General features: G+C 37.5%; 14 protein-coding genes, 1 long non-coding RNA gene, 1 other non-coding gene and 5 pseudogenes across 24 annotated transcripts in view; 13 read left to right on the forward strand and 8 right to left on the reverse strand.

The window, feature by feature from the left end:
* Nucleotides 1-503: 503 nt before the first annotated feature.
* LOC103326140 (receptor-like protein 2 pseudogene) lies at nt 504-2,834 on the forward strand (annotated as a pseudogene).
* A 19,047-nt stretch (nt 2,835-21,881) lies between these two features.
* On the forward strand, nt 21,882-24,275 carry LOC148918781 (tyrosine-sulfated glycopeptide receptor 1 pseudogene; annotated as a pseudogene). Its single transcript, XR_016125122.1, has one exon. The product of XR_016125122.1 is annotated as a tyrosine-sulfated glycopeptide receptor 1 pseudogene (transcript).
* A 964-nt stretch (nt 24,276-25,239) lies between these two features.
* On the forward strand, nt 25,240-27,604 carry LOC148918782 (receptor-like protein 2 pseudogene; annotated as a pseudogene).
* Nucleotides 27,605-30,806: 3,202 nt separating this feature from the next.
* Nucleotides 30,807-32,429, reverse strand: LOC103326080 (uncharacterized). Its single transcript, XR_016125196.1, has 2 exons — nt 31,921-32,429; nt 30,807-31,382 (listed from the first exon to the last, which is right to left on the reverse strand). It is a non-coding gene; the product is annotated as an uncharacterized LOC103326080 (long non-coding RNA).
* A 7,094-nt stretch (nt 32,430-39,523) lies between these two features.
* LOC103326137 (tyrosine-sulfated glycopeptide receptor 1 pseudogene) lies at nt 39,524-41,900 on the forward strand (annotated as a pseudogene).
* A 1,301-nt stretch (nt 41,901-43,201) lies between these two features.
* Nucleotides 43,202-45,563, forward strand: LOC103326078 (receptor-like protein 2 pseudogene; annotated as a pseudogene). Its single transcript, XR_016125195.1, has one exon. The product of XR_016125195.1 is annotated as a receptor-like protein 2 pseudogene (transcript).
* A 213-nt stretch (nt 45,564-45,776) lies between these two features.
* Nucleotides 45,777-50,594, reverse strand: LOC103326136 (histone-lysine N-methyltransferase, H3 lysine-79 specific-like protein). 2 transcript variants are annotated; one of them, XM_089048377.1, is made up of 7 exons: nt 50,468-50,594; nt 48,975-49,387; nt 48,829-48,881; nt 48,520-48,557; nt 47,272-47,665; nt 46,427-46,693; nt 45,777-46,329 (listed from the first exon to the last, which is right to left on the reverse strand). In XM_089048377.1, exons 1-6 carry the CDS (start codon nt 50,482-50,484, stop codon nt 46,460-46,462), a joined length of 1,149 nt encoding a protein of 382 aa, XP_088904503.1. In that variant the 5' UTR covers nt 50,485-50,594; the 3' UTR covers nt 45,777-46,329; nt 46,427-46,459. The 2 variants fall into 2 exon arrangements, with proteins under 2 accessions (XP_088904503.1, XP_088904502.1); XM_089048376.1 differs by having other exon boundaries at nt 45,777-46,693.
* A 580-nt stretch (nt 50,595-51,174) lies between these two features.
* LOC103326076 (RNA-binding (RRM/RBD/RNP motifs) family protein) lies at nt 51,175-54,650 on the forward strand. Its single transcript, XM_008228284.2, has 2 exons — nt 51,175-52,608; nt 54,386-54,650. Exon 1 carries the CDS (start codon nt 51,285-51,287, stop codon nt 52,605-52,607), a length of 1,323 nt encoding a protein of 440 aa, XP_008226506.2. The 5' UTR covers nt 51,175-51,284; the 3' UTR covers nt 52,608; nt 54,386-54,650.
* Nucleotides 54,651-58,704: 4,054 nt separating this feature from the next.
* LOC103326075 (mucin) lies at nt 58,705-64,289 on the forward strand. The gene is made up of 6 exons (XM_008228283.3): nt 58,705-58,866; nt 60,188-60,302; nt 60,435-62,106; nt 62,191-62,301; nt 63,062-63,216; nt 63,960-64,289. The coding sequence occupies exons 2-6, from the start codon at nt 60,207-60,209 to the stop codon at nt 64,125-64,127; spliced, it is 2,202 nt and encodes a 733-aa protein (XP_008226505.2). The 5' UTR covers nt 58,705-58,866; nt 60,188-60,206; the 3' UTR covers nt 64,128-64,289.
* Nucleotides 64,290-64,402: 113 nt separating this feature from the next.
* TBL31 (trichome birefringence-like protein (DUF828)) lies at nt 64,403-67,085 on the reverse strand. The gene is made up of 5 exons (XM_008228282.3): nt 66,656-67,085; nt 66,104-66,275; nt 65,730-65,929; nt 65,247-65,390; nt 64,403-64,992 (listed from the first exon to the last, which is right to left on the reverse strand). The coding sequence occupies exons 1-5, from the start codon at nt 67,030-67,032 to the stop codon at nt 64,581-64,583; spliced, it is 1,305 nt and encodes a 434-aa protein (XP_008226504.2). The 5' UTR covers nt 67,033-67,085; the 3' UTR covers nt 64,403-64,580.
* A 785-nt stretch (nt 67,086-67,870) lies between these two features.
* Nucleotides 67,871-72,714, forward strand: IPT9 (isopentenyltransferase 9). Of its 3 annotated transcripts, XM_008228281.3 has the most exons (11): nt 67,871-68,276; nt 68,857-68,910; nt 69,634-69,676; nt 69,867-69,975; nt 70,309-70,507; nt 70,680-70,902; nt 71,081-71,175; nt 71,320-71,411; nt 71,673-71,748; nt 71,962-72,101; nt 72,186-72,714. In XM_008228281.3, exons 1-11 carry the CDS (start codon nt 68,010-68,012, stop codon nt 72,256-72,258), a joined length of 1,371 nt encoding a protein of 456 aa, XP_008226503.2. In that variant the 5' UTR covers nt 67,871-68,009; the 3' UTR covers nt 72,259-72,714. The 3 variants fall into 3 exon arrangements, 1 of the variants encoding a protein (XP_008226503.2); XR_016125451.1 differs by lacking the exon at nt 72,186-72,714 and having other exon boundaries at nt 71,346-71,411; nt 71,962-72,025; XR_016125450.1 differs by lacking the exons at nt 71,962-72,101; nt 72,186-72,714 and having other exon boundaries at nt 71,290-71,411; nt 71,673-71,729.
* A 1,361-nt stretch (nt 72,715-74,075) lies between these two features.
* MMDH1 (Lactate/malate dehydrogenase family protein) lies at nt 74,076-77,054 on the forward strand. Its single transcript, XM_008228280.2, is given in 8 exon segments — nt 74,076-74,408; nt 74,510-74,683; nt 74,795-74,882; nt 74,885-74,962; nt 75,191-75,252; nt 75,393-75,514; nt 75,961-76,078; nt 76,644-77,054. Coding segments are annotated over 8 exon segments (1,017 nt in total). The 5' UTR covers nt 74,076-74,174; the 3' UTR covers nt 76,785-77,054.
* Nucleotides 77,055-78,009: 955 nt separating this feature from the next.
* LOC103326071 (transcription factor GTE4) lies at nt 78,010-82,193 on the reverse strand. 3 transcript variants are annotated; one of them, XM_008228277.2, is made up of 5 exons: nt 80,264-82,193; nt 80,132-80,177; nt 79,916-80,020; nt 79,745-79,821; nt 78,010-78,297 (listed from the first exon to the last, which is right to left on the reverse strand). In XM_008228277.2, exons 1-4 carry the CDS (start codon nt 81,797-81,799, stop codon nt 79,772-79,774), a joined length of 1,737 nt encoding a protein of 578 aa, XP_008226499.2. In that variant the 5' UTR covers nt 81,800-82,193; the 3' UTR covers nt 78,010-78,297; nt 79,745-79,771. The 3 variants fall into 3 exon arrangements, with proteins under 3 accessions (XP_008226499.2, XP_008226500.2, XP_008226498.2); XM_008228278.2 differs by having other exon boundaries at nt 79,916-79,990; nt 80,264-82,152; XM_008228276.2 differs by having other exon boundaries at nt 79,916-80,023; nt 80,264-82,152.
* A 3,141-nt stretch (nt 82,194-85,334) lies between these two features.
* On the forward strand, nt 85,335-86,935 carry LOC103326033 (UDP-Glycosyltransferase superfamily protein). The gene has a single exon (XM_008228238.2). The coding sequence runs from the start codon at nt 85,335-85,337 to the stop codon at nt 86,781-86,783; it is 1,449 nt and encodes a 482-aa protein (XP_008226460.2). The 3' UTR covers nt 86,784-86,935.
* A 12,246-nt stretch (nt 86,936-99,181) lies between these two features.
* Nucleotides 99,182-105,884, reverse strand: LOC103326032 (P-loop containing nucleoside triphosphate hydrolases superfamily protein). The gene is made up of 9 exons (XM_008228237.3): nt 105,210-105,884; nt 103,604-103,818; nt 102,906-103,056; nt 102,022-102,213; nt 101,470-101,632; nt 101,140-101,375; nt 100,246-100,425; nt 100,035-100,157; nt 99,182-99,758 (listed from the first exon to the last, which is right to left on the reverse strand). The coding sequence occupies exons 1-9, from the start codon at nt 105,642-105,644 to the stop codon at nt 99,453-99,455; spliced, it is 2,001 nt and encodes a 666-aa protein (XP_008226459.2). The 5' UTR covers nt 105,645-105,884; the 3' UTR covers nt 99,182-99,452.
* A 536-nt stretch (nt 105,885-106,420) lies between these two features.
* On the forward strand, nt 106,421-107,472 carry LOC103326048 (serine--tRNA ligase, cytoplasmic-like). The gene is made up of 4 exons (XM_089048704.1): nt 106,421-106,545; nt 106,650-106,722; nt 107,006-107,157; nt 107,322-107,472. The coding sequence occupies exons 1-4, from the start codon at nt 106,421-106,423 to the stop codon at nt 107,470-107,472; spliced, it is 501 nt and encodes a 166-aa protein (XP_088904830.1).
* A 12,161-nt stretch (nt 107,473-119,633) lies between these two features.
* On the forward strand, nt 119,634-122,732 carry TCP4 (TCP family transcription factor 4). The gene is made up of 2 exons (XM_008228235.3): nt 119,634-122,326; nt 122,427-122,732. Exon 1 carries the CDS (start codon nt 120,970-120,972, stop codon nt 122,287-122,289), a length of 1,320 nt encoding a protein of 439 aa, XP_008226457.2. The 5' UTR covers nt 119,634-120,969; the 3' UTR covers nt 122,290-122,326; nt 122,427-122,732.
* Nucleotides 122,733-126,121: 3,389 nt separating this feature from the next.
* Nucleotides 126,122-126,195, reverse strand: TRNAI-UAU (transfer RNA isoleucine (anticodon UAU)). The gene has a single exon. It is a non-coding gene; the product is annotated as a tRNA-Ile (tRNA).
* A 4,183-nt stretch (nt 126,196-130,378) lies between these two features.
* LOC103326030 (uncharacterized) lies at nt 130,379-134,118 on the forward strand. Its single transcript, XM_008228234.3, has 5 exons — nt 130,379-131,892; nt 132,014-132,127; nt 132,488-132,654; nt 132,734-132,941; nt 133,047-134,118. Exons 1-5 carry the CDS (start codon nt 131,212-131,214, stop codon nt 133,218-133,220), a joined length of 1,344 nt encoding a protein of 447 aa, XP_008226456.2. The 5' UTR covers nt 130,379-131,211; the 3' UTR covers nt 133,221-134,118.
* Nucleotides 133,730-138,847, reverse strand: LOC103326029 (sodium/calcium exchanger NCL-like). Its single transcript, XM_008228233.3, has 7 exons — nt 138,010-138,847; nt 136,008-136,193; nt 135,621-135,802; nt 135,349-135,494; nt 134,844-135,120; nt 134,393-134,698; nt 133,730-134,115 (listed from the first exon to the last, which is right to left on the reverse strand). The coding sequence occupies exons 1-7, from the start codon at nt 138,440-138,442 to the stop codon at nt 133,867-133,869; spliced, it is 1,779 nt and encodes a 592-aa protein (XP_008226455.2). The 5' UTR covers nt 138,443-138,847; the 3' UTR covers nt 133,730-133,866.
* A 145-nt stretch (nt 138,848-138,992) lies between these two features.
* LOC103326027 (sodium/calcium exchanger NCL-like) overlaps nt 138,993-140,917 on the reverse strand; it is a 4,782-nt gene continuing 2,857 nt past the window's right edge. Inside the window, exons 4-8 of one of the 2 annotated variants that reach the window (XM_089049370.1) lie at nt 140,760-140,899; nt 140,338-140,614; nt 139,933-140,241; nt 139,217-139,477; nt 138,993-139,118 (exon numbers count right to left, since the gene is read on the reverse strand). In XM_089049370.1, coding sequence (XP_088905496.1) covers nt 139,229-139,477; nt 139,933-140,241; nt 140,338-140,614; nt 140,760-140,899 — 975 coding nt within the window. In that variant the 3' untranslated portion in view covers nt 138,993-139,118; nt 139,217-139,228. Of the gene's footprint in view, nt 139,119-139,160; nt 139,478-139,932; nt 140,242-140,337; nt 140,615-140,759; nt 140,900-140,917 lie in introns of those variants that run through there. The other variant, XM_008228231.3, reaches the window with a different exon arrangement.

Genomic DNA, 140,917 nt, shown 5'->3' on the forward strand with positions numbered 1-140,917 from the left:
AAGAGGGTTGAACATTATTGTTATCAATATTTTATTATAGTTGTTAGTTGGAAGTTCGCATTATTGCTATCAACATTATTGCAAACAACTTTGAACTTGGACTTTGAGTGATTAACATGGAAGATGCGCTGGTATCAGTTATCAACAAGGATTCTGTTTATCACATATATCACGGTCAAGTCCTCTCCTGGTGGCCCAAAGGTATCAATAATTTGCATTCTGTGGTTGTTGTTTGCCGACTTCTGAATTTGCATCGATGTTTGCATCCAAATCTGAAAACGCATTAACTACATCCGTGAGATTTTTTATTACTTTGTGAAGGCCAAGTCCTGTTCTGGTGGCCCAAAGGTTTCAATATCAATAATTTGCATTCAGTGGTTGTTGTTTCCTGACTTCTCAATTTGCATTGTGTGGTGGTGGTTTACATCGTTTTCAAGCATGGTTATATATATATATATATATATATATATATATATATATAAAAATACATGTGAGCAACGGCACATACACAAAGCAACATGCTAGGGCAAGCTTATAACCTAATGGCTCATGGCTTCCTTCTTTTCCTCTTACTCTCTTGCATTATATCTACAAATATTTATGCCTGCAAGCAAACTGAACGCAGCTCCCTCCTGTCTTTTGCCTCCACTCTATCTTCTCCTCCTTTAAATTGGACATCTCTTGATTGCTGTCGTTGGAAAGGCATCACTTGTGATCAAGATGGTTGGGTCACCCACTTGCTCTTACCTTCCAAAGGGCTCAAAGGAGATATCTCTCCCTTTTCACTTGCAAATCTCACCCATCTCACCCACTTGAACCTTTCGCACAATTCACTATATGGTTCACTTGAAACTCAATTCTTCTTGTCTTTGAATCAACTTGAGATCCTTGATTTGAGCTATAACCGTCTTTTTGGAGAACTACCACTGTATCTTCCATCTATTTATATACGGACAGTTGATTTGTCCAGCAATCACTTCGTTGGTGCAATTCCATCTTCATTATTCCAACAAGCAAGCAACTTGACTAGTTTCAATGTCAGCAACAATAGCTTCACAGGGTATGTCCCATCCTCTATTTGTCTCCAACATTCTTCTCCCTTCCTCAGGCTATTGGATTTTTCTTCCAATGCATTAAGTGGCAACCTTGCTCCTGGGCTAGGGAAGTGTTCCAAACTGCAGGTTTTTCGTGCTGGTCACAATAACCTCTCAGGATTATTTCCAGAAGATATTTATAATGCTACCGAACTTGAAGAAATTGCATTACCTCTCAATTCACTACATGGAGCCATTAGTGATAAAATTGTCAACCTCACTAACCTCGCAACCCTCGATCTCTACTATAATCATTTTGGCAGTGAGCTTCCTCTCAATTTGGGGAAGCTATCTAAGTTGAAGTTTGTGACCCTTGATTTCAACAATTTAGAAGGTGCTTTGCCCCCATCTTTGATGGATTGCACAAACCTTGTAGAATTGCGTATGGGATCCAACAACTTGGAAGGAGATATCTCCATGCTTGATTTTTCCAGACTTAGTCAACTTACTAAACTTGACCTTAGGGCAAATAACTTCACTGGTACAATTCCAAGAAGTCTTTACTTGTGTAGGTCCCTAAAAGCCATTGGATTGTCTGGAAATCATCTAAAGGGACAAATAGAAGCTGAGATTCTTTCATTGAAATCCTTGTCCTTCCTCTCTCTTGCTTGCAACCAATTCACTAACCTCACGGGGGCAATGAAGATATTGATGAGTTGCAGAAGTCTTCACGCACTTTTGCTTAGTGGTTCCTTTGTGGGTGAGGGAATGCCATCTGATGATGACATGGTTGATTTTCATGGATTCCAAAATCTTCGGCTCTTGGCTTTGGCTGGTTCTAACCTCACTGGTCAAATACCTTTATGGTTATCAAAGCTCAAGAATCTAGAGATTTTGGGTCTGGGTTCTAATCAGATCACAGGGCCAATTCCGAGTTGGTTGGGGACTCTTCCTAGACTGTTTTATATAAGCTTGTCACACAACCGAATTTCAGGTGAACTTCCACAGCAACTTTGTCGACTACCAAGGTTGCTTTATGAACCAATTGCATCTCAAGTAGACAAATATGAATTTGAATTTCCTGTCTTCAGCACCAGCATCAGCATAGGGGCAAATCAAACTTATCCACAACAGATACTGTATTTTTTACCAGGATGGATAGAAGTATCTAACAATAACATTAGTGGTTATATACCTGCTGAGATAGGCCAATTGCTGCTTCTCCGAAAGTTGGCTCTTGACTCCAACAACTTCTCCGGCACCATTCCAGACCAAATATCGAACCTAAAAAATTTAGAGGTTTTGGACCTCTCCATGAATCACTTGTCTGGAATAATCCCATCATCATTGGCAAGTCTTAATTTCTTGAAAGAATTTAATGCCTCATACAATAATCTTCAAGGACCAATACCAACAGGCACCCAACTCCAAAGCTTCAACGCTTCTGCCTTTGAGGGGAATCCAAAACTTTGTGGTGCCCCACTTCCAAATAAGTGCAGACCAAGTAAGGGCATTGATGTATATAACAAGAACAATAAAGACGTGGACAATGGACTTCATCAAGTTCCGTGGTTTTATATTTTCGTTGCTTTGGGGTTCATAGTAGGATTTTGGGGAGTTTGTGGTTCTTTAGTTATTAACAAGACATGGAGATATGTCTATTTTCAATTCATAGACAATCTACAAGATAGGCTCTATGTGATGATAAGTTGATAACAATCCACATCAACATGATGAAAAGAAGGCTTGGAGGCTAGACATATATTATTAATATGTTGTACTTTTTATTTTGCATTTTCAGTTTGCTTTTTGTTTTTTCTTTTTGTTTTTATTTTTCTTTTGAAAGTAACTGGACTCAAATTTAAAGGATATATGTTGTTATGTTCATAAAGTTATGGGGGAATTTGTACTTAATTGTAATCAAGGTCTAAAATATCGGGAGTTTCGGAAATATCGGTGGTACAAAAACACGGATATATCGATGGAAATATCGAGAAAATATCGATATCGATAAAAATTGAATAAAAATCACGGAAATTATGAGAAAAACTTGGAAATTTTTATTGAAACTTTAGAGGATGTTTACTTAGTCAATTGTCTATTATTTTATCACAAAAAATTGGAAGGAAATGCATGGCATGGTGGGTTTGAGTGATTTAAGTTGATTATGTAGAGACCTGACAAACATTGTGACTTTAGAAAATATGTAGTAATTAATTAAAGAAAATTAAACACACCATAATTTTTTAGTTATAATAATGTACTTCAATATATTACACTTGATACATATGATAAAATATATGAGCTTAACCCAAAAAAACAAAGATAAAATGTATGAGTAACTTAGTACCACATATAAAGAATTCCTATTAAAATTCAAACTTAGTATCACATATAATGAACAATATTAAAACTCAAAATGAATAATAATAAAACTCTATAATATATAACAACAACAAAATACTACTCCATTATTAAATAATAAATAACATTGAATATATGCTTAAATTTATTCTTAGGGAATTTTTTTAATATGGAAATTTATCTTAGATAATATTAGCTTGCAGACAATTTTTAAAGACCTTATAAATATTACAAGTTGATGGTATATACACAAACTCAGCCGCAGCTGAGTTGGAGAAGAAGCTGGCTTTTATGAGAAAGGGAGGGGGTTCGAATCCCTCTACTCGCAAGGTGAGGCTTTCCAACATTTTCTTGTCTTTTTTGGTTTCATATCGCGATATTATCAATATTATCGATAATATCGTGATATATTGACCATTTCATATTGAATTTGAACGAAAATATCGGTGCCGATATTTCGGCGATATTATCGAGGATATTATCGATAAATTGACGAAATATAAATGGAATGTTGCCAAAATATCGGGGCCCAAAAAAAACGATATTATTGCCGAAATATCGGCGATAATATCGAAATTTAAGACAAAGATTGTAATAACCCAATCCTAAATAAATATTTAATTATTAATTTATTTAAATAAAAGACAATTTTACCTAGGGAACATTTTAATGGTTTAAAAGTTAACTTTTTGGTTAGGAAGGAATCTGAGGATTTCAGTTGTACCGTTGCGTAGAGCACATCGAGATGAATCTGTAGACACGAGTGGGCTCAAATCGGAGTTATAACAAAGAATTTATGATCTACGGAAACTCAGTGGCGTAACTGTAATTTTTTTTTGAAGTTCAGTTTTTTAAACCCCGAATTCTTCTTCTCTGTCTCGAGCTTCACGAACAACAGTTTTCAAACTCAAATTTCTCCTCCGTCCAGCCACCAATTTCTATGCCACAACTTGCAAACTCTTCATCTTTCTCTCCTCTTCACATCCATACCAATTTCCAAACCCAAATTCAAGAGAGAAAACCAGAAAATCAATCGAAAACAGAGCCAAAAAACTAGCCCAAACCGACTATGCAAAAACAGCGGCTGTTCGTGGTCTTTGGACACCCACGCTCTACTGGCATGTGGGGCAGCATGTGGGCCACTTTTTGACCCATCCTTGAGTCCTAAAATAATCTTCATGTCGTCCCGAGCACAACGGTGTGCTCGGATATGAATTTGGTTATCATCTTATCGTCGATTGGATATCGCATATTAGGCATTACCGGGGTTCGATATGTTCGGACCGTTGGATCGACTTAATTTTCAAATATGTTAATCTAGACATCTCTAGGATAGTGTAGAAATTCGTGGATTGAGAATTAGGGTCCCGGATACTCCGATTCAATAATTTAAAATTTAGTTAAACGATAATCATGCGATCTTGAGCAATCCGACCATTCAATTCAGACCAAACTTGCAGGGCATGTTTAGTAAAGTGTGTTGAACCTATAGGAACTCTCGGATTACTAATCGGAGGTCGTGGACCCCACAGGGTACCAGATTAACCATTATGGGAAATTAATCACTTATTGAATCTCGGGTTTTTTCAGACCATTGCACCTGTTAGAAATGTTGAAAATAGGCCTAAGAACTCTCTTAAATTCTGTACATGCACTTTTGAGACTGGGGGTCAGGGTTTTGATTAAATATATATATATATATATATCAGTCCTCTTCTATTGAGGATCCCTCAAATAATTTTATTTGAGGGATGCCCTTTAGGGTACCCTACAATTTTTTTTCCAATGATCTAAACCATCTATTTTTTAGGTCTTCATTCATAGATCATCCTTACAAAAAATTAGACAAATCGGAAACTGTTTCGACATCCAATTGTGTCCTACAAAATCAATGAACACAATGCTTCAAAAAAGTACTATAATTTCAATGACTCAATTGAATGGTCAAATGATGTCAGATTCAAGTGATTTTTTATAGAGATGATCTTTGAATGAGTATCTACAAAATAGACGGTTTAGATTAGTGAAATACAATCCGGAGTGGGCCCTACAAGGGGTGTCCCTCAAATAAGCTTATTTGAGGGATCCCTCGGTGCTCGAACTTCACTAAACCCGCAGGAAGGTCAAGCTAGCTTGGACGCTCAGTGAGTGGACTTTTGTTTTATAAATGGATTTTATGCAATTAAAGTTTCATTAATTGATCTTGATGAATTATTTATGACTATTACTTTCCAAGCATAAATGTTTGAATTCAAATATTTTTATTAAATTATGTGTATGTTTAAAATGTAAATGGCTTGGAAAGTAGGAAAAGAAGTGATAACAAGACTAAAGGATTTATTGAGAAATAGGATTATAATTTTTCTAGAAAATGTTTTTGAACCACCATAGGTACTCAAAATGTTGCATTTGGATAATTTGTTGCCTTTGGTTATAATGATGTCCACGGACATCCTAGTTCCCTTCGGTTGAGTCAGCGCGCGTTTGACATTTGCCCCACGAGTCTTAGGGATATCTGGACCGTGAGGAGCGGGGATGTGGCCAGGTTGACCAAGTGTCCCCTGAGTCTTGCTAGGAATGCGGCTAGAGTTCACCGAAGCCTGCAAGGATGTGTCGCATTATGTGACACACGGAATTGAAGGTATAACGTGGGAAATGAATATAAAGATCATGGAATTAATGGATATATGATGGGTACACCTAGGTGGGAAAGAGATTATTTCTTTACAATGCTTTCAAAAGGTTTTGATGATTCGATTGAATGCATGATCAGTTATATGTATATAAATATGCATGTCTTTATTCTTGTACGAATATAGAACATGATTATAATAGAATTTTTCTGGATGTTTTAATAGTGAGGTTAGTATGTTAATATTCTATTTTCCAAAACTTTATTTTTGTCCACTCACACCTTTAAATGTTTTGCGCCCCCAGGCAGTAGTCGTGTACCAGAGCACCACCACAAGGCGACCATCACTCATCATTCCTTCTCTTTCTCTATGTAGGATGTTCCCTTACAACTATATTATTTTTGTGAATTACTAGATTAGTATTGCTCTGAAATTGCCCTAGGTTTTCTGTAAGGCCTGAAGCCATAAAGTTCTGTTGTTGGATTGCTTGAATTCAAACTTGTTGCATGTATAACGGTTGTGGTTATAAATTGCTTTTCGTATAGGTGTAAATTTTGAGAAAAGAGTATTTACAGAGGAGACTTTACCGAATTTTCGGCAGAAGTCAAACTTGAAGTTAACTTTGGTTTTTGTTAGAAGGACAATTTGGTCAAGTGTGCCCAGCGCCTACCAAGTGTCGGACACGCATGGGTTCGGCTCAAATTCCAAAGTAGAATTCGGGTCTGCTCCTGTCATTAATTGTTGATTTGCCCCTTGAACTTGTACCTATCTTTCAATTTACCCCTATCCTCTTTTTGGAAAATCATTGATATGAACTTTTATTTTTAGCTAATTTCCTCCCTACTGTCTAAATCCTCAACATTTCATCCAATTTGCCGTTAAATATGAGGGCAAAATTGGTCAATTTGTACATTAAAAATAACTTAATATTGAATAATAAAATAACATGGAATATGAAATAGAAAAAATAAAAGAATATTAATACAAATCAACCCAACACTCCCACAACCTTCTCTGTAACACCCCGACCCCAAATTTATCCCATGTTTTAATTTATTTAAGTGGAATTGAGAAATTACGGGTATTTTAGTCATTTTCTTATCCGGAAGGAATTTGGGAATTCCGGTTGTACCGTTGCGTAGAGCACGGTGAGATGAGTCCGTAGACACGTAGTGGGCTCGAATCGAGTTGTAACGAGAGAGATATGATCAAATGAAGCTCAGTGGCATAATCGTAAATATTTGGAAAATGGATTTTTGGTTAAAAGGACCGAATTGCCCCCGTCTCTCTCTCTCTCTCTCTCCGCGCATCTCTCCCTCTCTCCTCGGTTTTTCGCAACCACCATGGCCGGCCACGCTTTTGGCCGGTCGCTCGTCCGCCACCAAAGTCGACGGGCGGTACCAAAATGATCGCCGTCCTCTTCCTACCCCAGCCGGGTCTCACCGCCACCGGGATTTCGCGGAAAATCGAAGAAAACAGCCCGCCGAAACTTCGCCGGCTTCGTTCTCCGTCGTCCGGCCACCGATTCCGGCAAGTGAGGTATGGTTTCTCACCTATTTTCCGAGCTCTAGCTGATGGTTGGGTAGGATTTCATAAATTTTGAGGCTAAGTAGCTCGATCTACGAATTGAAATTCGGCCGATTTTGCGATCGCGATTCCGGCCACCTCCGGTCAATTTTTGGGGTATGCCCAAGAACAAAAGTGACTCCAAATTAGGTGTACTACCTAGGGTAGGAGTCTTGGTTCACAATTTGGAAGTTTTCCGGCGATGGGTATCGCTTTGGACACCCACGCGCTGCCGGCGTGTGTGGCGGCGCGTGGGCACTGTAGTTGAGGGGCATTTTTGTCCCACTATGATCCTCTCGATGTCACGAGCGCATAGGTGTGCTCGGATGTCATTTTGGATACCGTTAGAGTTTCGAACGGATATCGGATATCGCGTATTTTCTGGGTTCGCTAGGTTTGGACCGTTGGATGGTCCTGAAGTTATAATAGGTTGATCTAGGTATTACCAGGATCATGTAGGATTCGACGGATCGTAAAATGGAGTCCGGATACTCTAGAAATGTCAACTCTAGGGTTAGGGTTTTAGTAACCGTCCGATCGTGAGCGATCCGACCGTCCAATCTGGACCAAACTTGCAGGACGTGTGTCTTAGACCTTGTAGAACCTATAGGAACTGTCAGATCGAAATTTGGAGGTTGTGGGCCCCGCATGCCCTTTTGACCTTAGGTTGACCGTGAGACTTCCGAGATAGTCTTACCTTTCTTTGAGGGTTAGAATGACCTTAGTGATAGGTCTTGAGCTAAATGGATATTGTGGGTTTAGGATATAATTGATAAATTTAAATGAGGGAGTTTATGGAATGCTTTATTGGTTGAGGTTTATATAAGATTAGAAATTAGAATTATATATTTAAATTGTGTGGATTTATAAAAGTAAATAAAACGATTGAATGTTAGCTTACAGTGCTATACGCACTACCCCACTTCCATATTATGATTGTGTGAGGGTGGTGAGAATGTAGCCAGCCCAGGAGGTCGCACACGCCTTTGGATTAGTCGGCGTGTTGAGCGGACCCCATACGTGGCGGTGCGTCCCGACGTATGAGGAGATATGGTTGTGTGAGGGCTGGTGAGAATGTAGCGGGCCTAATGTGAGGTCGCACGCGTCTTTGGATTAGCCAACAGTGTTGACCCCATACGTGGCGGGTGCGTCCCGACGTATGAGGAGATATGGTTGTGTGAGGGCTGGTGAGAATGTAGCTAGGCCTGGTGTGAGGTCGCACGCGCGTCTTTGGATTAGCCGGCGAGTTGACAGACCCCATACGTGGTCGGGTGCGTCCCGACGATGAGGAGATATGATTGTGTGAGGGCCGTGAGAATGTAGCCAGCCCAGGTGAGGTCGCACGCATCTTTGGATTAGCCGGCAGTGTTGCACTCCCATACGTGGCGGGTGCGTCCCGACGTATGAGGAGATATGATTGTGTGAGGGCTGGTGAGAATGTAGCCAGGCCCAGGAGGTCGCACGCGCCTTTGGATTAGCCGACGTAGTTGATGCACCTACACGAGGCCGGGTGCGTCCCGTCGTATGAGGGGATTATGTGATTGTGTTTAATGAGTGGTGATGGATAAAGCCTAGAATGTATGTATTTGTGTGGTGGTAATGGTTTATTTGATATTAGGAGCCAGGATAGATACGAAAGAGCTACGTGTGGCTTGATCCCTTAGTAGGGTACGTAGGCAGCCTGGAGTTACTAGGTGCAGCCACAGATTAGACCCCACTTAGGTGGTCTTATTGAGATTGGTTCGGACCTTGTTGTTGGTCCTGAAACTTGGTTGAATTGAGATTGGTCCTGAGGACTAAGTGGGTGAAGGTGTGCGTAAATAGATTTTGAATTTATTATATGCATGTTTGATGTATTAAGTTATTTTAAAAACATTGTGGGCAGTTCTGCTAGAATCATTTGGAGGCCGGAGGCCATTTATGTAAATTGCATGAGATTATATTGTGCGTGCTGCCGGTTGGGTCATAAAATGTGTTTTATGCAGGTGGAAATTTTAGGAAATGTTCAATTTACAGGAGACTCACAAATTTCGCAGAAAGTCTCGTGCCCTTAATCCTCTATGGTAAACGAGGACGAGATTTAAGGAGTGAACCCACGTGGGTGTGATGCCGGGTCTCTACAGAGGTTCTCCTCGGGTTCCAGGAAATTCGGGACGGGTCCTGTCATTCTCACACATTTGTTATTTTGAATACCCATTTGACTTGGCCATTGATAGGCTAAAAGACACAGAGAAAAACATTATCATTTTTATGGATGTTATTTCCACCATTTTGTTCTATTTCTCCACCCGCCTTATTTCAATATTTTAAAGACAAGTTTATCCCTTGATAAAATGACTTCTAAAGACTGACATTACCGACCTAAAAAAAGCTAGAAACTAAACTTAGTTTAAGAATTAATCCAACGTGGATGCTAACAAATTTAAATTTTTTTTATTAAATTTTTTTAAAACATTAAAAACTATTGTAAAAAAAACCCCAACAGCACCCACCCATCAAGGAGTTCTCCCGGCCCAGCGACCACCATCTACCAAAACCCTAACAACACATTCCAGCCCAGCTAACTCTCTAGACACCTAACCCCAAAAATATGAAAACTCCCCAAAATGGTTCACACATTCCACCCGTATGCCGCTGCCTCCACTCGCATCCGCAACTTCTTGACCCCATTCTAGCTCCGGAAGAAGTACTCGTGGTGGTGCCAGATCCTCGAACCGAGATTCAAATGTGTGACTGGAACTACATCTTCTTCGTCATCTGCATCATGGGCCTCTTCCTTGACCCCATCTACTTCTTCCTCCCTAGCATCGACGAATCCTCCTGCATGAAAATCGACATGGGGTTTCAACCGCTGGATTAACTCTTCAGATTGGAGACTGGCCAAATTCCTTCAGATGTTTTTGCTTCACAAACGTCTTCTGCTCAATTAGTAGCAAATTGATTTCACCCTAAGTTTTAATGCCCACAAAGACTTTTTAGTACTAAAAAATTGTGGTTAGTAAATCCCTTTGCATGTGAAAAGATAAAAGGACGAACAAATAAAAAAGGGTAAATTTTACTTTACTAATCGGAAGTTTCCTAAAATTCAGACATTACTGCATCAAGATTTGACTTTTCTACTATTTTCAACTTTGTGCTAAAAGTTTGACTTTTCTACTATTTTCATACATATATCAGTCATTCAGTCAAATGCTCTGTTAGATGGTGACATGGCAAATGATGTGGGATTTAAGAAACCGACAAATTATTTAAAAATAGTAAATACATTTATAAAAATTAAAAAATTAAAAACATAAATATATTTTTTTTAAATTTTAAAAAAAAAAAACTCTCTCCACCTCATTTCTCTTCTTCTCAATTTGCATCCAAATTTGAAAACGCATTAACTACATCCGTGAGATTTTTTTATTACTATTAAAAAAATCATGACACATTCTATACAGCTTATAACTCGACTATCATAAAGTCAATAACACAACTAGCATGGATATTGGCAAGAAAATCAGATATTTCTTGCGCTTGAAAGCGAATGATATAATTTCTTCTTGACAAATGATATTATGGTTAAGAAACGGCACATACACAAAGCAGCATGCTAGTGCAAGCTTGGCTCATGGCTTCCTTCTCTTCCTCTTATTCTCTTGCATTATATCTACAAATATTCAAGCCTGCTAACAAACTGAACGCAACTTCCTCTTGTCTTTTGCCTTCACTCTATTTTCTTCTCCTTTAAATTGGGCATCCCTTGATTGCTGTCGTTGAAAGGGCATCACTTGTGATCAAGATGGTTGGGTCACCCGTTTGCTGTTGCCTTCCAAAGGGCTCGAAGCAGATATCTCTCCCTTTTCACTTGCAAATCTCACGCATCTCACGGTCTCACCCACTTGAACCTTTCCCACAATTCACTATGTGGTTCACTTGAAACTCAGTTCTTCTTGTCTTTGAATTGACTTGAGATCCTTGACTTGAGCTGTAAGGGTCCTTCTATAGAGCTACCAATTTCTCTACCATCCAACAATATCCGGACAGTTGATTTGTCCAGCAATCACTTCTTTGTTGCAATTATATCTTCATTCTTCCAACAAGCAAGAAACTTAACTAGTTTCAATGTCAGCAACAATAGCTTCACAGGCTATGTCCCATCCTCTATTTGTCTCCAACATTCTTCTCCCTTCTTTAGGCTATTGGATTTTTCTTCCAATCTATTTCATGGTGACCTTGCTCTTGGGTTAGGGAAGGGTTCTGAACTGCAGGTTTTTCGTGCCAGTCATAATAACCTCTCAGGATTACTTCCAAAAGATATTTATAATGCAACCAAACTTGAAGAAAATTGCATTGCCTCTCAATTCACTACCTGGAGCCATCAGTGATAAAATTGTCAACCTCACCAACCTTGCCATCCTTGACCTCTACTTTAATCATTTTGGTTGCAAGCTTCCTCTCAATTTGGGGAAGCTCTCCAAGTTGAAGTTTGTGACCTTTGATTTCAACAATTTAGAAGGTGATTTGCCCCCATCTTTGATGAATTGCACAAACCTTATAGAACTGCGTCTGGGAAACAACAACTTGAGAGGTGATATCTCCATGCTTGCTTTTTCAGGACTAAGTCAACTTACTAAAGTTGACCTAAGAATCAATAACTTCACTGGTACGGTTCCAGTAAGCCTTTACTCTTGTAGGTCCTTAAAACCATTCGGTTGACTTGGAATCATCTAAAGGGACAAATACAAGCTGAGATTCTTTCATTGAAATCCTTGTCCTTCCTCTCACTTGGTTACAACCGATTCACCAACCTCATAGGAGCAATGAAGATATTGATGAGTTGCGGAAGCCTTCACGCACTCTTGCTTAGTGGTTCCTTTTAGGGGTAAGGGAATGCCATCTAATGATGACATGGTTGATTTTGATGAATTCCCAAATCCTCGGCTCTTGGGTTTGGTTCTTTCTGACCTCATTGATCAAATACCTTTATGGTTACCAAAGTTCAAGAATCTAGAGATCCTGGCTCTGGGATTTAATCAGATCATAGGGCCAATTCCAAGTTGGTTGGGGACTCTTCCTAGACTGTTTTATATAAGCTTGTCACACAACCGAATTTCTGGTGAATTTCCACAGCAACTTTGTCGACTACCGAGGTTGCTTTATGAACCAATTGCATCTCAAGTAGATAAATATGAATTTGAATTTCTTGTCTTCAGCAACAGCGTCAGCAAAACTGCAAATCAAACTTTTCTATCCCGGAAATTATATTTTTATCTAGAAATGATAGACTTTGCTAACAATAACATGAGTGGTTATATACCTGTTGAGATCGGCCAACTGCAACTTCTCTGCAAGTTGGCTCTTGACTCCAACAACTTCTCCGGCATCATTCCAAACCAAATATCTAAGCTAAAAACAATAAAGATGAGGACAATGGACTTCATCAACTTCCGTGGTTTTATATCTTTGCAACATTGTGATTCATAGTAGGATTTTGGGGAGTTTGTGGTTCTTTAGTTAATAACAAGACAAGGAGATTTGCATATTTTTTATTCATAGACAATGTACAGGATAGGCTCCTCTATGTGATGATAACAGTCACCCTCAACAGGATGAAAAGAAGGCTTAGAGGCTAGATATGTATTATTAATATTGTACTTTTTATTTTGCATTTTCAGTTTGCTTTTCCTTTCTTTTTCTTTTTTTCTTTCATTTTTTTCAAAGTAACTGGACTCAAATTTAAAGGATATATGTTGTTATGTTCATATTGCAGACAAGTGAAGGTTCTGAACCTTGATTTCAACATTTTGCTCCACAGTATGAATTAATAGAAAAGATTTTTATAACATGAATAGGGCATCAATGTATGTTTACATCTGGCTTGACTGTTATCAATTTCAACATTTTTCTCCACAACTCAATGCTCTGTTATTTTTTAATTAAGCCTTTTTAATTTTATGTAATTTTAATTTTAATTTAATTTTTCTCCACTACTCAGTGATACGTGATTTTTTTATGTAGTTGCCTTGATGTGGGCAAACAACTTGGAAAGAATGACTAACCTCCAATTTTCTTATAAAAAATCATCAACAAGAAAACAACTTGGAACTTGGACTTTGATTGACATGGAAGATGCGCTGGTATCATATATCAGCTACCTTAAAAATCAAAAATGAAATTTCAGTATAAGAAGATCTTCGATTGAGGATGAAACTGCTGTTTGTGCCTAATAAAACACGGTCATGAATTGATTGAAGGGACTTCCCTTAGGCCCTAGCGCCTACCGTTTCATCAAGCATTTCGCCCTCCTAAGAGCAAAAGAAAAGCTGCAAAGGCAGAATTCCCTTGGCCTCACGACCGCAGTTTTGAAGGCCGAGGCCGAAGGCCGTAAAAGACACGGTCTGAAAAGCTGTGGTTGAATCGCCACGTGACCTCAGGGCCCCGCGCTTCATTTAATGAAGTAATGCCTCTGACTTCGCAGCAAAACCCACTAGTCACAAGAAGTATTCAATGCACGAGGGAAGTGACTGAAGTCAGGATTTGGTGATGGGAATCAGGGTGGTTAGGCGCAGACATTCTCACAAGTAATCTTACGACTTAGGTCGATCATCAACCACCAAGACAGGCATTAAATGCGCTCCAACGGCCAAGGGGGCGAACCCACGATCAGGGCGGTGGCCAAGATTTGCCGAGATTTATGGGGGTCACACCACCATGCTTCTCAACCCTAGACCACCATGCTTCACGATCCCAAATGCCGATTTGACTACCTACTTGCCTGGCCAGGCTCCACCACGCAGGTCTTGTCAGCCTCGAATGTCCCTCCAGGACTCCTATAAATGCTAAGCTCAGGACTACATTCAAAGGGTTCAAACACTAAAACCAAAAGTCTCCCACAGAGCAAATTATATTTTCCTGTAATGCACTTTCAATACCTTTATTTGCTTTCTTAGGAGTAGTGGTAGACTGTAAGGAAAATCCATTCATCAATAAATCATACGACCCTTGATTTTCAAGACGCCGGAGCACCATCTCTGTTATCGCCTCACTCACCCCATATATCATACGACCGTCGCTCTTTGAGCAACGCGCCGGAGCACCGCCTAAAACCCACCACCAACACCACCACTAAACGGCATTGTAGCTCAGGTCGTGAACCTGACGGCTGAGATTCGTTCCTCACTCGGCCACAATCGTTTGATTAGGAGTCGAACGCAAAACAGGCGCAACATTTAAACCATCTTCTACCCGAACCTCATCATCATCTCGACGCATGGTAGACCGTGCTGGCACGCCCGCGCACAACCGCACCGCATCCAAAAGGAGGACGTCACGTGTTGACGCACATCCCCTCGGCCCGGAGCACCAGGCCGCGAGATTTGCGACGGACCAACAACTGCTTCGGAGTTAATGCCTCATATGCAAGTCACACATAAAATTTCACACGCAATGAACTCCCACATAAATTAGCTTTGTTGCGCTGGAAAGTTGATTTATATTCGAGCTTTTTTTTTTTTGCAAAGGTATTTTTGACTTAATTTCTTCCAATAGCATTTCACTAAGGCATAGTTTAGGTCTACGTAGATTAGCTTTCTATAGATCAGCTTTTTGTAGTTTCTATTGCTCTTTGTCGTTGGTCCTATGGTTCTCTTAGGACCCTAAAGTTATATTGTTCGTCTATATTAGCCGCGAAGTATGGGATTACAAATCTTGGTGATTGGCATTACAAATCTTCCGAGGCCTTTAGTCTTTAAAATCGGACCTGTAATAACTCTATATCATGGGCATAATGGTCTGATTTATATAGCATGGTTTTGATCACTTTTACATACTAAATTTTAGATAGATTGATATCTTCGACGTTTCGACAAGTACCTGCAATTGTATCATATACATCAATTATTAATGTTGCCTGAAATTTATATTTTGTACTAACTACCACACATAACCAACTACGGTATAAAAGATATGATCCCTCTCTAATGTAGTTCACATTGATTGATGCATTTTCTTCTGTCTCAACTACAGTGAGGAAGAAGCAAGGATGAAGATCTACACAGTTTCTCATAGGTGCTATTATGCATTTGGGGCACTTGTGTCTGAAGAGACTTCGTACAAAATCAAAGGTACTTCTGCATCAAATTATTGCTTGGGCTTTTGGTTATTTATTTATTTTTTATTTATAGTCAAATTATTCCAGAATTGCCTAGAGTCCGGTGGGTACTTTTTGTTTCTATTTTGCTTTCCTGGGAAATGAAATTGTGGAGCTATTTTGAGGATCTCTTAGTTGGGTCAGGTCTCTAAAGCCTGTTTGATTTGTATTTCTAATTCTGTGTAGTTGCCTTCTTGTGGGGCAAACAACTTTGAAAGAATGACTATCCTCCAATTTTGAATTTTCTTGGAAGAATCATCAACAAGAAAACAACTTTGAACATGAACGTATAATGTTCGATCAGGCTTGACTGGCACTGTCACTCTCAGGCCATATCTATCTGGCAAGAAAAATATATCTTCCAAAGTCGTTGAAAAATTATCATCATAACGAAAGAAAACACCAATGAGGGAAAGCACACGTCAAACGTGTGGAGATAAGATACTCAAAAGACAAAGATGAGTTCTTAGAAGAATCATCAACAAGAAAAACAACTTTGAGCTTGGACTTTGAGTGATTAACATGGAACATGAGCTGGTATCAGTTATCAGCTGCCTTAAAAATAAAAGGAAATAGTGAAAACATATTCCAGTTTGAATTCAACAAGGATTCTATTTATCACAAATATATCTCGGTCAAGTCCTATCCTGGTGGCCCAAAGGTTTCAATATCAATAATTACCCAAATCTGAAAACGATCAACTACATCCGTGAGATTTTTTATTACTGTTAAAAAAATCATGACACATCCTACTTTGCGCATTTTGAAGGCCTTGTGGTCTGCAAATTAAGTAGGTCAAGTCCACTCCTGGTGGCATTAGTGGGAATATCTCTTATGACCCAATGAGGTCTTCTCTCTGGTTTCATTAGTGGGAATATCTCTTCAACCACAAAATTTAAATTGTTGTTGTTGTTAGCCGATTTCTCAATTCGCAGTGATGTTTGCATCCTTTTCAAGCAAATGGGGTGGATGTTGCAGAGAGTGAAACTGTGAAAAACAAAATGGGAGGTATTGTTTTTTGTTTTTTTAATTTTCTATTTCAAAGTGGGGGGGTTGGGCTTGTTTCATTTTAAATTTTTTTTTAAAGATAAGTGTAGCCTCTATACATTATAATTTTATTCTTTATAAAAAAATGATATTCTCTTTTAGATGAGACATTAACAAAAGTGCCTAAAATTATTTAAAAAATAAATGATTTATGAAGCTACAATGCAATGTTTTGAAAAGAAAATTCGTCGTGTACAATTGAAGTTTGGATGAAAAGTACTATTTTTTTGTTTCTCTAGTGTTATTTTCTTCTAAAAAAATTTCGAAACTTTTACACTGTGACCCTTTGGCCCGATCCACCATTGACCGTGGGGGCCCTAGAGACAATTAAGAACGGTGAAACATGATTTCTTTGTGATTGTAACCCAAGAGAGTTCTCCCTTGGCTATGGCTAAACTTATCCAAGACCCGCAGATTGCACAAAGAATGGGCATAGAAGCGCGACGGCATGTGACAGATTCATTCTCTACAAAAATATTTGGTCAGCATTTGAACATATCAATACCTTGTTGACGTTGCTTGGACGAAAGAAGACTGAAGACTGCATGACCTTGCAGCATAATCTTGTTCAATTGAATCAACTCAGAGACTGATATATTAATTTGTTGGGTTTAATATATCCATCAATTTACTGAGTGTGTGGCTATTGGTGAAGGGATTTCTAGATTAGTTATGTTTTATGCCTTTCGTCTTTTGGTCATGTAGTTAACAGAGGCTAGTGACTTGTGAATGAAGAGAGAGAAGATTTGCTACGAAGGTTCTACTTCTCCTGCAGTTTAACATTAATAAGGACGTCAATGTAATGTTGGATAAGGCTTGGCAACCCCATATATCATTTAAGGATTTTAGTTTCATTGCTCAATCCAATCCCTGATTCGCCCCATTGTATCGATCGGTAAGATTCAATTTTGTAACTTATTAATCATAATCTAACCGCGATTCCGGTTTTTCAATTTTTGGAATATGTAAAATGGGAGGGTTGACTGGCTTATTCATTGATCTTGTAATTTATTTATGCGGAAACATGTAAAGGTTAGTTTATGAGGCCATTCCAGCGTTTGGTTGAGAGCCGCAAAGCATAGGTTTAGGGTAGAGCAAACTTGATGTCTAAACTTTAGACATGAGGGTTTTAGGGTTTAGGGCTTGGGCTACAATAACTGGCTCTAAGAGAGTATATGAAAGCACAACAACTGGCTTCACGCTTTGGGACATGCTGACAAAATATTATCAGAACAGACCACCATTTTCACAAGTTTTATAATCATTTTTAAGCATAATATAATTCTATAAGTTATCATTTCAAAAGACTTATTTCTTCAGATTCCTCTCCCGCCATCTAAAGTGATCAATTTATGCACAAAAGACAACAGAGATTCCTCTCCCCTCCCACATCCGTCCTTTTCTCATCTTTTTACAAAAGACTTAAAATCTTCCCAGAAGTTGAAATGTTCTTCAAATTGGGAGCTACTGTTTCAAAAATTGGAAGTCGTCAAAATGAGACAAAATTTTAGTTTTTGAGTTTTTGGAGCTGCTTACAAAGGGTGAAACTTGTAAGGCCCACTCCGGATTGTATTTCACTAATCCATACCGTCTATTTTGTAGATACTCATTCAAAGATCATCTCTACAAAAAATCACTTGAATCCGATATCATTTGACCACTCAATTGAGTTATTGAAATTTTAGTACTTTCTTGAAGCACCATGTTCATTGATTTTGTAAGACACAATTGGATGTCGAAACGGTTTCCAATTTGTCTAATTTTTTTGTAAGGATGATCTATGAATGAAGACCTGAAAAATAGATTGTGTGGATCATTGAGAAAAATTGTAGGGTGCCCTAAATAGCGTCCCTCAAATAAAATTATTCGAGGATCCTCAATGTAAGGGTACTATATATATATAGGTTAGGATCGAGAGACACACATAAAACCACACTTTTTTACACACATCTTTAGCCCTTAGATCTATTCCAATCTAAAAGTTCAGAATTCATTTAAGATGCACTTAACTGTGCATTTATTATTACTTTATTGGCAAACAAACACAAACTTCTAAAACTCCTCTCTCTCTCATTCTTTTTTTTTTTTCTTTCTATTATCTCTCTATTTTAATTTGATTTCATGTATAACCCATCTACCTGTGCAGCTCTGTTCCTTCCGCAACTCCCTCTGTAATATTCTCTTAACCTGAAGCCATGATAGTAGATAAGATGCTTGGAAAATATCTTATTGCACCAATTAAGATAACTATAGTGAGAATCTCCCCTTACATATGTTCAATGAAATCCAATAGGGGATATGATTTTGGGCTACAAGTTCTCGGATTTGAGATCATCCCACCCATCATGGAACCCATTAAAATGAGAATCCTTTAGGTCCAAATTGTTGAGAGAATTTACCTTACCATTTACTGTGTCAAAATTTATTCTCTCATCAAGTCTCTTGTTACAAATTACTATATGAGTCGGTTCAAGTAGAATTTTGTTTGGATGGTTTATAGTTGTTGACGTTGCTGGGACGAAAGAAGACTGAAGACTGCATGCCCTTGTAGTATAAGTTGTTCAAATATTGAGTCATATATCCATGAATTTACTCCATGTGTGTCATCTTTTATGCCTTTCTTTTTTGCTTGATATACCATTTTCTAAAGCTCATCTGTTTGGTCATGTGGTTGACAGATGGTAGTGACTTGTGAATGAAGAGCGAAGAATAAGATTTGCTTGACCGGCACTGCTTCTCCTGCAGTGTAACATCAATAAGATGTCAATGTATGTAATGTTAAGATAAGACTTGACCGGCACTGCTTCACCTACAGTAGTCGATAGTAACTGCTAGAAGGTCCAGTCCTCTCATCATGCTTTAGACCTAATGTGGTTTACAATTTTGGCTACATTAGTTGAAATCTCTGTTCGACATGTATAGAAGGGGTTTGAAGAATTTGTATTTGTTTGCCAATTTCTTACTTTGAGTACTTTGAAGGCGTTGTGGACTTTAAATTAGGTAGATCAAGTCATCTCCTGGTGGCATTAGTCAATAACTTTACCGGTACATTTCCAATAAGCATTTACTCATGTGGGTCCCTGAAAGCAATTCAATTGACTTTAAATCATCTAGAGGGCAAATACAACCTCAGATTCTTTCATTGAAATACATGTCAATATGTTCGGCAAGTAGTTGTTAACTTGTTGCTCTACCAAGAAACGTTATTATAGTAGTTGCCTTCTTTTGGGGCAAACAACTTTGAAAGAATGACTATCCTCCAATTTTGAATTTTCTTAGAAGAATCATGAACAAGAAAACAACTTTGAACATGAATAGGACTTCAATGTATAATGTTGGATCAGGCTTGACTGGCACTGTCACTCTCAGGCCGCATCTATCTGGCAAGAAAAATAACACCATCTATCTTCCAAATTCCATGAAAAATTATCATCATAATGAAAGAAAACACCAATGAGGGAAAGCACACGTCAAACGTGTGGAGATAACAGTTACTCAGAAGACAAAGACGAGTCATCAACAAGAAAAACAACTTTGAACTTGGACTTTGAGTGATTAACATAGAAGATGAGCTGGTATATCAGCAAGGATTCTCTTTATCACACATATCACGGTCAAGTCCTCTCCTGGTGGCCCAAAGGTTTCAATATCAATAATTTGCATTCTGTGGTTGTTGTTTGCCGACTTCTCGATTTGCAGTGATGTTTGCATCGAAATCTGAAAGCGCATGAACTACATCCGTGAGATTTTTTATTACTGTTAAAAAAAATCATGACACATCCTATACAGCTTATAACAACTCTGCAATAAACAAGTTGTAAGACATTTGCAAGGGAAATCAGACATTTGCAACCAGCATGGATACTGGCAAGGGAAATCAGATATTTCTTAATTTCAAACTCTCATGTCACCTTGACAATATGTGTGTGACAAAACCCTCTCTCTCCAATAACACTTGTATATATAAAACAAAAGAACAAAAAAGAAAAAGAAAGATACAATTCATGAAAATATCAGCTCCCAATCCCTATAAACAAAAGAAAGTGTTACTAACTTACAAAAAACTTAAAATCTTCTCTAAGTTCCAATATAATTAAAAACAGGTTTTTGGCAGATTGGACAGTACAAGAAGATAGGCACAAAACATCTTATGTATACCATACGGTCACTACGGATCATGGAATTTTATGCCTTTAGGCTTAAAAAAGGTAATCACATCAGAATCCTAGGATAGGATTTACACATGAAAAAGATTTATGCTTGTCCTCTACAGACTGCCTCATTTATATTAATTGTATTTTGATATCATCAGTGACATAAAACATAAGAGCAAAAGAATATTGAACTTTTCGGAATGTCCTTCAATGAGGGAAAAGTAATTCCCCCCCTCATCATATTTCGAGAAACATTATGAAATTCCTTGTGTTTAACCTGGTATCTCGAGAGGTGAAAGGAATTTAGTTTGACTGGAGGATAATACACTCTTCTTATCTCGCAAAATTTACTCTACAAGGTTCCAAAGAATGCTCTTAGCTCAAAATATTATGTATAGATTGTATGAACTACCTAAATAAGAATTCTTGAACAGCGAAAACCAGAGCCATTACTCACAACATCACAAAATTTTCATTAATGAAAGATGTAAATCCAGGTTTTTTTTAATGAAACAAGCCCCATAGTTTCAGCAAATCTGTATTTAGCTTAAACAAATTTTTTTTACCGTATTAGTCTAAACATTTTGGGATATTAAATCTTGTCTTAATGTACAGTTATGTCATATTGGGATTCTTATGTGTTCGTCACTCAGAGGGTTGTATGGGATTGCCTTTTACCAATTGTGGATGCTGGGTAAAAAATGCACTTTGGATTATTGTATGAGCTAGCAGACAAGTTATGTCGAGTCCCTAGTTTCGAATACCCAACCCCGCCACGCGACAAACTTGCTTTTCCCACTTTGTCTTTGCTTCCCCAAAGTCTTCCTCACATGCATATAGGAATTTGTCCAATGAGGTCTTCTCTTTGGTTTCATTAGTAGGAATATCTCTTCAACCACACATTTTAAATTGTGGTGGTTGTTTGCCGACTTCTCAATTTGTAGTGATATGTTTGCATCCTTTTCAAGCATCATTGCTCTTATATATGTAAATACTTGTGAGCAACGGCACATACACAAAGAAACATGCTAGTGCAAGCTTATAACCTAATGGCTCATGCCTTCCTTCTCTTCCTCTTATTCTCTTACATTATATCTACACATATTCATGCCTGCAAACAAACTGAACGCAGCTCCCTCATGTCCTTCGCCCACACTTTATCTTCTTCTCCTTTAAATTGGACATCCATTGATTGCTGTCGTTGGAAGGGCATCACTTGTGATCAAGATGGTTGGGTCACCCGTTTGCTCTTGCCTTCCAAAGGACTCAAAGGAGGTATCTCTCCCTTTGCACTTGCAAATCTCACCCACTTGAACCTTTCCCACAATTCACTATATGGCTCACTTGAGACTCAGTTCTTCTTGTCTTTGAATAAACTTGAGATCCTAGATTTGAGCTATAACCGTCTTTCTGGAAAGCTACCACTTTCTTTACCATCCAGCAATATCCAGACAGTTGATTTGTCCAGCAATCACTTCTTTGGTGCAATTCCATCTTCATTCTTCCAACAAGCAAGCAACTTGACTAGTTTCAATGTCAACAACAATACCTTCACAGGGTACGTCCCATCCTCTATTTGTCTCCATTATTCTCCCTCCCTTAGGCTATTGGATTTTTCTTCCAATCAATTTAATGGCGACCTTGCTCCTGGGTTAGGGAAGTGTTCTGAATTGCAGGTTTTTCGTGCCAGTCGCAATAACCTCTCAGGATTACTTCCAGAAGATATCTATAATGCTACTAAACTTGAAGAAATTGCATTGCCTTTCAATTCACTACATGGAGCCATTAGTGATAAAATTGTCAACCTCACCAACCTTGCCATCCTTGACCTCTCCTTTAATCATTTTGGAGGCGAGCTTCCTCTCAATTTGGGGAAGCTCTCCAAGTTCAAGTTTGTGACCTTTGATTTCAACAATTTTGAAGGAGCTTTGCCCCCATCTTTGATGAATTGCACAAACCTTGTAGAATTGCATTTGGGAAACAACAACTTGGAAGGAGATATCTCCATGCTTGATTTCTCAAGGCTGAGTCAACTTACTAAACTTGACCTAAGGTTCAATAACTTCACTGGTACAATTCCAGTAAGCCTTTACTCGTGTAGGTCCCTAAAAGCCATTGGATTGTCTAAAAATCCTCTTGAGGGACAAATAGAAGCTGAGATTCTTTCATTGAAATCCTTGTCCTTCCTCTCTATTGGATTCAACCGATTCACTAACCTCACAGGGGCAATGAAGATATTCATGAGTTTCAAAAGTCTTCACGCACTCTTGCTTACTGGTTCCTTTGTGGGTGAGGGAATGCCATCTGACGATGATATGGTTGCTTTTCATGGATACCAAAATCTTCGGGTTTTGAGTTTGGGTTCTTCTGACCTCAATGGTCAAATACCTTTATGGTTATCAAAGCTCAAGAATCTAGAGATGTTGGAACTGAGTTTCAATCAAATCACAGGGCCAATTCCAAGTTGGTTGGGAACTCTTCCTAAGTTGTTTCACATAAACTTGTCACACAACCGAATTTCAGGTGAATTTCCAAAGAAACTTTGTAGACTGCCAAGGTTGCTTTATGAACCTGTTGCATCTCAAGTAGACGAATATGAATTTGAATTGCATGTCTTCGATGTGACCGCCATAACCCCAAGTCAGAAATTTTCTTTTTTTTCAACAATGATAGACTTATCTAACAATAACATTAGTGGTTATATACCTGCTGAGATCGGACAATTGCAGCTTCTCCGCAAGTTAGTTCTTGACTCCAACAACTTCTCCGGCGTCATTCCAGACCAAATATCTAACCTAAAAAATTTAGAGATTTTGAACCTCTCTATGAATCACTTGTCTGGAAGAATCCCATTGTCATTAGTGAGCCTTAATTTCTTAAACCAATTTAATGTCTCATGCAATAACCTCGAAGGACCAATACCAACAGGAACCCAACTCCAAAGCTTCAACGCTTCTGCATTTGAGGGGAACCCAAAACTTTGTGGTGCGCCACTTCCAAATAAGTGCAAAGACGTGGAAAATGGACTTCATCAACTTCCATGGTTTTATATCATTGCAGCATTGGGGTTCATAGTAGGATTTTGGGGTGTTTGTGGTTCTTTAGTTATTAACAAGACATGGAGATATGAGTATTTTCGATTCATAGACAATCTACAAGAAAGGTTCTATGTGATGATAACAATTTGCATCAACACAATGAAAGGAAGGCTTAAAGGGTAGATATATATTATTAATATTGTACTTTTTATTTTGCATTTTCAGTTTGCTTTTACCTTTTTTTTCTTCTTCATTTCAAAGTAACTGGACTCAAATATAAAGGATATATTTTGTTTGTTCATAAAGTAATGGGCATAGAAAAGTATCAAATTAGTCTCAACCCATTGGACTTTTCTTATTAGCTATCAAGGTATCAAGATGAATTCTCACCGTTGGTAACTAAACTCCAAATAGTTTTGATGACCTCAATAGCTCGAAATTAAGGTCGGCATGGCCTTAGTTGGAGGGTTTTTTGAGCATCATATTCACTTCAGTTCATGCCTCTCTACAAAAAGGAACGATCAGGAGACATTCAAGAACTTTGATGAGCGAAAGCCAAAAACGATCAATGCATTGATTGACAGAGCCTTTTTTGCCACTTGTGCATTAAAATAGGTTTAGCCTAAGTCTGAAAATATCTAGATTTAATCATGACATTTTCTTCTATAAATACAAGAGTGCCTGGACCTGGACTAAACAAAAGACATCCAACCAACCAACTGATTAGACAAAACAAAAACTCAAAAACCAGCCCAGGCTGACCCAAGAAATCAAAGATCACAAGATCTTACAAGCTACCAAAAGCAAACAAGCAATCTTCCTCAAGAAGGAGTCCAGCTCAAGAAGTAGTTCATATAACCAAAAGGAAACCAAGCATTCCTTCGCAAAGCCAGATAAGGAAAAATTAGACAGAATTCAAAAGAGAGTGAACTCTCTTACAAACTTGGTTCAGCAAATTAAATGAAACACACAGGAGTCAAGTCTTTCATCATATGAAAACCTCAACAAATTTTCCAAAGACATCTAAATGTCTTAAAGATATCTAGATAACTCAAAACCAACTAGAATAGGTCCTTGCCGGCAGTTCTGATCACTTTTAAAGGCCTCTTTATGGCCCAACTTGTTTCATTAATGAGGTCTTCTCTCTGGTTTCATTAACGAGAATATCTCTTCAACCACACAATTTGCATTGTGGTTGTTGTTTCCCGATTGACTTCTCAATTTGTACTGATGTTTGCATCCCTTTCAAGCAATCATTGCTCTTATATATGTAAATACATGTGAGCAACGACACATACACAAAGCAACATGTTAGTGCAAGCTTATAACCTAATGGCTCGAGCCTTCCTTCTCTTCCTCTTATTCTCTTGCATTATATCTACAAATATCCATGCCTGCAAACAAACTGAACGCAGCTCCCTCCTGCCCTTTGCCTCCACTCTATCTTCTCCTCCTTTAAATTGGACATCCCTTGATTGTTGTCGTTGGAAGGGCATCACTTGTGATCACGATGGTTGGGTCACCCGTTTGCTCTTACCTTCCAAAGGGCTCAAAGGAGGTATCTCTCCCTTTTCACTTGCAAATCTCACCCATCTCACCCACTTGAACCTTTCCCACAATTCACTATATGGTTCACTTGAAACTCAGTTCTTCTTGTCTTTGAATCAACTTGAGATCCTTGATTTGAGCTATAACCTTCTTTTTGGAGAACTACCACTTTCTCTACCATCTATTAATATACGGATAGTTGATTTGTCCAGCAATCACTTTCTTTGGTGCAATTCCATCTTCATTCTTCCAGCAAGCAAGCAACTTGACTAGTTTCAATGTTAGAAACAATACCTTCACGGGGTATGTCCCATCCTCTATTTGTTTTCATTCTTCTCCCTCCCTTAGGCTATTGGATTTTTCTTCCAATGTATTCAATGGCAACCTTGCTCCTGGGCTAGGAAAGTGTTCCAAACTGTAGGCTTTTCATGTGGGTCACAATAACCTCTTGGGATTATTTCCATAAGATATCTATAATGCTACCAAACTTGAAGAAATTGCATTACCTCTCAATTCACTACATGGAGCCATTAGTGGTAGAATTGCCAACCTCACTAACCTTGCAATCCTTGACCTCTACTTTAATCAATTGAATGGCGAGCTTCCTCACAATTTGGGGAAGCTCTCCAAGTTGAAATTGGTGACCCTTGATTTCAACAATTTAGAAGGTTCTTTGCCCCAGTCTTCGATAAATTGCACAAACCTTGTAGAACTGCATTTGTTAAACAACAACTTGGAAGGAAATATCTTCATGCTTGATTTCTCCAGACTTAGTCAACTTACTAAACTTGACCTCAAGATGAATAACTTCTCTGGTATGGTTCCTGTAAGCCTTTACTTATGTCGGTCGTTAAAAGCCATTGGATTGAGTAGAAATCATCTAGAGGGACAAATACAAGCTGAAATTATTTCATTGAAATCCTTGTCCTTCCTCTGCCTTGGTCACAGCCAATTCACCAACCTCACAGGGGCAATGAATATATTAATGAGTTGCAAAAGTCTTCATTTACTCATGCTTGATGGTGCCTTTAAAGGTGAGGGAATGCCATCAGGTGAAGGAATGCCATCGGATGATGACATGGTTGATTTTGATGGATTCCAAAATCTTCGGTTATTGAGTTTGTTTAATTCTGACCTCACTGGTCAAATGCCTATATGGTTATCAAAGCTCAAGAATATAGAGATCTTGCGACTGGATTTTAATCAATCGCAAGGCCAATTCCAAGTTGGTTGGGGACTATGCCTAGACTGTTTCATATCTACTTGTCAGAGAACCAATTTTCAGGTGCCTTTCCAAAGCAACTTTGTAGACTACCAAGGTTGGTACATGAACCTAATATTGCATCTCAATTAGACGACACTGGTTATGAATTTGAATTGCCAATCTTCAGTAGCAGCAGCTTCGACATATTTGCAAAGCAAACTATTCTACAACAAAAAATGTCTTCTGTTCCAGCAATAATACGCTTATCTAACAACATTAGTGGTTATATACCTGTTGATCGGCCAATTACATCTTCTCAGCCAGCTTTTTCTTGACTCCAACACCTTTTCTGGCGTCATTCCAGACCAAATATCTAACCTAAAAAATATAGAGATTTTGGACCTCTTCATGAATCACTTGTCTGGAATGATCCCATTGTTATTGGCGAGCCTTAATTTCTTAAAAGAATTTAATGTCTCATATAATAACCTCGAAGGATCGATACCAACAAGCACCCAGCTCCAAAGCTTCGAAGCTTTTACGTTTAAGGGGAACCCAAAACTTTGTGGTGCCCCACTTCCAAATAAGTGCGGACCAAATAAGGACATGGATGTAGATAACATGAACAATAAAGACGTGGAAATGTGATTCCATGGTTTTATATCTTTGCAACGTCGGGATTCATAGTAGGATTTTGGGGAGTTTGTAGTTCTTAAGTTATTAACAAGACATGAAGATATGCGTATTTTCGATTCATAGACAATCTACAAGATATGCTCCTCTATGTGATGATAACAGTCCCTCTCAACAGGATGAAAAGAAGGCTTAGAGGCTAGATATATATTATTAATATTGTACTTTTTATTTTGCATTTTCAGTTTGCTTTACCCTTTTTATTTTCTTCCTCTTCATTTCAAAGTAACTGGACTCAAATTTAAAGGATATATGTTGTTTGGTTCATAAAGTTGTCATGACACATCTTATACAGCTTATAACAACATGGATATTGGCAAGCCAAATTCGATATTTCATGTGCTTGAAAGCGGATGATATAATTTTTGGTCATGATAGATTCACTTGACAAATTTTTCATTGCATTATCGCCGGATGGACCTCTTCCATGAAGCCCTGAAAGAAAAAAAAATGCAAATAACTACCCAGAATTTAAAATAAGCCAAACATTTAAAAACGAAGAAGAAGAAGAAGACTTTCTCTCTCTCTCTCTCTTCAAAAACCAAAGACTTAAAATTGAAATGAAAATTCATGACTTACAGCCAGCGCCGACAAAATAAAGTAGACGAATGAGCTTTGGGGCTGGGGGGGCCAGCTAATTTTTCTCTACTCATTTCTCTTCTCTTCTCTTCTTCAGATTTTTCTGTGAGACAAGTTGAGGATTGAGAAAGATCACGACCTCTTTTTGGTCTGAAACTGAAATGGGTCAGTTATCTAGTGAGAGCACATATATGAGAACATTACATGAGAACACCGTTGGATCTAATCTAACGGCTGCGTGAAAAGCAATTGTAAGTGTAAGTGTTGTATTAGAACGAGGCCTTCTTCTCTCTCCTCCCTCCAAAACGTCCCAAAAAAGACGTCCCCTCCAAAACAGACGTCCCCTCCAATCCAGCTGTTCGATTTGTTCAATTAGGAGGCCAATTTTTTTATCAGCTTTGATTGAGGAAGAGCAATAACACTGAAGAGAGAGCGCCCCTGTTATTCCTTATTCGATTCGAGGAAGAACACAAAAGTATAGCCCTCATTTTTCTAGGTTTCTCTTTCAGGCGAAACAAAGTGTTCATCTATTTTATATTATCATCTTTGTGGTTCGGTCTTTCTAGTCGAAACATTCGTCAATCCTTGAGCAATGTCGAAACTAGCGTTGAGTTGGAAACTGGTGACCACAACTTGTGGTTCTGTTCTCTTTGTTCCGTGAAGATATCTATAATGCTGCCAAACTTGAAGAAATTCCATTACCTCTCAATGAGTAAAGGCTTACTGGAACAGTACATTAGTGAAGCTATTGCAACCTCTTTAGATCCTTTAGTAAGTTGACTAAGTCTTTTGGAGAAATCAAGCATGTTGTATCCCAAACACAGTTCTACAAGGTTTGTGAAATTCATCAAAGATGGGGGCAAAGCACCTTCTAAATTGTTGAAATCAAAGGTCAAAAACTTCAACTTGGAGAGATTCCCCAAATTGAGAGGATGCTTGCCACCAAAATGATTAAAGTAGAGGTCAAGGATGGCAAGTTTGGTGAGGTTGACAATTTTATCACTAATGACTCCATGCAGTTAAAAGCCATTGCATTAGGTAGAAATCATCTAGAGGGACAAATACAAGCTGAAATTCTTTCATTGAAATCCTTGTCCTTCCTCTTTGTTGGTTACAACCGATTCACCAACCTCACAAGGGCAATGAAGATATTGATGAGTTACAAAAGTCTTCACACACTCATTCTTACTAGTGCCTTTGAAGGTGAGGGAATGCCATATGATGATGACATGGTCGACTTTGACGGATTCCAAAATCTTTGGTTTTTGAGTTTGGATGATTCTAACCTCACTGGGCAAATACCTCTATGGTTATCAAAACTCAATAATCTAGAGATCTTGAGTCTGCGTGCTAATCAAATCACAGGGCCAATTCCAAGTTGGTTGGGGACTCTTCCAAGACTGTTTTATGTCAACTTGTCCAAGAATCGATTTTCAGGTGAATTTCCAAAGCAACTTTGTAGACTACCAAGGTTGAATTATGAACCTAATATTGCCTCTCAAGTAGAATTTGAATTGCATGTCGTCAGCAACATAAATCCTGCAAATCAAATTTTGCTACCTCAAAAATTGTCTTCATTTCCAGCAGTGATAGACGTATCTAACAATAACATTAGTGGTTATATACCTGCTGAGATAGGCCAATTGCAGCTTCTCCGCAAGTTGGCTCTTAACTCCAACAACTTCTCCTGCATCATTCCAGACCAAATATCTAACCTAAAAACTTTAGAGGTTTTGAACCTCTCCACGAATCACTTGTCTGGAATAATCCCATAGTCATTGGTGAGCCATAATTTGTTGAAAGAATTTGATGCCTCGTACAATAATCTTGAAGGACCAATACCAACAGGCACCCAGCTCCAAAGCTTCAACGCTTCTACCTTTGAGGGGAATCCAAAACTTTGTGATGCCCCACTTCCAAATAAGTGCATACCAAATAAGGACATGGATGCAGATAACAAGAACAATAAAGACGAGGGCAATGGGCATCATCAACTTCCATGGTTCTACATTATCGTTGTGTACTTGGGGTTCATAGTAGGATTTTGGTGAGTCCGTGGTTCTTTAGTTATTAACAAGACATGGAGATATGCGTATTTTCAATTCATAGACAATCTACAAGATATGCTCTATGTGATTATAACAGTCCCCCTCAAGAGGATGAAAAGAAGGCTTAGAGGCTAGATATATATTATTAAAATTAATATTGTACTTTTTATTTTGCATTTTCAGTTTGCTTTACCCTTTTTTTTTCTTCTTCTTCATTTCAAAGTAACTGGACTCAAATTTAAAGGATATATGTTGTCCGGTTCATAAAGTTATGGGGGAAGAAACCCTAAACTCAAGCTGCAGGAAAAAATCTACAACATCGTTATGAACTCCTCAGTATGCTGTTTCTGATATATTTGAAAAAAAGAAAATATAATATATGATGCTGCTGTCCAATTTATTTTGGAGAAAATAAACTACGAATCTCACAACTTATGGTTTTCTTTCTTCCATGTTTAACTTACAAAACCTTGGGGCTCTATTGTGGAGTTTGAATCCATCACACAACCCCTGCAGAACAATAAAATTGTTTACAAACTAAAAGAGAATTACCAAATCGGTGAGGTTTTTTACTACTGTTAAACAAATCATGACACATCCTATAGAGCTTATAACAACTCGACTGTCTAAAGTCTTGTTTACAAACTAAAAGAGAAGAACCAAATCGGTGAGGTTTTTTACTACTGTTAAACAAATCATGACACATCATGTAAAGCTTATAACAACTCGACTGTCTAAAGTCAATATCACAACCAGCATGGATATTGGCAAGGCAAATCAGATATTTCCTGTGCTTGAAAGCGGATGATATAATTTCTGGTCATGACAAATTCACCTAACAAATTTTTCACATAAAAACGTTGCACTGTCGCCAGATGGACCTCTTCCATATAACATGAATGAAGCCCTGAAAACAAATGACCAGACTCTTGCGACTGGTTGGAAAAATGTGTCCAAGAGTCCGATATTTTCTCTTCCTACAAACCATCAACAAATGAACATTAAGCTACATAAAAACAAGCAAATTGTCCCTCTTTAAAGAAGAGAAAAAGAAAAAGTTGCCCTCCATACACCTCTATTTCAACTGCTGCTAGGGGTGTGGAAATTTAAGCATACTCCCCTGGTTTCTTGGTGGCTGCATGAACAGAGGATGAGGCTTCCATAGTTAATTCCCTTCTTTTGTTTTTGGCAGCTCTGATCTGGTCTGCGAATGAAAATTCTTTCTGCATTTTTTCTCTCTTTATAAGCTCTAGATCCAGTTTCTCAAAAGCTGAGATACGCGACATGACTATGTCCCCTCGAGCAGCAGTTTGTCCATTTGTTGAAGTTTTTCTTTCAAACTATTAAGAAGAAAGAGAATTCAATAACACACTCAAACAAACAACATTGGAAAAGGTGATGCCATTTAAAAGCAGCAGATTAGAAAAAATGAAGTAAAATAATTAATATGCTGATCTAGCAAGGTTCCCTAAATGTTTGAAGCCTGATCAAGAACAGAGCTCAAGAAGAAGAAATTTTGCAAGCTGGTTTATGAATCAGGAAAATAATTTTGCAATATACAAGATTTTAACTTTAGTCCTGTCTCAAATATGAAAAGCAATAATTACCCATTTTTTCTATCCACCGTCAGTTTCTTTACATATATCAAAGCATTATGGTGCAATGTTAAACAGATTTCATCTGTAATTTGAATACTCCTCCCCCTCCAAAACTCACTTCTCTTGACCTACTCATGAACTTAACATTGTATGCTTAGCGATACTATTTATTTATGCTAAGTTTGTGAGTGATATGTCATGTATTTCTAATTTATATATGGTGAACTACATAATTGCTTCTATCTACAACTTAATATTGTCTTGGCCACTGAGCAATTACCTTCATTAATCTCTGCTTACAATTCCGCCCTTGAAGATCTGTCAACTCTTCAATATCTTCATAGACTTCTCCATCTTTTCTCCTCTCACGAGTAATCCTTGCCATATTTTTTTTCTTTAACCTGTTCTGCTGTCATTGCTCTTTTCTTTGCCCTCTCCTTTGCCTTTTCCTTTTTCTTCTCAGCAGCCAGCTGAAGCTCTTGGAGATGTAATTTTTGCTTTATCTTCTCATAGCTATCCCAAAAGAGCTCTTGCTGTCCGCTACCACCTTTCTTAGCCGCCTCTGCTATGCTTTCAACCCATGACAGAAATAATTTATCCCTCAACCTTTTCCATTTTAAACGCTGTCCCCAAACACGTCTAAGTGAAGAACGCATTTTTGCCTTGGACTCGGCGCTACATAACAGTCCTTTTTTTTTGTCAATTTTTTTGCCTTGGATTCAGTCACTCAGAGCAAGAAATAACTTTAAACAAAGAAAAAAAAAACTATAATAGAAAATGTATATTTCATCAAAGATGCGCTGCAACCTACAACTATTGGCTTCTATTGGTCACATTATGTTCATGAAACCAAAAAAATCATGTTTACTTTTTCAGCAGGTCTAAAAAACCTTAAACTGATAGGATCCGCCCCGGATTCTCGAAACGGGACAAATCCTGTCGTATTTCCGATATCATCCCGATGCCGAGCCCACTTACTAAAGACCAAGTCTCCCTTGAAAAATGGACATTTTCCCAAATTTTTCAACATGTTAAAATCACAGTTTAATATCCCAATAGGCAACATGCTTCAGAACAAATAAATAGTTTACAACAAGGGCCTCCAGCCTCACAAATCAAACCCTACAGGGCGATAACATAGCATATCTAAGAATTCAAAATACAAACAGAAACGGGAGTTCAACAACAATAAAAGAGTAAAGGAGCCCTACGAAGGCTCGGAGTTTGGAAGCTCGCGACCCGGCTCTGCTGCTCAGTTCAATCAACTACTGGCAAAGGGATGCAAAACAGAAAAGTGTGAGTGGGCAAAACAAAATTTAGTTCAATTGAAACCAAAGTAATATAACCCCCACCGTTTAGAAAACGATGCAGAAAACCATATGCACTCAAAACCGTCATAACTCTATATATATAAAATTTGGTCAAAACCATAACTAAATCCAAAAACCCATAATGAAACTTTATAAGTCAACCCATCCAAACTTTTCCTTACGATTCCCAAACTAAACTCTCGAAACGCGTACCCATTGGCACGATGAGGGAGGAAGTATCCTCACTGAGAAATAAGAACGAATGAATAGATGTATATGTATATATGTATAATATATATATATATAAATGACATCACCTAGTTTGTACCGGGGAAATAATCCAACCAGGGATTGTATGACTGGTCCACATGGAAGAATCCTCAATTGACCATGTGGCAAGGGAACGAGCCGTCCAACCAGGGGACTAACTCTACCAGCACATACAATCGAATCTTCAAGAGTCGTACGCCTGCGACAAGTCCTACGTGCACAGACTACCCCGCTTTGTGTTTACAAAACACCCCGTCAAGGTGCCGGGTTCCAACATATCCAAGTATCTCAATAATCCAATTCTATTCCATAATTTCCGTAACCGGGGAGGTACATAGGGTAGTGCATATAGCACTTCAACTGACATACTATAATCGCAATTCTTTCCAAAATCTCACATCAACAACCCAAGTACCCCACACATAACCAACATAGATAGAAATTGTCAAAATCCATATATATATATATATATATATAAACTCAAGATACTCAAATATGCTAAAACCCAAAAATATATTGCAATTGCTATATAAAAACATCAAGTTCAACAATTGAATATATAATATATTCAATAAACCATTAAAACATTACACATAATTTTTCCATAAAAAAAACCATGCTTATTATTTAAAACCAAACTCCAATCACAAGTAGTCTCCACTCTGCTTGACCCTGAGAGGGTCCCACCTGCTGCGTGCGAGTAGCCAGAGCACCTATTTCAGAAAACAAGTACGAAATTAATACAAAATACGTTGAACGGAAACTTTAAATTAAAATCCTAATTTCCCAGGTTTCAAGTACAGTACGAGGAATGAGACATTCCTAAAGTCTAAGGGCCACTTTGGCATTCTGTGTTGTGAAAATAATCACTGATTTGTTGTGAGAGAAATCATCTGTGAGAGAAAGCAGTTTGGTGTTTGGTAAAATTTTTGTTTAAAGTGTTATTGGTATTGATTTTACGCATAATCAGAAAATGATTTTCACATAATCATTAAACCCAGCGCCTCTTCAAAACTGATTCTGCATAATCAGAAAATGAAAGCACCTCATTAGCTGCTTTCCCTTATAGCTTTCTCTCATAGCAATTTTTAACAATAAGTGATTTTCTTACAGTTTACCAAACGGGTTGGGCTTCTCAAAATTTTTAAAAAATCACTTATCACCCCAAATAAGCAATGTCAAACTGGCACTAATTACGTGTTTCGGATGAAGAGATAGCATCAAAAGACGCTCGATCAACTGGGCAGTCAAACTTTCCAAATTAGGTCAATCGGGCCCACGGGGCCCACGACCTCCGATTTCTAATCTGGAAGTTCCTATGGGTTCCACAAGGTTTAGAATACACGTCCTGCAAGTTTGGTCTAGATCGAATGGTCAGATTGCTCGAGATCGGATGGTTATCGTTTAATGCAAACTTTAAGTTATTGGATCGGAACATCCGGGTCTCCGATTCACGATCCGCAAAATCCTACACGATCCTAGGAATGTCTAGATCAACATATATTAAATTGGAGTTGATCCAACGGTCCGAACATGTCAAACCTGGATAACGTCTAATATGCAATATCCGATCAACTACGGTATAAAAGATATGATCACTCTCTAAAGTAGTTCACATTGCTTGTATTAATTGATTGATGCATTTTTTTGTGTCTCAACGACAGTGAGGAAGAAGCAAGGATGAAGATCTACTCAGTTACAACTAGGTGCTATTATGCATTTGGGGCACTTGTGTCTGAAGAGACTTCGTACAAAATCAAAGGTACTTCTGCATCAAATTATTGCTTGGGCTTTTGCTTCTTCTTTTTTTTTTTTTTTTATCAAATTATTCCAGAATTGCCTAGAGTCCGGTGGGTACTTCCTGATTAAAAATTTAAGAAGGTCATATATCCTCATTTTTATGTCCTTAAGAAGGTCATATATTCATATATTCATATAGAATAGATACTCCCTAACATTATGTCGTGAGCAACAAGTAGGAAAAGAAGTTGCCGCTAAGAAGTCTTGAATACAATGCCGTTCATCTGTGAATGCGATGAAGGGAATACATGGACAGTAGAAAAAGCCAATTTGGCAACCATATATAATTCATACCAAACTCACATGTCCTCATTTTTATGTGGATCATCACCGACCTTGAATCCTTCCCCATTTTTATATGGACAGTAGAAAAAACCAATTTGGCAACTATATAATTCATACCTCAGAGAGGGAACGTAACGTATACTGTAATCCACTTGGAGAGCTTAATTACAAGAAGACGCATCGTGTCAACTGTCCTCCTCCCACATTGTAATTGTGTATATGAGGAAAAGAAGAAGGGTAAAAGTGGAAGAATGTTTTTTCTGTTTCTGAGAGGGAACGTGTCAAAATCAGAGCCATACGTTCACGTAATAATGGTGGAGCTACATATAGGCTACTCTCGACTGTAGCCCAGTGCAACCTTGGTCAAAAATACTTTTTATAGCAGTTAATTTCAAGATTTTGACATTTAGCCCACCCAGCCAACTCCCATATGTGCAAATTCTTCACTTTTATGGCTGGGTAGTTAAGAAAAGTCGTTAGTTTTCTAGTTTTATATCATGTTAATTGAATCGTTCAAGTTCAAAAAAATTAAAATTTATTTGTTCTTGGTTTGACTTAATTTTGTTTTATCATTTAACAAAATATTAGCCTACCCTTTTGAAAATTTTAGTTCCACTCTTGCAAGTAGTAAGTGTTATAATATGGATGGACTAAGTTGATATTTTTCCATTTTAAGTAATATAGCAGTGGTGCAAGAACGCAGCCCAAGAGAGGGATAAACGCACAAGAAGATGGAACAAGGGATCAAAAGTGAGCAGTGGGCAACAAAAGAAAAAACAAACAAAATAGAAAGTGGGAGAAATTGACAAAACAAACAGAACAAGGTGGTGGGGTTAGGGATGGCAAAAATCCTCGCGGGGGCGGGTTCTCGTTGGGTCCTCGACCCTAACGAGGGAAGATTTCGGGGCCAAACGGGTATCGGTATGGGGATCCCCGAATTTGAAAAATCCCCTACAGGTACGAGGAGGGGATGGTATTAGCGTCCCCATCCCTGAACCTGACCCGAAAATATATATGTTTATATTTAAATAAATATATATATAATGATAATATTTTTGTTTAATCTTAAGTTAACATCCCTCTCCTAATCTTTCCTAATCTTCTTTGGAATTTCATATTGATGTGATTTTGAATAGTTGAGTTAAACTTTATAGTTAATTTGGATACGTTGAATGACAATTTAATATAAAACTTAATGTTAAAATGTATTATAAATATTTTTTATGCAAAAAAAATCGGGGATTCGGAGCGGGTATGGGGAATAGTCCCCCGACGGAACGGGATGGGGATTCCCTGAAACCTATTAAACGGGGATGGATTCGGGGATGGGGGCCGGGATGGAGAGTGGGGACGGAGATGGTATTGTCATACCCGGCTCCTACCCGACCCATTGTCATCCCTAGGTGGGGTCCCATTTGGGGCTCATTTTATTGCTATCAATATATTTACCAAGAAACGTTATTAAGTAGTTGCTCCAATTTTGAATTTTCTTAGAAAAATCATCTAGCAACATGAATAGGACGTTATTAATGTTGGATCAGGCTTGACTGGCACTGTCACTTTCAGGCTATATCCATCTGGCAAGAAAAATCACACCATATATCTTCCAAATTCCATGAAAAATTGTCATCATAATGAAAGAAAACACCAATGAGGGAAAGCACACGTCAAACTTTTGCATCCAAATCTGAAACGCTTTAAATACATTCGTGAGATTTTTTATTACTGTTCAAAAAAAAATCATGACACATCCTATCAGCTTATAACAACTCTGCAAGAAACAAGTTGTAAGACGTTTGCAATTTAACTCGACTGTCATAAATTAACCAGGATATTGGCAAGGGGAATCAGATATTTCTTGTGCTTGAAAGCGAATGATATAATTTTTGGTTAACAACTTTGAACTTGGACTTTGAGTGATTAACATGGAAGATGAGCTGGTATCGGTTATCAGCTGACTTAAAAATAAAAGGAAATAGTCAAAAACTTTTGAGTACTTCGTGAAGGCCAAGTCCTGTTCTGGTGGCCCAAAGGTTTCAATATCAATAATTTGCATTCAGTCGTTGTTGTTTCCCGACTTCTCAATTTGCATTGTGTGGTGGTGGTTTGCATCGTTTTCAAGATGTCAAACAAAGTAGGGCAAATATTCAGATACGCTCATATTATTATTCTTCTCCAATATGGAGGTATTTATACAAGTACAAAGATGTGTTAATCCTAAATAAAATAGGAAATAAATCCAAATTACAATGAAAATAAATATAAATTATAATATGAAATAAATCTCAATTATAATATAACTAGATAAATGGTAAGTAACTAAAATCATAACATGGTAAGGAACCAAAATCCTAACTAAGTAAGGACTCGCCAACACTCCCCCTCAAGTTGGGCGAAGATATTTCGCAGGCCCAACTTGACAAGCGAGTCACAGAACACCATACTTGAGAAGCACAAATTGTAGAAAAGGTCTTTTAGTCAACCACGAGTGAAACAAGGGACAAACTAAAGCAAAGTTTGCAGCGGAAACACAAGAGCAAACCCTAAAAAATAGGGCACATAGTAGAACACAGAAACCCTGTGAGCACGGCAATAGGTAAGGCAGAACACGAAACCCTGTGAGCACAGCAGCAGATAAGGCGAACACATAAACTCTGTGAGCACGGCAGTAGATAAGGCGAACATAGAAACCCTGTGAGCACGGCAGCAGATAAGGCGAACACAAACCCTAAAAATAAGGTAAGGCAAGGTCAACATTCATGATCGCAGCGAAAAAACACACTAGCAAAGGCATGAACATGGTAGAAGCAACAACAACAATGTCCCCAGCAAGAGACAACAAAACTGACAGCAGCAAGAGCAACACAAGGCACTGGCACCAGCAAGAGCAATATAATGACAACTGTGGAAGCAACAACAACATAGACAACTTCTCTTCACTCCCCGGGCAAACAATCGTGACAAGAACGACAGAGACAACTTCTCTTCACTCCTCTCTCCTTGAAGAGAAGAGGTCGTCGAACTGTAAGAAAAGTGGCACTTAAGAAACAGAAGCGGACTAACGCTCGATGTAGAAGAATCAGCCATGGCAGATAGGTAGCTGAATTGCAACGGAATAGATGAGCAGCAGTGTCACTCCCCCTCCAATCCGACGATGTATGAGAGTTGAGATTTGGAGAAAGTAACACCCAAATAAATAGTGAGTAAGAAAACACAGATGTTTCTGGGCAAGAAGTGAAACACATTATCAAATAGGAAAAAGGGCCATATAGGCGTGCACAGAGAGAGATAGAGGACTAGAGCGGCTGTGCAAAGGGAACAACGGCAGTGTAGCTCAGCAGGACAGAGAGAGACAAAGGCCAGCTAGGAGAAGGCTCGACGAGAGGTGACGAGGATCGCGGAGGTTTGAGATGGCTCGGTGAGTGGTGACGAGGCTCATGGAGGAAAAAGATCAGGCAATCAATGGCCAAGGGGCGTGTTGCCCATATGGTATACATTTAAAAGAGAGGCTCGCAAGAGACTGAAACTAACATGGGCTCAATATGATTTTAACAGAAAGCAAGCTCATAGAGAGATGAAAAGTAAGAGAAAAAAGGCAGCAGCATGCATGGGTAGAGAAAAAGAAAGGTAATGACTCAACATAAACACGGTAAGGACAGAGACAAGGGTAAAATTGCAGAAAGGTGCGGCTATGGCTAAGGCAGAAGAAATATATGTTGATTATTAAGGAAAGGAGAAACGAGGATTTACATCAAGGTGAAGACCCATGATAGGTTAGGAATGAGGAACGCCAACGACTCTCAATTTGTCAGAGGATCTCAAGGATTAGCAACGACTCTCAAGGAGACCGCAAACACAGGTCACAAGAAAACCTAGGCTCTTATACCATGTCAAACAAAGTATGGCAAATATTCAGATACGCTCTTATACGCTCATATTATTATTCTTCTCCAATATGGAGGTATTTATACAAGGACAAAGATGTGTTAACCCTAAATAAAATAGGAAATAAATCCAAATTACAATAGAAAATAAATATAAATTATGATAGGAAATAAATCTCAATTATAATATAACTAGATAAATGGTAAGTAACTAAAATCCTAACGTGGTAAGGAACCAAAATCCTAACTAAGTAAGGACTCGCCAACACAAGCATGGTTGTTCATATATATATATATATATATATATACATGTGAGCAACAGCACATACACAAAGCAAAATGCTAGTGCAAGCTTATATCCTAATGGTTCATGGCTTCCTTCCCTTCCTCTTACTCTCTTGCATTATATCTACAAATATTCATGCCTGCAAGCAAACCGAACGCAACCCCCACCTGTATTTTGCCTCCACTCTATCTTCTCCTCCTTTAAATTGGACATCTCTTGATTGCTGTCGTTGGAAGGGCATCACTTGTGATCAAGATGGTTGGGTCACCAGTTTGCTCTTACCTTCCAAAGGGCTCAAAGGAGGTATCTCTTCCTTTTCACTTGCAAATCTAACCCATCTCACCCACTTGAACCTTTCCCATAATTCACTATATGGTTCACTTGAAACTCAGTTCTTCTTGTCTTTGAATCAACTTGAGATCCTTGATTTGAGCTATAACCGTTTTTCTGGAGAGCTACCACTTTCTCTACCATCCAGCAGTATCCAGACAGTTGATTTGTCCAGCAATCACTTCTTTGGTGCAATTCCATCTTCATTCTTCCAACAAGCAAGCAACTTGACAAGTTTCAATGTCAGCAACCTTGCTCTTGGGCTAGGGAAGTGTTCTGAATTGCAGGTTTTTCGTGCCGGTCACAATAACCTCTCAGGATTACTTCCAGAAGATATCTATAATGCTACTAAACTTGAAGAAATTTCATTGCCTTTCAATTCACTACATGGAGCCATTAGTGATAAAATTGTCAACCTTACCAACCTTGCCATCCTTGACCTCTCCTTTAATCATTTTGGGGGCGAGCTTCCTCTCAATTTGGGGAAGCTCTCCAAGTTGAAGTTTGTGACCTTTGATTTCAACAATTTAGAAGGTGCTTTGCCCCCATCTTTGATTAATTGCACAAACCTTGTAGAACTACGTTTGGAAAACAACACCTTGGAAGGAGATATCTCCATGCTTGATTTCTCAAGACTTAGTCAACTTACTAAACTTGACCTAAGGGTCAATAACTTCACTGGTACAATTCCAGTAAGCCTTTACTCATGTAGGTCCTTAAAAGCCATTCGATTGTCCAAAAATCATCTAGAGGGACAAATACAAGCTGAGATTCTTTCATTGAAATCCTTGTCCTTCCTCTCACTTGGTGGCAACCGATTCACCAACCTCACATGGGCAGTGAAGATATTGATGAGTTTTAAAAGTCTTCACACACTCATGCTTGCTGGTTCCTATGAAGGTGAGGGAATGCCATCTGATGATGACATGGTTGATTTTGACGGATTCCAAAATCTTCGGCGTTTTAGTTTGGCTGGTTCTGACCTCAATGGTCAAATACCTTTATGGTTATCAAAGCTCAAGAATCTAGAGCTGTTAGAACTAGGTTTCAATCAAATCACAGGGCCAATTCCAAGTTGGTTGGGGACTCTTCCTAGGCTGTTTTATATAAACTTGTCAAATAATCGAATTTCAGGTGAATTTCCAAAGACACTTTGTAGACTACCAAGGTTGCTTTATGGACATAATATAGCATCTCAAGCAGACCATATGAATTTGAATTGCCTATCTACGGCCGCAGCAGCAGCATAATCGCAACTCAAAATTTTCCAACACATATATTGGATTTTTTTGCAGCAACGATAGTCTTATCTAACAATAACATTAGTGGTGATATACCTACTGAGATCGGCCAGTTACAACTTCTCCAGGAGTTGTATCTTGACTCCAACAACTTCTCCGGCGTCATTCCAGACCAAATATCTAACCTGAAAAATTTGGAGGTTTTGAACCTCTCCATGAATCTCTTGTCTGGAATAATCCCATCATCATTGGTGAGCCTTAATTTCTTAAGAGAATTTAATACCTCGTACAATAATATAGAAGGACCAATACCAATAGGCACCCAGCTCCAAAGCTTCAACGCTTCTGCCTTTGAGGGGAATCCAAAACTTTGTGGTGTCCCACTTCCAAATAAGTGCGAACCAAATAAGTGCATTGATGCAGATAACAAGAACAACAAAGACGAGGGCAATGGGCATCATCAACTTCCATGGTTTTATATTTTTGTTGTGTTGGGGTTCATAGTAGGATTTTGGGGAGTCTGTGGTTCTTTAGTTATTAACAACACATGGAGATATGCGTATTTTCGATTCATAGACAATGTACAAGATAGGCTTTATGTGATGGTAACAGTGTGCATCAACACGATGAAAAGAAGGCTTAGAGGCTAGATATATATTATTAATATTGTACTTTTTATTTTGCATACTCAGTCCAAAGATATGAAAACTGATGTATATTCATGTAATACGGTTGTCAATTGTGAAGGATTGATGTCTCTGTCTATGTTTTGGATTGGAATTCCCTTACTGCTGTGCTTTGGCATGTGGGGCTCAAAGGTTGTGTTTGAATACTGAAGTCGCGATTTGTTTTCATGTCTTTTTAACTTGGTTCCTTGCTTGTTGATATTAAGGAGCGTATGGTGAGCGCCCTCATGCCTTGAATCATTTATCATCAAAATATTTGATATCCTAACTGATCATGCATTTCATACGCTGACAAAAATTTGTGGACTTTGTCTATAGACATAAGGAAGAAACACGTACATATGTAGGTGTGCGTTCAGGGCTTTTAAGCCAATTAAGACATTCAGAATTTCATTTTGGAGTGAAGGAGCTCATGCTAGGGACATATTTGTGTACGGGAGCATGAGTTATATCCCGCACAAAAATGATAAGAACTACTCTCTCACTTGTCTGTTAATATATTAGTATCTACTATCTCTATGATAACAAACGTTACCAATATGAAGTATCTGTAAAACTAATCGCTTAGCCCAAAGGGAAGGGAAATTGCCCCAGTTGTGAATGATCGGATGAAGCAGCCATTGCATCACTAAAGATAGGTAGCTAATTTGTCTTTGGCATCACTAAAGAAAATTCAAGAGTTATTAATAGCCTTTCTGTCTTTGGCAATTTATGAAGAGGTTGTACTTGAGCCACATTGTTAAGTTAGCTAATTTGAATACACCCAAACTTTTAAACTCTTTTAAAATCTTAATTGAATACACCCCTTAAGTTAGCAAAATAGATGCATTTGAATAACTCCAGGGGCGTGTTACCAAATCAAGTATCCGCTCTTTTTACTCCCATTTCGTTGAAAAACAGGGCAAAGCCCGTCATGAAGCAGCCTATATGTTCAATTCTGGTGGTTTTTCAAAGTAATTGGAGTCAAATATTATGTCTCTCTCTCTCTCTCTCTCCCCGCCCGCCCCCTCCCTCAATCAATTATACAATCTAGACAAAACCCAAAAAGCAATTGTATGTATCATTTTCTCTCTCAGTGCTTGTGTCCAAACGCCCGTCTCCTAGAGTCATTCTCCACGACTCATTTTATTGCTATCAATATATTTAGCAAGTAGTTGACAAGTTGTGCCCACTCAGATGGTTGAACATTATTGCTATCAATATTTTATTATAGTAGTTGCCTTCTTGTGGGGCAAACAACTTGGAAAGAATGACTATCCTCCAATTTTGACTTTTCTTAGAAGAAAAATATCATCCGTGAGATTTTTTGAAAACAACTTTGAAAATGGATAGGACGTCAACGTATAATGTTGGATTAGGCTTGACTGGCACTGTCTGGCAAGAAAAATAACACAATATGTCTTCCAAATTCCATGAATAATTATCACCATATGTCAGGCAACAACTTTGAGTACTTTGAAGGAGTTGTGGACTTTAAATTTGCATCGTTTTCAAGCATGGATATATAAACACCTGCAGTGAGCAACCACATACACAAAGCAACATGCTAGTGCAGCCTTATAGCCTAATGGCTCATGCCTTCCTTCTCTTCCTCTTATTCCCTTACATTATATCTACAAATATACATGCCTGCAAACCAACTGAACGCAGCTCCCTCATGTCCTTTGCCTCCACTCTATCTTCTCCTCCTTTAAATTGGACATCCCTTGATTGTTGTCATTGGAAGGGCATCACTTGTGATCAAGATGGTTCGATCACCCATTTGCTCTTGCCTTCCAAAGGGCTCAAAGGAGGTATCCCTCCCTCTTCACTTAGAAATCTCACACATCTCACCCACTTGAACCTTTCCCACAATTCACTATATGGTTCACTTGAAACTCAGTTCTTCTTGTCTTTGAATCGACTTGAGATCCTTGATTTGAGCTATAACCGTCTTTCTGGAGAGCTACCACTTTCTCTACCATCCAGCAGTATCCAGACAGTTGATTTGTCCAGCAATCACTTCTTTGGTGCAATTCCATCTTCATTCTTCCAACAAGCTAGCAACTTGACAAGTTTCAATGTCAGCAACAATACCTTCACCGGGTATGTTCCGTCCTCTATTTGTCTCCATTCTTCTCCCTCCCTTAGGCTATTGGATTTTTCTTCCAATCTATTTAGTGGAAACCTTGCTCTTGGGCTAGGAAAGTGTTCCAAATTGCAGGTTTTTCGTGCCGGTCATAACAACCTCTCTGGATTACTTCCAGAAGATATCTATAATGCTACCAAACTTGAAGAAATTTCATTACCTGTCAATTCACTACATGGAGCCATTAGTGATAGAATTGCCAACCTTACCAACCTTGCAATCCTTGACCTCTACTTTAATCATTTTGGCGGCGAGCTTCCTCCCAATTTGGGGAAGCTCTCCAAGTTGAAATTCGTGATCCTTGATTTGAACAATTTAGAAGGTAATTTGCCCCCATCGTTGATGAATTGCACAAACCTTGTGGAACTGCGTTTGGGATCCAACAACTTGGAAGGAGATATCTCCATTCTTGATTTCTCCAGACTTAGTCAACTTACTAAACTGGATCTAAGGAACAATAACTTCACTGGTACAGTTCCAGTAAGCCTTTACTCATGTAAGCCCCTAAAAGCCATTGCATTGGGTAGAAATCATCTAAAGGGACAAATAGAAGCTGAGATTCTTTCATTGAAATCCTTGTCCTTCCTCTCGCTTGGTTACAACCGATTCACCAACCTCACAGGGGCAATGAAGATATTGATGAGTTGCAAAAGTCTTCACGCACTCAAGCTTACTGGTGCCTTTAAAGGTGGGAGAATGCCATTTGATGATGAAATGGTTGATTTTGACGGATTCCAAAATCTTCAGCTCTTCAGTTTGGGTCATTGTGGCCTCATTGGTCAAATACCTGTATGGTTATCAAAGCTCAAGAATTTAGAGATATTGCTCTTGGGTAGTAATCAAATCACAGGGCCAATTCCAAGTTGGTTGGGGACTCTTCCTAGACTATTTCATATAGGCTTGTCAAACAACCAAATTTCAGGTGAATTTCCAAAGCAACTTTGTAGACTACCAAGGCTGATTTATGAACCTAATATTGCATCTCAAGCAGAAGACCAATATGAATTTGAATTGCCTGTCTTCACCACCATAAATGGTGTAAATCATCGTTTTCTACCAAAAAAAAGGTCTTCTTTTCCAGCAATGATAGACGTATCTAACAATAACATTAGTGGTTATATACCTGCTGAGATTGGCCAATTGCAGCTTCTCCAGGAGTTGGATCTTCACTCTAACAACTTCTCTGGAGTCATTCCAGACCAAATATCTAACCTAAAAAATTTAGAGGTTTTGAACCTCTTCATGAATCACTTGTTTGGAATAATCCCATTGTCATTGGTGAACCTTAATTTCTTGAGAGAATTTAATGTCTCCTACAATAATCTTGAAGGACCAATACCAACAGGCACCCAGCTCCAAAGCTTCGACGCTTCTGCCTTTGAGGGGAATCTAAAACTTTTTGGTGCACCACTTCTAAATGAGTGCATACCAAATAAGGACATGGATGCAGATAACAAGAACAACAAAGACGAGGGCAATGGGCATCATCAACTTCCATGGTTTTATATTTTTGCTATGTTGGGATTCATAGTAGGATTTTGGGTAGTCTGTGGTTCTTTAGTTATTAACAACACATGGAGATATGCGTATTTTCTATTCATAGACAATCTACAAGATAGGCTCATAACAATCTGCATCAACACGATGAAAAGAAGGCTTAGAGACTAAATATATATTATTAATATTGTAATTTTTATTTTGTATTTTCAGTTTCCTTTTCCCTTTTTTTTCTTTCTTCCTTTCAAAGTAGCCGGACTCAAATTTAAAGGATATATGTTGTTCGGTTCATAAAGTTATGGGGTAAAAGAAACCCTAAACATGCAGACAAGTGAAAATACAATACCATAACCCAGCTCAGCTGCAAGAAAAAATCTACAACATCGTTATGAACTCCTCAGTACACTGTTTCTGATAGATTTGAAGAAAAGAAAAGATAATATATGATGCTGCTGTCCAATTTATTTCGGAGAAAACAAACTACAAATCTCTGAACTTATGGTTTCCTTTCTAACATGTCTAACTTACAAAACCTTGGGGCTCTATTGTGTGGAGTTTGAATTCATCACACAACCCCTGCAGAACAATAAAATTGTTTACAAACTAAAAGAGAAGAACCAAATCCGTGAGGTTTTTTACTACTGTTAAAAAATCATGACACATCCTATACAGCTTATAACAACTCTGCAATAAACAAGTTGTAAGACATTTGCAATTTAACTCGACTGTCTAAAATCAATATCACAACCAGCATGGATATTGGCAAGGCAAATCAGATATTTCCTGTGCTTGAAAGCGGATGATATAATTTCTGGTCATGACAAATTCACCTAACAAATTTTTCACATAAAAACACTGCACTGTCGCCAGATGGACCTCTTCCATATAACATTGGAATGAAGCCCTGAAAACAAATGACCGGACACTTGCGACTAGTTGGAAAAATGCGTCCAAGAGTGATGGTTTCTCTTCCTACAAACCATCAACAAATGAACATTAAGCTACAGAAAAACAAGCAAATTGTCCCTCTTTAAAGAAGAAAAAAAGTTGCCCTCCATACACCTCTTACCTCTATTTCAACTGCTGCTAGGAATGTGGAAATTTAAGCATACTCCCCTGGTTTCTTGTTGGCTGCATGAACAGAGGATGAGGCTTCCATAGTTAATTCCATTCTTTTGTTTTTGGCAGCTCTGATCTGGTCTGCAAATGAAAATTCTTTCTGCATTTTTTCTCTCTTTATAAGCTCTAGATCCAGTTTCTCAAAAGCTGAGATATGCGACATGACTATGCCCCCTCGAGCAGCAGCTTGTCCATTTGTTGAAGTTTTTCTTTCAAACTATTAAGAAGAAAGAGAATTCAGTAACACACTCAAACAAACAACATTGGAAAAGGTGATGCCATTTAAAAACAACAGATTAGAAAACATGAAGGAAAATAATTAATATGCTGATCTAGCAAGGTTCCCTAAATGTTTAAAGCCAAGAGATCAAGAACAGAGGGTGAGATAGTGCGGATTTCAAATTGGCCTCAAGAAGAAGAAATTTTGCAAGCTGGTTTATGAATCAAGAAAATAATTTTGCAATATACAAGATTTTAACCTTAGCCCTGTCTCAAATATGAAAAGCAATAATTACCCATTTTTTCTATCCACCGTCAGTTTCTTTACATATATCAAACCATTATGGTGCAATGTTAAACAGATTTCATCTGTAATTTGAACAGTCCTCCTCCCCCTCCAAAACTCACTTCTCTGTGACCTACTCATGAACTTAACATTGTATGCTTAGCGATACTATTTATTTATGCTAAGTTTGTGAGTGATATGATATGTCATGTATTTCTAATTTATATATGGTGAACTACATAATTGCTTCTAGCTATAATTTAGTATTGTCTTGGCTACTGAGCAATTACCGTCATTAATCTCTGCTTACAATTCCGCCCTTGAAGAACTGTCAACTCTTCAGTATCTTCATAGACTTCTCCATCTTTTCTCCTCTCACGAGCAATCCTTGCCATATTTTTTTCTTTAACTTGTTCTGCTGTCATTGCCCTTTTCTTTGCCCTCTCCTTCGCCTTTTCCTTTTTCTTTTCAGCAGCCAGCCGAAGCTCTTGGAGATGTAATTTTTGCTTTATCTTCTCATAGCTATCCCAACAGAGCTCTTGCTGTCCGCTACCACCTTTCTTAGCCGCCTCTGCTATGCTTTCAACCCATGACAGAAATAATTTCTCCCTTAACCGTTTCCATTTTAAACGCTGTCCCCAAACACGTCTAAGTGAAGAACGCATTTTTGCCTTGGACTGGGCACTACATAACAGTCCATTTTTTTGTCAAATTTTTGCCTTGGACTCAGTCACTCAGAGCAAGAAATAACATTAAACAAAGAAACTAAAATAGAAAATGTATCTTTCATCAAAGATGCGCTGCAACCTTCAACTATTGGCTTCTACTGGTCACATTATGTTCATGAAAGCAAAAAATTCACGTTTACTTGTTCAGCAGGCCTAAAAAACCTTAAACTAAGTTATCTCTCTCCCTCCCTCCCAAAAAAGGCAAGGAAGATAAAGCTTACAAGTAGATATCCAAAGTTCATAATACAATCTGAGGCCCATTTAAGGGGTTTCACAAGTTTATTTATTCCCCTCTTCCTTTGATGAATGATTCATTAACTTGCCAAACTATTCTCACAGGAGAATTCGAGAAAGAAATAAACATATAGTTTAGGGCGCTTGCTTTCCTTTACATTATATCACCATACTTCTTATGATTACGCAAACATTATTCAATGGCCCATACAGGGCTAATAACCATTTTAACAAGAAGCGACTGTTAGAACTCGTTCAATCTTAAAGGTGCCTCCAGACAAGTTTACAGCATTAAGTTCCCGACTTCTGTACATGTAATCATTTTGAGAGTCATCAAATAGGCATCAATCACAGCATTTGTCTTTCTTTCCATCTCTGTGCATATAACTAACTTGACATTGGGTTGTAAACTACAATTTACTTTCCACTCAGTCAAAGCAGAAACCTATCTCTTGGTATTTGAAAACGACAACCCAGCTAATTAATTTATAAAGTTCTTTTGTTTCTGTCACAGAAAAACAAAGTTCTTATGTTTCACAGCTAATTAATTATATCTGACAAAGATTGTGAGTGTACCTATGAGGCCGGGGATGCTCAGACATCTTCTTTCTAACCTGAAACCAATTGAGGGTGAACGAAAGAGCAATTGTTTAATTAAAAAAACAGCTGATTGAAAAATGAAAGCCTTTTTCTTTTCTCCTTACATGAGTTGTGTAGTGCTTTCAACTGAAAAGGGAATCCAAAAATATGATTGACAAACTTCCAACCATTTTCAAAACAATTCTGTTATTTCACCTTTTGATATAAACTCTTACATTCTAATTCAAAAAGACCCATATCGTGAAGAAAATATCATAAAACTTATTGTATCTTACATGACTTCACCTTGGGGTCTTTTAAGGCTTCTATTGTTCTCTGTTTGATTCGCTCACAAGTCTCTGCATTACATGCAAGATCGCAACTTTAGATTCAACCAAATGTATGAGATTTAAAATCCAATAAAAAAAAAATTACACTCTATCTCTAGTTACCCGAACTATGTTTCCTGCCTTTGTTCCATGGTACTCTCCCTTTGTTGGCTAGTCCTATTTTTTTTCGTCTCTGTCTTTCCTTCTCTTCCTTGCTAATACTGTCTGGAGAGTCAGTATGATGCATTGATTGAACCTCCCTGATCGAGCTTTGCTTCTCATATGAATTCATGCCAAGTATAGAATGGCAGACATTGAGAATATCAAATTTCTCAGCCATGTCAGCACTGATGTGCATGTTTCCCAAAGAATGAAATCTAGGGAATGAATGAACAAAAGTATACAAGGGAGGCCAATTCTTCAAAACAGGTAAATGATAATTCAAATGCTGTGTGTTCTGTGGGAAGTGAGTGGGCTCCACCACATAACCAAACAGCGGAACATGATTGAGAGTTGAGTGTGAAGCAGTCAATCTCCTGACAGAAACTCAAAAATGTGATATCAGGACGGTGGTTATACAAATTCCAGATCAATCTGAAGCCGGTTTCATTTATTAAAATTATCAACCTATATATCAATGCAAACATACATATGTGTATATAAATCACTTAATAATAAATGCACCATACATGCAGGAGAGAAATAACTCTACCACAGTATTAATCAGATGCAAACCCTCCATATGCATGGACTTTTAAATCGACCAAGCAAATTATCATGCATACAAGGGACAAATACTAACTACATGCGAGACCATTTGTCCAAGAACTTCACCAGAATGCCAACATGGTTGGTATTTTATTACATAGCCATCGTAGAAGTGTTGTTGAAATGAGGAACAGAAACCTGAGCGGCAACTTTACTTGTAGAATAACTGTACTGGTAACAACTCAGTTTGATGAAATATAAAAACATCGACTGTGTGACAATTTCCCACCCTAAGCATTGCCAGCTACTCAGCAAGTATGCAAATTGATAAACTTCATGTTAATTGCATGATGAAATCACCCAATTGAACTTAGCATTGCTAAATAGAACCAGCCGCACTAGGGATTTGAACTCAAATCTTCATGCTAGCAGTAGAACAATCCTTTGAACATTGACCACTCTTTTCAATTATCAGTATTGCATATGTCACCACTAATATCACCTAGGAAACCTCATTTCTGATGCAAATTTCTGACATTTGCATATAAACCCAATTATATAGCACACACCAAATCTGCACTGAGGTCAGAAAATGTACAAATTTTGATTCATGAAACTGCCACTTACTGAAGATATAAACCACCCCCTCCCCTCCTTTTTTTGCTTTCATTTTCATTTTCATAAGGGAATAATCAATTAAGAATACAAGACAGGAAAAGTATAAAACTAGACTGAAGCATTCACAATCTTTGCTTTTCCTCTAATTTCTTTTAAAGTCTCAATTTTTGGAGGTGATTGAGAAAATAGGCAAGAAGAGAAACATAATGCGGAGGAAACCGTTTTCAAGAAATGCGTTAATCTTCTGGAGAGAGAGAGAGAGAGAGAGAGAGAGAGAAGAGCCAACTTACAGGTGAAAGAACGGCATTTCAAGGTGGAAGATAAGGGAGACGAGGGTGCAGGCAAACCAGACCCGTTTCGCAAAAAAACGCGGATTTTAGAGCTTTCAATTGGTACCCGCCCTTCCGACAAAACAAAACGGCTTGGGCCTTGGCCCAAATATATATACCATACAGATTTTGCTAACATGAGTCGCACATGTGCTCGTCTCCCATGATAATGTGGACTAAATTTATACATTATGTTGTTTAATAATGTGGACAAAAATTATGGCCTTACCATTTAAAGGGAGACAAAACATGAACACGAGAGAAACAAACACATAAAAATAAATTTCATCAAGAGAGAAACAACTGTATAAGTGCAGTCACACCATGCACTTTGAAACCAGTAAAGAACTAGAGAACGAGATCTCATCAAGAATAAACTCACGACATCTTACAAACCAAGTTCCAGTACCGTGTTAATCAATCACTAGCCCTAGATGTTAAAGATATCAGGGAATTGGCCAACAATGCGCCGATTGAGCTTAGGAAATGGGAAATTGGACTCGAAAGAGGCTCGTTGTAATGATGATGGGCTGATGGGCCATTACAACAAGTAAAGTTAAAGGGAGCAAGTTATATCGATTTGGGCTCTTAAGAAGCCCAACATACCTAACGCCGCTCTTTGACAGCGGCCCATCCCTTGTGCAAACCAATATATAAAAGGGGACCACACAGAAGAATCAAGGCAAACCCCTCCGAATACGCAGTCACAAGATTCACAACCCTCCCTCTCTGTTTCTCATCAAAGGGTTAGGGTTTATCTTCTCCTCTCTCTCTCCCAATGGATCCATCTAAGAAGCGAAAGCTGGACGAGAACGGCGTCGTTCTGGACACCGACTCCTCCTCCATCCCTAAACTCTCCCCCGAAGACGCTCGCAAGCTCATTGAGCGATTCAACCCCGATCAACTCATCGACATTCTCCAAGACGCCGTCACCCGCCACGTGGACGTCCTTGACGCCGTCCGATCGATCGCCGATCTCGACGCCTCGCAGCGCAAGCTCTTCATCCGAGGCCTCGGCTGGGACACCACCACCGAGGGCCTCCGCGCTCTGTTCTCCGCCTACGGCGAGCTCGAGGAGGCCATCGTCATCCTCGATAAGGTCACCGGAAAATCCAGGGGCTACGGCTTCGTCACATTTAGACACGTCGACGGCGCTCTCTTAGCCCTAAAAGAGCCGAGCAAGAAGATCGACGGTCGCATGACCGTGACTCAGCTCGCGGCCGCAGGGAATTCGAGCTCCAATGTCAGCTCCAACAACGCAGCCGACGTGTCGTTGCGGAAGATTTATGTAGCCAATGTGCCGTACGACATGCCGGCGGATAAGCTCTTGGCGCATTTTTCTTTCTATGGGGAGATAGAGGAGGGGCCGCTAGGGTTTGACAAGCAGACTGGGAAGTGCAAAGGGTACGCGCTGTTTGTGTATAAGACTCCAGAGGGCGCTCAGGCTGCGCTGGTCGATCCGGTGAAGAACATCGAGGGGAGGCAATTGACTTGTAAATTGGCGATTGATGGGAAGAAGGGCAAGCCAGACGGGCCCGGTCAGGGTCAAGGACCTGGGAGTGGCCCTAATGCGCACGGGGACGGTATGGGGCTGGCACAACCGTCTTCGATTGCCGGGCAGTATGGCGGGCCCGGTGGGATTGGGTCGTATGGTGGGTTTTCCAGTGGGCACCAGGGCCCACCTCCGTTGGGTCATCATCCGTTAGGTGGCCCCGGGCTGTCGTCTGTTGGAAATCAGGTGAATTCGGGTTTGGGTGCTGGTGGTGGGTATGGGGCCGGGTTGGGTGGGCCTTATGGTAATTACGGCGGGCCTGGTTCGGTGGGTTATGGTTTAGGTGGCGCTGGTGGGTTGGGTGGAGCTGGTGGTGGACTTGGTGGTGCTGCGTCTGGTGGTGGAGCTCCCGGTGGCGGTGTGGGTACTGGGTCGTCTTTGTATGGATTGGCGCCAAGTTCAGCTGGGTTGCCCTCTAGTAGGTTCCCAGAGAGCGGGCACTACGGCTTGTCGTCCTATCAGAATCAGCACCACCAGCAAGCTGGAACATCACCCATGCCTAGGGTTCCGCCAGGGGGGATGTACCCGAATGTGCCACCTTATTACTGAGGTATTTTCGTTGCTTTAATACTGTGCTAGTGAATTTTTTTGGCATTATTTGGTCTTTGTTAGGATCACTGTGCATTGTGGCTTGCGTGGTTGTTGCTTTATAATGGTTCCTTTGCGTCAGTTCTTGCATTTGTTCTTTGTTACACGTGCCTTGCCTAGGATCCATGGCGTCTCTGTTTGTGAATTTCCTTGTCTTTGTGACTGTTGAAATTCACTTTGGTTTTGTTGCGAAGAGTGTTCTTTTTGCATAATTTTTCCCTTGGTTGTAGTATTTCTCTTTTCTTTGCCTTCTTTTGTTATGAGTGTTTGTTTTTTGTGTCAAATATTTTTATGCACTTCTCTGTATCCTATCCTCCTAGTGTTGCCTCTAAAGTTTCAATCTGAGCATAATTATAAGATAAAATATGTAACAGTTATGTTATAATCTATCTTGTTAGATCAGATGTAGTAAACAACCAAAACCAATGGAGTTGCCAACTGAATCTAATTCGTCAAAAAAAAAACATAAAAAGGAGGAGCATGTAGCCTGTCTTGTGCCTATATTAACCAATGTTTTAATTTCTGGTAAGCTCGTATGACTGAGTTTGAGTTTTAATGAGTTTCACAATGCTTATTGTTTTAGTCTGTGATAGTTGAAGTACATATTTCTGTTATTGTAGTGTTTGCTACTTTTACTTAACTAATGTATTTCATAAAACTGGATGATGCATTCATTTGTACTTTTTACCTCTTACATATGGATGATTGTAGGGATGTTGGGATGCTGGTTCTTTAAGATATGCTTTGTTCTGTTGATTGTGTTGTCAAACATTTTTGTTCAGTGATTTTGTTCGAGTATGGATGAGGTTGCATGCACATTTTATTTTAAATTAATTTGTATTGAGGTCCCAAATGTCTCTCTTTCTGGGACGCTGGGGGATGCTTTTCTTCTTGTGTCTGGTGGTATAGTTTTCATTTGGGATGTGATGGGAATGATTCAACATCGTAACATAATTTTACGTTCAAATGTGGTGATCATGGTATTACATGCCTCATGAGCTTTGTGTGGGGTTGGAGTTTTCTCAGTGTGTAGTTTTCATCCCATTCTTTGAGTGTCTCTCGGTATAAGTATTCTTGAATAAATATAAAAAGGTTTCAGATGTGAACTGTGATGGAATAATTTGGAGGTGACATATGAATTTTGGCTTTAGACATTGAGGCTAATGTAGTTGAAATTGTATGGGTTGATCTTTAGTGATACAATTTAGTTGAAGGGTTAATAAAATAGTGGGATTATGCTGGTGCTTTCCATTTTAATGTATTCTCAATGCACACATTTATATGATGAAAATGTACTTGTTGGATGGAAACTCTGGCTTGGGCTCAAGTTCTGCATTAAACCATCAAATTGATTTTGATTGATGGGAACCAACTCTTTATTGTAAATGTCACTATTATGCCCCTTTAATATGCTGTTACATATTTGTAGCCTGTTGTAAGACGATAGAAGTCATTTTCAGAAATTTGTTTGATTGTGCCATAAATTTGTTTTTGGGCATTTTTGGTTTTTCTTGTCATTAATGTCTGCATTTCTCAGCTTGGTTGTTCTCTCTTGTTTTACCACTGTTTTCAAAAAAAATTGGGTAACACATGAGCTGTCGCTATGCTTTGTGTGCTGTTTTGGTTATTTATTTCAAGTTGCGTGAACTCTGTTTTACATGGTTGTTGAGTGGAGCTGTTTGCGTGCTTTATGGTTCAATTGAGTGATGGATTGAGTTGTTGATGGATGTTTGATTCAGGTGTATGACCGCTTGTTGGGCGCTGATGCTTTATCTGGTTCTGGTGATTGCGTGATTGCAGATATATGCTCTGGTTTGATGATTGTATTAGCTGTGCTTTTATCGCCTCTTCCTCACATCATCTGAACCTTTTAAGATGTAGGTTGTTTCTGAGTTGTGGTAGCCAAAGTGACTAAATTAGATTAGTCTTTTGTATTCTGTCAGGTACTGATGTGTTATGTGAGTTATGTTTTTTTCAATATAAAGTATAGTTTTGTTTTTATAATTGCAGATTTACATTTTCTTTTACATCGAGAAAATATGTATGGCCGTTGTTTCGCTGACATGTTTATTTGATTATTGGTGTGACTTTGTTTTTATGGAGCTCTTCAAGGTGGCTGCTACCTAGTTTATTACTGCTGTTATTTTTGTATTAGAAATGCGCACACATGTAACAATCTTAAATGTACACGGTTCTGATTCTGCTGGTGAGGTTATTCCCTACCCATATTTTTTATGAACAAGCGTAATTGTTTTCCGTTGGTTTTTAAACCCAATGCAGGAATTTTGGTTTCCTATTTATCAGATGTCTTGACCATATTGTCTCTATAACTGCAGTGTGTTTATTCGTGAGTTTGTTCTTTTATTCGTTGTGAGGCTTCATTTCGCCTCTATGTTTATACTTTGATAAATATCTAAGGGTTTGATTATTCATCAGAGGAGGTCAAGATTAGCGTTGTGTGATATGTATATTTTTGTATAGACATTGCTTATATTTTGTGGTAATATTGTTGCAGTGGAACATAGTAGGCTTCTGGTTGTTGACTAAAAAGCTCTGTTGTGTTGGTGACAGTAGAAATCTTGATTGTGAAAATGACAGAACATACATCAAGCCTTTATGATTAGCTTGTTGGACTTTCTGAAAGTGAGTGTAGCATTGACTGCAATTGAGTTTTGATGGACGGTTTATTATGTTTTGGTTCATGTGGTGTTTCTCAATTTGAGAGGAGGTTTTTGGTTGATTGTTGGGAGCTGTTCATTTGTTTATGGACATGAATATTTTTATTTTTATTTTTTAAGGGGATGGGTGGGTGAGAGGGCCAGCTTTGCGCATTGTGTTGTTTCTGCTTAGTTTTTTATATGACAGCTTTTTGGTCTATCATGGTTTTTTTATTTCTTAGTAGACCTTGTGCTGCATCTCAGTTCAATTTCTATGTAGTTATCCTCTAGTGCAGCGATTTTGACACTGTTGGTCTATCCATTGTATCCAGTGTGATGATGTAGCTTTCTCCTTTCCTTTTTTTATTATTTATTTTTAGATTGTTTGGTGTAGGTTGACTGACATACTCATTTACATTTATTGTGACTTATGGTTGAGCTATATCTGCTGTTTTTTAGGCAGGTTTCAGTCTTTGCTCTTTCCTGGTTCCAATAGATATGGAATGACCTCCTAAGAATTATATGCTCTTTCGTGACTGAGCTATCAGCGTCCCTACGTGGATGTGTTGGATTTCCTAGTTACACAGTTTTTTAATCTTATCAAATTTCGAACTTTGAACCTCTTCTAACAAGGTGGAGGGAAATACCACTAGACTAATATGGCTTTCTTTGGCCTGTACTTCTTTATTCTGTTTCTTTCTTTTTTGAGTTTGGAGGGTTGAATTTCCCCCACAAAATGAAAAAAAATGAGGTTTGTCTCGTATCCTATGCTAAATTCCCTAGCTTTGTCGGGAAAATAGTGTTCTTGACATCTCTAGGAAATGCAAAATAAGTATTGAAGTGGTCGCCATCATTATTAGAAGTTTGCCTTGACTTTTTGCTGTGGCTGTAAGCTGAATTTCTTTTAAATTGAATGATTGTGGTAATGCATTGAGTGAAAAATGGGTCGACTAGATGTTGCAGGGTTTCTAGTTGTTTTTAGTATGATAGATAAATATGCAAGTTGCACAATTTCAGACATTTAGTTCTGTATGATGTCTTGATTCTTTGTGTGCTGTTATTCAATTAGTGGCTGGATGTGCATGTTTCTGTGGTTCTTCATGTCTTCCGTGTGTTCTTGTACATGGTGGCTGACAACCATTGCATTATATACGCTTGATTTTCTGAAATTTTGAGGAGTTACCCTTTTTTTTTTTTTGGTTCACTGCGAGTGAGTTTTTGGTGTTGAGGGTGGTGTTCAATTCGAGGGCCACAAGTGATGTAAGGAGGGAAATTGTGTTAACAAACCCCTGCCAGATGACCGACCGGCAGAATGGTTATCGGGATGCAGATGACATTTGCTGCATTGAAGCTCCCAATGCCTAAAAACTATGTCGAATGGTGGCTGCCAAAGGCATCATGTTTCATGCTTTCCTTTCGGATAAATGATGCTGGGCGCTCTGTGTTGAAAGTTGTACAAGAGCATCTCCAACCGATGTGTTAAAAGTGCCACATAGACATTTAACGGCTAGAAATAACATCTCATATAACTCCAACTAATGTGTCAAAGTGATATGGAATGAAGGCTGGAGGTTGAAATGTTATTTTGACATCTCAAAGCAAGATATTAAACGAATATTTTATTATTTTTAAAAGATAGTTGGCTGTTACTTTCATTTATTATTTTCTTTTTTTTTTTTTTTATCTTAAATGATATGATTGTTACAATAATATTTATTTCATATATTAGGTGGAGTGTAAAACTGTGTAAATGTCAAATTGCTACATCACATCAAATTTAAATTGGATGTTTGGTATTTGACATTTTCAACTCTAAAGTTAAATCCTTTGATGTTAAAATTGAAAATACCCTCTGAACGTGACCAATAAAAAGTTAATGAAAAGTGAATGGAGAATCAATATATCCTACTTTATTCTTGGTGCCTTTGTTTTATTTATGACGTGGATTTTGTCATCAATTGGCGAGTTGGATAAGTATGTGGAAACTTGAAAGCCAATTTAGTTGGCCTCAACTCAACTCAGCTGCTTCAAGTTGGCATAGTCGTGTATAATATCTAATCATGACATCATAAATGTGCCTGTTCAATTCCCCCCCAAAAAAAGAGTAATGGCTATCCCAAAATGTCTTTTTCTCTTTTTAGTAATTAATATTTTTTTTAGTAGGGGATCGAACTTGAGTACAAGAACACGAACACAATCAACTAGTCCAACTCCAGCCTTTCCAAAATTTCTTTAATTTAAGTTACTTGACCTCAACTTTTCATTCAATTCAGAAATTGATAGAACAGGACATATCATGCTAGCCATGCCAATTATTTCTCTCTAACTCTTAAATCTTTAGGTTCTATGCAAAATCCCAAAACAAATACATATTTTTTGGCCCGAGTTAGGAGAAGGGGGTGGGGAACTCACACGCATATGCACAATTTGAAGCTAAGATCATTTGGAAGCACACCTAAAATTCAGGCGACTAACACCCCTTTTTATTCTTTAATATTCTTTGGAAATTATGATATTTTTTAATTAACAAGGGGACATATAAGCCTTGTTATTTTTTATAAACACCTTGTTATCAGGTTGTAATCTGTCAACATAAACAGAATAAACTGTTAATTCATAGTCATAGCGGAATCAGATTCGTTAGAGGTTATGGCTTTTAATTCAAGTGGACTTACAAAGGCTACACCAGTCCAAGGTTTATGCAAAATATTTTTTTAATTTGGTTCTTCACGTTCATGAGTTGAAGACTTTATGCTAACCGTGCCGCAGAATTTGGTTCTTGTTTAATTCATGTTGAAACTTCACAAGTTCTGTATGAAGCCAAGAAGATGATACTTCCAATTTTTAATTTCAAATCAATTATTTCTTTTATATTTATAGAAAGCCACAGATTTTATTCCATGAAGAGAACTAACATAAACAAAAGTGGATTAAGGCTTAAAGGATTAGGCGAGCCTCTCCACAAATAAAAGTGAAGTCGTACAACTTATACATCCATTAGCTTAGCCTCAATTATTTTACATATTTTTTGTTGGAGCAGATGCTCTATAAAATAGAAGCACTCTACAACAGTACAAAAGATAGCAAAAAAACTATCCGAACCACAAATGTGAAAGGCATGGACAATAGCATAATCTTCAAAGCTTACTCTCAATTATTGAGTACTAATTAAAAGTCACTTTCAATTTAAATATTTTCAGATCAAATTATAGTGAAAAGGAAAACAAAATGTTATAATGCATACAATAATGGGATCAATAAACTTTTGGTCATTGTCTTGTAACTTTTCCTATATCTCTATAAACCTTATCAAAAAAAAAAAATTTAAAAACTCTTTAGAAGTTTAGTCGGACTAAAATTATACCTACTTATGTTTTGTAATTTTTAACAAAGTATTATTTGAGTAATTAACATAAGAAAGAGGTTCTTAAAACCCTGCCCACAGCCCTTCTTCCTAAACCTCTCTCTCTCTCTCTCTCTCTCTCTCTCTCTCTCTCTCCGCCATAACCAAAGGTCCAAGTTCAACTCAGCTTACTGGTCACACCACAGGCTACAGCTTTCCGGTAATTCATCTCCTCTCCATCGTCCTCCTCCTCGTGCTGCTGTTTTTCTCTCTCTTCTTCATTCAAATTACGTCTCTTTTTCACTCAATTTTTTTTTTTTTTTGGTTGATCATATTCTTATTTTGGAAAAAGTTTTTCTTTTTCCGAGCTATAGTAATTAAGTGTGTGTATCTCTGTATCTTTTTATGTATTCAGAAGGCTACAGTTTTTTTATTATAAAGTTTTTGACAATGATTTAATTAAAGTATGCATTGGGGTACTGAGGTTGAATTTTATGATTGCCAGGAGTATGATCAAGTTAAATTGATCGCCTAATTGTGACAGTATGTAATTTATGTTTGAAAAACTCTGCTTTTGTTCTTGGGTATATAGCACAATTGTGACAGCACATAATTTACGCCGTGTATATATATATATATATATATATATATATATATTTTGTTGAAGAGCTAGTGAACAGGCAAACTTCTTGAACTTGGGAACTTTGAAATCGAAGAAATCGAATAGCACGATCATGAGAGTGTTTGATTCCCCCCTGCATGTTTTTACTGTTGTGTGGTATATGAACAAGTATTTTATATTTTTATTCTACAAAATAATGATCCTCAAATAAATATACACACATACAATCTCGGTGGTGATGGTTACCGTGGATATTTTCGGTTCACTGTGTTCTCCAGAATGCTAACCCTCAATTCCTTTAAGTGGTTGGTGTAGACCTTGATTTCCTATTTCTGTACATCCAATCTCATTACATTTTTCTGAGTTTTAATTTTTTATTCTTTTTATTTCCATCATAAATAATTTGGTTTATTGATTGATCGTTTCATGCATTTATTCACCATCAGGTTTAGTGTTTACTTTGATTCTATTTTCTAGTTGGTTTGACTTCAAAATATCGCATGTGGTGATTCTGTCTCCTATAGTTTTTGGTATTCCATTTTATGCAGTTACGGTGCTTCCCATAACCTGTACCTTAGCCTTTTGTGAACTTTTGTGCACAGTTCTGATAATACTTGAAAAATTTGCAATCTGTTACTTAATGTGAACGTATGGTGCTAGTACTTGTAAAACTCTACCAAACTCTTTGTATTTCATATACTGTGACATTCTATACAAAGCCTTGGAGGACACTGAAACTTTCTTGGGATTGAATGTATATTTTTTGGTGAGAGTATAACCTTTATGTTTTAAGACGTTCAAACTAGTCAATTTGATGGCTATTAGTTGCTATTGTGTTTCTTGCACTGGGATGTTAACTTGTACTGTCCTCTCTGGGTAATGCAAACCATTAAAGAGAATATCATTTGACTGGCTGTAGGTGAAGTTCAGAATTCATCATGGATTTAAAAAAACTCAAAGGTATGAATTGGGTTGGAAACATTTACCAGAAATTTGAAGCAATCTGCCAGGAGGTGGATGATATTGTGAATCAGGTAATAATGAAAGAAAAAAACCCAAAAAAAGGGTCTTAAGTGCTTCTGGACTTCAATTAATTTTGTTGCTGCTGCTAACTAGTGACTGCAGCTATCAATTCCTCTCGTAATATTGAATGATTTCTTTCACAGGATACAATTAAATATGTCGAAAACCAGGTGCAGACAGTGGGCAAAAGTGTGAAGAAACTCTGTTCTGATGTCGTCCAAGATTTAATTCCTCCTTTAGGGAATCCTGTTAATCATGATGCTCAAGAGGTGGCTATTACATATAATTCTGCCATTAGTACTAAGTCAAGGGAAGACTTGGAGGAAAATTCTTCGGATGAAATTGAAAAGCAATCACCTGCAGAGCCCAATGTAATGGATCCTGTGATAAACCAGCCGAGTCTTGTCTCTAGTAAATATTTCCTTGCAGATCAACCTAGCTCTCCAACATCAATGGATAGTTCTGAGGTGTCAGAGTCCGACGTATCTGTGGGAAAGATTCATGAAGTTTTTTCAAATGAAAATTCTTTAGGTGCAACTGAAATGAAATCACCTTCAGAGCCCCATGTAATGGATCCTGTGACAAACCAGCTGAGTACTGTGTCTTGTAAATATCAACTGGCAGATCAACCTAGTTCTCCAACTTCAATGGATACTCTTGAGCTGTCAGAGTACGACTTGTCTGTGGAAAAGATAGATGAAGTTTTGACAAATGAAAAGTCTTTAGATGCAACAGAAGAATCACCTACAGAGTGCTATGTAATGGATCCTGTGACAAACCAGCTGAGTCTTGGCTCTAGTAAATTTTACCTTGCAGATCAACCTTATTCTCCAACTTCAATGGATACTCTTGTGCTTTCGGAGGCTTACTTTTCAGTAGAAAATCAAGAGTCTTTAGATGCAACAGAAAATCAATCACCACCAGAGCCCAATGTAATGGATCCTGTGACAAACCAGCCGAGTCTCATCTCTTGTGAATGTCACATTGCAGATCAACAAAGTGCTCCAATTTCAATGGATACACTTGAGGTGTCTGAGTCCGACTTTTCTGCGAGAAAGATTGATGAAGTTTTGACAAATGGAATTTCTTTAGATGCAACTAAAAATCAATCACCTACAGAGCCCAGTATAATGGATCATGTGGCAAACCAGCTGAGTCTTGTCTCTTCTAAATATCACCTTGCAGATCAACTTAGTTCTCCAACTTCCATAAATACTCTTGGGGTGTCAGAGTCTGACTTGTCTGTGGGGAAGATTGATGATAATTTGACAAATGAAAACTCAGATGCAAATAATGAAGAAATTTCCATAAAAATGCTGGATTTAACTTCTCCTGTTGTGTCAGAACACTTTACAGAGTCACCATTTCAGGTATTTGCTCACAGTAATTATGAAAATAGGCATACTTTTTTGCCTGAGGTTGCACCTATATCCCCAGCACATGGATTGGAGTTTGAATCCCAGCAAAAATATACTGTTTGTTCAGATGAAATTTTGAATGTTTCTGGTGCTTCAAATACTACTACTAAAATGGTCTTTTCAGATGTATCTGGGGAGGATACTATAGCGGAGATGGGAATTGCACCCTTCAGCAGCTGTAATGCAAAGGAATCACTTAGGCTCTTTGAATGTTCACCTGAAAACTTATCCCTGGAAGCAATGTTTTCTCATAATTATGTTGAGGTGACTGGGTGTGTTTCTGATGTTTCTAATGAGATCCCAACATCTGCTTCACCGTTAACTGTGTCCGGTAAAATTAAGGATGTGGATATGGGACTTTCTTCATTCAGAGGTGTCCTATCACAGGAACCAGTTGGTTAGTATTTTTGGTTCTCTCATTGTAGAAGTATTCTTGTTTTTTCTTAGACAACGGGCATTCATTAACTTATATATTTTACAGAAGAAGGCACTTCCAGAATTACGTTGACCCTGCCTCTGACAGTACCATCTGGAAAACAGCAAGTTCAGATCTGCGAGTCTGTTGATGCTCTTAATTCCTTTTCAGATATTGGTATGTTCTAGAATGCATATGCGGCACTTTAATTTATTTCCTCTCTCATCTCTCACCTTTGAAACCCCATCGGCCAAAGTCTGGAGTCTTCATTTATTTGGATTTTTATTGTAGTAACAACGATAGTGATGAGATAATAATTCTTATGTTTCAATCTTGCAGAACCTTAATGCTAAGTATTATCTTTTAAGTGATCTAGATTTGCCCCATTTTGTTTTCCAACTTAAATGTTTGTTTCCTCATTTTATTCCTCTTTGAGTTTCATTTCAAGCAATTAGATTCCTGAAGTTTCTAAACTGAGGAGGGAATCTGATTAATAACATAACAAGCTATAAGCCCAGAATCCTTTAGTAAAAGTAATTTGTAACATCATAGTCCTAACCACTTCTATTAGGAGTCTATTTATGTTATACAACCTCATTTTTTCATGGCTAACCACATGAGATTTGATGAAGAAGATTGCAATGCACCTTTAACATGCACAAGTATGAATAAGAATGTCAAATTGGACCTGACCCTTCTTTGTGACATACTTGAGATGCAGAACAGAGTTCATAATGATGTTTCAATATATAACAATGCTGGCCATGATTTTATTTTGGTATTTCGACTCTACGACTGAAGTGCCCTCTTTGTGCTATATTGCACATTGGTATACTTGGCAACTGAGGGAACTATTTTAAACCATAACTGTCCCTTGCATCTGCTTTCTATGATGTGTTTTGGATGCTACCTCTCTAATCTTGCAAAGTGTTTACAGGCCTTTCAGATGAATCAAGTTGTGATTTTTCTCACTCTAGCATGGAAACCATTGATTTGCATGATAAGGTGATGCTTGAGGAGAGCTGTGTCATTGTAGACGATAGCGTACTACATGCTATCTCTTGCAGAACAAGAAAGCTAAGATCATACAAGGTATTCCTTCCACTTCTCCAATCCTCCCTTTCTGTTTAGGTAAAGGAAATGTTGTTTTAGAAAGGTTCTGCATATTGCATTTGTTATGAATATTAACATGATGGTGGCATTCTCTGTTTCGTGTTTGAAGTGTTCTTACATAGTCTTAGTTAGAAGTCACAATTCCAGAGGGCATGTTAGGAAAGAGAAGCTGAAGGCTATAATAGCAGAGGGTTCTTTACCATGACTTTCCATGTTAAAAAATTGACTTTCTGCAAAGGAGGATTAGTGTATACTGCACATCTCAACTCTGGCCCCGGACTTTCCAGAATCCGGCCTAGTTTCAGGAACAAATCCTGGAGTTCTATTTTTTTTTTCAAGGGAAAAATACAATTTATTTCCACTCTTCTATCACTAAATAGGAATAATTAGGTTTAGTGGGCAATTGAAGGTTGACTGTGGGAAAGGTTCCTTCCTTCAATGGCAATGCCTGCTAATGGTCTGTCCAGAGTAGGTTAAGAATGTATTCAATCTCCTATTTGCATAATAAAGATTTAGATTGCAGTCACAGATCTGAACTTTGCTGAGAATCAATGATTTATCAATTTTTCATATATAAATAAATTTCTTGTACAGAAAAGAAACTAAACATGTTGCTTGAAGGTGATGCCATCAGAAATGTGAAACTGTATCAACAACTTATGTGCCTCATTAGCATGATGAGCCTGACTGTATCAATTTTTCATTTGCTTTGTTGTATACAGAAAAGAATCCAGGATGCTTTTACATCAAAGAAGAGGCTGACAAAGGAATACGAACAGCTAGCAATTTGGTTTGGGGACACTGATATAAATTCCAGCCAAGAAACACTCTCTAACATGAAAAATTTGCAAACTCATGATGCCTGCGACTCTGAATGGGAGCTCCTTTAAGTAAATTAACGCTTCCCTGTAAATAATTGGATTGGTTACAAGGCTGCTTGCCTTTGCAGGTAAATATGTTGGAAATAATACCATACCGAAGATTTATGATTGTGGATGATGCCACTATTTCGTTGTTGAAATACACAAAATAAAGAAGTTAACCTTATAGTATCGAGTTCTATCTGGTCGGTATTTGTTTCTTTCTGAGAGAAAGCTGCTATACTGTGATACCCTTATGGTGCGTGGATTTTATCTTCTCTCACCAAATTAAAGTTGTTTGCTGGTTGAAGAACAACAAAAGAGTTACGGATTTTATACGTCTATGGTCACCAAAATAAAGTTGTTTTTCGGTTGAAGAAAAGAAAAATAAGACCACAAGTGTTAAATTAAATACAAGTTCCGTTGCAGGTGTCACTTCCTTTTCTTCTTCCTCGCAAAATGCTGCACTATTGATCCTCAATATTAACATACAAATGTACCTCTCGTAGATTTTATCCAAGGCTCAACTGTTAAATTCAACTTACAAAAATTTTGATGGCTCTTTAACAAATGTGCATACAAAATCTCATTCCATGTATCAGGAACCCCAGGTAGGCACCAGTGAATGCAATCAGCAAAATTTTTAGGATCAGATCTTTGTTCCTTTGTCAAGAGCTTCCCCTTGCGTTCCCCATATACTGATGTATGTGCGTCTTTTCGGTACTCTGACAACTGGGTAATATTCAAAAATGTTACCTTCACTTTCAAATCCTGTATTTGGTCGTGTATCATTTCCATGATTTCCATGTTTGAACCGGTACCCCAATATGAACCTTGAATTGGGTAAGACTCGTTGAAGCAGTTCTCATCACTTCCAGCCTTCCATTCCCAACTCCTACAAAAGAAATTTCAATGATGCTTTCATGATTACAGAATAGTTAAGGACTTTGGAGAGAGCTTTTTGCAAGCAGTAGTTTTATTTTCATGGGATTCGGCAGGTTTGATGAACTCGGTCTGAATTAGGCCCGCAGATTAACGTAACTATTCCATAATTGTGAAGCATTTGGATTTAGCTGTCATTTGGGTTGAAAGGTTTTAGGACTTCAGTTTTCTTTTTTGAATATGTTTGAGTGGAAGTGTGAAACTCACCATAAATGCGTTGGAGACATACTCATGAAGAAGACCTTTTGTCTCTCAGGGTTGATGCTGGATTCCAACCATTCTGCCCAAGTTTGTAAGGCCAGTCTGTATGCTGTAGTGACGTTATATTCTTGGACATCAGGAGATCCATATCTGGGGAAGACAAGCAAAACATAATTCATCGTCAAATCCCAAATCCTACTCTACTCTCATCTCAAAATTCACTCAACAAGACTAACTTAAATACAAATGGCTTAAATGTTTCCATAGCAGCAACACCATTTTCTTTTGCAATGGTTTTTCGCCTAGCGATTTATGTCTATGCTATCATTAAACGTGAGGTGATCAACAAATTTTGGCCATGAAATTTGTATTCAGGAGTCAGGACCATCAACAAAGTGGATGATTGAACGTCGCTAGAAATGCGTTAACCAATTGAAATCAGAACGATGAAATTATAACATAGGGGTTCCCTACAAATATGTCACTCACGTAGCATTGATGGTAGGCTTGTGCATCCACCATACATAGCTCTCGAACACCAAGATATCTACTCCTTCCCAGTGTTTTCCGTGCTTAGCTATGGAGTCTAGCTTCACCAGCCGTTTCAGTACAGTATGTTTTGTTGCATGGTCCGAAATCGACTCCACAATAAATGGAGCCCAGTAGTATTCAATGGATGCATCAAACTCCTGGGAAAGGGAAAAAAGAGTTTGCCTTAAAATGTAGAACACAGAGCATGAGGGGGAGTCGAACTCTTACCGTAAGCGTGGGGTTAGTGTGTTAAGACATGAGCTTTAAGCCTCACTAATGAGAAGGTTATTTTGCATATGGAATGTCTAAGTTACAGGCAGTAGAATGTTTACCTCAACTTTGAAGATCTTTCTGGGAGGGACCCTTTGGAGAGATTTCTTTCCTTGAGGAATTATAGATTGAACCATACAGACTAGGGATTCAAACTGCCCTCTCTGTACAGAGTCTCCAACAAACATCAGCCTTTTACCCCTCAAAATCTGCATTAGCTTCAATGGATCAAACCTGAATTCAAAGCCAAAGCCACTTAACTAAAAAAAAAAAATTGAAAAACATGAGATGGTTCGACCCACATCCCATATAAAATGCTCGAAAACAAGTTTCTTGCCCAATTGACATGAAGTAGGCATGAAATAAGTCCACTTTTTTTCCCAGTGAAAATCCAATTTCAAGATTAAAAACAATCAGAATAATTTCATGGGCCACCTTTGAAAAACGAAAAAGAAAAAGGAAAATCAGCACTTCTTGTGATGTTTTCCGAAGAAATTTTCAAAGCACATAAACTCTGCTTTTAAGAATGATTATTGCTTCATTGTTTCTTTCTTGGACTGTCATATTGTGCCCTTAGAATTTAGAATGCATGCAAAAGTGTAGAGTCTTTTTACCTTGGGAGGTTGCAGTCATTAGGTTGCCACCTCCAATTCTTATAGTAAGAATCAGGCCTACCATTTCTTTGGCAGGTAACTTGTTTTACCAAGTAAGGACAGCTCTCTTCTGTATAGTGAGGATGGGACACATTGTCCCACACCCATTTCCCTTCAAAGACATTGCAACTTTCATCAATCCGGTCCTCAGGGGAAACAACAACTGCCGGTCTCTGTTGTTGACCTCTTGGCCTGCCATATAGCTGAAAGACAAAGCTGTCATTGCTCTTCAAGGCGTCGAGGACTAGTCGTGCAGTCCCAAGGACAAGCAGAGAAGCCAAAGCAACCGGGAAGAGGGATTGGATTCGACGGTCAAGAGAGAGCTGGTGCCTTGTCATTTAGGGGGAGGTGATGAAGATGATGGCTATGGTTTATGTTTGATTGCTAAAAGACATTTTCTTGGTGAAGTATTTGAACAGGGTACCTTGAACTTTAAGTCTTTTTGGTGAAGTGACACATGCAACCACCAGTTGGTAGGATCAAAAATTTTAGGTATGTCTCATTTTAAATTGAAATAAGGCTGTTGTTCTTTTGAACTCCTATGTGGGCCTTCAGATAGTAAACAATCTTCTTGATGCCATAAGTGATTTTCTTCCCACTATGTTATTTTTTTATTTTTCAATTATCATTAGTTTTCATTGATGAAGAGAGGTGGCATGTTAAACTCCCTAAGTTGGAGCACATCATCAGTGGTTGTTGATTGTAGGCCCCTTCTGTTTTGACCATGTATATATCCTTCATATGGAGAGAAACTCTCATGCAATGTTTGCTATTTTCATCAATAACACAATGACATATGGAATAACTTTTTACATGTCATTATGTTATTGTCTAGGAATAACAAAATCGTACTCTTCTTGTCATAAGAGTGTTTTTTTTCCTTCATATGATCAATTATGCATTGGTCTTGGAGCAAAGACCTTTCTGAAATGGGAGAAATTATTGTAAAACATTAAAGTACAATTCATTCCCGTATTATAATATGGATAGACAATAAAATTCATAATTTTTTATGTAGACAAATTATACCATGTACCGGTATGTGCTAGAACTCTAAACACAAAAAGAGGTTAATTGAAAAAAATGGAAAAAAGCAAAACAAAAAAGACACAGAGAAAAGGGTGCACAAATATCTGAACCCCAAAAAATCCCATAAAACCCCATAACCTCACTTAATCCATTTCCTCTTTGGTGTCTACAGACACTCTGAGCTTGATACCCAAAACCCCTCCCTAAACCCGAAAGGACAAAATAACAAAGCACAAAAACAATCCAATCCAATCCTCTCTGAGCTTTCTCCCTCTCTACCCAAAACATGATTATCAGTAGTAGTTGCGTGCGTACATTTTGCCCGCGCCTCCCGTCGTCGTCGAAGAAGCGTGCCCTCCGGACGGCTGCGCTGGTGACTTTCACTATCCGCCGGCGACGTTTGAGCACCGCGTGCTCAGTTTCAGCCACCAAGAGTAAAGAGAAGGAGAAGGTGATAGTCGTATCTGGGCCCACCGGAGCAGGGAAGAGCCGCCTGGCTTTGGAGCTCGCTAAGCGGCTCAATGGCGAGATTATCAGCGCCGACTCTGTTCAGGTTTTAGCAAACACACAATACCCAGTTATTGGTTTTTGTTGTTCTCTGTTTGGGTGCTGAGAAAAAAAAGGGAAAGAAAATGGAAAAATGTAGCTTCTTTCAAAGTAAGCAGCAGAGTGGTTGGTTCATTAGTTGGGTATTCTTGAGATACTAATTTGTAAGTATGGAGAGTTTGGTTTATTGGGTATTTAGTCATAAACCATTTTACTTACTGATACTAACAGACAAAAAGAAAGTTGACACTGTGTTATACCAAATAGATTTGAATTACTTAAGTTGAAAATTTGAATTGTTATAATCAAGCTTGCCTTCAATGAGTAATGCTAATTTCTGTTTATAGAGGCCACAATAATCTAGATAAGGAACTGAGATGTAAAAAATTCCAAACAAATGATAAACATCAGGAAATACACAATAAAATAACTATGGGCATCGAAATGGAAGACATCTCAAAATATCCAAATCTCCTTCAATATAACATTGCCTTGTTTGGATTGCCTTTTGTTTATGCTTATAACACTTTACAGGCAGTGCAATATTGCTTAAAGTGATTTTGTTTGGTATGGCTTTGTTGCCTCAGGTATATCGGGGACTTGATATTGGATCTGCGAAGCCTTCCCCAGGTGATAGACAGGTGCTTGCCTAATTCAGAAAATTGTACATTTAGTGTATGCATCTACCATTGAAATTTAATTTATGATAATATAGACTTCTGGATTATGTTGGTTTCAGTTGCATTGTATGCCATATTAGTTTTATGTTTTTTTTTTCATTTTGACCTTTTAATTTTTGTATCTATGGTGTTATATCGTGCTTAGATTTTACATTTTAGTAATTGTAATATGATTGTTGTGGATGTATTGTTCTGCCATTTCTGACTTGAATTTTTTACCTTTCAAGCACTAGCAATTCATATTATATTCTCTAATAAATCACATAATATCCTCATTTAATTTTATCTCTGCAATTCAATAGTTCATATGGAGTAAGTCTATTGTATAGACTGCTTGTCTGATTATTAATGCAGAATTTCATATGTAGGTAGAAGCCTTTATGTCCTAATGAAGTTTTGCATGGAAAAAAGAAATACTTCATCTATTGATAAAACAGCAAGTTTCTAGCTAATCCAAAATATAACAAAAACAAAGAAAAACAAAACTAGTATAATTACAAAGTAGGTTTGTTTAACCTGATACTAAATTTTACTGCTAATGATTGATTGGGCAACTTCCCCCTGTGTAATCTCAACTGGTCTGTTTTTTGTAACTGGAATTTGACCAAAAAATTGTGTTTTTTTTTTGTGTGAATTTGTTATAATAATAATTCTTATTTTTTGTTTTTCTTTCTTTTAATGCAGGAGGTGCCGCATCATCTTGTCGATATTTTGCACCCATCTGAAGGTGTGTTGTCTACTAAATTTAGGGCAGATAGAAATGTATCATAGCATATTATGTCTTCCTCTTCTAGGATTTGGAGGCTATAATTGAAATTTGGTTGTGGGATGCTTGGATGATGTTGAGTTTTCTACTGCTAGGTTTGGAACTTTGGATATTTCTGTTCTTCCAATTCAACACATGTTTTATTCTTCAGACTATTCCGTTGGAAAATTTTATGAGGATGCAAGGCAAGCTACAAGATCTATTCTTGATAGTGGTCGTGTTCCCATAGTTACTGGTGGCACTGGATTGTACTTGCGCTGGTATGTGACGATATCTTCGTGCATAAATGCTAGTTTTGATCTTTGTTTCTTTATTTGTTTCTTCTTGTTTTAGAGTTAGTATGTTTTTTTGGGTCTGTTTATAGCTAGAATGTTGAGTATAGATTAACATAACTGGTCTCTTAATGTAATAGCCTCCCATGTAAATTAATAGCTTTTGAAATGACATCTGCTTATTGATTGATGATATTGGCAACATTTAATTTGGTTGCTTAGAGGTGAATTTGAATAAAAATTTATGTAATTAAGGGCAATAACCTTCATTTTCTTTCTCCCTTCTTTTTGGTTGTATTAATAGCATTTTTTTTGTCATAGGCTCATATATGGAAAACCAGATGTTCCCAAAGCGTCTCCAGATATTGCATCTGAAGTGTATTCCGAGTTAGTGGATCTGCAGAACAATGAAGACTGGGAAGCAGCTGTGCAGTTAGTGGTCAAAGCAGGTGACCCAAAGGCTGAATTTTTGCCTGCCAATGACTGGTATCGATTAAGACGCAGCCTTGAGATAATTAAGGTTCGTTTGTGATGTATATGCATTCCTTGAACATAGACACAGACGCCCACATATCACTATTTTTGTTGATAAATTTGCCTCAATATTGACTATTTAGTTGCATTGTTTGAAGCTTATCCCCTTCAAGTTCACTGACGGTGGATGTAATTATATGCATGTTCTGAAATGACAGTCTAGTGGATCACCTCCATCGGCATTTCAAGTACCCTACGATTCTTTCCGGAAACAGTGTGATTCTAGTGTAGTTGACAGACATAACATCAATCCTTCTACTGATGTTGTGGAAGAAGTAAAATCAAAGGAATTGGACTATGATTTCATTTGCTTTTTCCTCTCAAGCAAAAGAGTTGATCTTTATAGATCAATTGACTGCCGATGTGAAGATATGCTGTCAGGTAAATCGTACTTTGACACAACACTACAAATTGATCATTCATCTTTGAGTTTTCAAACTCAAATCAGGCAATTTCATTAGTTTTACATATGCTGATCTTTTTGGATCATTATTTCAAAGAGGGTGGGTTACTCTCTCGCACTCTCTAATCTTTTTTTTTTCCTGGGAACTTTCTGTAGGAAGTGATGGTATTTTGTCTGAGGCTAGATGGCTTCTTGATTGCGGTCTTCTTCCAAATTCAAATTCAGCAACCAGAGCAATTGGTTACAGACAAGTATACCTCTGATATTCCTATATTATTTTTCAAATATTCAAGCAATGGTTGTCTGATTTTGTTTCATTAAAATGTATGTAACATTTTTTGTCATTTTATTATTATGTGCAACAGGTAGTAACAGTAAGAAATATTTGATTTTAGGCAATGGAGTATCTATTGATGTGCAGGCAGCAAGGAGGTAGCTCTCCAAGAGAGTTCTTCAATTTTTTATCTGAATTTCAAAAAGCTTCTAGGTAATGCATTTTCTCTTCAGATTTATGTATCAAAAGCCATAATTGCCTAGGAAATATGTTTTGCCAAGCTTTCAGACATTTTCAATGTAAATTGTTTGTAACTTGTATAAGCAACAACAGATGCAAAATATATTGTCTGGAAAAGCAAATTTCAGTTATAAGTATTTATAGAGCGAGGAGTGGAGAACTACACGATTTGTAGAGATTGCAAGATTCTCATACATTACAATCCTCAATAGAATTTGTTAAATTCATGTGCAGAAATTTTGCAAAACGGCAATTGACGTGGTTTCGTAACGAGAGTATCTATCACTGGCTTGATGCTTCCAAACCCTTGGTATGTTTTCCAATTTTGTTTTCATTTGTTTCCATTATTTGTCAGTAGAGAAAGATGTAGCTTCCACCCCCAGTTGTTATTCCTATATTATTATGTCAATCAAAGATTTGGCTTTGTGCACGGTTCTTATTTCCCTATAGACTGTGAATGCTTTAATTATATATGTGATTTCCTTAACCTTGTTCTGATTGGCATAGTGGACAACTTTTGCAGGAAACGGTGCTCAACTTCATTTATGATGCATACGATGACAAAAGTGAAAATTTGGTTGTGCCTGAATCACTTAGAATGAAGAAAGAGTTATCAAGCCGCAGAGAAGAATCCGAACTAAAGGGCTATCGAACTCAAAATAGGTATAATTTACGAACATTGAAGGTTTACAGTTAATTAGTGGACACAAATAGCTAAATACTAAATCGTTTCATTTACACGTGAAGGCATTTTGTCAGACGTGAAGATTGCTCAGACATCCTAGACTGGATAAGGAGAACACAAGGCTTAAACAGTTAATCGTAACCTGATCATTCACTTCATTGAGTCTTGATTTTTGCCAAAGCAATCAATGCAATACAATCATCCCCTATTCCGACTGGGTGGGCCTCTGTTTGTCTGTACAGGATCAGAAAATCTCATGACACAAGTTTAGAGTTTGTTCCTTTGCAAAGGTTAGTGTTTGAGCTCTTGCTTAAAACAGTCGTTTGTGTCAAGAACCTGTCACTGATTTATCTCTGCAGCAAGTCGAGGGCTTCGCGGGCAACCATTTTTTGAGCATTTATTCATCTTCAACTTATGAATTTCTAACACATCATGAAAGATGTATGAGTTTTCTGATTGTAATTTTTGTCCACCGACTTGATTAGTTTTGTAATCTGATTTTGTGAACAAATCCACAAGATTGTCACTCCAATGTTCAATGTAGCTGTTATCAATTATGATCTTCATGAATGTTAACATTATAAAACGTGATTACCAACCTTTCAAGTGGGATGAGAGACATGCATGTTTTTTAATTAGCAACGCTGACAATGTAACGACCAATCGGTAAATTACCGCATCTGCTTTTCTTTTCTTGTTCTTTAATCTTTTACCTTTGTTTTGACAGCAAAAGCAACGAAAAAGAAAAGATAACATGAGAGTTTTATAATAACATGTGATAGCCTAATTAAAATATCATAGAATTAGAGAATATTCTTAATTTATTTCGTCATAAATTAATATAAAATCTTCTGAAATAAAATTTGTTGTTTTAAAGATTAAAAGGCATAAAGAAAAGGATCCATTATTGTGCTGGTTTGGAGCAAATCCTCCTTGAGGGTTCAATCCTAACATCTATATAGCATGTGTGAGTTTAGTATGTTATAAAATATAAATTAAATTAAATTAAATTAAAAGGCAAAGGTTTATGCAAAAATGTAATATTCTAAGAATATACCATGAAACAAGATCAAAGTATAAAAATTTTAACTACCCAGACAAAATAAAAAATCAAATTAACCCTTGATGTTAAAATAGTATCCAACAATTGCCTGCCTTAAGGTCATTTCCAACCCAAGGGATGGAAACTCAAATTATGAGTTTTTAGTCCAAAAATCTCCTCAAACCCATGTATTTTGGGGGATAAAAATTTGAGAAATCTCAAATGTATGGTGGAATTCCAGTCCAAGTATTGTCTGGACTGGTAATTTCAGTGGGCCCAAACTTTGCCCAAAAGCAAGCTTCAAAACAGCCCACGTGCTGGTGCAAATTGAGTGGGGCCTGTTTGCGGGAGAAGTCTGCCTCTTCCTTTAAATGTTGGCCGCATGTCGTGCTTAATTCATATAGCCTTTGAGATCCAACGGCTACATTTAATATGCTTTTGTAATTTGTTTTTTAAATGTAAGCTTAATCTAACGGCCCAGATTGTCCAAGATTGATTTTAACGGAAAAAAAAATTATATCCAATGACCCAAATTAAATCCAATAGTCAAAATTATATTATTTATTAATGTACATGAGATTCAACTTTAAAACTCATTCCAAATTATATAAATACCTACCCATTTATTAAATAATGCACTAAAATCAAATTTTAAGTGAAATTAGAATTTTTTTAGGTTAAAATGTTCAGAAAAATAAATTATGAAGCTATATACAAAAATCAACTTAAAAAAAATTAACCACAATAGAAAAATAGAGTTTAACTATTCTTAAATAATTTAATAAAGATATAGGCTCAAATTTTGAGTCTACAATGTTGAAGGAAAAAATATTTTGAATCCAGATAATACATAAATAGTTGTATTTTAGAGGGTGAAAATTTGAGTTCAGCTCTAAATGGACCATAAATATCAAACAAATACATACGCATCACACTTTGCATTTGTTGTCTAAGCAGCAGAGTAGCAGAGCAAAGAGCAGACTCTTCGACATCCCAAAGCAAAACAAAGATGAGGCCTTCCATGTCCCTCGTCAGATCCGTACAACGAGTCACTCGCCGGAGCTACTCGTCCGAGGCCGTGCCGGAGCGGAAAGTCGCCGTTCTCGGCGCCGCCGGCGGCATCGGGCAACCTTTATCGCTCCTCATGAAGCTCAACCCTCTTGTCTCCCACCTCTCTCTCTACGATATCGCCGGAACCCCCGGCGTCGCCGCTGACGTCAGCCACATCAACACCAGATCTGAGGTACTAAAAACCCTCTCTTCTTCTGTCGCTTGTCTCCGATTGAATCATAAAGTTTTCAACTTTCTTATTTATTCGACGATTTGATTGATTGCGATGATTAGGTCAAGGGTTACGCCGGTGAAGATCAGCTTGCTCAAGCCCTGGAGGGAGCCGACGTCGTAATCATACCCGCCGGTGTGCCCCGAAAGCCCGGCATGACCCGAGACGATCTCTTCAACATTAATGCCGGTATCGTCAAGGGTCTCACTGCCGCCATCGCCAAGTACTGCCCCAATGTGAGTATCCCTCTCTGTAATTCATTTCTACAATTTTTGTTTCCCAAAGAGTTGCGTTTTACTTTTATTATTTTTGTTTAACTTTGGTTGTTGGGTGATTGTTTTGGGTAGGCACTGATTAACATGATTAGCAACCCAGTCAACTCTACGGTCCCGATTGCGGCCGAGGTGTTGAAGAAAGCCGGGAAATACGACGAGAAAGGTTGTTTGGTGTCACTACTCTTGATGTGGTCCGGGCAAAGACTTTCTATGCTGGCAAAGCCAATGTTAATGTTGCTGGTATGTGCATTATTGACCCACTTTTATTCTAAAAGCTTTTTCCTTTTAGTTATGTTTGTATCATTTCTCTGTTTTTTCTTTCTGGGTTTTGTCAAAGATGTTCTCAACTTAGCTAGGTGTAATTAGCAATTTCTACCGTTTTTTTAATGTGTTTTAGAAACTCAGTTATAATGTAAGCCTTCATTTTGTTCAATAGCAAATAAAGAAAATGTTTGTTGGTGTGTGCAGAGGTTAATGTACCAGTCGTTGGTGGCCATGCTGGCATCACCATTCTCCCACTATTTTCTCAGGTACATATCCCTCAAATTTTTAATCTTTTGATTGAATTAGATTGTTTGAGTTTAATTGCAGCGCTGCTCCTGAGGAATGTGATTTGGTTGGGTTTGGCTTACAGTTGGCTAATTTTGTGCTGCTTGTTTGAATGTTTTAGGCTACCCCAACAGCAAATTTGCCTCATGATGTTATCAAGGCTTTGACAAAGAGAACACAAGATGGAGGAACGGAAGTTGTGGAAGCTAAGGCTGGAAAGGGATCTGCAACATTGTCAATGGCGTAAGTGTTCAGATAAAACCATTGCATGCACACTTCGTTTTGTAGTAGATGCCTTGATTTTGTATTTCCTCATGGAATGTGCCTATTTTCAATTAGAAATACATATTTGCTCATGTACAAAATTATACACAAACGTTTTGTAATTGATTTTCTTGTCTGCATTTTGGTTCCATTGCTGTTGCAAGATGTTAAATGCTTCTTCCATCACATTGTTCACCTTTTTCGTATTACGCCATTGATTTCCTTGTTTATATTTTCGTTTTCAGTTGTTGGAATAAAGAAAAAGAAATTTATGCTTTTCTCGGACTAATGCTTCTTCCATCACATTGTTCACCTTTTTCGTATTACTCCATTGATTTCCTTGTTTATATTTTCGTTTTCAGTTGTTGGAATAAAGAAAAAGAAATTTACGCTTTTCTTGGACTAACTTGCCTATTATCTTGCAGCTATGCTGGAGCTCTTTTTGCTGATGCTTGTCTGAAGGGACTTAATGGGGTCCCCGATGTTGTGGAATGTTCGTTTGTGCAATCAAGCGTTACTGAACTTCCTTTCTTTGCTTCTAAGGTTAGTGAGATAAACCAAAGTTAGTTCTTTACTTTCGTTTTGCCTCAAGCTATTTTTAATTCTTCCACATCGTTAATACGCCAAGACTTGGCTTTACTGGTTAATGCTCCGTTCCTGTTCAACTTGAGTATTATTGTGGTACTTGGCATGTCTACAAATGCCATTATTTTTGTAGACATTTAACAATGTCTTTGCCAAGTGTGCACCTCCCCTCTTGGTTGTTGATGTCTTTTCAATATATGGTGGTTTTAATATACTTGTAACTAATTATTATTCATTGATGGATGCGCCCTTCAATGTCTCAACCATTGCTGTTGCATGCAAGTTACATGAGAGTTTAACGCATGCACTGTCACACATACTCATTGACTGCTGACAGTAAATAGATATAGCATATTTGGTCAGTTGAATATCTCTATAATGGTTCATATGTATAAGCTTGTACAATGGCCAGTTTTTAATCTTATGTACTATGTTTGTCCAGTTGATTATGGACACGATAATGCTATATTTTTCTTTGCTGTTCATATGATGAGTAATTGAGAGTCCTTTGATTGGTTTTCAGGTGAGGCTTGGAAGGAATGGTGTGGAGGAAGTTTTGGGGTTGGGTAATCTCTCAGACTTTGAAAAGGAAGGATTGGAAAGCCTAAAGCCTGAGCTCAAAGCATCTATTGAGAAGGGTATCAAGTTTGCCAACCAGAATTAGTATAATGTATTATTAGTTCATTGGGGATGGAGGTTATCTACCCATCCCAATAGTAACCCTTCCAAATTTTGCATTTGTCCAAGTAGTGTTGTATTTTTAGTGCTGCCAGCGGCACGGGCACCGGCTTTGCTGTGTTTTATTGGAGTAAGCTCTGATAGACACGTTTTATCAATAAAATCCCCAGTGGCATGCTATGGGAGGGGTTAAGCTATTTGAACTTGAATGAAAATGTTTCATTTATTCAAGGAATGAAAACTTGATTACTGTTTAGTCATTGACTTGGATTATAGTTGTGACCGCCATCATCTGGCAATAAGTAGTATTCTCCTGATTCAATCCAGTCTTATCATTTCTATTCTCTGCATGTTACTTGGATGTTTTGAAAATAATGTTACTGGAAGGTAACCTAGAACCTTTATGCCCCGTGTAATTTCGTAAAGTAACCTTGGCTTGGATGATTGCCAGAAGTGATTTGAAGAAAATGTTAGCAAATTTTCTGTTCAGTTCTGGTGCCGGCCACTACGCCGTGGACCAGACAACTTCTTGAAATAGATTGATGAAAACAGTTCTATGATCAGGGGTGGGTGTGGGTTTATTTCAGTCCGCTACCCTTTAACAGCCGGCATTCTACCTCAGAGCATGCTGGTGAGACTTTGAGTAGTTGTCCGATGTTTTTGTCTGGTGGTCCGGATGATTGAAAATGTAGTGAAGCTTTTATACTAATATAAGCATTTGGCTCCAAATGGATATGTTTGTATGGTTTTTGACTTGGTTGGGTGATAGTCTCTGTTGACGCTCCTAATGCTAAAGGACAATGATCCATTGAACTTGGGGTTTGAACATTTGCATGTGGAGTTTCCATCGGAGGCCGGCATTCCACAAAGCAAGCACAACTTCACGCAAAAGTTGACCCTCTTTTTGTTTCTATTTTGTTGTGCAGAAGAGCAAGGTAAAAGATGATAAGGTACAAGCACAACCCAACCATATAAAACAAACGACTTGTTTTCCGTTTGAAACCAACCCTATGACAGCAAGTTTTTTAGTCCTAGAAATTAACATTAGACATAATATTTGAAGTGATTTCAAAACCATAACTACAATCCATAGCACTAGCTCATTAGGCAGAGCATGTAACGATATGGCCTCTGAATTCAACATGTGCAGGTGATCACAATAAACCTTCCCCGCCAAAGTTAAAATGGCAGCTCTGTTGAGTGAAAAAGAATTTAAGCCAAAAAAAAAATCTAATATATAATTTTGAGGTGGAAACGAGGAGCAACTAGTTTGCAGTTTGCACATTTGTCATAGAAACTGTTTCCTGCCATCATAATATAGTTTGGTTTTTTTACTTTTCATACAATTTGTTCATAAGGAACAAGCACTGCTAATTAAGTTTTCCACATTAATTTACACCTTCGAAGAACTCTGATCAGAAGCAGCAGTAAGATGGACCACTTGGATGCCTCATCTACACCAACCGTATCCCGGGCTGAACAAAGACTTCTAAAAATCTCTGATATGTCAAGAAGATGGGAAAAACTTATATAAGACGCCTTCATAATTGAAGCAAAATAATTAGTGAATGACTGAATATCTCATGCGTGTACAGAATCAGTCAATGGCATACACTTGAGTTTAAGGAAACTACTGCAAACTTAATACGTTTATGAATCAGGACAAATAGCATCATTCCCAAGTTGATAATACATAGTAAACAAACTGCTGCAATTGCATATCCACTAAAATCCAACATCTTAAAAGATTGCCACGGCATTAACAACCTCATAAATACCGTTCACAACATTTTATCCTGCGATATTGGGTTTTGCATATGCATTTAAAGATGCACATAGCACACACGATATCTGTCTACAGTGTGAGACAAGCTTACATTACAAGGGATTCATGTAATGCAAACTCAGAATCCGAGTATATTCACTAACATTTAGCAGTATTAACCATCTTTTAAAATGACTGTTAGAGAGGGGACTCTTAAGTATATTACTCTCAAACTAAACCATCAAGAGTTTTCCTGCTACAGGAGTGTGCACACACACGCGCGCGCACACACACACACACACACACACACACACACACACAAGGTGAAAGACTCACTGGATGCTAGAGTAATGATGGTATGCTGAAACACAGAATTGTGAAGAAGAAAACAGCCTCCCAAATTTTTATAAATCTTCCAAGCATTTTAAGCACATATTCAACTTGGTCTCCTAGTAATTACAATGACCCAAATAAAATGCAAAACTTATAACGAGAACATGCACAAAGGTCTAAGGGCCAGTTTGGGATTGTTGTCACTTTTAAAAAGAGTTGCTTTTGTTGTGCTTCGAAAATAATTAGCTGTAAAGTAAAGCAACTCCATGTTTGGTAAACAATATTTTCAAAGTGCTGTTATAAGTAAAACAATTCATTAAATGCTCATCTCTATTTCTTTTGAAAGCAGCTTGGAAAAGCAACCCAAAGATTGCTTTTAAAAGCTGTTGTCAAAAGGCCACCACTTTTAAAATAAACGGGATATTTTATGTTCACCAAACACCTTAAACTGCTTAACTTTAAAGTGACGTAGGTTTTTGGCGAAAAATAGCAATCCCAAACAAGGCCTAACTCTTCTGCCACGTATATTTGCATTTAAGTCTTCAAAATCAGCCATTTATAGAGTGGAGATAAAACAAAAGGAACAAACCATAATTGCTGCAATGACAACTGTCACATTTACAAGTTACCTTTTTATTAAATAAAAGATACTTTTCTTATTTCCTTTTATGGGTTACCAAGATCAAAGAAGCCCAATTTTAAGCAATCATGGAACCCCAAAGATTGCATATTATCATTGCCTAGTTATTGTCTATCTGTGATTCAAAAGTTATTCGGTAGTCAACACACTGACTTTGACTCAAAAAAAGAATAAAAGAACATTCATTAACAAAGATAATGCCACCTACCTCAACTAAATCAATTCAGGTCCTAGGTCAACGATTTGAATCTGATCCACATCCAGATGAACTATCATTGTCAGAATCTGCACAGAATATAACACAATAAATATATTATTGACAATCTTAAACAGCACTGAGACCTTACGTGAACAATAACAGAAAAACACTGATAATTACCACTTGAAGAGGATCCTGATCCACTGCCAGAACTACTTGATCCACTCACATTATCTCCTTGCTCTTCTCTTCGAACTGGGGAAAATGCACTATTGTTGTTTTCAACTGCTAAATATGAAACCGGTTTAACTGACACAGTGCTAATAACTAGACTGTCATCAGATCCAACAGTCACCTCAATAGAAGTACCACTACGCTTACGTGTTAAACTTATACCTGCTTTGGCTTCTTTTTCTGCCACTGTAGTGTATGTTGCCACATTCTGCGAAGATGATAAGTTTAAACATCATCTATTAGTGAGAAGAAATCGAAAGTAAGAAACAAGGCAGGGACTATTTATTGTCTTACTTTATCCTGGATGGCATGGCCAGGTTCTGCTATTGATTGAGGAGCAAGCTCTGTTCTTCTCTTATTTTTGCTCAAGCTTTTTCTGTAATTAGTCACGAACCTATCCAGTTCCCAAAGCGTTTCAGGATCAACACTTTCAATGTCCACCTCAATCTCATCCTCGTGCTGACAAAGCCCTAGATTCCTCTTTTTAATAATCTGGACAATGGTATCTAGTTTCTCAGAAGGCAAAGTCTGAAGGTTTGTGCTGAGCCTCTGCTTCTCTGCATAAGTCATATCCCTTTTGTTGGGGTCCCTGGCTTTTGGCTTCTTCGGAACTGGTGGTCGACCTGGATGACCAGAACTCACAGGTTTCAACTTGGGATCAACAGACTTTGTCGTAGATTCTGCTCTATCTAGAGTCCTCATCTCCAATGGCAAAGGAGGAGCAGCTGCAGGAGCTTGAATTTTTCTTGAAACAGGTGGTGGCAAATTTGAATCATTCCCTATCTCATTTCTCCTATTAAGATTATACTCGGACTCTATAGCCGCCCATTGATCTTCAAACATTTTCAACAATTGCTCCGCCATAAGATGAGCATCCTGCTCTTTCGGGTTATACAACATTGCATTATTAAATGTAAGTCTCACCTCCTCTGCAAATTCCCCAGGAGTCTTATACCAATTCTCGTTCAGCCTAGTCTTCACCGTGCCCAAATCCATCGGTTTCTTAATAATCGTATTGTAATCGTGAAGCCCAAGCGCCTTCACATCTACAGGCTTCTTAAACACCCAGCCAAACTTATGCTTAATCAACTTGTCAAGCAACGTACTACAACTCTTGAACAATGGACTCGGATTCTTACCTTTCCTGAACCAAGGCCCAACTCCACCCTCATCTATTGTCCTTCCATTGGATTTCAACTTCTTGCTACTCCCTAAAGGTGGTAACTTCTCCTTCCCAATAGGAAACTCCGAATTCCTAGAACATTGATTTGCCTTCCACGTCCTCTTCTGCTTCTCCATATACTGACCAGCTCCACCATCATCCTCTGGCCCTGAAACACTCAACCCCCGATATGGCCCCGAATCACGGAGTCCTACAGAACCCACCTCCGAATTGACCCTCATTGTAGTTTTAGTTTTAACATTATCTATAACATCATCAGCTGAAAACTGTGACTGAACATACCTCTCACTAAGCTCAGCCTCCTTAGCTTCAAGATTCTTCACCAAGCACCTGACTTGTTCAAGCTCACTCATCAGCTTCCACTTAATCTCTCTTAGGTCAGCCTTGGACCAAGAATCCAACTGAATCCGCACCATGTTCCCGAACTTTGAATACCCGCGTGGTCCATTGTCTGGCTCAGCAAGGCCAGGAAGCGAGCCATTGTCGCTCGACGAGTCGTTCGACGCCAGCGCGCCACGGACTTGCGTCATGTTCTGGGGAGGCGACGAGTGGTGGAGGACATGATTGGGATTCTTGGAGTAGCTCTGGTTCTTTCGGGAATAAGCCTTGTTGCTCGCTTCGTCACCTACCAGTGGCCCTGAAACCATGCTATGAAACGCCCTCAAACAACCCTATGCTAGAACAAGGCTTCGGGACAAAACCATAATGAATTATTACATGCCTAGGGTTTTGCTTCAAGGAAATAAATATGGCCTCAAAAACCCTAACTTTCTAATTTTGCCCAAAAACCCTGAATTTTTACATTTCCTCAAAAACCCTCAGAAGTGAAATCGAAGTTTATGCTGGGATTGGGAAAAAGACTCCAACTTTATGAAAACCAAAGGCTTTGTTTTAGGGTTGGGGGAATTGGGATGCAGCAGGGGCTATCGCCGTAGTAGGATGTATCAGCGGCTGTGGAAGACAGTGGCTCTGCAAGTAGTAAATGCCAGTGTTGCCTGCCTGCGTGTCGTTTTCTTCTTCATTGTGTTGTAATTGTTGTCGTTTGAAATTATTATTAGTTTTTGGCTAAACAAGTGGGTAAACCCTATTTTAATATAAATGCCTGCAATTATAATATTTCTTTTTTGTTAATAGAATGCCTTCAGTTTTTTATAGAGATTTTCTATTTAAACCCCACACTTCTCTTTGTTCATCCCAATATTTAAATTATTAAGCTGTAAGTTTTATTATTGTGTAAAAAGACAAAAAAAGGTCATTCAACTTAATACTTAAACCTGATACATCTATACACACACCCCATCACTTTTATATTAAGTTTTAGAAAAATACAAAATCCTCTAGCGTAGTAAAAACATGGGTACTTAACCCTAAACCTTAAATCCTAAACCCTTTATTGGAAAGAAAGGCATGCTTTGTGTCTAAATTATTGCAACGATTTTATTAAGAGTTATGTCCTGGAGTTAGTTTATTTTTGTTTCTTTGGGGTTATGCATATGAGGGCTGATTTTTGCAGGCAATTTTGTGTTTTTCCTTTTTCTGTTTTTTCCCCATCTATTTGGGCTCTCAAGGTTTTGGTGACCTTCTTGCCTGCATAAGAGACAAGAATATTCCACTTCAAAATATTCATTTTGTGGTACGAAACATATGCACTTTAAATTTGTAAACAGAAGAAGATTATTGTACCGTTGTGTAAGTAAATAGCAGATGATTATTGCACTTTTTTATCTACAATGCAAATAAATATCTCCTTATTTAATTTCTAATTTAGAAATCTTTATTTAGTCTAGGACCTTCATCTTCTTCTCAAAAAATAAGGGCCTTCTTCATCTTTTCCCCCACTATTTAGTTTAGATATATGTTTTTTTTCTATAGTTTGTAATAGGAAGATAGTGGGGTTTAAATAGAAAGACTCTTTAATTTTATTTTTTTTTCAACTTGGGGTTTATTTAAGGGTAGTTTGAGAAGATAACGGAGTTTTCTTAGAAATTGTGAAAATTTAAATTAGAAGTTGGGGTGAACTTAGAAGATGGGGTGAACAAAGATAAGTATGGAGTTTAAATAGAAAATCTCTTTTTATATGAGTTTGTTTTAGGAAATTGGTAAAGGGATTTGATCTGAGGAATTTTATTTAAGGAATTTGATTTAGGATTTGCGTTTGAATTTGAGGATATGACTTGAAGATTTAGAGCTTAGAGACGACCTAATACTCTGCTAACAATTGTATGGTTTGAATATTTGGATACTTATATTCTTCTTTATTAAGAGAAATATATATATAGCTTTACATGTGTGCTTTATTAGGAAATAGATACAGGAAATAATTAGGAAATATCTCCTAATTAGACAGAGAAATGTCAACTAAACTAATTATACATGGATATATTAATAGGAAATAAATATCCATAATTTGCTAGGAAGTAAATCTCATTAATTGTTATATTAACTCACGTCAAAAATTCATTGGGGATTGTGGTGTAGCCTAGAATTAACAAGATTATGTTGCACCACGTAACTTGCCAATAAGTAAGAGTTTTCCACATAAAGTGGCAAATATTGAAGCAACCAGAAAATTTAAGCCATATGAACTCCGTCCTCATTTTTATGGTCACTTTGTCACAGTCATAGGCAGGGGCGGATCCACATAGGAGCAATGGTGGTCAATTGACCCCTGCAACCTCTAAATCCTCCATTAGAGCAGCCAAAGTTGACCCTCGCAATGTGTTCGACGAAACGCCCCAAAGGAGCAAACCTATGTCTGTGTGCTGAAGGAGAAGAAGCGCAGTGCGCACCTTCTCTTTTTTTGTTCGCTCGAAGTCAAAACGATGGCGTTTTGGCTCAAGTGTTAAAAAAAAAATCCTTAGCTGCTGCCCGATAAAATAGATTGGGGGATGGGTTTTTAACACAATGTTCTCATTCAAACCCTAAATTCCCATCCCCAACCCCTAATTCTACCCAATCCAATCCGAAGTTATATTTGTTAGGAGTTTTTTTATTATATTGTTTTTTTTTTCTGAAATTATATTGTATTTGTTGGTTTGTATTTTTAGGTATTCTTTTTTAACAATTAGAAATGCCGATGATACAAGAAATGTATATATCTTGTGCTATTAAAAGACATTAATGAATATGTTCCTGCCTTTTCTTGTAGCATCTATAGAGAGAAGACTGAAGATTTTTTTTTTTAAAAAAACCTATACCAAGAAATTGATGAAAGAACACTTGGAGGATCACTATCATTTAATTTGATAGGAAAGATGAGTACCTGCTAAATCTTAGAAGATCAATTGTAAAGGATTTCGGGCCATGATTTCTGCTATGTTCTTCAATTTTCTTCTTATATTAGATTCAATTGCATATTCATCCTCTTAAGCAAAGTCTACTATATCTACTCTTTTGTTTGATTAAAAAGAATTAACTGGATTAATTTTTGTGTTTGTTAGTTTGAATAAATTAGGGTTTTTTCTATTAAAAGAATTAGTTTTTTTTTATTAGATTGTATTTTTTTAGTTTGTATGCTTTAATTAGATTGTATCTTGGTAATTGGATTAATTTTTGTCTTTGTTAATTAATGAATATTAATATATATATATATATATATTTTTTTTCTTGATTGGTTGTTGTTGGGATTTTATTTTGGTTAGTTTGAATAAATTAGGGTTTTGTTAGCTTGAATGCTTTTTTAGTAGATTCTAGATTGTATTTGTTAGTTTGTATGGTTTTATTTATTAACTATGAATTAGAATATTATAGTTTCATTTTGATGGGCCTATTTTATATAGAATTTCTTTTAACATTTTACATGTTGACCCTCAAAATGAAAATTCATGAATTCGACACTGGTCATAGGCATCTTCAAGTGAAACACAAAAAAGTGGACGTGGTCAAATCTAGAGTTGAAAGTAAAAGTGTCACCAAAATTTAAAAAAAAAGAAAGTAAAATGTAGAGTCGACATAAGATCTCAAGGAAGGAGGTCATGTGTTGCAGTTTGCATATAGAATTATACACAAGTTCGAGGAGATCCGGCATCAATGGCCTAAAGCATTTATAAAACACCATCTTGTCAAAAAGTCTTCGTACGACTTACATTACCTAATTCATATAATATTTATCAACCATTCTTGATTTATGCACTTGGCTTAAACAAACCAGCCAAAACTTTCTTTGAGACTCTCTAATCAGCAATGGGGTTGAAGCACCAAACTCCCAAAAGCTCTTCTTCCAACTTCCTCTCTTGTAGATATTCAACCATTTTCACCTTACTTCTACTCTTTACATCCTTTTTCCTCTTCTTTGCATCACTTAGGAACATCCAGCAACCATTCTTCTGGGCTGATTATACCCAATTCAATGGTGATCTTAGAGATGCTAAATTCCCATGGAACAAACTTTGCTTCGGGCCGACTTTTGAAAAGCTCAAGATTGCTGTCTTCTCCAAGACATGGCCTGTTGGTGCAGCCCCGGGCGGTATGGAGCGCCATGCTTCCACTTTGTACCATGCACTTGCTGCTAGGGGCCATGAGATTCATGTCTTCACTGTGCCTTCAGATAGGAGGCCTCGCTGGGACATACATGAAGGTAACCTTCATGTCTATTTTGCAGCAAATGATCATGGCTCAGTCAACATCTCTTTAGCATTTGATGTTTTCAATAAAGTGAATGAAAATGGGGCATTTGATTATGTGCATACTGAGAGTGTTTCCTTGCCTCATTGGCGTGCGAAAATGGTGCCTAATGTGGCTGTCACTTGGCATGGGATATGGTATGAAATTATGCACTCCAAATTACTGCAAGAGCTTCTTTCAAATCCAAAAGGGCAGCTATCAGAGCCTATGACAGAGCTTCATGAAGCAATGCCAAGGCTTGTCGAAGAAATTCGATTCTTTAAAAGCTACACTCAACACATATGCATAAGCAGTAGTGCTGGTGAGGTTCTAGTTAACATCTATCAACTCCCCCAAAGAAATGTCCATGTCATACTCAATGGGGTTGATGAAACAGAATTTACCCCGGATCAAAAAGCAGGTGCAAGGTTCCAAGAAAAATATGGGGTGCCTGCCAATGTGAGCCTTGTGATGGGAGTTGCAGGGCGGTTGGTCAGGGACAAAGGGCATCCGCTTCTCTACGAAGCCTTTTCTTCAATTGTCAGCCACCACCCTGGTGTGTTTTTGCTTGTAGCAGGGTCAGGTCCTTGGAGAAGAAGGTATGCTGAATTAGGCCCCAATGTGAAGGTTCTAGGAGCATTGGAGCCATTGGAGCTGTCTAAATTTTACAATGCACTCGATGTGTTTGTGAACCCAACATTGAGGCCCCAAGGGCTTGATCTTACATTGATTGAAGCAATGCAAAGTGGGAAGCCAGTTCTAACCCCAAACTATCCAAGCATAGTTGGGACAGTGGTTGTGGATGAAGAATTTGGATACACATTTTCACCCAATGTCGTGTCTTTAGTAGAGGCCTTAGAGTCAGCAATTAGAGATGGGCCTAATGTGCTGAAGAGGAAAGGCCTGGCTTGCAAGAAATATGTGGTTTCAATGTTCACTGCAACTAAAATGGCATCTGCTTACGAGCGTTTCTTTCTCTGCATGAAGAACACAAAATATTGCCAGTACCCTCTTCCCACAGACTGTTAAAAGTTCGTTCGGAGTTCCACCGTTGAAGCAACATTTGGTATATGAATATTTATACACTTTTGAATCTTATTTACTTATATATATGATGTACTTATCTGGCCAAATAAATTTGTGCATTAGCCTTCTTGAACATTTTTCCATACTGATACCAATTGTATCTCTTTCCTTCACAGTTATAAGTTAAACTTGTATTAACATTCTTTACAAATATGTACTTGTTTAAGTGTACTAGTTAAACATGTAATCTGATGACAGACGTTGGCTTGAACTTGTGAGAAGGTAGCCATCCGGATTTTGCCCCTCCTTTCAGTTATTGCTTGAAATTATCTCTGTTTGAATGCACCTTAGTTCAAAACAAATTGGTACAGCATCAAAGCTAATCTATAACCAATGAGTTTTAGGAGTTAGCCAGTGAGTCCTATGGAACCAGGCACATTTAAATCATGATTAGGATTATGTCTGCTATGAAAGCAACATAATCAGATTAATCATATTGGTGAATCTAGCACTAGTGCATAGTGTTAATGTTAAGTATGAAACTTTTCATGATCTAGATGATCTGGCATTAGTAGTTACTGAGACAAAACTCTAATTAAATGAACACAGCAAGAGCAGAATGATTGGTCCTAGATGTCACATAAATTTAAAACCGGATCAGTACAACAATGGCATACATATAGAGGGGTACAAAAGTTAGCATGGTGCAACTTGGAAGTTCAACTGGTAAGGCATGCATTTCACAGCTGATAACTAGAAAACTCAATAAGGAAATACTTTCTAAGTTTACAAAACCAAAACAAAACAAAACAAACAATTAGAGTGAGATCAGATCGCCTGAAGAAAGGTTGTAACATGATGAATAAGAGACTTTCCAGCTTGATCAGATTTGCAAAAATAGCGCTTTTCATAACTTGGACTGCTCAGATGATCAAAGATCTTTGCTCCCTGGCAAATGTGTAATGCTAAAGACACCAAAACAAATCCCAACACTTCGCATCCCAACTAATAATAACATACTACTATGTCATCCGCTACATCATTTGGTGACTGAATTTTGAGAAAAGTTTTGGTGACTCTATTGTTATTTCTGGCAAAAACTAATGATGTTGGGGATCTGGTCCTCCGGGTGAGGTTCTCTTTATATCTCCATCCAGAAGAAACCTTCTCTGATAAGACTCATTTTTTGGTACATGAAACCCCAGTTTACGCAAGAAAAGGCGGCTATCAGTCTTATGTGGCAGGGTTGAGAACACAAGAGAAAGACGTGCCTCTGAACTCACTACAAGCATTGACAGAATGATTAAGAATGCTATCAACAATCTTGCCCTTGGAAAGCTAGGCATAATGATCATTAAAGGGCTTAAAATTAAATGACAACTAAGAAAGGAAGTACTGTAAATCTAATCACCAAGGTGAAGTAAGCAGCTTTGAGCATAACAAGAGGCCCCCTATATAAACATAACTAGAGGGAGACACGGTGAAGGGCTTAAAATGAAAACTAAGAAAGGAAGTATAGCTGTAAAGCTTAATTAATTACAAAAATGAAGCAAATAGCTTTCAGCATAGAGGCCCCCTATATATAATATTATATATATAGAGGTACAGTTCATCAAGTCGACGAATCTCTCTTAGAGGCCTTTGAATTGTGTTAAGCTCTAATGTGTATTTGAATACTGCAGGATATCAGGTTGTTAATGGAAAATCTTATAAGCAGATAACTACAATTCAGGAAATGCCTGTCTTGTCTGATATGGAGTTTTATATACACTTTCTTAAGTCACTCCCAATCACACAATTGGATCTTGCTGACATTGCATTTGAAGGATTATCCGTAGCGTGCGCAGCCCTTCCCCCTACCTACATTGTCCTTCTCATATATAGTACATGACCATACAAGTCTGCCTCTGATATTGCTAATCTTAGTGTACATTTATATTCTTAGGTCTTTCTGACCTAAAAAACAAAAGAAAGATTATTGGGTTTAGGTCTTGCTTAAGTATGTTAAAGCTTCAATAGCATAGCCAATGTGTAATGTGAAATTCAAAAGCATCACACACATATATTCTGTAATCCATTTGCATTAGTTCTTTCTAAATGTATCTCTTCCTCTGTAATTGCTGTCTCTTTTTTAATGAAGTTTCTTTGTGACCAGAAGAAATAAATACAAAGAGCCAACTTTTTCAAAAGATATATTTTTTCTTCAAAAAGTTCTTGTGGAACTATTAGAGGCAAACAAGATCAAGATGGATGGTAGAAAATGGCAGGAAGGTCAAGAAAGACATCATTTCAGGATTTGATGAGAGAATCACATCTTCTCTGGAAAGCTACTAGTTAGCAATTTGGATAATGGAAATTAAGGGACTCATGCCTTCACCTAATTAAGATCCTATCTGCTCTACAGACAGGAAATTGGATAAGTATAAAAAGCACTATGCATGAAACACTGACTCATCCAGCTTATAAGTCAAAAGAATGAGTTTAGAATTACTAGTCATTCATCATTTCCTCCGTCTCTTTCCATTTGTTAGGAGATTATCTATTCAAATAATTTGAAGTTTTTTAGTTACCCTGTAAATGATTTCCACCCATGGTAATCTGTACCCTGTTCTTTTACCCTCCAAATGATTTTTTACCATGTTTTCACACAGCTAGAGCCTAGATGCTATTGCTAGCATACAAGGATCTGGTCTTCAGGTAAAGCCATTTGTGTTTCCTGCAGTTTCTGTCCTGCCAATGTTCAAGATAGATACCAAAGTTGTTGATCTGTCAAAGTGCTCCTTAATTTCATTTCACTTGTAGAAAATTAATTAATTAGGGAAAAAGTAAAACACCTTTCTATATACAATATAGTATTGGCAAGCCAGTGCTAAACAAGAGATTAATGAAAGTTATCAAATTAATATTAATTTGCTGATAACTTTATTGATTATGACCTCCCCTCTGTAAACAATAAGAGATAACTCTTGTCCTGTTTGGGGCACTACTCAAAGTTTGAATGGGATGGATTGCTTATGATTGATGAGAGATAAACTAAAACTATGTAAATAGTTATTATATATATGTATATATGCAGGTACATATAAACTAAAACTATATATAATTTCCTAGAACAGCTTTAATTATTTTTTTTTATCAGTCTGTTTATTTATTTATTTTACTTTTATCTACCCCATGACATGATTCAAAAAAGTTAAAAGTTACTCACTCACCATAGAAAAAGTTATATATCAATTTCTAATTATTTATCCATGTTACATTCAGACTACAAGTTTCAACACTAATCGAGGGGGAAATCATCAGTTGATTAGAACTAGAACTTTATGCATCTCATTCAAACAAGAAAACCTGGCTAGTGTTGACGGATACAAATTTCAGTGAAAAAACTTGGTAGTCTCATGAAGTTCAAGAGTAGCCAACGACTATTGGTCCACCAGCATCGAGTCTCTGTTTAGTAGAGGTCTTAAGTTCAAATCTCATCAACGACACTTGTTTGAATAAAAATAAAAAGTTCAACAGTACAAAAGTTTCCAAATGATCACAAGTTAGTGATGATGTCCATCGGGGCCACCGGGACTGACTCGCTTGGAGTCCGTTAATCCACTTCCTGCAGCTGCAGCTTGCCTTGCAATGCTAGCCCTTAAGACTTTAATCTGCATCAATGCCTGCTGCTTGCTCATCTTGCTATATAATGGAGCAGGAGGAGGACGAGACTCAGAGTTGGAAAATATAAGCAAAACCAGGAAAAGGCAGAACCCAAATTTGAGGCTTGCACGAGGAGCCATTGTCTACAAATTGGGTCTTAAAAATTGCTCAATGTGTAGAGGGTAGAGACTTTGAGCCAGGCTGGTTGGATATGTATGAGTTCTGTATATTTATAGAGACCTCCATGGCTTTTCCTTTCTAATATTGAAAGCACTAATTAATGGGGTAAATAGAACAAATTAAGACCCTGTAGAAAAGGGTTAGGCTATGCAATCCACTACCAAAGAAAACAAATTTCCATTCACAAGTGACATTTGCTTTGTTTTTGCTAGTATCAAATTGTGCACGTGAGGTTTTCGTGCATGATTTTTTTCCATCACTTTTCTATCATGTCTTAATTTTCTCATTTAAAGTTATTCTTATCTTTTTCTCATTATAAAATGCTCTCTTATATAAGCACAGGAATTCTTATCGTGATCTAACATGCATGAAACAATTCAACATGAGATTCACAAAGATGATCAACAACTGTCAATCATCCACTACACACGTGAAGAAATGACTTAGCAAAATACGAACATGTATACATATTATATTCTATTATTTCCACGTCTCCTAACTAAACTTTTGCCGTCAGTTTGCTTTTACCTAGCTAGGTCTAGGTCTTGATTTGCATTGCATAAAGGAATGTTTTAGATACCAATAGAGTGTCTCTGCAAACGCGTAGAACATATAATAATACTAGTTGATATTGCTATTCATTCTTGTATGCCATGTCTGATTATTACCTTTAAAAGTTGGTGCCAAGCCAAGTCATTAGCTTGGCCTTACGCAGCATGCATGAGGTTTTTTTTTCTTTCTTTCTTTTTTCATTCATATTTTTTTTTCTGCAAGTGATGCATTATCGAGCTTTCGAATATTTGCTTCACCTTCAATAATCCAAGTTGAAATATTATATTTGTAGGAAAAGTTTAAATACTTTTTGGTTACGTATGAGCTTTTACAATTTGTCTCTTAATTCCTTCTTGTTGTCTAGTCCCGGTGCTTCGATTTGATTGAGCTATAGAGATTGATAATCTCTGTTGAACTTGGAAGATCTCTGAAAAGCTTCTTCCTCATTAATATTATTAATAAATTTACAATCGTTTAATAAGATTCAGTTGAGAGATCTCTTAAATAAATGAAGATTCTGCGCGGTCAGAAAATCCAATTTGCGTAGTCTTTGACCTCCACATATTGTTTTGTTCATCAGCTTCGGGCCTCGATCGACCCACGACAAGATAAGTGATGCACTATAAACTCAGGTGGCCACTTTCATCATTTGGTAAGCTGCAGATAAGTTTGATTTAATATAAAACTGCTTTTTCCCAAAGTCAATCTTTATATAATTTATATTGCATCGATTATGCCGGTCAGTTGAAAATCAATGTGGGTTTAGGGTTTCGATAAGTACAAATCCATCTTCTAATGTATGTGCTCAAGAGGTTCCACCACATATAACCCACGGTTTATTAAACAAAATTGAATTGCTGCTAATAGAGTCACCGAAAGGTTTATGAATATATTTTTTTTGCTTTTAATAAACAAAGGTTGGATCTTTGAAGCATGAATGGTCAAAGTGCTATTATAATTCGTTATGAAAGAAAAAGCAATTCAACTCATTTTCTTGCTACCAACCACTGCCTCATTATAGCATTTCCGACCAAGAGCCACATCCTCAACACCAATAATAATGTTTTATGTTAGTTGTGACACTATTTTCTTAAGGCCACTATGTAATGGGCCTTTTGATCACCAATAGTGCTTCTAAATTTCAAAGCGTTTAGAAAGTTGATGGCCTTTTTTTTTTCTTGGTAAAACACTACGAGGTGTCCCCACACTCAAAAAAGGAGATTCATTCCAGTTCGAAATTCGGCATCCTCCTGACCACAAATTTCCCAACTTAATGGCCATTATTTTGGTATAACATACATTGTGCAAAAGGAAGGAGTTCATTGAGAATACCCCACACCATCATAAAATGGTTAATTAAATGTTGCATGCATGATATGCATTATCCATATATGAAAATGTAATAGGACTTTTTATTATTATTCGAAGGAGTTGCATCTTAATTGGGGAATGATGCTTATTTGTCACCCATTCAAATGTGATACAAAGTTCCACTACATATAGATAGATTGCACTAAATAACTAGCAAAGAAGAAAACTTGTATACACCTGATCCATTGTGTTGGACGGACCTCACAAAACATAAGACTTACGATAAACAACACTCATTCTTGTAAAAGCCTAATGCAACTCGAATGCTTCGTGTCGGGAGAGACTAACGATGATGCCGGGGATCGGGTCCTCCCGGACTCACTCTTTTGGACGTCTCAAAAGGCTTTCCAACTTGTCTTTCGATGCTAGCCTCCAACACTTGTTTGGCACTCTCCATCATGGCCTCTATTTTGTCGCTCTTGTCTAACAATGGTGCAAGAGGACGGGCTTGATCAGAACTTGAAAATGAAAGCAAGACCAGCAAAAGACAGAACCAGAATTTGAGGCTAGCCATCATCAAGGTTGGGTTCTCAGAGCTTCTAAGTGTAGAACTCCACGTTATAGGGTATGGTCGGGGGTGTATTTATAGAGAGAGAGAATCCTATAATGCACACGTGCTCGAATTAATGGGATCAGTGAACTTTAAGTAAAGAACAATTAATTTGGCTTTTCTCATCATGCTATATACGGTGCATGAATATTCACATTCCTTTATTAGTCTAGATTTTCTTTAAAAAATTACAGTAATAAAAGATTTGATACGAGTTGCTGTGACAGGAATTTGATAAGTTCACACTTCACATGCACATTCATTTTCAGTTCAAATTCCTTCTTTAATTGTTAATAACATCTCTCTAATTTCGCAATGAAGGAAGACTCATCTGAGGCTGTGAATAAAGTGAGCCTTGGTATCTAACCGCTATACTCGAAAATTTTAAGTTGTTGAGGAATTGGTTAACATTGTATATACCAAGCTAACATCCGTATGTGATAATCAAGATGATTCCAAATTCTTAAAACGAATCAAGTTATACCATGTCTATTTTTGTAAGAGATTAATTTGGTCATCACAATTGTGTGGTGAGAAGAGAACAAACATTCAAATTATCTCACGGTGTTTATGCGTCTATCTATTTTCTCATGATATGAACCGTCCCATCCAAATCTAAGTTTTGTGTAATTGTGGGACATGATCCTTTGCTTAATAATACCATGTGTCTCTTTTTCCCTTGCCTTTTATCGGCTTCCTACAAACATATTACCCCACACAAATCTATCTTTGTCGATTGTGTTAATTTACTTAAACTCAAAGGCAAAAGATACCAAGGGCCCAAAATTTGTGTCTTACACGCCGGCCATAATATTATTACGATCATGAATCTCTTGAAGTCTCTTTTGGCCTCATGCAGCATGCTGCATTTTTGTCAGCAAGTAAAAGTTTGCTGCCCAATGAAAAACCCTAACTACAACTTCCTTATGAGGCTTCGAACCATTAGATCAAGGTTACTATTTAGAGACCTTATTCATATACATGTCTGAGGAAACTGCCAGACAGACTATAGGTACTAATTGGAAATTGGAAAGCCTTCCCATTACCATAATATTTGTCTGCTTCTGTTCTCCAATATCAGCCTCAGAAATTGGAGCAACATCAATAGTACTTTCCCATTTCAAAGGTACGTTTGCATATATTTAATGAATCTCCAAAGTAGTCTCTAGAGTTGCTGAATCTTATAGATCCTGCATGCTTTGAATGTCCACTCTCTTTTTCTTTTTCTTTTTTTGGTAAATCAAAGTTCATTAAAACCCCAAAAATGAGAACAAAACAAACAGAGAATACAAGGCCAAAAATGCCAAATGCAGAAACAAAGTACCATAAGCACAGGGAAGATTAAACTAAGAACCAGTACAGTCTAGTATAACAAATCTTCCCCACACAAAATCAAAACAAAATACAAAACCGAGCCACCGTCCCCACAAAGGGACCGGAGACCACACCAACAGCACCAATATAGCCACAAATGAGGGATTCACATCCTCCACACAAGTCAGCATAGCTGCACATAGAGACCCACCGATCTTACGCCAAGAACAAAATTTCCCCAAAAAACATAAACACATCAGCACAAGAACATTCCTCCAAAAGTTACTTTCTGCTTCACACCTGAGTCCTCTTCTGCACCAAGAAGAAAACAGCAACCAATCACAACACCAGCATGGTATATACGAAAGGATTGAAATCAAGGGAGTGGAGAGTATTGGTGCAAGCACCAGAGCTAGAACCGTAGCAAGAGCTCTATATACAATCCGATAAAGACGTGACAAAGTGCTTAGAGTAGTTTCTATATCCCAATGGAGAAATCATATCTGGAAAAAAGAGAAGGCAAGAATAGGAGGGGATGTTGTGGAAGAAGTAAATCTGGTTGAATGGGGTGTTTGGCGAAGAAAGGAGGACACAAAATCGGCTTGAGACATATAATCTCAGCCCAATCAACTCTCAGAGATAGCCACCAACTCTCAAAGACAGCCACCAACACAGCCAAACAGGGTTAAACACAAAATAAAACCATCCCCACAAAAGAATCCAAGGCAGGGAAGGTTGAGAACTAGCATAAACGAAGGAGGAAAAAAAAAAGGAGGAAGGGAGGGGAGGGAGAAGAGGGACAAACCTCCTCTTCCCCCGATGGAGTTGTGCGGCGCTGAGAAGAAAAAGGGGGCGTTTAAATATTAGTGAGTCCCTTTTTTTGCATATGAGTTCGATCCAAGGACGGATCCATGCTTGGACTACAGTGGGCTCTAACCCAGTGTTGACTTTGGAGAGAGAAAAATTATTGTGTAAGCTCAATTCAGAAAAATTAACCACTTTTTCTAGAAAGCAGCCCATATCTACAGCCAAATACTGTAATACTTCAATTACTAAATTTTTTTTTTTTCTCTCTCTCTCTCTTCTTTGGTTTATTCAGCTTTTGATTTGGCTCTAATAATGTTTATATATTTCTCTGATTTTATTTTTTTGAATTTATTAATGTTGCTTCTTTTGGAAATATTGAAATATGGACTCTCCCTAACTAAACTACTATGCTGACCCAAAGTCCTCGAGCTTCAAATTGTTCTTCGTTTGAGCGTTTGAATTTTGGTTTTTCTAGGTTTTCTTTGTTCAAATATCTCTTTGAAAATAGTATTTTTCTTTTAATGAATTCTGAAAATAGTTTTTAATCTCAGAAATATACTGAATTAGTCAAAAAGTATACCACTTTCATTAATCTGAAGGAAATATTGCTTTTGATATATATATATGTTTAAAAATAGGGCTTATAATTGATCCCGAAAAAAAAAAAATTTACCCACTCTTAGAAATATTCCTGAGTCCGCCATTAGTTCGATCCCTTTTTCCGTACATTAAAGTGGTTGTATATGAGGGTTAGATTGGCCTTGAATATTTTTATCGCTCGGAGTTTCTGTTTGTTGTTCATCTATTTTATCTTATTCAATTCCAGGTTGATGTACCTGTATACGTAGTTTATGGTTACAGTAGCTAGTGTTGCAGGGCAGCTAGATAATCACCACCACCTTCATTTAATTGTCGTTTTCCTTTAGTTTAAAATATTGCTGACAGGACAACCCTATGGAATTATGATGCCTTAATTCTTGCCCAAAAAGTGCTAAATCCAAATAACATATACGACTTAACCCCACCATAACGACTAATAATGCCAAAAAGGGAATTCGCAGGCTTATTTCCTCATCCACCAATATCATTGTCGTCTTTGCTCATCTTTGTTTTACACTAAGCATAAATCTTTGTGGATTAATGATACAAAAATATTGATTTAAAAAAAGAAGAAGAATTGATTATTTATTTGATCAAGCAAAGCGTAAGCCATTTAACCATTTGATGGTGATCATTTTAATATTTTTATGGAAAACAGTTGAATCACTAAAATACAGTGCAAGTAAGTTTCATCATGCGTCCTCAAATTACACTATTTTAGAAATTTCTCAACAAATAGCCAATTGTATATGAGTATATAGTTAGAATGATTTAATTGAGGAATCTCTCAAATAAACTTATTTAATGAGGCATCTTTGTAAGGTTCATACATTGTATTTCAATAATCTGAACCGTCTTTAACATTTGTATAGTATTCTATTATACATTGTCTTTATTTTATGCAACTGGGTACCCTATGAGAAATTTTTTACCATGACAATCTACCGAAAGTATAGTATTAATTAATAAATAAATACACATATTATAATATACGTGGAATGATAGAATCACATAATGATGTGACAATCACACCAAAATTACTTAGCCCTTGGGACGTTTTTTTCTTTGGAAATCTTGGAATTCAGCTATAAAAAAACCACTAGCCACAAAGGTCCAATATAAACTAGCCAAAAATGACCATTACAATACAGAGAAATCTAACATCAATATTAAGGCAATATGGTGCCCCTTAACTAACGATCACACACGGCCGAAGAAACTCTGTCATAGGCATCCCAACTAAGATTGCAAACTCAGACTAATCAAAAAAGATAAAGCTTGGAAAAACTAAGCCGAAACAATACAAATAAAAACTCTCTCAAAGAGATGCGAAAAACTCTCACAAAGGAGATGTGAAAACTACACATAAAACCTAAAGAGAAGTTTTTGTGACTTATTCCAAAAATAAAGAAACTAAACCAGCTGGATTGCGACCCCATTGCCACAAAGCCACCCAATGTCCGCAAACACTAAAGATAACATATCAGCACCAATTGACTTTCCTCTTTAGTAAATAGGGCAGATTCACATAAATCCATTATAGAATTACGCCATAAACGAGTCAATAAAACATAGAGGTAGATAATGCGTGTGGGGGAAGCAAGGAATGTGGGAAGTGGGGGAGGTGGAGAGGAAATGAAAAAGAGAGAAAGAGGGGACATAAAATAAAGGAGTCAAAAAGAAAAGAAAAGAAAAGTTTGCATGTCAAAGAAACAAAATCGAAAGCTATAATAAATAAATAAAAAGAGTAAACCCATAAACACAATCACATCACAGCATAAAGTAATGATGCATGTATTACCGGCCCATTAATTTTCAGGTTTAGTAAACCCATAATTAACATAACAGTAGACATCCACAGCCGAGCAGCATGTCATGATGTGGCTGGCTGGCTCCTCGCGCATTATATTATAGTGGCAGTTGACCACAGCAGGGCCTCAATTTGATTATTTAAGCATTTGACAATTAATATTTATGCTAATCCAGAAACTTATTATGGATAATGCTTCACTAATCATGAGAGGGACTTTGACATTTTGAATGAAAAGTTGGTTTTTAAGGATTAGGAAAAGGATCCCAATGAATTCATCAAATGAAACGACAAGCAACTTACGCATGATTTTTACCTGCATCAATCAATGTATACTAGCAACCTTATGCAATTGGATATCAGTTTATTGGCTCTTGTGTCTTCTCAACTTTGGGACGTGAGTTATTGAGTTTTTATCATCCTGTTTCGTCATATAGTATAATTTAATGATCGGAATTTGAAGAGAATAGCGTCATTGTATTATTAAAGAGTAGGTAATCAATTAAAACAAGAGACTAAAGTTTAGAGGATTAGGCGAGCATCCCTACACATAAAGGTTCCGTACATTGTCGAACTAACCATAACCAACCTCATTCTATGAGACAAATTGGCTGTGGGACGGATACGGGTGAAACATTGGCTGATCATCTCTTTCTTTTAGGTCATTACTGACCGATCATCTTTAGAACCCCTTTCAATTCTTCAAATTGTACCTTCTCTTGCTTGTTCGAAATATACATTTAACATACATGTTATGGTTGACCACATTCAAGTCATCAACGTTCGTGACAACGTGGAACCCAAAATACCATGTCCAAGAGCTCTCTCACCAACCGATTCTTCTAGACATAGAGACGTAATGAATGACGAATGACGATAAGTTCATTAATGATGAATTAACAAGTTCATTAATGATGAATGACGATAAGTTGATGCCATTAGGAGGTGGCTCCGCATAACAAATGTTGGTAATTGCGTGATGATCCGTCTATTTTATTGTTTATTATTTGTTTCTATGTCTAGCCAATATTGACTTTCTTATAGACTTAGCACTAGCTGAAGCTCTTCATTTAGATGAATCCATGTGCTTATCAACCATCAATAGCATCCCAAGCTTTTATGTAATCTTTTAATGCATACTAGGTCTAAAAGGCACTACTCTTTTTTGTAAATTTATAATTATCACTTCTTCTTTTTCGCTATAAAAGTCAGTTTACTTTATTTTTATATTTATTGGCACAGCCTTTCAAACAAGAAGTCGCTTGGAGGTCAAATAATAAGAAAACAACTGTTTTCATCATCTTGGCTTGAATATATTTTATGTGGGGATGTATTGTTGAAAAGAACAAGGTTGTGGAGCTGAATGGGATTAAGCTAGTGGACGGCTGCTTTTCCAGCACTGCCTAGAAATTTAGAAATGTTATCACCTCCATTATTCCCGTTTCATGCAAGTGTTTCTCTTGAAGTCGTGATCACCTGTAAAATAGAAACTCACGAAAAGAATACAAAAGAATGACATATTTCTCTGCAAATTAGTACCTGAAACTTATCACATTTAACAGAAGAAATCTATAAAACAGAAATCAAGATCATGCAGCATTTTACTTAAAATTATCATATCATTACATAGATGATCAATTGTCATCTTCATCTTTCTCTATGTATCATCAACATGGTAGTTAAAATGTAATATTACAGATTTGACTATGAGAGAAGATATTTGGCCACTGGTACAAGATCAGACTCTGGCACAGTGCACGCACAGACACCCTTAAGCTCGCAGGTAACGTCATGAATTTTTCGCATTAAAATGAAACAATGTTCTATGGCAACATCCTAATAACTATTCAGGAAGTAATGGTAATCTGTCTACATTGGAGAGTGAACCATTCCTATCATTGGTACCGAGAAAGTCATCAAATCCACTATCAGCATCAATTATTTTGCTAGTATGATTCTCTTCTGTCGTTGTAGTATGAAATGGAAGGATACGGAGGCGCACATCCGGCTCCTTACCAATTCTTTCTGCTTCTAGTTGGTATTTTCGAATAAGGTCAATCTGAGCAGATATAATGTGAGATGCCCTTGGAAGAAGTTCCACAGGTTCCCCTTTTGGAATTACAACCTGCTCAACGGCTATTCTTGCCTCCTGTATGATGAATAAATATTTTATGTAGCTGTATTGCATGCAAAGTTATTGAACTAAACTTTGATTAGACTCAATGTCCCAGAGAAATCCCTCAATCAATTATTTGTAAACTAAAGCACAGATTTCTGCCAAGTTATTATCAGATTTCGGCTTCAGCTTTTAACTGTCTGGATTGGCTTGTGCTGAAGATAGCATAGTCAATTCTTGCCCATTTGAAGCAATCCAATCACAAATTTTCAAAGAAAATGTAAGTTGGGGGAGAAGGTTCATAATCACCTCTAAAGCATCAATCTTCTCAGAAAACTTCATATTGTCTATCGACCCATAATCCTTCAAACCATCTTTATGATCACTCATTAATGCCCGAACTGCCTTTCTTATTTCCACCAACGAGCTTGACTGGAAGAAAAAGAGAAACCAATGGTGAAACCATAACCAAAAAAAAAGTTACTAATAAAACTAGCAAAGCTAGTGCGTTTTTGATTACCTTAGTCACATAAATGGGTATTCCATAAGATTTAGCAACTGCTTGAATTCGGGGATTCTTCTTGAGCTTGGATTGCAAGGCAAGTAGTGCATCTGCCTTGCTGATATCATCTATGAACTGGACAGCAGCTTCATCCATCTTCAACTGTTTAATCCCTTGTATCACGCTTGCTTCTAAGATCTAAAATAACTGCTCATTTTGTAAGTATTAGGCTTGAAAATAACTTACGTAATCACACTCCAGCTTCTATAGTTTGAATCTATTTTATTTCATTTTTATTCTTCTTTTTGGACTAAACAATGCTGTAATTTCAGTTAACCAGGATAAGATGAGTATTAACCCCAGAATTTACATGCCTTTTTTTATTGACCGAAAAGCTATGAGGTAAAGCAAATATAGCTTTTATGAAACATCATTCAGTAAGAGGCTAAACCCTGTTTCACCGACCGCTTAGCCATAGCCAGGAGTTCAAAAGAAAAGCTGCAGTTGTGTATTCAGGGGGGGCCGTGGAAGACAAGAATATGCTACTCTGCTATTCAACTTGTCATTTCCTCTAACTAAAGAAACATAGGTGAGCCACATTGAAGAACAAGGCACATGTGATTGGAAGATAAAATGTTGTGTCAATATCCTATAGGATTTATAATCTTCTGTGATTTTCTTATATTAGATATTACCATTAGTTACTAGGAAGCACAGGTATGATAGCAAGCTTGTCACAAAAGATTCTTCGTTCAATAGTTGCCCCCATCTGTAACAAGGGTGATGGGAAGCAGGAAGAATGAAGACCTTTAACAGTTTCTAGTTCTAAATGGTTGTAAACTGTCACAGAGGTAGCATTTTTCACATTGTCCTCTCTTTCTCTCTCTAATTTACAAGGTAGTGATGTCTTACCCCATAAACAAACAAGCGAAGTTGTATCCTTTCATCCATAGAATCCTCTTGCATATTGGGAGAGACCACAGGAGTGAAATCAATATGGCCAAATCCTCTGTCAGCCATATCTGGAGCATCTTCAATAACATATTCGTCCTCTTCATCCAAGGAACTGTGAAGAAAATTTTCCCTTTCAGTAGTTAGTTCTGATCCCCGAGAGTGAATTTTACGAACTTCAAAATTTGGGAAACGACCTTCACCAGCATAACATGATTTTCAGATTTAATTCATAATTTATGGGAAAGGAAAATGAAAGTGAAAAGAAATTACGCTTCCAAAGAAGCATACCTGAGAGGATAGTATCCACTGTTGTTTCTAAGCTACGATGAACTCTCAACTCATCCTTTGAAATTATCTCCACCCCACAACTAAAGGTTGCAGGTCCTTTCCTTTCTTGCACTGTCTTCTGAACCCCCCTCCGGCTGGCCTCTTCATCCCCTAGTGTCACGCTCTAAAAAAATGATTGCAATGATGTAACTGAACAGAAATAACTTGAACTCATACAACCATTATAATTAAAATAAATAGAAGTCAAAGAGAAAATTATATGAATTAGCAGAAAGAGATCGATGCACTGCCATCACTACTTTAGCACAACCCAAAGACCAACACTTGATTGTCAAGCTCAGCAAGAAAAAATGAAACACCAAAGAGAAGGGAGAAAATAAACATACTAAAAAGAAAGAAAGAACTAATTATTATTTAACAATGAAACTAAACATACTAAGTTTAATGCAAGAATATACAGTCGGTATAAATATGCGATGATGCCGTGCCAATGTTATTGGATATACTATATGCGGTAAATTGCAATATCATTTTTTACTATGGCCAACTGACCTGTATTCCTCCAACAAGCATCTCTAATGAAGGATTCATTATCAAATTCTCGATAGTTACACCATGAGCGGTGGCAACAAGCTGAATTCCACGTTGCGCAATTGTGCTTGCAGCCATTGCTTCAAGTTTAGTGCCAATTTCATCAATTACAATCACTTGTGGCATATGATTTTCAACAGCCTCTATCAAGACCTGAATAAAACAAGAGATATGAGCATAAGAATCATTTAATGATGGAAACACTCGCATTGTAACATGCTGCTAAATATTTAAATGTGTACAAAATGACAGTTACCATCTGTACTCTGTCATTTTAAATATTTCCAAGTTGATGCATTTTGTTCTAAGTTCTATCTGTCCAAAGAGATTTAGGTATTTGTAGATATTGGATTAAGCCCATCTCCAGGCACAGATGCACACACACAGAGAGATATGCAGAGACAAAAAGAGAAGGAAATAGAGGAATAAGAAAGGAGAATGACATTGTGAAAGGTATTTTCTGGGAATTAAGGTAGCATTGCCACAAAAATGTGATGAGAAAAGATCCTGTAGATTAAATAGCACAGCATACCGCAGAAAAAATTAGTCCTTACTCTACATGAGCTTATGGGGGAAACAAAAACTTTTCTTTTTATCTGGGGAAGGAGGATTTGAACTATGGACATCTTCCAACAAAGTGAAGAGAAATACCACTGGACCAATAGCTAGTTGGTAAGTCCTTACTCTATATGCATTCTTCACGAATATAGTTTAAAATTTTCATTGGCCTACACATTTGAGATCCATCAGAGAAAACTCTAATTAATGAAAATTCACCCTTATCTTGTCAATACAAATAACAGGATTTAACAAAATAACTGATATAATACACTTTTCAATCATGCCTTATGTTGTAAATCAGAGACGGGGACTTGCATTCGCCGAGCATTGCCTATTCCTGAATGGGGTATATCGCCATCCCCACCAATCTCATTTGAGGTGTCAACAATCATGACACGTTTCTTATAATCATTTGCAAGCATTCGAGCTATTTCCCTGCAAGTTAGAATATCATGGCGATCAGAGTGATAGACTCATGAAAAAGCATCCAAAACCTGCATGTTCTAAGATTGCAAAATAACTACAATTTTGCCAAAAGTATATAAGCAATATACCCCAAAACCAAATATTTAGTTGGGTATATTTCAGGGATGTTGTCAGAGCATATAATTTTGTACCACCGAAGGATGAATCCCTCCTGGCAAACTATATTATCAGTGAAGACGACTTGACCACAAGGCCTGTATTACTTTCCCTATGAAATCATATGATATAACCAGAGAGAAGAACTGCAAAAATTTTGGATTAGGGTTTAATTGATACTTGTGATAAATGTAAAGATAATTCAAGATATTCCTGACTGGAAAACATATCAGTACAACAGAGTGCATAACTTTACAAATTCTAATTCCTTAGGAAGTATACTATCTGACAGATCTTGTGTAAAATGCATTGCAACTTCTATATTTCCTGCATTCTATTTTTACTTAGATACTGCAACAGGGTGCGTTCAAGTCAAACAGAGAGAAAAGGCAAGACTAACCTGATGATTGTTGTTTTTCCTACACCTGGAGGCCCAATGAGTAACAAAGAACCACCATCTTGAACCAAATCTCGCAGCAAACTAGCACTGCCACATATTGCCCTACCAACACGGCAAGTTAGACCAATGATGGCACCTTTTCTATTCCTAATGGCACTAATGCGGTGTAATGTCCTGCTAATTCCTGCCCGATTGTCGATGGCAAAATCGCCAACCTACAGCATCCAGATAGTTAGTGCCAAATATGGTACTCTGTTATATAATCAATTTTATAAATAAATAAATAAACTCTAGAACAAAATGGGTGGTGGTACCCTTGAGCTTTGGCTAAGCTAGTAAGGGAGGGTGAGGATGGGGTAGGGAAATTTTGAAAACTAGCCGACTTTCAGACCTTTAAAGACTTTTAGCCCTTCTTTTAGATTCTTAAAATTTTGACCACTTGAAGGGGACTCAAGTGGATATATTTCTAAACTTTAATATATAAAACATAAAATATAAAAAAGGCTAAGTCTTTAATGGGTGCAAAAGATAACTAGTTTTCAAAATCTCCCATATAGAACAAATTTTATTGCTTCACAACACACTTTGCTATTCGCTTAAGGACATGACTAGACTCTAGACTAACTCAATTCCTAATTGGATATTTCGACTTTTGACCTCTACCTCATTTATCATTTCATGCAAAATTTCAGCCCGAAAAGTCCTTTTATACCCTAAATCTAGTCTACGTGAATGGTTAAAACCATTTTTTGTATCCTGTGATATCAAGCCTCTCTCTTTCACAGCCATACAAGTTCAGGACAAACGTACAACATTGCACCATAATGACAATTGTTATATCGCCCATCCTGCACTGCATGGGTCTTATTAACCCCCCAATGAAAAACTAACGAATTTGTACATGCAAACTTCATATAAATGATCTTTGGGTTTGTCATTCTTCCTTTTACAAGGAACTCCAAGTCAGCAAAAATTAACAAGAAGGCATAAGTCTGATGGCTTATAGTTCTCTCTCACCCTCCTGCTTCTTTGTACGTGACCAAAGGAGCAATCTTCAAAATTTACAGGGGAGATTATCTTATAGGCAATAATCATAAAATAGAAATACTATATTTTAACTGTTAAGAAGAAAAATGTGTCCCAACACGACAATGGGGCATAATGAATAGATAACTCATACTGCATATCAACCTCGTATTTCTCCCTCCTAACTCAAAATCCCACTAGGCCATTACTAACACTGGGTAATAAAACATTTACACAAAAGTCCAATGAAGAAACAACTAGTTAATTACGCAGCGCTCAATGATAGTCCTTTCACAATGCAATCAAAGCTAAAGTACATCTATAACCTCCTACTGTTTTAGTCTATACATAAAACCTACGTGCAACAAGACGAAAAGCATTTTCCATAACCTAAACCCAAAACCCAAAACTCAAATCAGTTATGTTCTGCATAGCTGACCCAGCAACAAAAACTCATGACATTCAACAGCCATGATTAATATCCACACAAAACCATCATCCTAAAACTACCACCACACACTAAACTTGTATCACAATCCAAGTCAATTTCTCAAACAGTCAGTGGGCAAAAATAGTTCACCTGCGAAGTAGCATGCTCAAGATCCTGAACCGTAATAGGAAGCTCCGACAACACAAAGTCCCCAGAGGGAAACCGAGCCAAGGGCTTTCGACCCAAGTCCATAACCACTTCAATCAATTGGTGAAGCTCCGGGTGCTCGCCAACTTTCTGCCGCATTTCTTCTGGCAAAAGCGCCAAAAGGCGGCCCAATTCCACCTCCAAATCTTCCTCGTCCGGTGAAGCAGAACATGATGATGGACTTGAAGAACACAGAGAACCCAGAAAAAATCTTGGGCACCCAGAAGGGATTTTGGTGAGAAAGTGAGGAAAATATGTGTTTGGCGGGGATTTATGGGAAAAAGCTTGAGTCTTGCATTGGAATTTTGGAGGTAAAGCTAAGATATGGAGTTGGGTTAGAGGTTGTGGGTGAAGCAGATGAAAACAATTACTGAGCATCTGTTTTGGAGGGAAGAGTAAAATGCATGAGTCACAGTTCGTGTTCTTTTTGCATATGAATTTAGATAACGGAGAGAGAGATTGAGGAGGTGTCTCAGTTGTTAAAGGTTGGATAGGATGTGCCAAAATTTATGCTTTCATTCTTTTCTGATATCTATAAGGGGGGCATGGGGGAATATGCAGATTCTCAGCCACAATCGATTGCGTTTCAAATCAAAGCGTAACATGTTTTTGGTTGATAAAAGAAATAAAATAAATTCCACATTTTCAATGGTGAATCACAGAAACAAACAAAAAGAAAGGGTTGGGCCTGAGCCGATATTGTTTAAGCTGATGTTTTGTAACTGGGCTATCATGATGTAGTGGCTATCGGCTCCATTGGGCTTAGTTATGAATGTCTAGAGCTGCAACTTGTATATTATTTTTTTAATACTCACTCGATTGCTTGGGCAGCAGGGTTACTAATTTTTTGTCCTTAGAATTATAAAAATATAATTGACAATTAAAATATTTTATCACTTCAGAAAAAAAAAAGTCCTAATCTCAGTCCAAGCATAAACCAAACGCAGAATAATACTATTTTCTTATCAAGCTTCTCAGTCTGCCATTACACCAAAAACTGGACAAGCCTTATAAAACCAGAGATCTTTTGAGCAACAAACGAGGCCTATCTACGTAATTCTAACTCTATAAATAGAGGTGCTAATAAATCATTTCAAAACAAAAACAGGCGCTATATTTTCTCTACTCTCTTTCTTGCTTGCGTTGTTCCCGAAATGCTGGACATCAATCTGTTTAGAGAAGACAAGGGCAACAATCCCGAAATCATCAGCGATTCTCAGCGTCGCCGTTTCAAAGGTGTAGAGATCGTCAACGAGGTCATTCAGCTCGACAAAGAATGGCGTTAGTGTAGTCTATCTCTCTCTCTCTCTCTCCTGAGCTTTTTTCATGAGCTTTTTTAGTATTGAAGTTTTGATTGTTTTGGTGAAAATATGTAAATGTTAGTTCTCAATTGGAGCTTGATAATCTTCGGAAAGAGTTCAACAAGAGCAAGAAGCGAGTTTCTCAGCTCAAGATTGTCAGTATTTCATCTCTCTCTCTTTTTTCTTTTTTTTTTTTTTTTTTTTCTTTTTACTTTTTCTTAGTTTTCAAAATTTGGGTTACAGGATAGTTTTCTGAAAATATGTTGTTTAGCTAAAAATGTATGCTTCTATAATTCCGAAAAAAAAAACAGATTCTATTATTAGTTCCATCAAAAGCAGTTCGATTGAATTTGTTTTTCTTTGGGATTCTATGTTTCTTTTTTGAAATCCTGGTATGTTATTCATGTCACTGGATATTAAAATTTTCTGGGATAAAAGGCGGGTGAGGATGCAACTGAGGTTATTAAGGACACTGAGGAAAATAAGAGGTTGGTGGCGGAGAAAGAAGTTGAAGTTCGAGAAGCTTCAAAACAGTTGAATTCCAAATTGGAAGTCATTGGAAACCCTAATCCAAAATCTGATTGCTACAGGTAGAAGATGACAAATATCTGATTGCTACAGCTGAACAAGCACTTTGTGCATATTATATGAATGATTGGATCCATCCCTCCCAGCTACCATTAAGGTTGTAACATCTTGCTGGAAGTTTTAGCTATAAAAGAGTTATTTGTATGTTCCGCTCATTAATTTTTAGGATTCTTTCCTCAGATATGCTGGATGTTCCGTCTTGTTTCCGTAAAGAAGCTGGTTCACACGGTCGGGACACCTCGGGAATTTTTAGAGTTCATGAGTTTGAGGAAGTTGAACAGTTTTGTATTACAAGCCCAAATGACAATGAGTCTTGAGAAATGCATGAGGAAATGATCAAAAACTCTGAGGATTTTTATAAGTCGGTGTCGTGATTTCAGTTAAACCTCCCCTATCGTGTCGTGGCTATCGTTTCTGGTGCTTTAAGTATGATCTGCAAGCATGGTTCCCTGAATCTCAGACTTACAGAGAGCTGGTCTCTTGTTCAAACTGTACAGACTACCAGTCAAGAAAATTATAAATTCGATACGGGCGGAAAAATGTTGGTCCGGAGTAAACTTACATTCTGAATGTGATGCATATTCTTCTTTACTGCTGATTGTACTTGTAATTAACATATAGGCTTTGGTTATGTGTGCCTTACATATTCAAAAGGAAATGAGCAAAGATAAGAGGAGTTTAGACCCAATTACAATGGCCCTGAGAAAGAAGCTCCAAATATTGGACTGGGCCCTTCTCTCCTCGATCGGCCCTTGGATGAGAGCCCTTAATGGATTTCTTTCTCTTGAAACATCTTCTCACTCATTTTCTTTGATAAAAAAATTGAAGAGGGTAAACAATTGTTGAGGCCCAAAAAATCCAAGGCTATACCCAAATATATTTTTCAGCCCAGTACAACACCAAGCGGAAAATCCTTATTTAAGCAACATGTCACGCTACAAGCTTAAGTGAGCCCAAGCTACGCGAATGCCTAGGGCTTGCTGAGCGGGTTGTTGTATGGATTATTCTGACGAGCATTCATGAGACCATTGATGATCCAAGGAGTGGAAGTTTTGGGCTACTTGGGAGCACAAAACTCAAGCCCACTCGAGTCCAAAAATATGGGTAAGTATGAGAGAAAACCTTAAGAAAAGGCCCAAACATCTTAGAAAAATATCTAATAGCCATAGCCCATAAAAAAACCCACATCAGCCAAAGCTTCTAGCAGTCTGACGAAATCAAAGGAACTCACAAACCACTGGAAACAAAATACCAATAGCTCAGCCCAGCATCATGGAAAATATTCAGCATATCTGTCAAAACCATCAAAACCAAGCAAACTCATGTGTTGATCACCCTTTTTGACTAGCACCCTTACCCATTCTTTCCTCTTCAAGCTTTGGTAAGAAAACAAGAAACAAAAGTGGGTGGCTCCTCACCCACATGGAGAAGTCCAGCTGCCTGAGGACCTTGGAACCCCAAAAAGCTGTGTGACTATGGGTTCAGGCTAAGGAAATTTCACCAAACAAGGTGAAATGGAAGAAAGTGAGGAAAATGGGAGATGGGTGACTTGACAAAATTAAGGTTTTCAACACCTATAAAAGGAGCCACTTTCTTCCCAGCAAAACAACACATAACAAACAGATCGAAGGCAAGCATCCCCTCTGGAATCCTTCAATTTCATGCTTTGTTCTTCCATCTTCTTCCCCTCTCTCTCAAAACCCATATCCAGAGAGAGCGAGCATCATCTCTCATATCTAGAACCCTTCAATTTCATGCTTTGTTCTTCCATCTTCTTCCTCTTTTTCCATAAACACACATCCAAAGAGCAAGCACCATTTCTCATCACTGAAACCCCAGCAATTTCGAGCCTCACTTCTCCATCTCTTCCCATTTTCTCTTCTGTCATGCAACCCAGGAATCTGCTAAAGCCACCCATGCTTTTATCTTCTTCCTCTCTTTCCAATTAAAGGCAAGCAACCATATCCAGAAAGAGCAAGCATCACCTCTCATCTCTAGAACCCTTTGATTTCAAGCCTTGTTCTTCCATTGCTTCTCTTTTTCTCCTATGTCAAGCCAATACAGAGCCTGACGAAGCTTTCGTCAAGCTGCTGGAAAATTACCCAAAGCACTTGTTCATCCACCATAATCTATGTCTCTCTCTTTCTCCTCAGCAAATCCTCACGAAATCATTACTTCAAGCCTCTATTCCTCATAGGAAACCCAAGCCTTTTCTCTCTCATGCTAAACTCACGAATGCTCAGCTCTCATGCCACAAGCTTCTCATGTCAAGCCAAGAATTTATCTGTAAGCGACTGTTGGTTTCATTGGTGAAGAAGACCAAGGTGTTTCCTAAGGCTCAGCTACCTTTCGGAACACTCTTGGGGCCTAATCCTTGATCTCAAACACAGGGGTAGCTTCACATGTTTCTCTTTTTGGGCAGCCCAAGCCCATTCGTCAGGCTACTAGAATAAAAAGACCCCCACAACAATTTTATATCATTTCCCTTGTGTTTGACGTTGCAAGAGTTCCTGAACTCAACCGCCACTAGTTAAGATCTCTAAGGAGATGATGATTTGTCAAATATCATGGTGATTGATGGGTAAGTTAAGAGTTGTTTTTAAGTGGGTCCAAAAAATTATATCTCTTTGCTTCCAAGTCAATATCTTAAGTTAAGATTCATATCATGCCTTGTATTTTGGCTTACAGTAAAGCATGATTTTGAAAGTTCATTTGAACTTTTCCAATTTTCTTTAATAAGTGTGATGCTCTGTTTGGTTGAGAAGATACCAGACATACCTTGATAGAGACAAGTGCATTGTTGCATTGTTGCCCCAATTGAAAAGTGTTCACAATGATTATAAGTTTTGATTTTATCACAAGGCAAACAAGGATGCTTGTTTGCCCTTAATTGATATGTTTTAGTACATGTATGTTCCTCAACGATTGAGAATCGTCCACTTGTATAGTTAAAAGAAGAAAATTAAACTTTTCACAAGAATACTTCGATTGAAAGAAGATTAAAAATCAACCCCCAAGTCAATTTGACCCTAACTTTTTGTTAGTGCATTTCCATTTATTTCCAAGACAATTAACTATCACAAGTACATATTTGAAACCTAATAAGGAAATTTTTTTTCTCAAGCTTAAATAATAAGCTAAAGTTTTCTTGCTCAGGAAGCATTGATCCTTTTCTCAATTGTCAAATTCTTAGACATGCGCATTTAGAAAGGGGGAAATTTCTATCTTTCACCGTCAATTGAAAATAACTTGGATTTCTAGTGGAAAAGGAATCGAGTTCTCAGCAATACATGAACAACAAAATGAGAGAAAAGAAAAACTATCCAAGCAAATCCAAGATGCCATTTCGTATGGAAAAAGAATTGGCTCCTTACCAAACATAATTTATTTATTTTTTAATTGGACACAACACAAGAGCAACAAAAATCAGGGTTAGCAGCATAAAAGTGTGGAGAAGGTTCCAAGTATTTTTATGTCACCGTCCCGCAGCACATGACAACAACCAAGCTTTTTGACAAAACCCTTCACCACACCACACCATGTCCAAAAAGATGCACTCAATCAAGCCATGCTTTCAAACTCACCCACCATATCTCTCTTTCTCACTATCTGAAATCAACAAGTATACATGGACCCTAGCTATTTCATTTTAATACAAAATAATGTATTCTAATATTGACCTAAATTGATAAGATTTTGTAGTACACTTCAAGTTGCATACTAGTCGATATACGTATAATCGATTCGTATTTTACCCTATGACAAATCAATGGATACAAAAGTTTTTGTCTTGAAGAAATCCATCTTAAACCCTTAAGGATACCTTGTGCACCTTAAAACAACTCCACCGAGGAGCCCAAGCCCGGGGCTGGGGGGGAGTCCAAGCCAAAAAGCCAATTCCAACAGGCCACTTTTGCTGGGTGGAGGCGGGACCCATGAAGACGGGCTGGCCTAAAGGCGGCTCTTGCCCGAGTTCGAGCCCGAGGGGGATGATGTCGTGCGTTAACGTCGACCTGCGCTCCATCAACAGCTAGAAGACATGTGTTGTCGTCTGGATGCTTCGATAGCCTGCTCTCTTCCAATCCAACGGTTAAGCTTTTTTTTTTTGCTATAAAATTATGAAAAAAAAATTCAAAATTTTTTTAAAAAGTACCAAAATATTCTGGAATTTTTTTTCTATAAATACCTACCAATACTCTTCACTCTCAACACTAAATCCTCATTAATTTTCTTCTACTTCTACTATTATTCACTTTTTATTCAACATTTTATTCACTTTTAAATTGTATTTTTATTTATCATCTTATTCGAAAACTTTATCCGATTGAGATATGAATTTTATAATAAATATTGACACATACGAACCCAAAAATCTTATCCGAAAATATTATCCAAATTAATTGTTTTTTTTTTGGGTCTGATCCAAATTAATTGTTTAGGTAAACAAATTTGTGAAAACAAAAAACCAAAAAAATGAATAGTATTTGCCATTTGCTATGGCAACGGGTTGAAATACACATTGCTTTTTGCAGGACAGCCACTATTCATGTGAATAGTAGCTGCCCTAACCCCCTCTTGTCATGACAAAGGGCAAATGGGTGGAGTTGCTCTTAGGTCAATGGACTCATTAACGGTGGAAAAAGACTGCACTCATTGCACCATCCACATCATTTAAACGTCTTCAACATTGTGGTTGTCAATTACCGTTGAAATTCCTAAGCAAGAGGCTAACAACTAGTTGGGTCCTAACTGTAGCACCTTATAATTGTCATTGTAACTTGAACACAAGGGCATTGAGCCATGCATACACTGGGAAACCACCTGTAAATTAATCTGAACACATTGATATTCCGTTTCCGGCCAATTGTCGACTTCGAAAATGACTTCCCCAATCAAATTGACTATCAAGAAAATGAATCAAATGATGCCTCTTGTTTATCTCATGTGTGAGTAGACAGTGTAAGAAACTTATTTCAGAGTACATGTATAAGGTTCCAAATGAAGTGTTAAAAGCAATTACACATACATTCCGAGATTATTTATTTGAATTTCGTCTCTCCTGATATCACTTGTATAAAATAAAAAATAAAAAATTATATTCCAAAATGAAAAATGCTTCATGAGTAGTAAATAGTAATCTCAAATGAATTTTACCAATCATTTCCAGTGGGCCTTACCTCACATGCCCAAAAGCCCTTCACCTTGGGCACCCTAGGACCCATGTCCATGACCCCACACAATCAACATCCACACGTGATGAGAAATTCCACGTGTCCTGTAAATTCTATCAAATGATTATTGTTGATTAAAAAAAAAAACATTCGTTTCCCCATACGAAAATAAAATAATGAAAAAATATATACATGTACAACAAAAACTAGACCAACTGTAAAGTGGTTGGAAAACTATGAAGCAGTGTTAACAGTAACCCAGAAAAAATATTATTTTCTGTTTTCCCTCTCTTGTCTCTGCCTGAAAAAGATAGGGCGCCGAATAAGGGACACAACAAAACCCACTTCCTAACCTTTTCCACACGCCCACACGTGTAAAGGATAATTCACAAATGGTCCTCCTCCTCTCATTAAGTCTTCTTCTTGTCCTGAAAAAGGAGAAGAAGAAACTTTTCTAGATTCTATACGATCATATGCTGGTGATATGGTACAACAATCAATTCATCAGACGACATTTTTGTCTAGATGAAAGATGATGCTTTCACAATCCACTAAATTATAAATTTATAAGCGATTAATCTTAAATTATACGTATCTGCTAAATTTTCTTTGAGTTCGAATTGTGAAAATCGAGTTTAGGGCTTTGTCCAAAGCGCTTAAACTTAGTTTCTGTTATTGAATCACACGGTAATACTTAATACTTTGAGTATTATAATCAAATCAATCCAAGTTGTTTGGTTCGATTTTTAACATTTAAGAAAATGTAATCTTGGACTAACCAAACCAATCTACAATTATTTTGGTTTGGTTTGATTTGGTTTATCTATTTCAAAAATAATAAAAATAATAAATGTATAAGAAAATATAGAAAACTTGGTTAATTGTGTATGAAGATAAATATCGGATCAAACCGGTCACTAAATAGGTTGATTTGTTTAATCTCAATATTAGTTTACCGCCTGAACCAATCCGAACTAATATTTTATATTAGTTTGGTGGAGTTTGAACCCTAAACCGAACCAAGCCATACCAAGCTTATAATTAACAGGTTCTAGATCAATTTATGCAAACAATGAGCCTCCCAAATCTCAAAAGATCAAAACTATTGGGTTGACCTAAAATGATTTTTTCTTTTTGTTTCTCGACATCCCTCCCTGACCAATAAATAAAATATTTATAATCTTCAAAATCCCAGGGATTCTGTCTTCTCTTTGCATTTTATTCAGTACTGTAGCTGCACATTCTTTCCCATTCTCCATGAGATCTATGCTCTTTCTTTTTTCCTTCTTTTTTATTATCTTTTCTTGCTAAGTTCCATGAGATGTCTACTTAAATAGAAACAATGTATTTATTTTTTTGTCTTGGCTTCCCTTACCAATAAAATAATTCATTTCCAATTTTCTATGAGATTTATACGGTCTAGCTTTTTTTCTTCCCAATTTTCCAAAGCTTTGTTTTCTTTTGCTAAGTTCCACGAGATTTATACGGTTAGCAATTTTCCAGAAGTTTATATTCAAAGATATATTTATTTCTTTTTCTTCTCTCGATCCCTAACCATCAAAAGGGTTCTTGTCTCTTGCGTTTTCCTCACTGTTCCAGCACATTCGTTTTTAACAACTTTCCATAGAATTCGAGCAAGTTATAGAAAGAATTAATTCTTTTTTTAAATGAAGCACAATAAGCATATGAGTTAAATTAAATATTTTATGTCAAATTATTTTTAAGAAGCGCGTTAAATTGATAAAACGCCGAAAATTCACTTGGTTTGAATGGAGTAGTGTGAATAGAGTAACTAATCTTCTAATATAAATTTGAGATCGAAATGCAAGGAATTTGTAACTCAAACGGTTAAGAGAAACTATCACTTCGCATGAGATTCTGTTTTCGAAACTCTCATTCTTCAATATCGTTTGCACCGAAAAATTTGAAATTGAAATTTGATGAACAAACTTAAATCACCAAGGAAGCCTAAATGATTGTGAAGATGTAATTGAAGTTGGCTTTGGGATGAAACCCAATATGTGTAGAGACCTTTTTTTATTTTATATATATATATATATCAAAAGTTACCCCAAATATTATATACTAGGTGGAAAGATGAATGATGAGTACAATATTTATATATATCCATATACAAAATTTTATATCCTTAACAGTTATATTTATTAATACATCCAACTACACATGTACAAGAAAGATTTCCATATCATTAGCAACTTGCAAAGGCGTGCACGCTCAGCAATTAAGTCTGAGTCCTTGTAATTCCATGGTAGGTTTGTAATTCTGTTTCCTAGCTTCTTGTTTTTATGTAGGAAAAGAAGATCTTCTTTCCAAAGTTTAGTATTTTTTTAGCTTTGATGAATATCCAGAAAAATATAAAAAAATATCTTGATGTTGTGGGAAACCTTAAAATTTTCGAGCACTTCAAATTGATCCCATCTTTTGAGGTTTTGTTGTCTTCAAAGGTGGCAGAAGGAAAAAAAAGTTCAACACGCGTTCTCCAACTTATAATCTGTGCACCATTTTGCTATGGGATACCAATTTTCGTGCGTTGGCAGCACCTTGTTAGATTGATCGAGAGCTAGCTAGCAACAATTGACAGGCGCAATCTTCTAAGCTTGACAAGTTGCGAGGGGCACAGGCACCTTTTGACAAGTTGCTTTATCAGAAATTCAGACATTGAGTTAGTCAAGGGACTAGGTTGTCGAGTCATTTGTTTTTAAGGCTGACTATCGATTTTGATATATAAATCCACAATTTATTGAGTGATTAACGTAAATTCATATTAGTCGTTGGATTTGTTAAGATTTTTGGTGTGCTCTCAAGTAGTAGCAAAGCCACGTAGGGACCAGAGGGGTTCTCTCTCAAGCCATATTAGTCCAGGATTTTGAAAATAATTTTCAAGAAGCTCTACGAAAACCTGTGTAGTGTCTATGCTCTCATTCCTTTTATTTTTATATTCAATTCCTGACTCCGCCACTGCTCTAAAGTGGTTCTCGCGAGTTCAAGCTTCCGTAATACCAATGTATGCGAGTTTTTGCACACAAAAAAAAATTAAAATTCATATTAAACAATTTTTCTAATTTAAAATGTAATTCTCATCCCCACAAAAATGCTGAATAACGTGGTTTTCATTTTTTAGTCTTTTTCTTTTTGGTTTGTACCGAAAAGAAAATTATTGAGGTGCTAGCTAACTTTTGGTGATGCAGGAAACCTCTGAATGTTGTACAAAAATTCATGTAATGGCCCCGGAAAGAGGATATTGCCAAGTCAAATAATTTCCGACAGCAAAAAATTAATACTGAGAAAATGACTTGAATTGAATCATGGATGAAGTAATCTTAAAATAAAATGAATGATGAAGTACTATATATATATTTAAAAAATATTTAAGAATTTAAATCAGGCGTGTCTTAAATTCCTTGTATCATATGTTCTTTGTCATTACACTAATGTGCCCTTTGGATTATCTTAATTACATAATTAGCACCTAACACAGCAAGCAAACAAAGCTTGAAGCATGCAAGACTGCGATGTGAGATTTACAAATTACAAATCCGGGCTAATCATATCCTTGACTCATGGTTGATAGTACTTGGAGCTAATTAATATATCAATATTTCCACCATAACACAAAATAAATCTCATGGTTTAAGTATAAGAATATTCGTTTATTAGAGCGATGGGACTTGGCTAATCACCCATCAATGTCAATTTCGTATGTTGTCTGTTTGTAGGGTCAATTGACCCCAGTGAATTTCATATTCTTTTATTTGTATATTGATATTGTTTGCCTCCTTTCTGGAATTTTTTTTATGAATCACGAATGTAAGAATTCATGCTTATAAGAAAAGAATGAAAGTATTCTCCTTTGTATATTGGCATGGTTACTGCATGTTGATGTGGATTTATATCCTCACACCGAAGTCTTGTGTTCAAATTTTCCTTCTCATAATTACTGGCGGACCGAGGAATTTTTTTAGTAAGGTGCAATTTTGGCCAGGATTTATATTTTATTTATAAAAAAAAAACAAGCGCGTTGTGCAGCAGCGAAACACAACAACGCAATACTACGCATCATGCAACAACGCAGCACAACAGCAAACTGACTTTGTTTGGGTTTTTCATTGAACATCTAGAGTGCACCTCCCAAGCTGAGCAGAGATGTAATATGCATCCCCTATAATGGTTTTTTGGGCGAAAGGAGGTACAAACACAGCTCCTTGTGCCTTAATAGGTTTGTCACTGCTCATAATATTGCTTGTATCTATATACATAAAGCAAAAGACAGAGAATAGTGAAATATTCAAAATATCAGAAAATGACATTGGTTAATGCAAACATTAAGAATTGAAATTATTAATTAAATTAGGATAATATGGTAAATTCACACTTTTTCATATTAAAAAAAAAAAAATAATCAGATAATGGACGCTATTTTTATGGAACACAACTACCATTATTTTTTTTAATTCTAAAATAAAATAAATTTTTTTAAAAAACCTCTTGCAAGCGAAACATATGCAGAGAGTCCAATAAAAAAATCTTATTCTCCATCTAAATATTACAATTATGAAAAAAATAAATTAAAGGCATTAAATATCTTTATTTTATGTTGAAGATAATAGTCGATACTTTTCTTTCCCTTGACATAGCTTACAAAATTTTATTGTTTTTAATATATTTCTAGACGAATCGACTAATTTTCCTTTGGAAAAAAATTACGAGAAATGAAAAATGAGTTATTTATAATAGTTGATGTTTGTAATTATTACGAGATAAAAAAACAAATAAAAAATGAATGTAGGGTAGATAATTATTATGAATATATGGTGGATAGCCTATTTTAGAAAAAAATATATATATGAAAAGGAGGGGAGCATTCATGATTGAACCTGACATTCACCAAATTGGAGAAAGAAGACCGACTGACAGCTGTCCCAAAAAAGAACATCTCTTTCACTTTTCTTCACTCTAAGATTTGAAACGTAATTTCGAAATCAAATATAAGGGTAAAAAACACCATAGGTCTTACGTGATGTGCGTGTATGCATACAATTTGATCAACAAATATTTGAGAGGGAGCAGTTTAGTCGCCGATGCTCCCATTTAAGAGAAGGGTTTTTGGCACGGGTCTAATGTTCTCTTCTCTCTAACTCACTCGTTATTTAACTAATCAAATGAGCAGTAAAATAAAAGAAGTGACATCGAACATGTGACACCAAATTCTCTCTCCATTTAGGGTGTCATCTTCTAGACCTCCCTTCAAGTATTGCTAATGTTTGTACCATATCTGACCCCCCACTTACGTCATGACACGTGAAAGGCAAAATCTGTCAAACCAGCTTGGTGAGTCATGCCGAAGATCGATCGGCACACTCCGCCAATTGTTGTGTGGTCAAATCGGTAGAAGTGCTTGCAACATGCACCCTCACCAACCTTCGGCACCATATGCCGATGACCAGTCAGCACATTCGGCCGATTCTGACAGATTACCTTGAAACTTCCGCCAGAACTTGTCAGGGACGTGTTGACTGCCAAAGACACTCCCACGAGTCCTACATCGAAACTAAGTACTAAGAGCATCACAAATGCTCTCTATAAATAGAGCCCTTGGCCCAGCCAAGAGGTAAGACTGTTTACTTGATTTGTGCTTTCACGCTGTCAATAAAACTGCTCTTAGTCAACTAACTTTGGCATCGGAGGACCTTCGACCGACACCACACCAGTGTCTTAGGCTTCACTTGCCATTTCTTTCTCCAGGCAGAATCCAGTATCGCTCCTTAAGGGAAGACACCACGGTCCGAAGGCTTCTCGGGTCCAAACTTTCCATGTCACCTGTAAGTTAGCTTTATTTCTATCTGTTTAGTTTTAACACGAACAGCTAACTTGCCATGTACGATTATGCCCTCAGCTCATATTTTTAGGGAAGTTTTCATAGATATATGCAGATATCTGGATCGTGTTAGAGAGTTGCTACTCGTATTCTAAAAATTTCATTCTACACTCCTTTAGTTTGCCCGTTCATTTATTGAATTGACATGAAATAGCTTATTAGATGGATATTTGCAGCAAATCAAAATCTCCCTATTTGAAAAGCCAAGACAGGTTTGAAGAATGGAGCAAGATGAGGACTTCAAAAATATAGAAATTTATTGTACCTCTAATGAACAATATGCATAGGTGCTAGAGGTATGTACATAGAAGAATGTCTACTGACACTGATTAGAGTTGGTGGTCACTGGAACAAGGATACAGGACTTCTTTTTCTTTTCTTTTTATGGCCTTTCGATAAGTAGGTAGGATTTTATATTATTTGGTACGCTAGTAAATGAGTCTCAAAGTCGAAAGCCGATACAACATCAGCATATGTAGATCAGGGAGCTAAATTCGAATTCTCACTCTCGCATTAGTGCAAATAAAAATTAAGAAAACTCTCCTAGAGCATCAAATCTTATTTGCATATATAGATATTCCTTTAGTTGTGAGGTTTTAATTTAGAAAAATCTTGGTGCAATTGTTAGTGGACGGCTTACTTTTAAACTGTAAATTATTATGGTATTTATCTTAAATGAGATCGTGGCCATTCTCACATTCATAACATGTATCGAGCCACACATTTTCAACACTACTAATACTAACAAAGGTGTAGTTTTTAAGATCTTAATTTATACTCATTTCTAGGGTATTTTTGAAGGACTAGAGTTTCCGAGTCCATACAAAATTACAAACCTTAAGTCTAAGACATTTTAGTTTACAACTCATTTCATATTCAACTTTAACAACATACATTCATTTACATGCATGCCATTTTAAAACATTAAGTTTTTTTTTTTAATGACCTTTCATATTGATAGAGTCGATAATATACTAAATTTACATACACTACACTGATGCTACTCAAATTCAAAAAGAAAAAATTACTCCAAACAACTACACTAGTAGTTCTTTACTAAAATATTAAGCTCTTTTTATCCGACGTACACGGTACATTAAATTGTTAAAAAAGTACAATTAGTAAAAAGAAGAAAGAAAAAGACAGGTCCCAAAAATGTCATGCAAAGTAAGCAGTAAACCAGAACAAAGAAAAAAGTGGTCTGAGAGAAGGACACTGAAGCGCAGCAAAAGAAAGAGGAACAGGAAAAAATAGAGAGAGATGACGTTGTTGCTTAACTTTCCTTTCAAAATGGAAGAGAGAGAAGAGAGAAGAGAGAGGAGAGAGAGGACATAAAAAGGTGGAAGAGGGTCGCTTTCAAAAGGCGTGGTGGTGGTGGTGGCATATAAAGGATCTAATCTAATCTACCAAAGAAAGCATCCCTCCGCAGACAGTGCCTTGAGCTAAAACCAAAGGTCGTAACTTGTGTCTAGCAAGTAAAAACCTGAATTTAAAACAACTGTGGGGGAGAGAGAAAAAGAGGTGAGAGAAGAAGGTTAAACGGGAAAAAGAAGTTCAGGTCAGAAGAAGGTGATTGAAAATAGAAAAAAGGGTTTGGATTTGGAGGGTATTTTGTATAGTGTCAAAGTTTAGATGGTAGAAAGAGAGGAAACCACAGCAGACGCAATGATGAGATCACAGAGATCTTTAATCCTCTTTCTGACCAAACACTGCCACCTTACCACTGGCATCATCAACTCCCTTCCATAGCCCAATAAAAAGTAGAGTTTTCTCTCTTCTCTCCCTTTATTTCCCAATTTTTACTCTCTCTCTCTCTCTCTGGAATTGGGAAAATTGGGATTTGGGTGTGTGGGTTTTGTTGCCTGCTCAGCTGGGTATTGTTAACCCCTATAAACCAGTTTGGTAAGTCCACATATAGAGCAGAAGAAGCAGTGTATAATTAAAGAGGCACAAAAATCAGAAGTTAGACTAGCATAGAGGAAAGAGAGAGAAAAAGAGAGAGAGAGAGAGAGAGAGAGAGAGATGGGTTAGGCTGGCAGGGAGCTGGTTTAGCCTCTCTCTTTGGTGTGGTTTGGATTTTTAATTAGGGGACCCTTTTGGAAATTGGTGGTGGTGGTCGTGGGGTGTTGTGTGTTATGTGATATGGAACTGAAAACATTGAATGACAGAGGCTTTTGGGAGAGGCAGAAGCAGCAGCAAAAGAAGCAGCTTTCAGAGAAGAGGTGGCAGCACAAGCAACAACAGCATCAACAACAACATCAGGAGATCAGAACCCACTAGCAAAAAAAAGTGTTGTAGCAGCAGAAGCCCAAATAGTAAAAGTAGCAATAGTGGTAGAAGAAGAAGCAGAACAAGTACTGTTCCATTAAAAGCTGGAAGCAGAAAATCACAAGGGCCTGACTCTGGATCCTCAAAGGAACCATCACCACCATTATCTCCACCTTCCTCTGCATCAAAACCAAAACCCAATTCTCAATTTTACCCATCAACAAGGCCAAGAAGAAGAAGAAGAAGAACATCACCAAAATCATCAAGCTTTCAACTTTCAGCAACATCCTTATCTCCAACAAGCAGACCAACAGCACCAACACCACCAGCATTTCTTTGGTGGCTTATTGTTAGACACAAGATCCACAGAGGCAGCAGAACTTCAAGCCCAACAACAAGAAGCCCCAAAGAAACGCAACTTCTTCACTTCTTCTTCTTCAACTTTGGGGGAACAGAGCATCGAATATGCAAGATCAAAAATGGGCGACACCCACCACCACCACCACCCCCAAGCAACGACGTCGTCCAGACTGGGGATAAGGCCGTCTTCGGGGCTCAGCGCCGACATCGTGGAGGTGGTTCGAGGCAGCCACATTGTCCGGTCCACGGGTCGAAAAGACCGGCATAGCAAGGTCTGCACTGCAAAAGGCCCAAGAGACCGCCGCGTCCGGCTCGCTGCTCACACCGCCATTCAATTCTACGACGTCCAGGACCGCCTCGGCTACGACCGGCCCAGCAAGGCCGTCGATTGGCTCATCAAGAAGGCCAAAGCCGCCATAGACGAGCTCGACGAGCTTCCCTCATGGAACCCACATTCAGTTTCGACCACAACAGCGTCTACGGCGGTTACAGCCATGGAGGCCCAGAACCCAACAACCACTGGCTTCCACTGCTTTGCAGCGGTGGACGCAATTGGTTCTGCTAATCGAAGAGCAACAATGGTGGGGAGTGGAGTTTCAGAGCAAATTGTTCAAAATCAAAACCCACTTACCAACTCGACTTTACTCCCACCATCGCTGGACTCTGACGCCATTGCAGACACTATCAAGTCCTTCTTCCCAATGGGTGCTTCTGCAGGTGCAGCCGAGGCTCCATCGTCGACGATACAGTTTCAGAACTACCCACCAGATTTACTGTCTAGAACAAGTAGCCAGAGCCAAGATCTACGCCTTTCTCTGCATTCTTTCCAAGACCCAATTCTTCTGCAGCATCAACAAGCTCAAGCTCAGCATCACCAGGCTCAAACCCATCAAAATGAGCAAACCCTCTTCTCGGGAACACAGCAACAAAACCCACTTGGGTTTGATGGGTGGACAGAGCATCATCACCAGCAGCAGCAAGCAGAGATGAACAGATTTCAGAGAATGGTAGCTTGGAATAGTGCTGGTGGTGGAGATACTGGTAATGGTGGTGGATCGTCATCATCAGCTGGGTTTGTATTCAACTCGCTGCTCCCAACCCAACAGAGTACTAGTTCTCTGCAGCCATCGCTGTTTGGCCAAGGCCACTTCATTTCTTCTCAGAGGGGACCCCTTCAGTCCAGTAACTCGCCTTCAGTTCGTGCTTGGATGATGGACCAACAAAACCAACAATCGATTTCTCATGACCATCATCATCATCATCAAATCTCGCCAACCATTCATCATCATAATCAGTCTGCGTCTTCCATTTCCAACATGGGATTCGCCTCAGGAGGCGGATTCCCCGGCTTCCACATCCCGGCACGAATTCACGGCGAGGAGGAACACGACGGCATCTCCGACAAGCCGTCCTCTGCTTCCTCCAATTCTCGCCATTGAAAACAAACAAAAAAGAAGACTGAACTTCTCTTCAAAGGTGCTACCTTTAATAAATTTTGTTCTGTAATATCCTGTTTTGCTTGTTTTGGATCAATTTTACACATTGCCTACTTTGTTGGGTTGGTTTGTTATTGCAGGGCTCAGACTCATCTCTACCTTCCACAGGGAGATAAAATGAGTAAGCTGTTGGTGCCAATTCAGACATGGCCACAGAGAAGATTTCCGGTCACTTTGATTCAATGGCGTGCGCCTTGGGAAGAAGAAATCTGAGTGCATTTTCGGGTTTTTTCGATCTCTCGGCTTTAACTTTGTTTAGCTTTTATTTCATCATTTAGTTGCTTATGTTGTAGCAGCTCTGTTTTCATGTTTGAGTTGAGCTCTTGAAGCTGAAACTTTTTGCTTACTCTATGTTAAATTTGCTCTGTGTTTCTGTTGCTAGACTAGTAATGTGTTGTTGGTTTGCTTCATTTTTCATTCCTAGAGTTGATTGGAAGTTCTATGTCTTAATTCATTAGTTAAATTAGCACAGACCTGAGCCACCGAATTTGGTATTGTTCTGAAAATACCAGATCACCCAATATAGGAAATTTTGCTGATTTTGGTTTGAGAGGTAGTTGATATTTAGCCTATTTCATTCCAGAAATGAGAGAGAAGTGCAAAGTGGCCTTCCTTTTCATCTCACTTGGAAATAGTAAATTTCTCATGTAGGTGGAAGAGAGTCTTAATTCCCTTTGTCATTTTTTTGGTCTTTACTACTTTTCAGTGAAAGCGTTCATGCCTCAACAACTTTCTCAAACCTTCAAAAAAAATTGAATGAATAATGTATTTGATCTTTTCTATCTCTATCCTTGACCAGCACAGTCATTTTCCATAAACAGTAGGAATTGTTGGGGATGGAGTAGACTAGTAGCTGATCCTTTTAAATCCATACCTTCCCAAAGCTGCAGCAATATTTGGGAAAATTCCTAACTTAAGCAGGGTTTTCCCTTTTAACTCCATATTGCTTTGCTTTAGCATTGCAGTATATAATGAGCAAACTTGAATGTGGAGCTGGGACTAGGATTTTTTTGAACTATCTAAACAATTCTTACATGAAAGTGATAGCATAGTTTGATGGATCTGGAAAAACCCATTTACCCAATTGAGTGTCAGTTGAACATGGTCCTGTTCATGCTTTGACTTGAAGAAGTCGAAGAATAACTGTCAGCCTTACCTACATTGGATCCCATTTTAACTGAACTAGTAGAATTGGGTTCAACTAGCTAGTTTGGCCATTTTACCTGGAGCTCCTATATGCCTTTTTTATTGCAAAGCAAAGACCAAAGATCCGTAGACTTGGGTTAGGCCGGTTGGTTAGGGCATTGAGTAAGTTTGAATCTCCCTCTTCGTATAGAGTATTTAGACTATCGCTCGTATTTTTAAAAAAAATTGAAGATCCAGTAAAAGTTAATAGCAAGTCCTGAAATTTACTTATGACTAAGGGTCCAGGTTTTGAAGGGAATCTAAGGGTCGTGGTCTATGACCTATAATGAGTACGGTTTAGACCAAGTGGGGCTAAGTGGGAGTACATCTGCAGGAGGAGCCATGAAGGAAGGGGATTGGGATGATCACAAACTCAATTATGGAGAGAGAATACACAGATGGATACCACCAAAATCTGGTACTTGCCCATCTGTCTTTGGTCCCCTACTACTACCCTGTAAATCTCAGTGCCTAATAAAAATCTTTGAAGAGCATAGCTGGAAACTTTCTTTTCTTTTATTTTCTTTATTTTTGGGTGCCTTTCAGGATAAAACACTTAGCTTCTACTGAGATGGTGACATTTTGTTATGGTTTCTGGTACTTGGATTGGAAAAAAAAACAGTATGGGGGCATATAACTTTTTGGTAACACAACAACAGAATTTGAGTGAATATATACATCAGGAGCGTTCAAGCGCTAACAAGCAAGAATCGAGTTTCTTATGTCAAAAAATTAGCAAAATTAGAACTCGTCATATGTATGGGTATGTGAGAGTTGATGACTTGATGGTTAGTTGATCCCTGTGTTTCTTTCTTTTTTCACCGATGAAACCAAACATATGATCATGGTGGTATACGCATGAGTTGTAGGAAGAAATTGGAAAGGGTGGTGAAGACATAAAGATTTTGTCTGGATGCAGAAAACCTAACAAAGCATGCTCTGTGGTGAATGAATCTTATATATATTATCAGTTTTTACGACTGTAAGATAAAGCTGATCTTTTCCCACCATGCTTACAGCTTTTAGCCCATCAACCCCCCGTCTCACATCCCTTCTTATTCTCTTGTTAATTTAGCATTAAACAACATAGATTATAAATAATAAGAGATTAAAGAACCCAAATAATTGAGTTGAGCAGTTTTTAATCATAGGTTAACGACATACACAAGATCTATAATTGCACAAATTAGCACTTTAAATATACAAATAATAATATCATATATAATTGTAACCCACTCCTTCCATTATAATTTATAAAATCCCACCAACAAACACAAGTGTACAAAACCACAACACACAAAACATATATCCTACACCACCTCTTAAATTCCAATCTATTTTTTTTTAAAATATCTTTTTGAATAGTGAAAAACTAACAAAGATTCGTCATCCTGTAAGCTTGTAGCTCAAGTAGTTGAGAATATTTACCATGCATATGAAGTTTTAGGTTTCGATTTACTCCCCAATATCGCTTGTATGAAAGAAAAAAAAAACCAGAAACAAAAACAAAAACAAAGATTCATCATCCTGCCTGATATTATAATTTCAACCCTGTCTTCTCTGAGTCCTTTACCTGGAACTCAACCAGTTATGCTGCCATGCATTGAATGCCAGATATCTCAGCCTGGATCGGATCTATTTCCCAGGGAAAAAAAATCTGATGAATGATAATAACAAATGAACATGTCGCCTTCGTTATCATCACTCTTTGGAACTGGACCGGTGGATCTTGGTGTCGTGTGAACACTCGAATTGCCAAAGGAGCAGACAATGCATTTATTTACTTTTTCCCCACCTTTGTTTGTTGCACAAATAAAGCTTGAGCTATAGGCCAAAATGGGTTGTGGAGGTTGCAAGGGCACATGCATTGCTTCTTGATTTTCGGTTGCAACAACTATGGTCGATGAAATTTGAACTCAGGACATTCTTCGACAAAATGGAGACTAAGTGGCACTAGACCAAGTGATTATGTATAACCCTTATTGCTAAAAGTTATAGGGGAATAGTCAAAATTTCGATCTCTTGGCCATCATTGACGGTGAAAATCCATGGTTGCTTAAAGGTTTCATTGCCAAGGCGCTGTGCAAGTAGAGCATTTTTAAAGTTTAAACAAGACAGAACGCAGTGGCTGATTGCGGATGCAACATTAAAACAGGAGTGAATTCTATCAGTTTCTGAATCTAGGGATTGTACATGTAACATGTGCTCCACATGCAATGCAGGTACTGCTAAAAGCAAAAAAGCAAAACCTACTTTCAAAGGAAGTTCTGAAGAGAAGATGCAGGTGGCAAATACATGAAAATTAGGCATCCTATTGCTCATGCATCTTTAAGACCAAGCATAACCAGCGGCAGATGCCTTAGGGTTGTTATACAGTGTAAAATAACAAAAAGAAAAAGAAAAAGGAAACGAACGCTCGATCCCACGGTATATTGATGCTCTCATTCAGATTCTGTATATTGATGCTCTCATTCTGATTCTGCATTTCATGATCAAGTGCCGAGGATGAAAGACAACCAGAAAACAAAAACATTATAAAGCACATGAAATATATTACTCAACCATAAAAATAACACGTTTACCCAACTTATGGTCCCGGCGGGGCTCGAACCCGCGACCTTCGGCTCATAAGACCAACGCTCTAACCAACTGAGCTACGGGACCTGTTTGTTACAAGATTCTTTCTTTTATAATTTAAACTCTCCAGAAGAAAGTATTTATACTCCAATTTCAAATATCTATGCACATATGATGGTTAGTTTCTTAGTCTGTATAATCTCACAACTGTTGTTTTAATTCGTAAATATCATGCGAAGACTACCCTGTTGAGGACGAACTCTAGCAACATATTTAACATGGAGAAGTAGGGTTGAAAATGCGTTCTGAAATGGTACAAGAAAAACAGAGAGGAAACTCTAGAAACTACAATGGTGGGAGAAAATCATTTATTAGAAATGATTGCCAATGTTGCATTAGTTAAACACAAATTAAGTAGCACACTGCTTAATGAGAAGGATCGAGAAAAACTTACGTATACCGGACATACCATCGTGACATTATTATAAGCTAATCACCCATTGTCATGTATTTATAACTTTCTAATATGGTAATGCATGATAGGTTTGGGATACTGCCATGGAACATCCCCGTTACATGTAAAGTTCTTCTCAGAATAATCGAGGATCAAAGATGAGTGTTTTTCTTATTTAATTCAAAATCACATCTTTGAATTGCACAATTATTGAAGAACATAAAAGGTCTTTCCACAAACAAACCTCCAAATAAGTAGCAAAATCTTGTTGATCTTGAGATTTGAATTCAAAAACCTACTCCAACAAATGGAGACTAAAATTATGCCAGTACTAGATCCGACGATCATTGATTGAGGAGGGAGGATCTAAATTTAAAATTTTCTATCTATCTCAAGATTTTGCCACAACAAGGTTATATTCCAATCACGTGAGAATTACTCTATTTCCCAGCTTTAGTAATATATATATATATATATATATATATTATTTATTGTGCATGCGGCATATGATCCTCAAGAAAATTCACTGAAAATCCTATGTTCCAAGTATAGCTACAAAATATGAAAAATGTGACAGAAAATGACATTCAATCAAATATTGGCTAAAAAGTTATGTCACTTGGGAGAAATTATAATATACTACGGTAGTATAGTTATGTGGTACATTTTGTACACATGTATAATATGGGTGGACGACATGGTTTATTTCCTATTTTTAGGGAATAGTATTAATAAATATCTACTTATATCTAGTCAGTCTAACACAACTTGATCCTCTCTATATCTCAACTACTAATGATTAGCAAAAAGAATTTGCTTGAATTAATAATTAAAGGGCATTTTAGGAATAATGGTGGGTAGAAAGATATTTGTATTTTTTCAAATTTAAGTAGTAAGAAAGATAAAAAGTGAATTAAGAAATAAGACAAAGGGTGAAAATATCAGCACTCATTTCATATTCGTCATCCATAATGTTTTTCATGGTTTTGTTTCAATCATGGAATAGCATACCTTTACATTAATGTAACTAATTTTACATAATTATCTGCACAAAAGGAACTCCAATGTTCCTTTTGAAAAAAGAAAAAAATAGAGGGAACGAGTGAGAACAAAATCACAATTATGAAATGATAGTGATACCTTGAACTAGAAAGATCTCACTCATAGAAACCAACCCCATATTTTTTTTCACATTAATGTACTAAATAAAACAAATATGGACACAAGACCCATCAATTTTTATGATGCTACCAACAACAATAAATTCTTGGTTGTTAACTATTATAACTTCAATACCAAAATGTTTGATTATATATTCAATTCAATCAACAAACCCTAGAGATAAAGTTCGGTTTCTCTAGTCTCGACTTCCTAGTGTTTCGATGTGTTTTGTTTTTAGAGAAGTCAATTTCGTGGTTCATAGATTAGCTTGCTTTGCTCTATTGCTTCATAAGGTATTTGAATGGCATGAGGTCCCTCCTCATATCGTTCAAGATACTTTAATAGAGGACCTTATATAATTCTTCATTTATTTTTCTAATACCATCGCTTCATTTATAACAAAAAAATAAAAATAAAATTAAAATCCTAGAAAGAGAGAAAGCAAGAATGAGACAAGGTAAATATATACATAGAGAATCTTATTGGTAGATGCCTTAGCCTTATATTTTGTGTATCCAACAAAATCTTTGGCTTGTTATGTTGACAAAAGGAGTGGTGTCATGGAGGCTCCACTGTCCTTCTCTATAGAATATGGATGGTGGGTGGCTGGTTTTCTTGAAGGCACCATTTTTGTTTTGTTATGAGTAAGTTATGGATAGATTGTTGTGGCCAAAGTGGGTCCCTTGCAAAAGGTAGATATAGCTTTGCTCATTTTGTATGTCACAAGGCAAGATTTGAGGATTCAATTATAGTGACCTCTCAGCAATTGTGTTTCCTATTTCTGTTTCATATATTTATCACCACATAATGATTTCACCTTATTTAATATTAATATGCCTGGAAATTCTGAGTTGGCTGATTTGCTGTCAAATTTGTATATTGGATGGCATTTGAATTTTTGCATCTAACGGCTCATCAACCAGATGAAGATTTAAGTCAGGAGGATCTAGTATAGTAGCATGTCCAAATTTGGTAGATTTTCATTTTCCATGATAGATAGAAATCTTAAAACCTTAATCCAAACCCTGATCACCAATAAATTTCAGAAATTCTCATATTTGAAGTCTTTAATTATTGCCCTAATTATTATAGAATTTGAATCAGACCGAATGATTCGTCTTGGTTCATAGAAAAATTGATGATATAACAAACAATCCGTCTTGGTTAACTAAAATCAACTAAAGGGTGGTCAAGAGTATTTATCCTACCCTTACAAATGAAGAACGTTAATGTTGAAGATATGATTCAACAAAACTCAAGACAAAAAGTGCAAGATACTTCTAGTTCAAGTAATTAAGAGTGTTTATCCTACGCTCCTGTATTCGAATATCTCTCTCTCTCTCTCAATATTTTTATTTTATTTTATAGATGTTTCAAAAACCTCCACTTTTTCTGATAATGTTTTTGAAAAATTAACTTCTTTAAGGGATTCAAAATTTGAGACATCTTAAATACAAAATTGATTATAAAGCTGCATGGATTTGAATGGCGAAATTAAAGGGCATCTTCGTCCATCGATCTTGTTGCCTTGTCAGGCCTTTCAATGCATTCTACATTTGATGTCCTCTTAAGCTTGATCTTGTCTATCCAATACAAAGGGGAAAACCATTAAAATTTGATTTACTCTATTATATATCTTTCTTCACCTACCTATGCATGCACCATGTCACATTCAACTCGGTTCTTGCTAGTTGGTAAGTAGCTATGAACCTCAGAACAGCTTTCCTTATAAAGCTTTACCTTTCAAAATACTTATTCCTTATAAAGCTTTACCTTTCAAAATACTTACTTAATAGTTATCAGTAACTTCCTATTTAATTTCAATAATCATTTCTTAATGGCTTATTAGGCAATAGAAACTAACATAGTTGTAATTAAACCAAAGAGGCGGGCTCAGTTTTTATTCATTTGGTGTCAGGGTATATCCACAATCTCGAGTCGGAAGGACTTACGCATGCATCCAATTGCTAGTTGCCATTGATATGGATTTATGTAGGAAATTACGGATCACGCACCAATGATGATCACGACAACGAGACTCGAACACTGGCGAGGCTGCACACAATACAATGATCTTATCAACTAAACCAACCCTCATTGTTTATCTTTTGTTACTTTTTTTTCTTGTTGTTCTAATAAGTTTCGATCGTCTTTTTATCAAAAAATATGAAGGGGGCAAGTAATAGCTTTTTTATTTTCAATTTTGTGGGGGTAGGTAAGACAATGGGAGATGTGGTGGGTAGAGTTTGTCATTCTCATTCTCCCCTCACCCTGCCTCTTTCAATGCTTTTTCTTTTTCTTTTCTTTCCTTTTAAAGATGATATATGTTTACATTACATGAATAATGAAAATAAATCAATTAATATATACAAAAACTTGCACATGTACATCTTCAAAAGAAGAAGAAGTTCCAAACTAAAATTCAACTAAATACATGCATGCAAGCTAAAATTCAAATAAAATTAAGAATTTGAAAACTCCAATGTATGTTACCAGGTTTGGCATTTGATTTGGGAGGTGGTGAATTCCATGCAATGCAAGTGTCGGTGTTAGGGGCACTTTAAAGGGCCCCACGTGGGGGTTGAGGTGGGTCCTACCATAGCTGCAAAAGCCAGCCATAGTTGCCCAAAAATGAAACAAACAAAGCTTATGGTGACATTGGCAAGCCAAGACTGTGGATGTGGCTGGTAGCTCAATTTGGTGTTCGAAAAAAACATTATTGGAGAGCAAAAATCTGAGCTTTTGGTTCACTTCACAAGGAGAGAAAGTAGTAGTGAGAGAGAGAAAACAAAGCTCATAAGAGTCGGTCTAGCAAGGAAATGAGGAGTGGAGCGAGAATGTGGGCTATAAATTTGAGAAAAATATTATTCATAGTGCTCTAGATTTGCATGGTTTGAATTTCAAAAAAGAAAAAAAAAACCCAAAAGAAAAGAACAGATTTTTTGGTCATAAATTTGCATATATAAGCTCTGTCATCTGATCTGTCTCTCAGACAAACAACTGCATGTGAGAAAAATCTGAAACCCCTCAGATAATCTCTCTTGCTCTACACTCTGTTTTCTCTCTCTCTCTCTCTCTCTCTCTCTCTCTCTCTCCCTTTTCAATTTTTCAATTTTTATTTTTTGCTAAAAACTTGGCTAGGCTCTTGGGTTTGTTCCTCCCTTAGCGAGATTTTGGGCAATCTTAAATTCCTCTATAGAGTTTGTTTTCAAATCATGGTTCTTGAAAATCAAAGATTTGGGTCTCTCTCTCCCATCTTTGTTTCTTTGTTTCCTTAAACACCCAAAAAAAAAAAAAATCGATTTTTTATTGATGGAAGAGAAGAAGAGGAAGGGTGACAGAGACCAAAGCCTCGAGATGGTCCTAATGAAATTAGCATCAAGAGCAAGTTTCTCTCTTATAAATCCCCATTCTGATTTCTGGGTTTGATCCAAAATTCCTTCTTGTCAATCTGTTCATTTTGTAAAAGTAGATGGAACATAGCAAGAATGGCTCAAGAAGACCAAACCCAAAAGTGTAGCAATACTAGTAGTGGTGCTAGTCTTGGCTTTGCAAGCATTACTAGATCTTCATCCAAAAAAACCAAGCAAAAAAAAGTGCCACAGAGAGGACTTGGTGTTGCACAGCTTGAGAAAATCAGGCTTGAAGATCAGCAAAAGAAAGCAGCAGCTGCTGTGATTTTGTCAACCCCATCTTCTTTATCCTCACCGACCAAATCCACATCCTCATCATGTCCTTCTGTCCCAATTAGACATTTTTATCACTCTAATCATAATCAACCACCCTCTTCAATCCCATTTCCTTCTCTACCATCACTAGATCTACCTTCACCAAACTCAATTTTCAGGCCACCATTAATTCCAACCCAGAACATTGATGTAATTAGGAAGCCAATTAGCACTGTTCCATGGGGAAATAACAATAATAATAATGGTGGTCATGGGTTTGAAATTCAGGGACATGGCAATAATAATGTTCCTAACTTGTGGAACCCTTGTGACTTCAATCTTGATCAGAAGGAGAGTTCTAATTCTGGGATTGATCCCGGATTGGCGTTTCGGTCTACTTTGAATTTGCCTTTTGAGTCCAACAACCCCATTTGGCCTCTCACCAATGTGCCACAAAGAACACAACCACATCATCAGCAGCCTCCTCCTCCTCCTTCAATGGTAAGACATTTTTTCTTTGTAGTTCTTAACATTGTTTTTAATTATTGGGAAGAAGTAAACTTTTATGATCTCCTGCTTTTGATTATGTTGAGAAGGAATTTTGGTGTATGGAACTCTGCAGGTGAATGTGTCATCAACAACTTCATCATCATCTGTACTAAACTTTCAGATAGAGCCCCCTTCAAACCAAAGCTATTACAGCAACTGTACACCTATGTGGCCGGATGAAGAAAAGGTTTGTTCACCTCTATATTTAGTCAGATATGATCGTTTCTCTTTCCTGTCAAATTAAGTTAAATTTAGGAAATTTCTTACTAGTGCATCTATAAATGCTTCTTTTTCCTAGTGGAAATTAGTAGAAATTGTCAGTTAAAGGAATTGGAATGAGTGGGTTCTGATTGGATTCTGGAAATCCTAATTTATATTTTGAAAACCTTCTTCTCTTGAAAGGAATGTTAGAAGCTGCAGAATTGTATTTCATTTCAGTTTGCTTTATTTTGTTGTCTTAAACTTGGATTCAGCACACTTTGTTCTGTTAATGTGTGAGGAACCTGAGAGATTGGTCTTAATGCTGACTACCTTTGATATGTAGTAGATGGTTGGCATGAAGAGGCCATACCCCTTTTCTCTAGACAATCCACCAGGCCCCTCCATCAACTTTAAATTCCCTACCTTTGTTGCTCCTATGAGAGCAGATGAAGCAAGTTCATGTGGGAACAGATGCACCTACAATTTGGAGCCTTCAGGCAACCCAATTTTCAGGTTAGCTTATCTTTATCTTCCAAAAATTGCACCAGTACATATGTATGCTTGCTCATGGTTTTCTTTGCACCATAATCAGAGAAGCCCCTTCATGCTCAACTTCAATTTCGGAGTCGAATTCAAGGAACAGCATTAAAGAAAATGGGAGTGTCAATGGAGATTTTCTCACCTTAGCCCCTCCTACAACCAGTAGTAGGACATGTCCCAGCCCAAAGTTGAACCTCCCTTCAACTTATCTAGCGTTCCATAACCGCGAAGTCCCTGAGTTTGAATCATTTTCTTATCAAGTGAGATAAATCAACAGAAACCCACTTCTAATTCACTAGTTTTGTTTAGTAATCTCATCTCATTTTCTAATTGTATTTTGTTTCTTTCTATTGAATTGTTAAAAGGGCAATGCGGAGGACACAAATTTCCAGCCAGGACCAAGCTGTTCACATCCACAACAAGCTTTCTACAGCTTCTTCCCACCAGCAAAGGCACAAATTGGAAGAGCAGTAACCACTATAAACAACAATTGTAATGGTGAACTAGGAGAAAGTGTGGATCTCAATTTGAAGTTATAAATCTGATCTTTGGCAGGCTAGTTGTTTCTCTCTGTGAACCATATTAGGAAATTCCTTTTTTTTTCTTTTTTGCTGCCCTTAAATTTCAACATATCAGTAGGGTAGATATGTCTAAATTTGCATATGTAAGCTTCAGACTTGTGAAGGGTGAGAATTAGAAAAAAGACAGAGGAGATGCAGATCTGTCTGTTTGAGTGGTTACATATATATTCATGAAGCCAAATACCAGTGGTTGTTAACTTCTTGTGTGCCTAGGGATTTTGGGGTTTTCTTTGAGTTATGTTGTAGTTTGTTTTGGTTGGTGGATGATGGATGACAGAGGCAGGCAGCACTGAGAGTTGCTAACAAACTTTTGCATGTGGTGGATTGTGGGAGGATCTGATTGTGCTTTGTCCTATCTTCTTTATTGTGGGCTCCACAGATCTTACCTTCATTATAGTTGCAAACGTTTGATGTAAGAGTTGTGGGCCATACAAGGAAAACCAGCTATCCAAGGCAGAACAGAAAGATAATAACAGAATAAGCAAAGGTGTTCAATTGCTTAACATAAGCAGAACAGAAGAATGTTTCAATATGAAAATTTGTCCAAAATCTCTACTATTATTCTGCACTGCATGAAAGCAAGCACCCTAAAGATCTCATCAGTCTAAGACCAACCATAAACATAATCCAGGACATAAATGAGTGCCACGGAGAAGGGGTAAAGTAGGAAAGCGATTGAAGATGTCCAGAGAGGGAAGACAGTGCGGAAACTGCTAAACACACCCATCACAATGCAGACAATGAGAATAACCAGGACTTCTGCTGAGAAGTCCCATTCTAATCCTCTGAAGTAAACCAGGGCCAAAAATACCGATAGGCAGAGGACGTTGTTCATGGTTGCCGATCCATACAACTGCAACACGACACAAAGAGGTAAGAGGTCTTATTTCAGTACACAATGCAGTTGCCAGATGTTAGAGTTGAAAAAGAAAAAGAAAAGAGAAGAAACATTCATGATGCAAAAAAGCTACTTGAGAAAAGATTTTGATATGTGAGTGCATTGTATTATGTCAATGGAGAAGCTAATCGCGTTAAAATGGACTAAGTTTTACGTTCGATGTTTGGTGAACTTAACAATGATAAGACTGGACTATTAAATTGGAAAACTATCGAACATTAAGTGTACAAACCTGAGAAAATGTCAGCGAGGCAGTTCTGATCTTTTTGCGGCTAGCGAACATTATTGCAGAGACAGCCTCACAAGAAGTAGCCAGAGGTAATGCAACAAATGAGATGAAGAAAGTTGGAATGCTTGTGGCATTTGAGAAGTTATCAACAACATCTATCAAGGGATCAGCAAATGCAGCCGCAATGAGAGTTCCTACCAACAACATCAGTACTGCTTTGAAGGTCGTCCACTTGGGACTTTCAACAGCTTCAATGATCTCATCGCTTTGACCACCTGCCCCGAGAAGATCGTGCTCTTGCTTTGTTCTCTGCCCATAAATTTCCAAGCAGTTAGTGTTGGAAAGAATCCAAGATCTTATCAAGGCTTAGAATTCCCAGTGTGAGAATATGAACTCTTGACACTTGGTAGAGTAGCATAATAAATTCTCGAAGTTTTGGTAAGCATAACCTTACCGAATGAAAGTCGAATAGAAATTTCATCGTGTGAGGATCATTGTTGGAAGAGTCATCTCCCGAACGCTTTGCCTCATGAATCCATTTCGAGATACCAGTGAGGAACTCTTGAAGATCAATACGAGAATCGCAAGAAGTGTCAAATTCTTTCATCACTTTGTCCACAGCATCATCCCTATCCAACTGTATTTCATCAAACCGGATACCGACAATCATTGCTCTTAATTCAGAATATGAAATAGATCCATCTCCGTCCTGATCCATTGCATGAAACAACCTGACACAAAATATAGTAAGAAAGCAAGAGGGATAACAACATCTCTAATAGAAAAGAGAAGAGGCACAAAGAACAGACATGACTAAAATGCTCGTGCTTTTGAAAGCACTTTTAACTACTGCTAGAAGTGCTTTTTTAGTTATCTGAAAATGGTTTTAAACCTTCTAAAACCACTTCTAAAAGCACTTTTTTGCTACTCCATTCCTGATACTAAGAGACAATACGAACTTTTTTATGATTTCTTCGTTAGGTTCACCATCTCTTTTAAGGAGACTTCCTAATGCGCGCGTCTTCAGATGTTGCAAGATTCCTGATATAACATGCTTGTGCTTTGCATAAGCAATTCGTCTCCTCTGGATCCAAGGCTGAAACACCTGCACCAGCAATTAAATATAAGACACGTAAATAAACAAATACGACTTCGCAGTCAAAAACCTAACTTAAACGTATTTGTGAGGTCATGCAGAGTATGTAATTGCTGCATGAAAATCACAACTTACCTGATAAAGGCAGTAAGAAAGAAATAGTGCGACAGAGACAATGAGGGAAACCAAAACTGCTATGTCTTTTCCCAAGTTCGAATTGAGAAGCTGCGGTAGTTGAACAATAATGAAAGGGATGACAGATATAACCATAATCCTTGCAGCATAGCTAGTCCAGATATCAGTACTCACACCAGAACCTGCAATTACAAATAGCTTTACTTACAAATCAAACATTTCAAAGGGAGACAACACATTATTGTGTCACGTAGACCGGCTCATTATCTACAAATCACAGTCCGACACATACATAAGTAACTCGTTAAAAGAACAAAAGAAAAGTTTATGTACATATGTCAAACTACGATTTGTCTTTAACGAAAAAATGGTTCCTTATGGACATACCAGTTAAGCTAAACCCTTTGGTATCTTCGTTATCAATTGCAACGGAGTTCTGAATATCGCATTTGCCAACAACAACACAGGAACCCCATATTAGCGTAAGAATCAATACAGTTGAACCAGCTAGCAACCCCATTCCAACTGAGACTTGGCTTTGAGCTGTTTCTGTACTTCCAGAAAGTCCAGATACTGAAAAGAACAGGCAATTTGAAGCTAATTATTAATTACCTGTACATACATAGGAAAACAAACCAAGGAATGAAAAGGAAAACTGTTTTTTTTTTTTTTTTTTTTTTTTTTACCAGCGATATTCTATGCTGCTTTAAATTACAAACTACCTTGACCCAAAACAAAAACAAAAAAACTACGAAAGAGAATTTGAATTGAAGTACAACTTACAAAGGAGCGACACATTGCTATGGCCAAGAGCATCCACAGTGAGGGGTATATTTTCGAGGATGTAAAGTCACTTTGACATCTCCTTTACGGGTTGTAAATGTGGTTTTTGCTTCAATGAAGAATATGTAAATTTAAAGATGTATAATTGATTTTGCTCACTTTTGTCCACCTTTTCTTCTTTTTTTCTCATCTAGGCCCTACTTGCAAGGTATGTAAAAAAAGATGCATATGTGCATCTAAATTTGCATCTCACGGTTGTGATGCAAATTTACAATCGTTTATACCTTCCCATTGCAGTGATTCCGATCACAAATGGTGTATATTTAACATACACCTCATTATACAACCCTCATTGGAGATGCTCTAACTAGTTCTTGTTTCTTTCGTATTTATTTTTCATATGAACTAAGATTATTAGACCAAACAAGGCTTAGCCACGTTGGCTAGAGTGGATGTGCTCTTTGCTCTGCACTCAAGTTCGAATTTCCCTACTTGTAATTTAGATTAGTTTAAACTAGATTATCGCTTGTATAAAAAATATTATTATCCCAAACAAAGTCCAATGATTCAGTCTCCAGACCATGTTCTACTAAACTTTCCATTACAAAATGTCATTTTCTAATCCCTGTGGGTGTGGCGTTTTGAAGAAAAGAATTGCTGTCACCCACACAATTTTTTTATTTTTATTGTTCACTAAATATAAATAACTTTCCTTACATTGTTCACTAAATATAAATATATCCAATTAAAAAAGAATTTATAAGAAGATAAACTATCCACACACACACACACACAAAGGAGAGAGAAAGGATTGATGTTTGGTTTACGGGGCTGCCATTATATATACAAAGACGAAAGATAGAGAGAGATTGATAATGGAGGGTCTAAACATGGGCCATAGTTTTGTCAGAAAGCAACTGGCTGAATTTCCATTAAATAATAGTAGGTCCAACATTTACTTCTTCATTTTCATACAACAGACAAGCTTGCCATGCAATAAATAATTTTATCGGAGTTTATAAATATTATAATTATAAACGATTATAAAACGCTCGCCTATATACATATATTTAGTAATATTGGACCGTGAAGTGTGAATATATATATATATATTTAATACATGAACTGAAGGAGAATGAGAATTTCACACATAGAGTACCAAGATTTCATAGGAGTTCGAATATAAGATCACTAATATGTCATGGGAGTCAAGTTTATCATAAGTTTGGATTCGGTTACGGTAAAAAGCAGAGGTGCGTCGAGTACGAGTTTAAAAAATGAAAAAAAAATCATATGAGCCATTCTTAAGCATAATTCTATGAGTTTTGTTTGGAAATTAAGCCGAACTTTAATATCAAGTAATATTTATCCGAAGCAAGCTTGATAACCTTAGTATTGGACTTGACTTTGACTCATTTCCACCCCATGTCTTTTTTTTTTTTTTTTTTTGGTCAATTCCACCCCATGTCTAAGCAAGCACATATAACAACTTCTTATTTTGATGTGATATCATAAGTCAAATCAAATACGCTCTCAAAAAAGTCGTCTTCTTAATATTTTTTTTTCATGAAAAGCAAACAGGGAGGAGAATGAGAGAGAGATTCACCGAGAATGAGAATGGCATCGGGAAGCGAGCCGAGGATGGGGAGAAACAAGCCTCCCACAATGCCGGGGCCGAGAATCTCCAGCAACAGCTCGCTGCCATTGGAGAGGTACGTGGCCGCCAAGTACATCAAGTATCCGTACACCAAAATCAGGAACAGGTTCCCCAGCACGCTGCGGGTGCACGGTAAGAACCCGTACGTCTCCTCGCACGCGCCGTCGTCCTCCGCAGACAAGGACCCGTTGAGGAGCTTGAGAGCTAGGTGGGATGCTGTCGAGTTGTGGGGCCCCACGTGGACCCCATCGGAGATAACTGCTACATCGTGTGGTGAGGGTTGATTGCCGAGGAAGAAGCGGCCGTGGGCTAGGCCGCAGAGGAATATTAGAAAGATGAAGAAGAAGAAGGGACGGGGGAGTGCGTTAACGCGGTTAGGCATGGCTTAATTTTCAGGTGAGCATTACTTTGAATTATTTTGTGCGTTAAATTTTGGGTCCAGTTTTGGTTGTGATAAAGTGGATGTTGTAGGCCACATATTTTTGATTCTCCATCGCTGTCTACCAAACCCCTCAGCCAACCAAGCGGACAAAAAAGCAAGCAAAGTAAATTTTGGGTCCACATGATTTGAGAAAATTACATTATATGTCATTGGCGAGAATCCCTTTTCACGCTTGAACTTCAATCTAATCGAAAGGAAATCGGACTTTCAATGGACCACCAAAAGGGTTGGATAAGTTTAGTAGAGTCCGTGAAGGACTTGTAGCTCAAATAGTTAAGAATATTTACCCTGCACCTGAGATTTGGTGTTCGAATCCCTCCTCCCAATATCGATTGTATCAAACAAAAAAAATATGGTTTAGTCCAGTCCAGCCTCTCCTTTAGCTAGCCAAACGTAGGACTGGATTGGTTGTACAATCTGACTCCTTATCCCACACATAAGAGAGGGCCTAAGAAGGAGACATTGTAGTAAATCGGGATAACAAGCTTACTTTAGAAGATGTAAACGTTTGACACAGAATCTGTGCTTTTGCTTTATAATGAGGAAAATGGCTGATAATAGTAGAAGTGCTCCCAACAAATCTCAAGTGTTGCTAATGGAAATGAAACCAAAATGCCTACAATAACATTATCAAGGATCATATAAACCATAGGAAAAATGAAAGGAAAACGAAAAATATATCGATTTATAAGCACCCCAATGTACTCAGATCACCTCATCGTGAGTCTATGACCAGCCTAAAACATAATCCAGAACATAAACCAGCGCCAGGGAGAAGGGGTAAAGTAGGAAAGCAATTGAACATGTCCAGAGAGGGTAGTTGGTGCGTAAACTGCCTAAAATACCCATCACAACACAAACGATGAGAATGACCAGGACTTCCGCTGAGAAGTCCCACGATAGTCCTCTAATGTAAACCAGGGCCAAAAATACCGACAGGCAGAGGATGTTATTCATGGTAACTGCACCATACAACTGCAACAAGGAACACAGAGATAAATAGGTCAAACTTCAGCATTCCCTGTTTTTGCTAAATATTACAGTTTATACACCACCTACAACATTTGTGAGGAATTTTTTATTTTTTATTTTTAGAAAAATTTAAATCCCTACTTTTGTGTGGAAAAAGAAACCAAAAAAGGTTGCTAGATACTACTATCCATCCATCAAAATAGTTAAATCATGACCAACAGAAGAATTTTATCGGCTATTTGTACGTTGCAAAATATGCTAAACTTTAGATTTTGATATGTGATTGCAATTTTTCATTGGAGAAGTTTAAAGCTTAAAGTCTAAAGTTTACAAATGTATATAAGAATCTTCTAAGAGTTCAACTGAAAAATTATCAACACAACTGTTAAGAGGTGAAGTATTGTCAGGCTTGCAGAGTGATAAAACATAAAGAGAGATGGAATATGAGAAATACAAACCTCAGAAAATGTCAAGGAGGCAGTCCTTTTCTTTTTGCGGCTAGCAAAGATAATCGCTGATACAGACTCACTAGAATTAGTAGCCAGAGGTAGTGCAATGAATGAGATGAAGAAAGTTGGAATGCTTGTGGCATCTGAGAAATTATCAACAGCATCCACCAAGGGATCTGCAAATGCAGCTGCAATAAGAGTTCCTACCAACAACATTAATCCTGCTTTGAGGGAGGTCCACTTAGGTTTTTCAGCACCCTCGACAACCTCATCACTTTGATCACCAGCCCCCAAAAGAGCGTGCTCTTCCTTTGTCCGCTGTACAAGAATTTCCAAGGAGCTAGTATGTTAGCACAGATCCAAGTCTTAATAAGAAAACCTTTTATCTATCAGAACTTAATAATCAAACATTACCGAGTGAAAGTCAGATAAAAATTTCATTTGGCGATGGCCAGGGTCAGAATTGGCATTTCCTGCACGCTTTGCCTGATTAAGCCATTTTGAGACACCAACAAAGAACTCATCAACACTGATCTTGGAATCATGAGAAGTGTCAAAATCTTTCATCACTTTGTCCACAGCATCATTCTTATCCAACTCTATTTCATCAAACCGGATTCCTACAATCAGTGCTTTTAATTCGGAAAACGAAAGATATCCATCACTGTCCTGATCGATTGTCTTAAACAGCCTGAAATATGTACAAACAGAAAACAGAGTAAATACAACAATCTCTAACAATAAAAGAAAAACAGAAACAATCTCTGATAAATAAATAGAGGCACAAAGTACACACATGACTAAATACTTCGTTGGTAATACTAATAAGCACTAACTTTTTTATAATTTCATCATCAGGTTCACCATCTTCTTTAAGGAGCCTTCCTTGGTTCGTCAGATGATGTAAGAGTCCTGATATAACATGCTTATGCTTCGCATAAGCAATTTTTCTCCTCTGGATCCAAGGCTGAAACACCTGCACCAACAATTAAAT

This window comes from Prunus mume, linkage group LG3 (assembly GCF_029339155.1).
Source record: "Prunus mume cultivar Tortuosa linkage group LG3, ASM2933915v1, whole genome shotgun sequence".
Classification (NCBI taxonomy): Eukaryota; Viridiplantae; Streptophyta; class Magnoliopsida; order Rosales; family Rosaceae; genus Prunus; species Prunus mume.

Bases quoted from the DNA above. Each gene is read 5' to 3' on its own strand.
- LOC103326136 (XM_089048377.1), bottom strand. The intron at 48,882-48,974 runs GTAACTAGAGAT...CATGTAATGCAG, and splicing joins AGGCAGGAAACATAGTTCGG to AGACTTGTGAGCGAATCAAA. The intron at 48,558-48,828 runs GTGAAGTCATGT...AATTGGTTTCAG, and splicing joins AAGCCTTAAAAGACCCCAAG to GTTAGAAAGAAGATGTCTGA.
- LOC103326076 (XM_008228284.2), top strand. From the start codon at position 51,285: ATGGATCCATCTAAGAAGCGAAAGCTGGACGAGAACGGCGTCGTTCTG.
- LOC103326075 (XM_008228283.3), top strand. From the start codon at position 60,207: ATGGATTTAAAAAAACTCAAAGGTATGAATTGGGTTGGAAACATTTAC. The intron at 60,303-60,434 runs GTAATAATGAAA...TTTCTTTCACAG, and splicing joins TGGATGATATTGTGAATCAG to GATACAATTAAATATGTCGA. The intron at 63,217-63,959 runs GTATTCCTTCCA...TGTTGTATACAG, and splicing joins GAAAGCTAAGATCATACAAG to AAAAGAATCCAGGATGCTTT.
- TBL31 (XM_008228282.3), bottom strand. From the start codon at position 67,032: ATGACAAGGCACCAGCTCTCTCTTGACCGTCGAATCCAATCCCTCTTC. The intron at 65,930-66,103 runs GTAAACATTCTA...TCCCTTTCCCAG, and splicing joins GAAAGATCTTCAAAGTTGAG to GAGTTTGATGCATCCATTGA. The intron at 65,391-65,729 runs GTGAGTGACATA...TGTCTTCCCCAG, and splicing joins AAGCCTACCATCAATGCTAC to ATATGGATCTCCTGATGTCC.
- IPT9 (XM_008228281.3), top strand. From the start codon at position 68,010: ATGATTATCAGTAGTAGTTGCGTGCGTACATTTTGCCCGCGCCTCCCG. The intron at 68,911-69,633 runs GTGCTTGCCTAA...CTTTTAATGCAG, and splicing joins CTTCCCCAGGTGATAGACAG to GAGGTGCCGCATCATCTTGT. The intron at 70,903-71,080 runs GTAAATCGTACT...AACTTTCTGTAG, and splicing joins ATGTGAAGATATGCTGTCAG to GAAGTGATGGTATTTTGTCT.
- LOC103326071 (XM_008228276.2), bottom strand. From the start codon at position 81,799: ATGGTTTCAGGGCCACTGGTAGGTGACGAAGCGAGCAACAAGGCTTAT. The intron at 80,178-80,263 runs GTAAGACAATAA...TCATCTTCGCAG, and splicing joins GCCATGCCATCCAGGATAAA to AATGTGGCAACATACACTAC. The intron at 80,024-80,131 runs GTATAAGTTTAA...TTTCATATTTAG, and splicing joins AGAAAAAGAAGCCAAAGCAG to CAGTTGAAAACAACAATAGT.
- LOC103326033 (XM_008228238.2), top strand. From the start codon at position 85,335: ATGGGGTTGAAGCACCAAACTCCCAAAAGCTCTTCTTCCAACTTCCTC.
- LOC103326032 (XM_008228237.3), bottom strand. From the start codon at position 105,644: ATGCTCAGTAATTGTTTTCATCTGCTTCACCCACAACCTCTAACCCAA. The intron at 103,819-105,209 runs GTGAACTATTTT...TGGATGCTGTAG, and splicing joins TTGAGCATGCTACTTCGCAG to GTTGGCGATTTTGCCATCGA. The intron at 102,214-102,905 runs GCATGATTGAAA...TGTTTTATTCAG, and splicing joins TCTCTGATTTACAACATAAG to GTCTTGATAGAGGCTGTTGA.
- LOC103326048 (XM_089048704.1), top strand. From the start codon at position 106,421: ATGCTGGACATCAATCTGTTTAGAGAAGACAAGGGCAACAATCCCGAA. The intron at 106,546-106,649 runs GCGTTAGTGTAG...TGTAAATGTTAG, and splicing joins ATTCAGCTCGACAAAGAATG to TTCTCAATTGGAGCTTGATA. The intron at 106,723-107,005 runs GTCAGTATTTCA...CTGGGATAAAAG, and splicing joins GAGTTTCTCAGCTCAAGATT to GCGGGTGAGGATGCAACTGA.
- TCP4 (XM_008228235.3), top strand. From the start codon at position 120,970: ATGGGCGACACCCACCACCACCACCACCCCCAAGCAACGACGTCGTCC.
- LOC103326030 (XM_008228234.3), top strand. From the start codon at position 131,212: ATGGCTCAAGAAGACCAAACCCAAAAGTGTAGCAATACTAGTAGTGGT. The intron at 131,893-132,013 runs GTAAGACATTTT...GGAACTCTGCAG, and splicing joins CTCCTCCTCCTCCTTCAATG to GTGAATGTGTCATCAACAAC. The intron at 132,128-132,487 runs GTTTGTTCACCT...GATATGTAGTAG, and splicing joins TGTGGCCGGATGAAGAAAAG to ATGGTTGGCATGAAGAGGCC.
- LOC103326029 (XM_008228233.3), bottom strand. From the start codon at position 138,442: ATGCCTAACCGCGTTAACGCACTCCCCCGTCCCTTCTTCTTCTTCATC. The intron at 136,194-138,009 runs GTGAATCTCTCT...TGTTCTTTTCAG, and splicing joins CGATGCCATTCTCATTCTCG to TATCTGGACTTTCTGGAAGT. The intron at 135,495-135,620 runs GTAAGTTGTGAT...TTGCTGGTGCAG, and splicing joins TTTCTTACTGCCTTTATCAG to GTGTTTCAGCCTTGGATCCA.